General features: G+C 39.2%; 2 protein-coding genes and 3 long non-coding RNA genes across 10 annotated transcripts; 4 read left to right on the forward strand and 1 right to left on the reverse strand.

Moving 5' to 3' along the window:
- The first annotated feature begins 5986 nt into the window (after positions 1 to 5986).
- On the forward strand, positions 5987 to 15073 carry LOC136790392 (uncharacterized). Its single transcript, XR_010830267.1, has 3 exons — positions 5987 to 7625; positions 9763 to 9909; positions 10181 to 15073. It is a non-coding gene; the product is annotated as an uncharacterized lncRNA (long non-coding RNA).
- A 1613-nt stretch (positions 15074 to 16686) lies between these two features.
- On the forward strand, positions 16687 to 99543 carry LYST (lysosomal trafficking regulator). Of its 4 annotated transcripts, none has more exons than XM_066994025.1 (53): positions 16687 to 16710; positions 32510 to 32594; positions 33872 to 34070; positions 36796 to 36886; positions 39451 to 41533; positions 43125 to 44151; positions 45741 to 45902; positions 46559 to 46715; positions 47937 to 48163; positions 49509 to 49575; positions 50427 to 50536; positions 51544 to 51967; positions 53108 to 53252; positions 54006 to 54179; positions 54756 to 54916; positions 56325 to 56515; positions 57968 to 58213; positions 59804 to 59977; positions 60920 to 61069; positions 61705 to 61842; positions 62578 to 62776; positions 64363 to 64494; positions 66830 to 67454; positions 67927 to 68104; positions 68877 to 69046; positions 70100 to 70330; positions 71287 to 71453; positions 71940 to 72092; positions 73514 to 73705; positions 74292 to 74470; positions 75641 to 75847; positions 77156 to 77332; positions 77810 to 77886; positions 78770 to 78958; positions 79685 to 79830; positions 79906 to 80002; positions 80649 to 80710; positions 81108 to 81163; positions 82209 to 82361; positions 82695 to 82939; positions 83609 to 83675; positions 84929 to 85085; positions 85484 to 85624; positions 85985 to 86202; positions 87614 to 87844; positions 88955 to 89144; positions 90039 to 90175; positions 90977 to 91075; positions 93630 to 93769; positions 94046 to 94143; positions 95741 to 95897; positions 96109 to 96180; positions 97461 to 99543. In XM_066994025.1, the coding sequence occupies exons 3-53, from the start codon at positions 33879 to 33881 to the stop codon at positions 97597 to 97599; spliced, it is 11400 nt and encodes a 3799-aa protein (XP_066850126.1). In that variant the 5' UTR covers positions 16687 to 16710; positions 32510 to 32594; positions 33872 to 33878; the 3' UTR covers positions 97600 to 99543. The 4 variants fall into 4 exon arrangements, with proteins under 4 accessions (XP_066850126.1, XP_066850125.1, XP_047903864.2 ...); XM_066994024.1 differs by lacking the exon at positions 16687 to 16710 and adding an exon at positions 16754 to 16872; XM_048047907.2 differs by lacking the exon at positions 16687 to 16710 and adding an exon at positions 17127 to 17223.
- Positions 99544 to 101558: 2015 nt separating this feature from the next.
- Positions 101559 to 114695, forward strand: GNG4 (G protein subunit gamma 4). 3 transcript variants are annotated; one of them, XM_048047910.2, is made up of 4 exons: positions 101656 to 101781; positions 107493 to 107574; positions 107720 to 107825; positions 113938 to 114695. In XM_048047910.2, the coding sequence occupies exons 3-4, from the start codon at positions 107730 to 107732 to the stop codon at positions 114064 to 114066; spliced, it is 225 nt and encodes a 74-aa protein (XP_047903867.1). In that variant the 5' UTR covers positions 101656 to 101781; positions 107493 to 107574; positions 107720 to 107729; the 3' UTR covers positions 114067 to 114695. The 3 variants fall into 3 exon arrangements, with proteins under 3 accessions (XP_047903866.2, XP_047903867.1, XP_013056391.1); XM_048047909.2 differs by lacking the exon at positions 107493 to 107574 and having other exon boundaries at positions 101559 to 101781; XM_013200937.3 differs by lacking the exons at positions 101656 to 101781; positions 107493 to 107574 and adding an exon at positions 101913 to 102120.
- On the reverse strand, positions 108085 to 115594 carry LOC136790396 (uncharacterized). Its single transcript, XR_010830280.1, has 3 exons — positions 115386 to 115594; positions 111417 to 111577; positions 108085 to 108290 (listed from the first exon to the last, which is right to left on the reverse strand). It is a non-coding gene; the product is annotated as an uncharacterized lncRNA (long non-coding RNA).
- Positions 115595 to 117554: 1960 nt separating this feature from the next.
- LOC125180029 (uncharacterized) lies at positions 117555 to 119905 on the forward strand. Its single transcript, XR_007158242.2, has 2 exons — positions 117555 to 118478; positions 119565 to 119905. It is a non-coding gene; the product is annotated as an uncharacterized lncRNA (long non-coding RNA).
- The last annotated feature ends 4472 nt before the right edge of the window (positions 119906 to 124377 follow it).

Genomic DNA, 124377 nt, shown 5'->3' on the forward strand with positions numbered 1-124377 from the left:
ATTACCTGAAATGGAAAGTGCCAAATACTTTCCGAGAGTTACTTGACTCTCTGCAAGCTGAAGCTCTAACAGGTTGTCATTTATTTATCTTTCATTTGCATGCCAGCCACGCTGCTGAATGGAGCCTGGTGCTTCTTTATACTAAAGCCTCTCTGAACCACTTCAGCATTAAGATCTGGTGACGACACCTCAGTCTGAATGAGGATGTGCCTGTGCAGTGTCTGTGAAGCTCAAGTTATTCTGAATCCCTCTGGAAGGCTGGGGCCAAACCAGCTGTAGTGGGTTTACGTGGCCACCTCTATGGCCCCCTGCTACCACAACCTTGCCACGTAAACCCACTACACCAGCACATACTGCTCCTTTGCTGGGGGCTGTCAGGTAAAGGTACTGGCAGAAGTGACCAGCAAGAAGTTACAAATAAAATCTGCTAAAGGGAGGAAAGAGGCAAAGGGAGCAAGCAGACCTTATTACCTACAAACGGTAAATGGTCCCTGGCATTCTTCGGTTCCCTTTAGAACACTGAATCCTTCCACAAGAATGGATGTAAGGCTTATGATATCTGATACCACAAACTGGAAAGTTTGGAAACTGACTCTCAGGATCTGCGCTTACTGGAGCCTGGCTAATGCTTTGTGTCTTTGCTATGTTTACTTGATCTACAGTTCAAATTACAGCTCAGCAACTGACCACATAACATGATGAAAGAGAAGTTTGTCCCTACCTGACATGGCCTTTGTATCTGATGTGCCTCATATCTCTCCGGGTAAATTGGCTCAGCTTGACTTGAATGAAAACCAAAATAAATAATTTTCAAATCTTTTACCCATTCAAGATCTGTCTTCACTTACACTGGATCTACTTCCGTTTTCCTTTCATTTTCTATGAACATTTGCCAAAAGTGTTTCTTTTTACTCAAATTTCAGGGAGGTTTTTTTCATACAGAGTTTTAGATAAACTCACTAGCAGGCAAGTGCGTAGCACAAAAAACGCATATGATTTAACTGATGAGTCACATGCAACAAATAATGAATTATGGATGGCAGAACTCAAAAGAGAAGTCACAAGGCTTATGCAGCATTTAAATCCTGTTTACAACTCCAAATGAGGGCACTTTGATTCAGATCCTTATATATTTGCTTACAAGCCGGATTCCCAGGAGCCAGACAGGGATGTCACCAGTTTCCCTCTGGCAGTTCCTGCTCTCTGTAACTCACTCTCCAGCTTATAAAAAAAAAAAAAAAAAAAAAAAAAGGAAGACACAAGAGACACAGAATCAATAAATGTCCTTTAGCTGAAGTGTGAAGAGCTGCCACTGGCCATCCAACATGCTGCATGTCACCAGAGCTGCCAGGTTTTGCTGCAGCTGCTGAAAGACAGCGCAGAGAACAAGATGGGTGCTGGTGACGGGGGAACCGAGTGCCTCCCCCAGGCCCTGCCACCCGTGGGGCTGAATGAGGCACACTGGAGGCTCCACTTAACGCTGTGTGTGTCTTGTGGTTAAGCACGCAGCTTTACTTTCCAAAAGCTTCCGTTTGGTGTTTCTCATAATCATAACAAGTGTTAAAATCACACGTCTTAAATTTGTATGTGGGCACGAGCAGACGAAACACGCATCACACTTTGATTAGTTGCAGAAGGGTCAGGCCTGGAAAAAAATCATCGCAGAATGAGCCGTATCTCTGCGTTGTCAGCTGAGCTATCTCTTTATATGTATATAGCAATCTGTCAAAATATGTCATTGCTTGCACCTTCTGGCACAGTAATTTGTGTGATACTGATCTAATACAATCTTGCTTTTCAGGGTCATGCTGATCGACATATGCTCTGCACCTAGCAGGCTCTGTGTCTCTGGCACCCGCAGCAGAGCTGGCTGCTGCAGGGACTGCATTTAAGCTAGAGCAGCTGGGGAAAGCCAGCTGACGCGCTTGCACGGGACCTGTGTCCCTGGTCACCTCCTCTGCAGATCGACCAGCAAGACAAACTCTTTGCCATCCATTCAACCCTGTCCCTTCACTTCCAGCCACCTTCACTGCCTCTTCTTTCATTTGTTCTTCTCCTGTGGTTTGCCATCTTCAGCCTTTGTTTCCCACAGGCCTTCCTTTCCTGCCCCATGTAAAACTGTAGTGTTCTCTTGCCTCCTCTCTCCCCCTCCTTTTTACCAGTGAATCTATGTGCAGTGCAAGGCCCTTGGAGCAAAGGCTGTTAGGAGGTTCTGCACTGCCACCACACAAAGGTCCCTTTCCAATCCGAACCCTCTTTGTGTTGCTTAAACATCCCTGTATGTGGATGGCAGTGTCCTCCCTCCCATATGGAGGTAATAAATTTGTGATTTTGACTGTTGGAGACACTGTCTGAAGACCTAGCTGAAATCAGAGCTCACAGGTGTATATATGAGAGCTGTTGGGTTATGAGCACCTTCTTCAAACAGCAGCCACTTCTGTGACAACTCCACTGAGTCTTCGCCCCCCTCCTTTTCCCACACCGCAGCTCTCCTGCAGCTCCACGCTCCTCCACGCTCTGCCTTCCTAGTCAGTGGAGCAAGAATCTTGTTGATTACTTGCCCAAGATGGGTGATGGCCCCAGGCACGATCTCCTCATGCTCCTGGGTCTGGTGATGCAGCGCTGGCATGGGAGGAGCAGGGACGAGCCACCCTGTTTCTCGCCAGCGAGCAGAGCTGTCCCAGGCTGGTGGCCTCCTTCTGCTCGGGTTTATGAGGCTGTTGCCTCCCCTGCCCAGGGGCGAGGGAGCTGCCTGCCTCTTCCAGCAGCTCTGGCTGGCCCAGCCTGTTGGAGCACTGCTTTTGGGGCACCGTCTCCAGGCTTCTGGGGCAAGACTCAGGCTCAGGTGAGACTCCCCAGGCTTGCCTTGGGAGCCTGGTGTCAGCCAGTGCTGAAGCAATTTGGAGACTCTCCCAGGACTGAGCAGGTGCTGAGCAGCACAGTGAGGAGAAGAGAGGGGTCCTAATTTTCCTGATTATTATAGTCTTGCTAATGTGCTGGAGTTTGGGGGCCTTATGGCAAAGAATGTCTCCATGAGTGATTGTCCCAAAGGGCTAATGCTCATGTAGAAAAGGCAGAAGGACCCCTCCTTCCCTGAGACCATTCCCAGAGCATCCTCCAGTCCTTCTCAGGGGCAGCGCACAGGCTTGTTGTCTTTCCCCTGTAGGCAGCTGCCTGGCTGCCAGCCACTTCCCCTCCCTCCATGCCAGATCAGTTTTTTTGAGGGGCCACTGGAACCTCCGCTCCTGACCAGCCAGCAACTGGAGGCAGCAGTCTTTTCCCCTTGTTGCCGTGAGGGAAGCAGTGTGGGCCCTACGCCAGTCCTATACTTCTGCCATAGGGTTGATTTTTACGGTTCCCACCCTCCTGGGGCAGTGTCTCTTCCCTGAGCGGCCCATGCAGCCTGTGGCAGGCCCTGCCTCGGGTGGCAGGCCGGACGGCCATCGAAGTGTGCGCTGCCACAAACACCAGTGCAGAGTCAGGCCTGGCGCTGTTCAGAAAGGCAGGCGCTGCCATATGTGAGCCGTGCTTTACTCGTGGCACTTGCTTTTATTCGCTTCACTATGTCACTCAGCCTCTGGCCTTCTTGGGTAGTTTAGGGAAATGAATGCTTCTGGTCAGTACCAGCCAGCTGAGCCCTTCTTATTTGGAGACAAATGTCATGCTGGAAAATGCATGGGTAGTTAACTGACAGAAAGGAAACAAAGGCAAAGCATTTCTCTGTTACACAGGATGAGTTCTTGTTGTAAATGGTGCGATTATAATGAGCTTAAGCCCGATTCATTACCTCTGTTTAAAAAAAAAACACACCTTCAGAGATAATGATCTTTAAATTTTAATTCCATTTCTAAGTGACTTGGTTTGACCTGTTTTGCTAGAAATAGTAATCCTGCTCATGAATACCATCTGCCCATTCAAACCATTCATGTACCAAATAATATATTTGAGGCTGGAGCTTACAGCTTTAACTATCACATGATATACAGTCCCATGCCTCTTAATCAGAGCATCAAGTGATTTATTCAATGTGCTTTTTTATTTCCTGCCACAGCCTGCCTTCTCCGAAGTTTCCAACAGCTCGCAGCAGCCAGCACTCGCTCTCAGGGCTGGCTGCTTTCTGACGAACAGGGCTGTCACAGACTGAAGCCCTTTCTGCTTCAGCTTCCCGAGTTTGTTCCTGTAATATATTTGGGAACCATCTTTTTTGTATTTACATGACCATGACCTCAAAATGGCATCTCATAGGTGAGCCATGTGCCAATTGGTATGCCACTGGATGCTTATTCCAAGCAAGATAAGTTATTTACTTATATATATTATTTACTTGTATACATTATGTACTTATAACTAAGCGATATTTATTTTTATGTATAGAGTTCACTCATTTAGTCAAATTTTCTGCTGGAAATGTAACTAGACCTAGATACCCCAGATTTGATCCAACCATGAGGTTTTAAATCTGATATTTTTTATATCACAGATGCTTCTGAGCTTTTGCAGGTCTGTTGAAAGAACAATTCAAAGACCTAGTCAAGGAACAATTGGACCAACAATTGAGGAATATTACAGGAAGTGTGAAAAGAAAATAATATTGTAATTGAAATGTTTGTTTAGTATAGGAGAGTGTGCAGTGATCTATTCCCTATATTTCATATTGGTGGTAGTTAAGCCTTATTCACAAGATCTGCCTTTTACGTGCAACTGCTGCTTGATGACAGGAGGGAATCCTGCATGGTGATGTATGGTTCAATATAGGTCTGTGAGCCAAACCTTGGAGGGCAATGGCTCTCAGGAAAACTGCAGCAAGGGCATAAAGGAAAGTTAGATCACTAACCTATATTCAGCCTTCTTCTAGGCATGAAGGATGGATAACGTCTAGGGAAGAGGACACAGTGACACATTTCCATGGAGACATGTGTCCCCCTACACATGGGAGGTCTTGGTTTGACTGATCAGATTAACAACAGGCAATGATAATCTACTGCGTTGTCTCCAAAGGGCTTTCTGGATAGATCCTGTGTATAAACAACATTTTCCCAGCGTTGATCACAACCTGGGCTGTCTTCATCATCCCTGACACTGATTTCTGTGGTAGAAGTGCACAGATGGTTCCACAGACCTGGAACATCTGGTCCACAGTGAAAGAATTACAGGCTTGCCCTTTCCCTCCAATCACTAACATACACGTTTCTGCCTTTCATTTCTGCATTATAGGCCTTCCTTTTCAGACCAAAGTGGTTCGTTTGTGAAAACTTTGCTTGTAAAATCGAGGGCCTTGCCACATTAAAGATTTGTCTTTGTGGGCAGAGATCTTGAAAGCATTTTTTGCATCTTAAAAGTTCTTACAGTCCTGTAGGCTGAGGAAGAATGTCACCCTGTCTTTCCTAAGGTGAACAGAGACTAAAGCTACCAAGGAAAACTTCAAAAAACTGATCTCCTGACTTGTAGCCTGTGACAACAATCATGACCATCCTTCCTCCTATTTTAGTATTAAAAGTAGAAAAAAAAAAAAAAGGAAAAAAAAGGAAAGAAATGAAGCAAAAATGTACCTCTTTCACTGTAAATTGTTTAAGTATTAAGTTTAAAGATGCAGGTGGTTTCTTGTGTTTCTTGTAGATCAGGGTGAAGATAAGGAATGGAATTTTCTTAGCGTCTCCTTTCAGAGTGGGTCTCCCCCTGAAGGTGCACACTTTGATTCTGGCCATTTTATAGAAATGACAGCCTGCATCTGTGACTGAGTTACACTGTGTTTCTATTACAGTCCTACAAGCAGAACTAAGAGCTGTTAAAGTATAAACAGGGTCAGGGGAGACTGCTGTGAGAGCAGTGGAGCACGCAGCAGAGGATACCTGTCCCAGCCTTTGTTGACTCTTCAGAGATGTTCTGCATTTATGTGTTTTAGGCAGAGTATTGCATTGGCACTGAAGAAGCAGAGCCCTCCGGGATGAGTCATTTGTGTATCCTGTGATTGTGGTTTGTATATCAGCCTGCCAAGATAAAGATTAGCATTCTTGAAAGAAGGACCAAAAATTGTTGTATGTTGCAGCTGAATCAGCATCGGCTGTCTATGTTGGTATTATCTTCTATTTTTTGTAATCTTCCTCGTCCATATCTTGGAGATTTTGTCTTAACATGAACAGACATCTAGCTTTCTCAAAGGGCCTAGTATTGCTGTGACTGGCCAGGACAATATTGGTGGTACAGAGGTGGCACTTTTTGTGACATCTGAAGCATGTGTTCCTAAATGTGTTCAGCATGAGGATGTGTTAAAGCAGCTGGTATGCAAAGTGCATGCCACAGGAGAGAGCCTCTGGTGTCCAATGCTGCCCTGTGAAAATCTGTATTCAAGAACTCACCCGTCAGGTCAGCACTACTGGGAGCAAAACTGACCTCACTTGTGCACAGCAAGCACTCAGATGCAAGCATCCTTCTTCTGTGTCCACGGTGTTCATATCCGTTCTGTTTATAGCTGTGGTCACTTGGACACCAGCTGCAGCTACTTGAAGCAGTAGCCTCATGTTTTCAAACGGGAGCCATGTTGTACAGCATGAGGTGACGGAGTACTGTTATATCTGCTGGGCTACTCCACTCAGTCCCCCAGTGCCAGCAACAGTTTTAAGTCATTTTCTCCACTGAAGGATGAAGGTGAATGATCAGCTTTCCTTCTCTGCTGGTCATGGACAGTTAAGAGACAGCTGAGGTGATGAGGTGTCTGTGACACCCCAGAACCATGTAGGGAGAGCCAGAGACTTGAAGATGGCTCCCCAAATTCATGATGTTGTCAGATACCTTTGAATGGCAGTCTGGTGGGATGGATCCATGCTGTGCTTGAAGCGGGTCTTTGCAACCTCTTTTAGATTCAGACTCTGATTATAAACTGTCGTTCCCTAGTCCCAAAATGAAGAATAGCAACTGCAGAAGTTCTGGATGAGGAGATGAGTGTATCTGTGCCCCTGTGAGGAGCTTGGCACTGCCACACCACAGCTCCACCAGTTTGACAAGAAGCACAGGAGTGAGGCCACCCTGAGACGTGTGCCAGGCACTTCTGCGACGTGTTGACACAGAGGTGAATGGTATACCGGAGCAGATAGACGAGCTCTTCAAGAAACCTCAATAGGAGCTTGAACTATCAGCTTAATCCCCCCCAGCAAACCCTAGAGAACCGTAACTGACACTGACCCGTGGTGATGCAGACATTACAGGGCTGTTGTGGAAAAGGCTAGGACATGAATATCGCATGACCGGACAAATTACATACCATAATGGTCTGTGTACTCTCTTTTCACTGAACTACACTGGAGTTATTGTTACTGTCTTAGCTGAGAGTCTTCCTGAACTTATACAACAAAGTTTGAGAAGTACTTTTGACCACTTGTGTAATCATGCATAATTTTACTTGTGTTTTCAGTTAACTCTTACTTGGATGACTGTTTTTTGTGCTGAAGAAAATGGCCGAATTAATTTATATTTACTAATAATTGACATCTGATATCAAGTTTTCCTCAGAAGAGGAGCTGGAATGCATGAGCTAAGTAAAAGTTATTTAGAGCTATAATCTTAGTAGCACCAAAAGTACAATGCCACAGTCAAGAAATCACTACAGAGAGGATCCAGCAGCTTGCCAGGTAGTGGTGACTGTATAATGTGATATTTGCAATGACTGCATGTAAAGGCAAATATTAATGGACTCCTCTGATGAAAGATCAAGTTTATATTTCAGTCAAAGCATAGACTTAAAAGCAGTGTAAACCAAAATAATCTGTAAGTGTAATGAATATGCTTGTAGGAAACCCAAGCATTTTCAGTAATAAAGATAGCCAGTAAAATACCTAGTGCAATAACAACTGATGAGCTATGTGATGTTTTATACCTCCTTAACGTTTTGGAAGATAGTCATAGCTTCATTCAAAATTAGCAATATGCACTTCTTCCCTTTTTTTCCCCCCCATTTGTTGCCAGCATAAAATAGTTTAAAAGCAACTCCTAAATACCATGGGCTATGAGGTATGCACAACCCTAAGCTGAGATAACAAGAACATCCTGCAACTAAAAAAGGAAAGAACAATCTTCTGTGCATCAGGAATAACAAAAGGCGTGGGAGTCATGATCATTATATTCAGCCATGCAGCCACTCACTAAGTGCTAATCAATAGAGACAGATTTAGAAACCGATGTAAGTCATTTCCAGTAACAGAAGTAAGCAGAGGGCTCAGAAATGGCATAGCAACAGGACTGTTCTGCCTGAAGGAAGCCATTTCCATCAATCCGACTCCATCGCCGTCAGCTGTGACACACACAGGCCATGTACAGGGTGTCACTTCTGTGCTGAGTGTGTGCAGCATTTAGGCTTTTCTGTTCCCAAATTGCACGTACTTGCAATCTGGTCCAAGCAGAAGTGTCTTGTTTAAAATTGTGGTCATGTTAGGATTTATGTCTTATCTGGACGTGAGCCAGGAAGTGACAAACTGACTCTGTACAGAACGCAGGAAGACCTGAAAGCCTGGTGCTCTTGTACTCTGCCAGAAGAGCATTTCCAGACCTTACGGTACTGCGGACCGCTGAACCTTCACCAGGTGGCTGTGCCAGTCTCCCAGGCTGCTGGGCACACACAGAGTGAGCAGGATCTGAACACCACCCTGCCTTTGGCCTTCTGCACCCCTGCTCCTGTATCAGCCCCCTATGTGCATGACTTTCTCATGCCTTTTTATTGATTCTAAGCTTCCTCCTACTTAAACCTATCGAGGTCACTTTGCAGTTTTGGCCCTTAGGCTATAACAAAAGGGAAGGAGAGGTTTTTAAAGGGCTGGCTACTGCAACCGTAGGGACTCTGGTAGGGCACACAGCTTAGGGGTTACAAAAGCCAAAGAAAAGTGGCACATGTAAACACACATCAACTTTGTGTTAATCATAAAAATTGTTAAAATGCTCTACAAGACTATAGCCTGGAACCCATATGTCACACATTCCCTGTAACAGGGAGTGTTTGTGTGCACAGCTTGTACTGTGATGGAGCACTGTCTGCGGCTAGAGCCTCCAGATGTTTAAAGCAGTATAAGCAATTGTCACTCAGCTCGAGCATGCACAACTTCACAGCACTGTTGCAGTTCACCAGAAAAACAGGGAATCCTGAGGATGTTGTCATAGCATGGACTCTTTGCTGGTTATCACCAGACACTTTCTGAACATGCCTGCATGCTTTCAGGGCCTCTTTTGGGGAAGATGGAGGCATGTACTCAAGTAGCTGGTTTGTAGCGTAAGTTTGCCCACAACACATACACGTGTGTGGGTTCAAATTGAGCCTAGAAGAACCAAGGATGGGTTGCATCTAGCCTAACTTCAGTCACTTTAGGGCAGTTGCCTAGGCTCCTTCCATAGTTAGTGGAGAGAGAGGGAGAGGAGCGTTTTCAGGGGCCAGTTCATTCCATTAATGCTTCAAACCTCTTTTAGGACAGAATAATTTGTCTTTTGGTTCCTATCTGTCCCCACTGACCACATAGGAATGTTGCTTTAGATTGCGCATCTAATTTACAGGGGAACGAACTTAGATCAGAGAAATCTCATGCCTAGGGATTACTGCAGATGTCGAATTTCTAAGAAAAACTCTAAAGAGCCATCAATTTTTTCATAAATGCTCAGGCATTATGACAGATTTGTCAGTCATTTTATGACAGGAAGATGCCACAGCACTAATGAAGGGATTATTTTAGGTTTCTGTGTCAGACTCCGAATTCTGTTATAGTATTTCATTGCCTCCTGTGCCAGGTTTTGTCTCCCTGAAACTGAGAAGAAGCTTTCTGTTGGTATAAGAACAAGAAGTACATTTATGCCTGGAGACTTTCCAAGAACTTTCCAAAATTGAGAAGTCAAATTAAATAGTGATTACATGTTTCCAGCAACATTGCACTGACGGTGAGTTTTATCCTCTTCCTTTATACAAACTGCTACAGACACAGAGCATGCTTGAGTGCTTGAGTTCCCCCTCAGACAACCATATATTTGGAGTGACCCCTCTAAAACTAAGGTGATGTGGGCCTGCTGACTGTAGATGCAGAATCCAGCACCATACAACTGCACTTAGCCTGCACGGAGGTTATTCAGAGAATACTCGGTAAAGCTTGCTTTCATGGAGTGGCTTATGAGGCTGAAATCAAAAGGGATGGTGCTACCCTTTATCTTGCAGGTGTATGCCCCCCTCCTCCCTTGTGCTGGCACAATATTCGTGACTATGCCATCAAGCAAGTCAGCAAGCTGATCTGGTTGAAAACTTGCCCTAGAAAAGCAGCAGATTGTTTTTCAGCTGTGTCAGTGGGCTGATCCAGCCGGACGCAAGACCAGATGAGCACCAGCACTCCCTTCCCAGCACTCAGGCTCAGCACCCTGAGGTGTAGGTGTGACTGCGGGACGTAGAAAAATGAACTTACCCAGCAAATATTAGTGGCAAATCCCAAGACCATATTGCACTGATGGAAGAACTCATAAGAGGTAATTCAGTGTATTGAGACCAATGGGTAAATTAGCCTGGTAATATGTGGCAGAGGAGCTCCAGGAAGCAGTTTAAAAGGCTGACTTTGTGACTTTGTGAGACAAACAAGCATTGCATGGGCACCTCTCAGCTAAGCGCTTGGGAAGGCACACAATGAGCGAGGGATTGCTGCCCACCTCTGCGCTCCAGCGGCGCTTTTGGCACCTGGCAGCTGCCATCATGGTCACAGAGCAAGATCAGGGCAATGTCTGCAAGAGGTCATGGCTCTGGGTCTCTTCCTCTTTAGCTGAAAATAGCATGCCAGTGTTAGCCACAAAAGAGTTGGTTGGTGCCTATGCAACTGTATGCACTCACACATAGATCAAGTAAATCTGGTGTTTTAGAACAAACATAATTTCTTTATTACGACTAGCAGAAGGGGATCCTGGCCTTGCTGTCCTTACAGATGTTATGGAAATGGAAATTCAAAAAGAGACATCTAAAATTACAGGCTCAGAGTTGCAGCTGCAGATTTTGAGTTGCACGGTTTGATGACCCTTTTATTTTTTAATGCTGTAATTGGAGAAATAGCATCAAATTGGAAACCAGAAACTTTTATTTGAAAATCAGTTCAGATTTGCTCATTGAAAGCTTTTTGGCAAAACTAGACAGAGTTTTGAGTTCTTCAGACAGTCTTCTCAGTTCATGAATTTTGCCTTAAGGCTGAACTGTTCCCTTTTGTTATGCCTGTATGCAATACTCAAGCGAACACAATAGAATGGCATATTGGAAAGCTTTTGGCCTCTTGCACCACTTAGCACAATCTTTGTAGCTGTCTGCATTTTTTATTCATCCCCCCCATACCACTGATAGTAAAAGCCTGGATGTCTTTCTTTTCATCTTTCTTTGCTTTATTTTTTATTATTATTTTGACCCAAACAAAAGCAAAACAAAGCAATCTCCAAATTCCAAACGTCTGCAGAAAAGGCTGCTTATGTGAAGCTGAAATGGAGCCAGAGCATAGCAGCAAGGAAGCTGTGATTTCATCCCGCAGAAACTCCAAGGCTTCACTGCAGCAGCTTGTGCAGATGCAGCATCACTCCGACTGGGTCCGTATCCAGAGCTAGCACAGGAGTCCCCAGAAGGAGGATACCTGTGTAACTCTGTGCCACTGTCCCCTTGCTTTGTAGCTCCAGCTCTCTGAGGAAACCAGGTATGCCCTGCAGGTTTTATTCCCTGGAGTAATGCCTCATTTCCAAGGGAAGGGTGAATGCATAGAGATGGGGAAGATCGATGACAGGAAGATGACACCAAGGAGGGCCATTCCCTTGTGCCTCGTGCCAGGGTGTCCTGTGGGACGAGGTACAGGAAAACCAGCCTGAGGGGAGGTGGCTGGGGCGCTGCCATGGGTGTTTTCTGGAGAGGTTTGCAGCCTGGTGGTGGGGATCCTGAGAGGCTCCACATCTGGCATGAGGACCAAAGAGCCAGGAGTGAGTGAGTGGCAGCTGCTGCACGTATTGTGGTGCTTGTCAGGGACTGGTCAGAAGTGGGAGTGATGTCTGTGCCCGGGGGTTTGTGTGCCGGCTCGTGTGTCAGGTCAGCGCTGAGGGGAGTGCTGGTGGGGAAGGTCTGGGGAGGTGTGTGTGGGGTGGGGAAACACTGAAGATCGTAGCAAACCCTTTTACACCACAATGACTCCAGGGTGACTCTGCTGAAAGCAATAAACGCTGACAAAACTGCGAACAGGATTTGGCCTTATCATCAGAGAATGAGAAGATCTGGCAGAGGGCCTGGAGGGGTGCTGGGAGCTAGTCTCTGGTTCCAGAAATGCGTATGTTTCTAAAGAAGTCTGTGCCGGTTGCTGGATATGTGTCTGAAGCATTCCAATCGTGAATCACCTTTCATGTGGAAAAAAGAAACTGTTGCACTTCAGACAGCCACCCCGCTGAATTATTTAATGCAACTAAATACCTGCGGAGCTCCGCCGCGTTACAAAAACCTGCAAAACTGGCTCAATTCCTTGCCTCGAATCAATGTTATGTTCTCTTTCTGTAAGCTACTTCATGGCATCAAATGCGTGACTTGGAGCAATTCTGGAGACATTTGGAGAAAGAACAGAAAACACAGGCAAGTGTGGAGGGGAATGGGCACGTTCCTGTCAGGACAGCCCAGGCTGCTGCAGAGGCTGCTGCTGCCTGTGGGGAAGTGAGAGCATCTGAAATCTAGCTTTGTGGCCTACAGTGTCTCCAGGGCTAGCGTCTGTCCGAGAATGCTAATCTGGAGAAAGTGCCTCCTACAGAAAGGCAAAAAGGCACAAAGGCTGAGCGTTGTCCCAGGGGCTGCTTCAAGAGCCGTGTTTGTTCCAGGACAGACAAAGCGGGCCCTGTGTGCTGTTCACGCTGGCTCTAGTGCACCCCGTTGCTTTCCCTGCATCATCATTCTTCCTGCCAAATTCATCTCCTGTGCCAGAGCTGAAGGTGGTGTTAAGCACCAACAGAGAACCGTCTGTGTAAACAGTGAGCATCTACCTTTGCTGATTTTCCTCAGATTTCACCTCAGCTTTGCTGGCTCAGCTCAGGAGCTCATCCTTTGCCTGTTTATTTACTGTACAATGGGGACTGGGCTGTAGACGTTGTTACCGACACATGACAATGTGTAGCTGTATGAGGTGATGATCTGGTGTGGTTCATACATTTGGGAGCCAAGAGAAGGTGCATATTAAAGCTCAAAGTGCTGTATATATGCATTCATCCTATTATATTATTTGCATTTCTCATTTGGCTTCTCTCAGTCTTTGTAGTGTGAATTATTCTAGCTTTAATCATTCCTATAGAAATTGATTTCAATCAAATTTTCTTATATCATTCAAACTCACCACACTAAAGGCATTTTACTTCTAATTCAGCCTACAACGCGATAAGCAATTTACCTCAAGTGTTTTAAAGTAAACTTTAAACTGGAGAAATCCCTTCCAAGCGGCAAAGCCAAGGCTGGTCAAACTAGACTCGCTGATTCATAGAGCCTACACATAGGACAAATGTAGGGATCATGCAGTGTGCTACAGCCAGGCTCTCTGGCTACCTGCTCATCTCTTCTGCAAACTGCAACTAGAACCACCAGTAAAGACATCCTGATGTCAGCTTTGAGCTGGCCAGGAACTACTGCAGTGACGAGTCAGGCACCACTGGGAATCCAGCCCTGCTTGCAGCAGGCAAGCCTGAGCAACAAGAGAAGGCTTCCCAGAGCTTCTGTGCTTTCAGATCCTTTTGGAACCATTTAAGCTCATTTATTTTTGTCTTTGTGCTCTACCCATTAAATAATATTTTTGTTTTCTCCCATTTCTATACCACTACAGTCAGCTATTAAAAAATGAAGAACTCAGGCATGAAGCACAACCAGCCTGGCTTTGTGTTTCCTTGAATTTGCTCTACAGCTGCCTCCTCCAACATTCATCTGGAAGTGCATCAACTCACAGACTGCTTCTCACAATATACACACTTTACAATATCAACAGTTAAACTCACGTGTTATTTTAATGAATCTCTCAGACCATTCTTTGATTCCCCAAGTGCAAAACTACTTTACCATTTTTCTCACTCTTTCAGATTTTTTACAGTAGCATAGGAAAAAGTGGAGTATGGTGCTTCCTTGGGAAAACAGACCAATATTCATCCTCTGCAAATCTGAGCTAAGATGTCCTTTCCAAAAAACTCTCTGATTTAAGATGGTGGTTTCAAGCCATCTCACATATTGTATGTATCACTCCACAGTTTTTATTAGTGACTTTATTATACCATTAAAACACAGGTAAATTTTCCTAGACAGGTAAATAGGCATTAGAAAAGAAAGAGAGAGAGAATGTGACTGTGGAAATGGCCCACAAAATCTGGGCCTTACATTGCCTTTGTTTTCAGCTGAAACTTTGATGACGAGAGCAGACAGTGGCTTACAAAACATGTGGTGGGTACTTAGGATGTTCTGGAATAGGATAGTGGCCCATTGACCCCTAAAATTTTGGAACCACTGATTTAAATCCACTGCCTGTGAACATTAACACCGCATACTAAAGAATATGAGTACTGATGCTACCTGTGCGGGTATCAGTGGTGCGGGCTCATTCTGTTGTACAAGGGAACAAGAGGAAAATGCCATTCATCGTCTTGTATCTTCCTTGTTTTCCATGTTAGTACCACCTGCATGTTTGCAGAGGAGGGAGAATTATAGCAGAATACTACAATTTAGGAAGAATTCTGCTGAAAAACCTTACAGATTCAAGAGAGATTCAGATGATGCCTGTAAAATAAAGGGAGTCAGCAGTGAATTAATGTTGATACAAAGAACTAGACTTGATTTAAAGTTATTGAGGCATGAACTGGGGTCATGTTACTCACTTTAATGGAGCTGCTGCAAATTTATATTGACGTACATGAATTCAGAATCAATTCCCTCGTGCATAGTATTTTATGGTAAAACTCCCATTTCAAACTGAACAGCAGGCATGCTGCCATATCAGCAGGAGCTTTAATTATTGTAATTAAAGAAAATCCACATATCTGAAAGATAGGTCGCACTTTCAAGCATTCTAGAGAGAAGAACATTAATGTTCTGATAAAATCTTTAATTTCATTTACTTACCCTTCTCAATATATATTTTTTATTATTATTCCAAACAGTTTATAATCTTTTTATAGCATGTACATGAGAGCCGTTTCAGGGCATTTCAATATAGGCTATGACCATCTTCTCTTCCAAAGACTGCAATAGAAGCCTTGCAAAAATCACTCAAGTATTCACATGTGGAGGCCACTTCTCATCTGAAAACTCACAGTTTCAGTAAAAGTTATCAGTCCGAAATGCTTCTATTCTTGGAATACCAAAGTTGATATTCCAAGGGCGAGTTGATGTATTGTTGTACTTCTGATCTGGCCATCTTCCTTTCCATTGCTGCTGCTTAAATTCTGCCATACACCACCACAATGACAAGTACAGGCCACCTCGTTTCTCTGGTCTTGAGAAAACCAAAAACAACGTGCAACTCTGAGCATCCTGCTGGCTCTGTACTGCACCTCCTGCCGGGGGAAGCTGGCCAGCAGCAGGGGGACCAGTGATAAGCCTTGAAGTAGTTACTGGTGGGCACGAGTTTCACGGCACGGCAGGAACCTCTGCCAGAGGAGAAACCGGCTGCTGCCAGCATGGCGGAGGGACGCACAGGCATGGTCTTGCTTCAGCAGGATCTGAAAGACTGATAAAGCAGCGGTATCTCTGCTTTCTGGTAAACAGGAAGCTCTGGTTGAGAGGTAAAGAAGACTTCTCTTTCTCCTGGGCTGCAGGAAGCGCAGGGGCTTCATACAGACGTTCGGGAGTTTGCGCCCAGAGAAGGGCACCCTCCTCCTCGTGCCCTGCACCGCTGGTGCCCTTCCCTGGGCGCAGACTCCCGGATGTCTGTGTGAAGCTGTCGCCTCGCGTACTACACTGTGGCAGGTGGGCCATGGGGCCTGGTGTCCGAAGCTTTCCCTGTGCATTGGGTAACCCTTGTCAGCACCCTGACCTTAGCTTTACAAAACCAATTTGCTATTGTGGTAGCCAGCAGGCAACCAGAGAGCAAATGGAGCGCTAATATGAGTTGAAGCCGGGTAAAGTCCTCACCAGGAGCCGTGGCAGAGGTCTGGGAGCAGGGGGGCAATGCACCAGGGAGAGGCGCGAGGGGGGTGCGTTACAGTAAGGCCATCTGAGCACCCTGCGTGCCTTTGCCTGGTTTTGAGGCACAAGAAGGGCTTGTCAGACCTAGGCAGGCTGAGGGTAAGGGCACATATGCACGGACATGTCAATATATAGAGCGTGCGCCTGTTAACACGGCCTGTGACGGATTGCTGCCCCTTGCAGACAGCTAATAAGTGGCCCGGCCTTGCCAGTCGGCCTCCCGGGGAGGGTGCGCCCAGCGCCGCGGCTCCCTCGCTGCACGCGGGGTTCATCCGCACGGGGTCTGAAGGGGAACGGGGGGCGGGGGCCGGGCCGGGCCGACGCTGCCCCGCGGGGCCGTGGCTCCCGGGAAGGGGCGGGGCCTGCCGGGGAGCGGGCGTGGCCCCGACCGCACGCCCCGCCCCGACGGCTTCCCCCCCCCCCCCCTCCCCGCCGGTCACCCAGGCGGCGCCGCCGATTGGCTGCGGCGCGCGCGTGACACCGCCCCCCCCCCCTCCCCTTCCCTCTTCCGCGCGCCGGTGGCGGCGGAGCGGGAGCGGCGGCGTCAGGTGGGGCGGGGCGGGGCGGGGCGGGCGTTGCCATGGCGACGGGGGCGGGCGGCGCGGCGGGGCCGGGCCGGGCCCTCCCGCCACGGGCTGCCGGGAGGCCGGCGGCGGGATAAGAGCGGCGCGGGCGGCCGGGCGCGCCGGCTCTGCCGGAGCGAGGAGCGGGTAAGGGCGGCGGCGGGCGGCGGGGCAGCGCCGCCTCAGCGTGCGGAGGGCTCGGCGGGCCCAGGCCCCGGCGCTCGGGGCAGGCGGGTCCCTCCGGCGGCCGGTGCCTCGGTGCCGCTGGGCCCGGGCAGCGGGAGGCGGAAGAGGCGGCGGCGGCGGCGGCGCGAGCGGGGCCCTGCCCGCCGCGGGGCTCCCGGGAGGGGCCGCCCCGGGCCGGGCCGCGCGAGAGGGGCGGGGCCAGCCCCGGGGCCCGGCGGCGGCGGTGGCTCCGCCCTCCCGGTGGCTCGAGGGGCGGCCGTTTAACGGCCCCCGCGCGCGCTGGGTCTCCCCGGTCCTGCCCGGCGGGCCCCGGTAAGGGCAGCCGCGCCCCGCCGTGCCCCCCGCTCCCGCTCCCGGGCGCTGCGGTGTTGTTGCAGTGCCCGCTGTGGGCAGCGGCGGGGCTCCCGTGGTGCTCTGAGGTGGCGGGTGGCGTGCCGGGATGGGATGGGATGGGATGGGATGGGATGCCCCTCTGGGGGAAAATACCTCGGGATCGGGTAATGCCCGGTATCCCGGGGTGAACCGAGAGCTGCCTCTTATCTGTAGAGATAGCGGGGGCAGCAGGTGCTTCGCTGGAGCTGAGGGCAAAGCCTCTTGTGTAAGAGGAGGCAGAGCGGCTGAAGGAGCTCAGGAGGAGCATCGTGCGGTGAGCTAGGAGCCGGGAGAGCATCTAGCGCGGTTATAAATGGAAACTGGCTGGAGGAGAAAATCTGGACGGGAGGCGCTTTTTCTGGTTGTGGTGCCACGTGAATCAGGAAGGCTTCTATGAAAGCATCTGGAGAAAGTCGGAGTCAGTGACGCAGCCTTGTGTCACCAACAGGATCCTGCCGCTGCCTGCGGCGTGCTGGGGTAGCCTTTGGCATAAAAGCGGCGAGGAGGTCTGTTTTAGTCATGTGTATCGTGGTCTTTTGCTAGGCAGCAGGGGAGAGATGTCTGGAACGTTTAACCCTTTCTGGAGGAAATATTGATAGTAGAGGTATGTCTGTTGACATTCTGTTCTCCCTCCACCATCAGTGTTACTTTACTCGGAGACCCCTTTTATCTTTAAAATGTTGAATAATTGTTATAAGACTTTTCTGTTAGTTCAGCAACCATTTAATAAGGATTCTTAAATGCTTCCTTTTGCTTCTTTGTTTCTCTTAGTCCTGTGTAGGCTTTTCCCGTGCCCCTGTATCAGTTTGTAGTGCTGTTCTAGACAGTAAGAAGAGACTTTAAGCACCTTGAACAGTAGCAGTGTTGGAAAGTAAAACACTTGATACCTAAACATTAGGAAAGAGAAACTGTACATTCTTAACACTTAGGAAAAGTATGTTGCTGCTTTTATTTAGCTTTCTTTGGAGTTGAGCTCAAAGAGCATGAGCAAGCAGTATGAATATTAACAGATGCTTCAGGCAGTTACCAGTTCTGATTTTTTGTCAGTGATTTCTTTCATAGTCCATGGTGCATCCTTATTAATGTATAACTGTACACCTTTGTAGCTTGTGCGGAGACTTAGGACTCCTGTGTATTTGAAGAATTTTGCCATTGTCATAGCAGTCTTTTCAAATAGGTAATATTGCACAGAAGGAATTCTGAAGCAAAAAATGGTTCCTGTCTTCTGTGGGTAGAAGGAAGCCAAGGGAAAACAGGGTGAAAAGATTATGTTGTAAGAGGATTCTGTTGCACCAGGAAGCACTTGCTGCTGAAAATGCTCTCACTTGCCTTCTGCAGACAAATTAAGGTTCATTGGAGTAAACAGCTGTCATCAGCCCTCACCAAGGTCTGTTTTATCCTTCTCCGAGGAGGCATCAGGCTCCATGGGCTTCCTCAGTGGAGAACTGCACCAGCTGCTGCCTGGGATGCCACTACTGGATGTTGTTAATTTGGGTCATCTTCAGGGTGTTCCTTTTTAAAACAAAGCAAAAAAAGATTTTAGTGTTTTAAAAGGATTGTAATATGCAGGGAGGGAGGACTCTGTATATGCCTGTGGTTATGTTTTACCTCTTCCAGTTGGAGATGGTTGTGAGTGTCAGTCACTCTTGCACACTGTTATATGATGAAGATTAGATAGGATCAAGTAATTGAGTGGGTATCATCAGAGCTATCAGCTCCTGTGATGCCACTGTTCTGAAGGAGATATACCTGTTTTAAGTTGTGTCAAGCAGGGAGAAGGATCTGTGGGCACTTCTTTTTCTGTTGTTGTGGTTCTGGTTTGCCTGAGCTGATCAAGCAGCTTGTTGCTGCTGTGGGGGGATCTGCCTCCTGCCTTTTCCCCCTTTCTGCCAGCGGCTGACCTCTGCATGGCAATTTAACACAAAAATAAGCCAGCTGGAAAAAAAGTTTTCTGCAAACCTGCGGACATGGATTGCATCAAGAAACTGAGTGGGCCAGCAGTGCTGGTGGAAGAGGAAAGGAAGAATTGCTGGGAAGGAATAGCCATGCCTCGCTAGCAGGGAGCTGCAGATGGGCTGAGCCGCTCCCCAGGAGGTGGGGACTCCCCCTTAGGCAGAGCAGGATATCTGCTTGAGTTTCTGAGGTTACTTGGGAGGAACCAATAAAGCACTGTGGTGTTTAGTAGACTGAGACTTTTTTTTCCCTTCACTTCTCATTCAGATGCTGCATTTCAGCATGCCTTTCAGTGACATGTTGAAATTAGTTCATTAGTGATTGTCTTGCCTCCAGATAAAACAGTGTGCAGAAACAAGGCTGGATGTGTGAAGGGGAAGGGGAGAGAGAAAAGGATGTCATGTGTAGTCCTGGTGGAAGAGGTTTTTCTTGATATAAACTGTCAGCTGTAATGGCTTATGCTTACAGCCTGGGGTCTGATTAAAATCCCATTTTTCTGGGAAGCTAGGCTTTTGGCACTAACTATTAGGGTAGAGTCATGGGTCTCGCTAGTGTGACTTGTAGAGTACTGTGCTCTGCAGGTAGACAGCTTAAATCCAATGCTGAGGGTAAGTGCAAAGCAGAACAATTTAACACAATTAATCAGCTTATGTATGTTGAAGAAGGGGTAGGTATGTAATGCTGTAGTCCATGCAGTGGAGTCCGGGAACAGTACTATTTCTTGATACGTGCTGAAACAGCTATTACATTTTGGTTTCCTGCATATTGAAGTTACAGGAGGCCTTTTGAAGTCACCACTGCATATTTCATTTGTCATCTTCTGTGTCTGTGCTCTGCTTCTCAGACTTCTCAGCCCTCTACCTCCCCATACATAGCTCACTACTGCCTGCTGCTACTGCGGGTGTGATTTTGCACAGGCCATGTGGTACATAAGCACTGAAACCGTTGTCTTGTGCACTTCTGAACTTGTGTAGTTCTCTGCAGACTTCTGGGGCTTACCTCCTGCAGCTCTTGTTTGCACAGTGCTTTGAGCCACGTGGAGTGGAGGGACTCCACGAATCACTTCCTGGTGCCCTGTGAAAGAACCGGCCTGCGCTTTGATAGCCTGGAGCGTGGGGTAGTGGGGATGTGGGGGGCAAAAGCAGGGGGCAGTGCTGGAAGACTGTTGTCTGCAAGGCTGTGGCTGTGTCTGTGTCAGGCAGTTGCTCAACCATTCTAACAATCTCGGTTAATTCCCACGTTTATTTGTTCTTTTCCCTCTTTTCCTCCACCCCTAGGTAAGCTTCTTGACTGCAGTTACAAGCATCATTGTGCTGTGAGGGAAAGTATGCGTGCATGAAGCACCAAGAGTGGGTGGGCGCCTGGTTCTTTGGACTTCTCACCATAGAGAGAAGCCTGTCTGCTTTCCTAAGAGAAAACTGGGAAGTGGGGAGATAAAATGTAAAAGGGAATTGCCAGGTAGTGGTAGCATTAAAACTTTGAATTTTGTACAATTCTATTTCAGCAAATGACTTTATCCATTCCTCTCTAGTATTGAGGAGACATTTCCTGAAGGTTTATCTTCTTGAGCGGGATGAATGGCAAAAACATCTAACTTGATCTGTTAACCTTGGTAATCAACACTATGGTTAAACCTTACTCTACTAACCAGATTAGGAATGAATTATAGAAATGGCACTGTGAAGGGATGAATAGTTTGTGTCTTAATTCTGGCAAAGAGTGAATTAGCAAGAAAAATATAAAGATTTAAGGAAATATTTTTGAGCATTTGTAGTGTTTCAGGAATCGATAAAAGTACAACAAACTTATGCTATATTTCAGGAGGTTTTTTTGTAGATTTTTGTAGCTTTGAGTCAGTAATTGACACTAAAATAGACTTAGATAATTTATTAAAAAGTATCAACTTCCTGTTCCATTTCTAATAGAAGATGAAAGAGGCTAACAATCCTAATCTCAAATTAGGGGCAAACATTCTTATGGCTTCCTTTAGAGAAAATGAAACAAAATTGTCAGACTATAAAACCTAACGTGTAGCTACCTGGTGTACGTATGTGCCTTTGCATTAGCTGCATCTCTCAAATCTAAGGAAGAAGAGTGTAGTTTCACTCTTGATTTATAGTTCAAATAATGAAAAATCGAAGGAAAACTTTTATGTATCTGGGTATCTAGGTGAAATTCTACATGGGTATCTTTACTTCCAAAAGGTGGTCCTAAATTTATTAGAAACTATTTTAAAAGCTTAAGTTACTTTAGTTACAAAGGCACTTTCATTATTGGAGTCCTGTGAAATCCCTGGCATTTGCAGAAAAAAAAATTTGCATGTGACGTCTGGTTACCAGAAATACTACTACACTGTATATCTAGTCTTCATCTGGCACACTTCATTCACTTTCTAAACTGTCATTAACAGTTTCAAGTCTTGTTTGTGTGTACATGTGATGGGTTTCTGTAGTTTGGGGGACATCTTAAAGTTTGACTGCTTTTAGTATTTTGAATGGCTTTATGGTTTCCTAGAGTGTTTCAGAATTTTTTAAAATATTTGTCTATTTGCTAGTAGGTATATTGGGAAACTTCACACTTAGTCATTATTATATGAAGTAAAGTATAATCATTGATTATAGTTTCTGTGTTGCACTACTTGACTAATTTTTGAGTGCTTTGAAGTTTCTTTTTGAAGTTTAATGTCAAGAATAAAACAAAAATCCGATTTGTTCCCAACTTGCATTTCCACTGGAGAAAAGTTACCTGAAGTGAGATGTTGTGTGACTCCTTCTGGCTGTAGTTCTCTTGCTGGTTAGGCAAGGGTGTTCACAGGCCAGTTTGTTTCCCTTTGCTCTAAAGCCTGGGAGAGGTACAGGGTCAGGCCCCCAGAAGCAACTGATGCTGCTTGTGCTTTGCAAAGAAGCTGGCACACTGAGCTTAACTGGAACAGCAGCGTGAGAGTCTATTCTGGGAAATGCTATTTTCTCATATTAGCTTCAGATTGCTACTTGCTGTCTTGTCCCCATGTGATTACTACTAGAAGATACGGATTTCACGGACTGGTTTTAAAATCCCAGAAGCAGAGTGTCTTCTGCACGTTAATGACCTCTTTAACTCTGATCATTGACCATCTTCTCTTATTGAACTGCTCGTGGTGAGTACTTTAGACGCAATGGCCAAGTTTATCTTCAGCGCTTTGCTTTCTAGTTCTAATCCTCTAACTACCAAGCTTTCAGTTTCAGGAATAGCCTTTACTCGTTGCTTCAGCAAGAGTGCCTCAAGGTGCTGCTCAACTCTTTTTGCTTCTTCCGTCTGTGAGTATTTTGGTGCAATCAAAATGTATAATCTCACAGGTTACAGAGAAGCGCGCATGGTCTTCCACATCGCACTTCGATTTGTGTCAGGATGACATTTGTTGTTTAAAATCGTCTCCAGGTAGATGCCGTGTGTTCTGTGTACTTGCAGTGTGGTCACAACTGCAGCATTTTTCCCTGGTTGCACTGGAGACCACAGTATGTGCTGTACAGCCAAATAATGCAGGAGGATGTTCTCAAAGGCAGGTTAGCTTTGCAGGGGCTCATTGCTGTGGGCTTTCTGCTGGAGAGGTCCTGAACTTCCGGCTTGACCTCTGTAGTACTGTAGTAGACTGTTTCTTTCCTGTTGCTGTTTAGAGTGGAATGTAGTCTTCATCTTCAGAGTTAGTCACCACTGTGCAACCACGGCTGTCAAGACTTGCTCTCTTGTCTCTTGAGGGGTGTTTATCAAATACAAAGCTTGGAAGAACACATTTTAGAGTATTATTTGGTTATCTTTTAATTTGGTGAAGAACTTGTTAGTACTAAGTGTTCCAAACATGGGTTACTTGGTAGCCTCGCAACTTCAGCCTTTTCACTTATGAATGTTTCATGAAGTTCTTCATCCTCTGGTTTTCTGTTGAAATAACTTAGTGGTCTTTCATAGTTTATTTTTCTATGTAAGTTCTGTCTTGTGTTGGCATATGTATCAGTTCCTTTCTCTAGTACCATGTGTTCCTTACAGACATTGTCTTCTGGCACTTGAGATAACATCTTGAACAGGTTCTTGTCTTCTCTGACTGTGGTAGCCAAGCTTGTCTCAAGCGTTTTCATGGTATTGGTAACAGCATGGTGGTATTCTTCTCTGGAGCATTTTAGCCAGTCTCCGTGACAGCAAGCATACTTGTTTTTAACACAGTTCATATAGCAGTGATTATCTCTGAAAACCTACAGCGTTCACTGTGCCTACTCTAAGGAATGTTTGTCCTCCGTACCTGCATGTGCTGGTCTGAAATATGTACAATTAAATGAACTGGAATGCATATAACGTGGCTGACAATGTGGCTATAGTTACTGTTTTGAATAGTATAAAACCACAAGCTAAGCATAACTTACGCCTAGCATATACTATGTACAGTGTTAATGCGTGACTTGCGTGTAGGTGGTTGTTTGGGAGCCTGTCTTTTCATCAGTGCTGTACTTTTATCTTCTCGATGACTCATCTTCTCTAACCTGATTGCAGGCTTACCAAGATTGCGTGCCCAGGTGTTTCACATTGGTTGATGACTAAACAAAATTCCACGTTGAGTTGAGAAGCTGTCTCAAAGCACTTGTGATATGCAGATAAGCTGAGGGACTCCTTGCTGTTTACTGTATCAGTGCTATTTCATTCAGACTCAAAAGGGGGGAACAGTTGCTGATATTCTAACTTGTAAAAGGATACAGATCTTTGTAGCGCAAGGCAGAACCTGATCACAACCTGCTGAATTTCAGCAAGAAAAATTTTCCTTGCACTGATCACTTAATCTCTTGTGCCTTCTTTTTAGCACAGTTAGCATTGCACTGCTCCACTCCATTATGGCAGCTTGCATAGCTCCTCATTACAGGGGATGCTTTTTAAAATCCTACACTAAGGGTTCTTACTCGTATCTAGTACTTTTTCCAAGTAAGGGTCATATATGTCAGGTAGGTATTTATGTGTGGAAAACCTGTGACAAGACAAAACTGAAATACTAAAGCATTCTGCTTTTCTACTAACAGATTTTACCATCATGTAAGAAAGGGGAAGGGAAATATAATCGGTTTTGGATGTGTTCTACAAATGGAGAGTTGACACTTAATTCTAGTCTCCAAGATTATAGTACTTTCCAAAGAGTAAATATGAATTGTGAGTAGGATTTGCAGGTGCCATATGTCTTAAGTTTAACATTCACTTTTTAAGTATCTTGAAATTACAGCAACATAATAAACTCTACTTGTAAAAGTTCTGTCATGAGTTAAACAGGTAATGCATTTCTTTGGAAGTAGACTTGAACAACAAATCATGACATGAATGCTTCATGGTCAAGTTGGGTAAAATGCTGTAGCTTGAGTTAAATGTTGTTTAAAAGAGGTCTGTGTTTCACTGCTGTGAACACTTCAGTAGCCTGTGATGCATCAAAATTCACTGGATTAGCCTTAATGAGATGGTTTATAAAAATGACTCCCCTGACAAAGAACAATTAACTAAATGTACTATATGGAATTATGCAAGGAATTTCATGGAAGACATGGGAAGCTGTTTTCTGTGCTCCGGGAGGAGGTGTTAGCTTGCAGATGTGGTGGCAGAGAAGACAACTAACACACAGGAGGAACTAAGATGAGTGGGGTGTGTTAGCATGCTTTAGAAAACGTGAGGGCTGGGTTTGAATAACATGCTTGGCCTCTGCCGTACCCTTGTACAGGAGGCACTAGTAGACTAAGACAATTGCTGAAATCCTAAGTTTTCCCAGTAGTTTCATCATGGTGGATTTCAGAATCTTTAATTTAATGATTGTTTTTTAACCTTTGGAGTTAGTTTTATTTGTGTGATGTTTTAGAGGTCTGAGCATACAGTTTGTATATTTCTGGTGCATTGCTTGTATGCGGACAAGTCTGCATTTAGGTTGCATGTGAGCTGGTTTCCTTTCTGGGTACTCAGATCCCTTATCACCTGCTATTTTCTTGCCAAGTTCTCTTTTGGTTTTGGTTCTCCCTGGTTGTGCAACCTCCTTAGAGCAATTTATTATACCTCACTGTTGTTCTTGGCTTGATTTCCAGTCCCCTGTGTGCAGCTTGTAGTTACAATCCTTTTATAGTCACTGGCAGCTAATTAATTAGAAACTGGTTGTTTGGAGCTGATAGAACAAGCTGATGCATTTCATGGCCATTAGCAGGTTTTCTGCTCAGGGGACTGATACGTAACAAAATGTATGCAGCAGAAATGCTAAGGACGTAAATTGGAGTTTGTAGAATGGAAGTAGTGTCGTAAAGTTATACTTTGGAAATTCTTGAAGGAAATGTTTTTTATAGGTAAACAAGAACATTGTGTATGTATTAATCGGTTATACCATTTTGATTTGTGCTTCTATCATTCATTCAGAGGTGCTGTTAAAAATAATTGTGCTGGAGATTTTTGAGATTGTAGTAGTAGTCTTGTTGGGCAGAGTACAAGTCAGAATGTATCCCAGAAACTGGATTATACTTTACTTAGCCAGCATATTTTTTAGAAGTAACTTAAACTGCATCTGCTGGAGTTAAATCTGAAACAAATTCTGTGCCCAGTTACCTGTGAGTTTAATTTTTCCAACTGTTGAAACAACTCCCCCCCCCCCAAAAAAAAACCCAACCACGCCCACCACTAAACCACTGAGGCATGAAAATATATGGCAAATGATGATTTGGGAATAAGGAAAGGCTTTTTGTCTGTCTTTACTTCCTCACGTTCTGTGGCATTTCACAGATCTGTATCCCAATCAGAAGAATGACACTTCTGAAACTGCGAAGTCGACTTGCCTGGACATCTAATGTCATTTCATATATCTCTAGGTACCTGTAGCCTTAGGTATATTGCTGATTATAGGTTTTCTGACTTGTTTATACACATGTGGTAGGTATTTTGGAAAGTGCCTATTTCCTTAGTGTGGCTGAATTTAGCATAGCATTTGTCTGATCTTGATCGTCTTTTTCCTTGGTATATCTGTTCAACAACAGAAATGACTCATTTAGGAAGCACTGTGACATGGATTGCTGGCTGTACACCATATTAAAAGGAGCATTTTTATTTATGGACTGTCTTTTTCAGAAAGCACAGATATTTTAATTCCCTAGAATTCTGAGCTTTTTTCAGTATAAGATGAAGTGCTTTCACATCCACTTAGTAGTAGAAATCTAATTCCCAGATTCCAAGGTTGTATAAACATTGAGCTTCACTGCTTAAATTTGATTTTAATATCTACGCAGCAGAACATAAGTAGACTACGTTTATAGGAGGCTTAAGATGTGTGTAGAAGCAGGGCTTTGTCTTGTGGTGTTTCAAGGCGAGCGTCCCACGTAAGTGAGAAGGGAGCTGCATACACTTCTGACTTTACGTGAAAGCGGCAGTAGTAAGATTATACATGCACAAACACTTGTGTGTACAGCAGTGCTATTGCTCTGAAGATCTCAGCATACCTTACAGTGTTTATTGCAGTAATACCTGTTTATCATATAATGAACTTGATGTACTTTTCCCTGGTCAGTTAAGGAGACAGTGTGTATATTATTGTTCCAAATATGCTAAGCATTTTTTCACTTTATGTTGGGGAGAGAGTCTGAATAACGTCTTTGGCAATATTAGTGGTCTAGTGGATTTTGCAGAAGACTAAAAGCCAGTTTCTGAAGTCCTTAATGAAATAAAGGACTGCCAGGCATCAAACCATGCCAAGGAAATTGACATCCACCTGCAGTTGCCTTATGATAGCTTCTGTATATTACGAAGCTGCTTTTCATGTGCAGCTTAATGGCTGGAACAATGTTGCCTTAATGTATTTTCATAGTTTGTCTGCTTTTGTGACCCCCCCCCAGATAGCTAATAAGTGAGAGCAAAGGTTAGAGCAGGAAGTGGCTGGAAATAAGGAGTAAGCAGGAGGTCTTTTGCAGAGCTAGAGCCTTGTCTGGTATGTCTGTTTTGAGAATGAGCTGTACTTGAGCTGTCTTGTTTTCACTTGTTTGCTCCTGTTTTTGAATATCAGTGTTGTTGGATGGTTAGCAAATGTTCGCTGCCTGCTTTTAAGCTACACTTCTGGCTGATTGCCTTGCATTTGTAAAAAACAAGGCATGAGAATGAAAGCCTCTCAAGTTTTCTGTTGATGCTCTGCTTGAATTACAGGTGCTGTTTTCGTAAGGGACTGCATATGGCTCCTGTTTCATAGCCCATTTTGACAGTGCCAGTTGGGTATTCATTTCTAGCCTGTTTAAAGTTTGGAATAATATCAAAATAACAAAAGGAAGAATGCTAATTTCTGCAATACATTAGCTTCAAGCTTTACTTGCATTTCACCACCAAGGAGTCAATTTTGGTGTCTGCTGCTACCAAGATAAACAGTTTCTGTAATAAACCTGGCAATGTGTGTGTTACAATTGCGCAAGCCTGTTAGTGTCTCTGTCAGTGATGTGCTGGTGCTCTTCACCATACCTGTTGTCCTTTGCTAACAAAAAACAGAGCTTAAATTGAAAGTTTACCTTCAAAGTAAACCTGAAAATCATTGCTAATATAATCACATTAATGTTAAAATCACGGAAGAGGTCACAAGCATATTCGACGAAGTGAAAAGGTTAAGTACAGGCAAGAAGACCGGGACAAGTATTTATTGAATGGAATGAGTACAATGTAAACATAGCTTTTATTGGCCAGTAGTGACTCATTCCCATATGTTTTATTCCAGAGAATGAGTAAAACAGTTCCAATTTTAGAATTTGAGACCAGAAATAACTGTATTGTACAATGGCTTATATAAATAGCGTTTTTCCAAGTGTTAATTTTCATACCTACTGACAATGCAACTTCATTGTACTCCGTACTCAAAAGGACTCGCACCCATGCCTTTGCGTAAAGCTTAGTCAATGTTTCTCTCTTATCTGGAACAGAAAACTAGGGAAGGTAAACAAATTAACAGCTGCATGTGCCAAACATTCTACTCGTGTTTGAATAGCCCATAAGGTAACTTCTCATAAGTTGATTTTTTTCTTACAAACAAGGCTATTGCTCCTTTAGTGCAATGTATAACAGGGCTAAAAGCATATAACCCTGTATACAAGATTGGTTGCTTTTATTGAAGATAAGTGGGCTACAGGAAATGAAGGCTTACAGGTGGCTCATGTATGTCATGCACACCTCAGGTACGTGTAACTTTGCTTTACTCAGGCACTCTAGCTGGGCCATGCAGTTGTATGGATAGCACTCAGTAGCGTGGTCATTTTAGACTGGCAGTTACTAACAAGCAATTTGCAGAAGTTCTGATATCCACTTCATAAGAAACAGGAGACTGAAATAGTTTTCTGTTCTTGTTCTTTGCTAGTACTGTAAAATTAATATAAAAATTAAAAGGCCTGAGAGGAGGTGGGTTTTTCAGAGCAGTAATTTAGGCTCTTGTGTGAACTGGAGACCACCACCAAACTTTCCACCTTGTCTCTTACCCTTGCGGTAGCTGTTGGACAGCAGTTACAGAAAGTAATTGTGAATTAATGTTAGAGCATTTTGATTTCATTTGACTTACTATAGTATTTCATTGCAGTGTTGCTATAGTAATTTGCTAATTGGTACTTTTTATTGTGTTACTAGACTTTTCAGATATTTCTGGGCGATGTATTGCTGAAAGCACAGCCAACTCAAAGACAGAGTTCACTCTCATGCAGAATACTAGTCCTGGCCATGAGCTTCTTTGCATTTTCATCATTCCCTCACATTGTAGCGATGTTGGAGATAATACCTAATCATTAGCGCTGTATAAAGTTAGTATATTCATGATTTGGTATTCAACGCTGAACAACTGGTATTATTTTTAAGTTCCATTGTGGTTTAAATTATTTCAAGAAAGCTTTTGATATTTTCTTTTGAAGATACAAAGCCCACTGAAGTATAAGGCATTCCTATACTTTAAAATGCTCAACTGATGAGCAACTTCATAAAAATGAAGTAAAGTCCAGAGAAACTACAAGTTTCAATTGCAGGTAAAGTACAATACTATATTTATATGTATATTTATATCTATACCACAACAGTAAATAGAAAGTGCATCCCCTGAGAGCTGGCACAGGAAGGGGCTAAAGGGCAGAACTGATAGGAATTGAATTGAGGATGATATAAAGATGGATGTGAAGAGATTATATTTGCATATCAGGTCATTCACAGCTTAAATGATTTATTGTCTTTAATGCTTGAGGATTTTTTCCTTTCAGATGTGGTTACTATTCATAAAGAACACCTCAAATAAAATGAGATCATATTCTAGAGGGTGGTATGGAATTTAAGGATGTGCATTTTTTTCAGGGCTAGCAATGCGAAGCCCTGACACACTGTATATTCCGTAGCTGTCCCATTAGGATTGTATACAGCACTGGTGAACCAAGATTTTGGTAGTCTTCTTGCTGTTCTCTTATGGTCTTGTTCATCTGTGATTTTTATTTCACCTACACAATCTCTCTGAAATCCAAAGACAAGCTAAGACACTCTACCTTGCTACTGGTACTTGGTACAGTGTCTGCTTCCATACTGCCAGGCATCACAGCAATTAAAGATGTCATCTTAAAACAAAAATACTGCGGTAGAGTAGTTCCTCCTTAGAGCAAGTTAGTTGGCATACTTTCTCAGAGTAAGAGGAAATGCCATGCTGTGTGGGATGAAGTGTCAATATACCACTATCTGCAACAGAAAGAGAAAGTGATAAGCAGGCTGAAACGTTAGGATGTGGGTGGATTTGTTGTTTGTTTTTGGGGAAGGAAAAAAAACCCTCCGTGGAGCACTTGCTTTGTTACAACATCAGTGAGGCAAGTTGTTCAGTGAGTTTGTTTTAAAAGCGCTATGCTTTAAGGGCTTAGATGACTGGTCAGGAAACAACACAAAAGGAAAGAAGGCTTGCTCTGCGTATGCAACTTTTCTGGAAAGTTCTTAATTATTTCTTACTTGATTTTGCTTTATTCTTTGCCTTCCATACAGGCTGAATATTGAGGTGATCTGAAACGGCATTTCCATAGACGTGTGGTGTCAGTCTGTTTCAGGACTGAATTGCAGGGAAAGAAATGGGTATAAATAAGCAGCTAGCACTAGTTGAAATGATTCCTTCTAAACAGAACTGCTTTGTCCTGCATGATAGCCCAAATTTTTTTTGTGTGCTTTAGAATAACAGCATCTCACGTTCTTAGCAACTGTGTATGAAATTCTCCGTTAAGATGGCATGCTTCATGTCTTTTTGCATTAGTGTTAACAAAACAGTGTTTTATCTTACAAGTGATGTTGAAAATCTTTTGTTAGAGTATTGCAACTTAAATCCATGGAACGGTGCAAGCAATGCAGAAAACTTGGAGAGTAAAGCTTCTGAAAGAAGGACACTGAAATATGGAGAACAGTGTGTCTTTTACGTCTTCTAATAAAGTCTAGTGCACAAAAACCATGAGTTGCCTAGGCTATTATTGCTGTAGTTGCAATGAGTTATGAACACAGGCTGTATGGATAAGAAGGTTTTCTGTGAGGCTTGAGTTGAAATGTGCTGCTCCAAGCACTCAAAGGCGGGCCAATTACTACAAGCTTGCCTGGGGAGGCAGGAGGTGTGCTCAATGCACATACTCCATCACAATCGTAAAGATAAAGCTGAAGTTTTCATTTAATTTACACCTGATTACTACAGTCATAATCTTTCTCTTTTTTTTTTTTTGCTTTTCTATCCCTGAGTTAAGGGGAATGGCGGGGGGGGGGGGGGGGGGGGAGGGAGATATGGACTATAAGTGGTTTTGGAGCATTCACGTAGAGACCTTTATAGTTGAATGTTTTTTCAGTCTTTTCTTGGTGTTGAGCTTTCATGTCCCCGCTGATGGCAAATGCATTTCTGGCTCTTAATCACTTCTAGAGAATGAGGTTTTAATGTTTAGATTGGCTTTCAGCATTGGCACCCCAGTTTGTGGATGTTTCAGTAAATGTGTGATTGGACAGCTCATCCGTGTATGTCTGATGTGCTAATAGATGCAGCTTGTGAAAATGTCAAGACTGATAGAAATTGGGTTCAGTTTAAACATTAATTTGTGACCTGGACAAGTTGGATTGATGGGCAGAGGCCAATGGGATCAGATTCAACGAGGCCAAATGCCGGGTCCTGTACTTTGGCCACAACAACCCCATGCAATTCTACAGGTTTAAGGCAGAGTGGCTGGAAAGCTGTGCAGAGGAAGAGGATCTGGGGGTGTTGGCTGACACTCGCCTGAACATGAGCCAGCAGTGTGCCCAGGTGGCCAAGAAGGCCAAGGGCATCCTGGCTTGTATCAGGAATAGTGTAGCCAGCAGGGCCAGGGAGTTGATCATCCCCCTGTACTCAGCTCTGGTGAGGCCGCACCTCGAGTGCTGTGTTCAGCTGTGGGCCCCTCGCTACAAGAAGGACATGGAGGCCCTGGAGCGTGTCCAGAGAATGGCTACAGAGCTGGTGAAGGGCCTGGGACACAAGTCCTGTGAGGAGCGGCTGAGGGAACTGGGGGTGTTTGGTCTGGAGAAGAGGAGGCTCAGGGCAGACCTTATTGCTCTCTACAGCTACCTGAAAGGAAGGTGTGAGGAGCTGGGGGTCAGCCTCTTCTCACAGGTAACTAGTGACAGGACTAGAGGGAATGGCCTCAAGTTGTGCCGGGGGAGGTTCAGGGTGGAAATGAGGAGACAATTTCTTCTCACAGCAGTCAGGCATGGGGAGGGAGGATGGAACTCTTACATTACTTCAGTGGGTTCTACGAAGAGTAAAGCATATACAATACTGTTCTCTTCCAATTTTATTAACTACCTCTTTTCCAGTGATTAGGGTAATAATGATTTGGATATCTGTCAGGGCAAAAGAAAAGGACTGGTTTGAAGTGCAGTCAGGTGCCGATGTAAATGCATAATTCAGATTCTCCATCACTTGTATATAGAGCTGCAAGTGCTTAAAGTATTATCCATGTGGAGAGTCATCACTTAAAAAAAAAAAAAGATACTGCTTCTAGAGGAAGATGTTTAAACTTGAATACCTAGCACATTTTATATTTTCAAAACTAATGAACTTTATTATGTTAACTTACCCTGCGTGCACCAGTTTTTCTCTGTAACAGAGTTTTGGTTATACAGAGTCATAAGCTAAAAATAGAAATAAGAGCTTTAAAGCTCAAAACTCAAGGAATTTTTGTGAACTACAAATAGCTATCATAAAATGCATTTTAGAAACAAAGAAATTGCTTATTAAATATAATGCATTTTTTTGCTTTTCAAACAGGTGAACCAAGGGTGGCATTTCTGGAATATATCTACTTTTCCTTCCAAATAGATGATAAATGTGTTAAGCTAGTGAAGTAATTCTGGTAAGAATATTTTCTGTTACAGAGAATGTCATATGTATAAATATTCAGTCTTGCCACTGAAAGAAGCTTTTTGTTCTATTATTACTCACAAACTTGTTCTTTCCTACCTTATTTTTTACTTGTTTGTAAATGTTTCCTGATCGGGCAGTATTAATCTTTCTGCTACATTTCAATGATCTTAAGTCATTTGTCCCCCTTCATGGAAGTTCTGTGCTTGGATGTTATGAAAATATTTGAGTTTTGAAGATTTTACTTCAACTGTTTACATAAAAATAAAGAGTTAAATATGCTGTAGTATTCATTAAATGGGTTTTATATGGATTAAATATTATTGTTTCTGTAGTTGCTATCACAGATCTTTTTTGTCTTGCCTTCATCAATGATCTAATCAGTTTTCTATAGCTTACTTGCATTTCCTTTGGCTTTTGTTTGTTTTAAACTTCTCAGCATATACTAGTGCTGACCAACTGAAAAACTGTAGTGTAAGATAAAACTTAAATTATTTAATAAGAGTGGATATGCAAAGCATATGAGTGCCTTGTGTGCATTATGTAAAGTAAAATTAGTTTAGGAGTCAGTATCAATGCTTTTAGTATTTTCTCCTGAACATGCACAGCAGAATCAGTATCTTGAATTGTGTACATAATAGTAGTGATTGCCACCCACTCAGTTGATTTTGTTTGAGGGGAAACACTGTTGGGGGTAAGTCTAAAGCATTATATTTATAAGGTTCCCACATTTATCTTAATTCACTATTTTTTCCTTTTTTCCCTTGAAGCAAGGTGTATATTACTTGAATATATAACAGGGTAGAAGATAATGTCTCCTAATAAAATATTTAAGAATGGATTTCCTATAAATTCTGTTTAATAGCTACCTGTTGTCCCTGTATTTTTTAGTTTAAATGCATTTTAGAAGCAGATGAAGATTGAAGGTCACATCTAGCTTTTTTTTTTAAAAAGTGAAATTAAGTAATTAACTTTCATTTATGCAATGTGAAGGAATGCTGTGTATCATGGGCTTCACATGTTAGATTTATAAAAAGAGTGTTTGGAATAATCAGCTGTTAGCTAAAGTCTCACTGAAATAAATTCTCAATGCTTATCTTTCCTATTCGTTTCTACCTTATATTGGTATATTGATTCCTCAGTCCTTCAAATCTTTCATGTTTGGGAAATGGACAGATAGTGAAGAAATGCTCTTCTCTCCCCCCTCTATTTTCCATAAGGAATGCATTTTCTGTAGTATTTAATTTCTGTACTTCCCTCTAATTACAGCTCAGACATGAGCAGTGCCAGTAACTCACTGGCACGGGAATTTTTGACGGATGTCAACAGACTGTGCAATGCGGTGGTCCAGAGGGCAGAGGCCAAGGAAGATGAAGAGGAAGAAACTCATATGGCAGCGCTGGGACAATACTTAGTTCAAGGCCGTGGGTTTATTTTGCTAACCACACTGAACTCCAGTATTGATCAGGTAATAGTTTTTCTTACCTCATTATAAACCTTTTTGTGTTGTTTTGAAGGGGTTTGTCTGGCTTGTATTCGTGGTACTGGTTTTCTTGCCCTTCTTGTGTGTGTGCAAGTTAATTAGACTAGAAGTTTAGAAGGATAAGTTGCAACTACATTCTGTCCTTCACCAAGAACAAAAAATAGCTAATATAACTTCGCCAGATGACAGTGGTGGCTATTAAACTTTTGATTAGTTAAGCCATGTGTAAAACTTGAGTGCAGCAGCTGGGTGGAAAGAAGCAATAGGTTAGAATTTTTGAAAGGAATGAGTCTTTTTAGGGAATCTGCAGTTGACACGCAGTTGTTACTTTGAGAAGGTTCTTCTAGTTTAAAGCAGTAAAATAAGATTAAGTAACAAGCATCTTTCATTTTTGGGGGGCAATGGGGAGAGGAGTGTCATGCATCTTTCAACAAAAATTCTGAGGATAGTTTCTTGTTGACTGTCATGTGTATGGATGATTGATATTTGAGTTGTCCTATTTAGAGTCTATCCCAGAATCCCATATATGCCATAACTGTAGAGTTTTTTAAAAAAAAGTCAATCCTTCTTTCCTAACTGCCACCATCCTTCACTGATGGTGTAATTTCAAGAAAAGGCTCCAAAATCTTACTAAGCTTTGCCTATTCAGAAAACTTGATTGAAACGTATTTGCTTTGTTCTTCCCCATCTTATTTGTTGTACTGTTTAGTAGTTCTCTACTTTCCATCCAAGAATGAAAAGAGGTGGGGAACAAGAAAGCAAATACAAGTCACTTTGTAAAAGTGGATCTAATAAAATGGAACTTCAATTATCAATCTAGTTTGTAGTGGGGTTATGTTGTGGTTTAACCTGGCTGGCAGCTAAACACCACACAGCTGTTCGCTCACCCTCCCCCCTCCCTCTCTGGGATGAGGGAGAGAAACGGGAAAGTGAAGCCGGTGAGTTGAGATAAAGACAATTTATTAAGACAGGAATATAATAATAACAATAATAATAATAATAGTGATAATGATAATAGTATTAATAATAATAATATGTAAGAAACAAGTGATGCACAATGCAATTGCTCACCACCAGCTGACCGATGCCCAGCCTATCCCCGAGCAGCCGGCCCCCCACCCCGGCCAGCCACCCCTATATATTGTTTAGCATGACGCCAGATGGTATGGAATACCCCTTTGGCCAGTTTGGGTCAGCTGTCCTGGGTCTGTCCCCTCCCAGCTCCTGCTGCACCCCCAGCCTGCTCGCTGGCAGGACAGAGCGAGAAGCCGAAAAGTCCTTGGCCTGGTGTAAGCACTGCTCTGCAACAATTAAAACATCAGCATGTTATCAGTGCTCTTCTCATCCTAATCCAAAACCATAGCACCCTACCAGCTACTATGAGGAAAAATTAACTCTGTCCTAACTGGAACCAGGACAGGTTATTGATGGACATGTTTCTGATTCAGTCTTTGGAATGTTCAAGCTTGAACTATTTCAGTTGGTTTCATTCAAAGGAACGCTTTTTTTCTGTGAAATACCAGGTGATTTATCAGTGAGGTGTTTGTTGAACCAAACCAAGTGAATAAGCTAGCATGAAGAAATTTAGATATATGTATGCGGAAGTAGCTGATGCTGCTTTGCAAGCTGTAATTCATTTTACCTATTGACTTCAGTAGCTTAGCTGTGTAATTGCTTAAAACTTTAGCAAGAAGTACTCTGAATACTTATCTATTAAAATATTTAAGTAGATAGCATGTTAACAGGTTTTTTACTCTTGTCCTGTCTTCTAACGTTTGCAAATGTGTTTCTAAGGACTCTGAATCCAAAATCTGTGTAAATAAAGGTGTGTACGAACATTTCAAGTCACTCTTAAATTCTAGGCTTCAACTGAAAGCAGATTGGTAAGAAGTCACAACACTTTGTTAACAAGCTTACTCAAAGTTGTTTATCTTCACACATCTTAATTTCATTGCTACCTTGAACATTTGGGTAAAGATGTTCCTTTCACTGCATATCCCTGAATTGTGGTAACTACCAAAATGGTCAAGTCAGACTTTTTTGAAGAGGAAAAAGGTGGGATTTCTTGATCTTTAGGACTGAAACCACACTGGTAGTGATGCACAGCAATGAGGAAATTAATTGTTAGAGTTCTGTACCTTCTACTGTTTGTCTGCATTAAAATTCTTAGAGTTGAAGTCTTAAAATCCAAGTAGGATTTTGAGGTATTTTAGTAAGTAATCTGTTTTCTGAATTAAGAATCATCTATCTTCTTTCTTATATTTTTACCTTTTCATTGTGAGTCAAAAACATCACTTGATAAGTGTAAGTTTTTCATTGGTTTAAATGTGTTGGTCTGGATAAAGTAGAAAGCATCACATAAAGTTCTCTTAACTTATAGTTCTCTTAACTTGTATTTCTGTAACTACAGAAACTTCGAACTTTTCCCGAGCTTCATGTTGACTTTGACTAAATCAACTAGTTACTTGCTTTTGACTTTTCTTTCCTGGTTTTCCTGTTTGATTTTTTTTCAGAAGCATAATAAATATCTTAGATGCTTTCTTATTGGCTGCAGGTAATGATTGTAGCACTCTTGGTGGTTAGGTAATTTTTCCACTGCATAAAACAGAAGAAGGGCTTAGGGAACTGAACGTTTATAGCTTTTAAAAATAAACCTGAAGATTATTCAGGAAAAAAGTACAAAAGCTTATTTGTTTTGCTTCTAACATAGGAGCTGACATGTCGGGAAGAACTTCTGACTCTTCTTCTGTCACTTTTGCCGCTGGTGTGGAAAATCCCTGTCCAAGAAGAAAAAGCAATAGGTAAATTTTATGAGTTATGGTATTAAGGACCTAGAAAAAAGTGATGCATTGTATTTGTGTATTACTACAGAGGAAAGGAATTTGAAAGAGTATGATATTTTCATGGAGGTGGAAATGTTTCATGGTGAGGTAGGAGGAAAAACTGGTTCTTAAAGTGATACATGCTGGCACTGTAGAGTGATCAGAGGTAGGGTAAGAAAGACTTTACTGAAATTGAAAAAGAGAATAGGCTTAAAGACTAATTAATATCAGACAGAGTATAAGTGCGATGAAATGGTAAGGAGGTAGGCTCTGAAAATAGAAAAATACTATAATGATGAACAGACTCAGGTTGTGTTTCTTAGCTGGATGTTCTGTGTCAGAAAAACTGATGTGCTAACAGGAATTAAATCACGGGAGTTCAACTGCTGAAGAATCAGTTTAAAGCAAATTAAAGAACTAAAAGGTACGATAAAAAATAAAGAAGTTAAAGGGGTGATACAAGATAAGCCTTCACAAGAAGTGAACCAGGAAATGACTGTCAACTTCATTTTCTGGGGGGGCTTTTGCATTTGTTTGCTTTCTTAGAGGATAAAACAGATGATGAAACAAATGAAAAAATGGTTTGTTTGAAAGGATTCCTCAGGATTCCCACCTGAAGCTTTCCCAGTGCTCTCTGCAATTTGCAAGTCCTGTGAATCTAAAGCTTTGTTAATAAAGCTTTGTTAATGTTTGGAGACTTAAGGTATTTAAAATGCAAGCTTCATATTACTTTCATGTAATTAACTACCCTGCTTGCATCTTTCTTCCATGGTCCTGGAAGCATGATTGAATTAAAGAAACATCTTGGTCTCATGATAGCTTACTGACTCTTCCAGTTTAGTTTAAAATGCTGGTGTTTTAATAGGATAAGATGTATTGGTTTTGCACTTTGCATAATGCACGATTTTTCCTACTACAAGCTTCTGTCTTATATTACTGATGCAGTAAAGATGCTGTATTCAGTTGTACACCAAGAGCTGGGTTTCCTTGGTCTGAAATAAAATATATCTTGACCCATCTGTATTAGGTAACTTTTTTCTTTCTGTGAAAGAAAATACTCTTTATTTTGTAAAGTACTTTTAATTAACTTCCTGCCTCCAAAACAGATGATCCTTAAGGAACTATGACTGTGAAGCAGCAAGGAACAGTCATTCTTGCACATGGAAGCACTTTTCTTTCAGTTTAATGGTTGTATCTGTAGTGTGGGTTTTTGGGGCTTTGTTGTTTTTTTTTGGGGTGGTGAGGTGTTACTGTTAACTATCACATTTTTTTAAATACTGAACTTACTGGATGATGAATGTTTGCAGTTGTTTTATGCTAGGTATTCTATTGCCCAAGGCATCCAGATACCATTGTGACATTAATCAGAAATGATAATGGACTTTATCCAAGAGCACAACCAATCTTCTCCAACTGCTTTTTCAAATTATGGTCTGAATCTACCAGTACAAGAGAACTGGAAAAACTTGTATTTTATTCTTCAAAGTCATCTTGCCAATTGAATCAGACTTAAATTTTATATTTGCCATTTTATACTGAGTAGCTGAAAGGTGTTCAGTCTTGACTTGGCTTTTGTGGGAACATTCCACACCTTAATCAGTACTCCTTTCCGTCTTCTTGTCCTGATTATTGCAGTAAGTCTACAACTTTTGCCTGTTGCTTTTGTTTGGAACAATTAAAGCTGAAGTGATTGAGGCCTGTATACTTAAAGATATGCAATATTTCTAAGTAGGTATTTTTTCCCTATTACCACGAATACTCTCAGCTGTTTTTCATATGTTCTTATAAGAGGGCTATGAGTGAAGGCACTCAGCTCCTAAAGCAGCTGAGATGCATAAAGCAACAGTAAGTCATCAAATTGAAGACCTTTTTTCTCCCCTTTAGAGAAGCTTTTTTCATTGTTGTGGGATGGGGTTGTTTCAGAATGATTATTGTGAGACTTAGAACACATAAAATGGTATGCACACAGTAAATATTACTTGTGTTACTGCCTAAAACTGCTTCCACAGCTAAGCAATAAGAGATCTCAGAGTTGGTATCTTGCTGATTAATATTTTATTACTGCTGTATTAGTGTAAGTTAACTGAAGTTGAACTGAGTGTAACTAATGGATTATGGTTTTGTTTCTCTATATCTTATCTGTAACAGCCAAAAATTTTTTTTCAAACTACGTTTTCTTCCCCTTGCTCCTCAAACAGTCCTTTCATGTTCTTGATAAAACCTTATATTTTAAGGGAAAGGAATAGCAGTGCCTACAAATAAGTTCTGGGAAACTCTAGCACGTTTTTGTCTATCCCTAATTGAAAAATTAACTCTGCTGTCTAGGCTTTAAAAGTAAGCCAGTATTGTTCCTAAATGTCAGTTGTTTACTGACTTAGTACATGCCTGTAGATGTCAGACATAGGCAAAAAAAAATGGTCTATTAAAATACAAATTTCTTTCATATTTTTGAAGCAAAAGTATTGAAGTATCTCCTATTTTTGTTTTTAACATAATTTTCCTGAATGTTTCTTTAATGTTCCTTTGTTTTTCTGTTGCAATAGGTTTTAATATACCCTCTACAGTAGACATATGCCTGACCAAAGAGAACAATTCAAGTTCCGTGAAATCTACTCAGGAAAAACTAGGATTAGATGGAAGCACTCGTTCGTCTCTTCAGGCTTCTGTAAAACTAAATCCTCGATCTCGAAAAAGTGGACATGTGCGCAAAACCACCCATCGTTACTCTGTGCGAGATGCGAGAAGATCTCAGCTGTCCACTTCAGATTCAGAGGGCAATTCTGATGACAAGACTACTGTAATGATGAAACACAGACGCTCCCAGTTCCTGCAGCCTTTTTTAACGTATCCAGTTAGGGAAAGCTACCTTGTAGGTAGAAGTGACTACTTACCTGCTGAAACGGTACCAAATTCTAATCTCGATGCCCCTAATCTAGAAGACTCCAGCCAAATTACTCCAGCACATGAGCTCAACCCAGAGATTTTGAATGAGCCAGCTGCAGGAATTGTTGAGAGCAACACGGATAACTCTCCTTTTGACCTATGCCATGTATTATTGTCACTGTTGGAGAAGGTGTGCAAATTTGATATTAGTTTGAATCACAGTTCTGCTCTTTCAGCTAGTGTGGTGCCCACATTAACTGAATTCTTGTCAGGATTTGGAGACTGTTGCAATGTAAGTAACACAGAAAATGAAGTAGTTTCTGCAGGGTGGACAGAAGAACCTGTGGCTTTGATCCAAAGGATGCTCTTTCGAACTGTACTGCATCTTATGTCTTTAGATATTAGCAATACAGAAACAATGCCTGACAATTTACGAAGAAATTTAACAGACTTACTTAAAGCAGCATTAAAAATCAGAATTTGCTTAGAAAAGCAACCTGATCCTTTCGTTCCAGGGTACAAGAAAACACTACAGCAGCCGGTTCAGGATGACTTTGTATTTTCTAGATATCATCACAGAGCTTTGCTTCTACCTGAGGTTATAGAAGGAGTCTTGCAGATTTTGATCTGCTGCTTACAGAGTGCAGCCTCTAATCCATTCTACTTTAGCCAAGCTATAGATCTGGTTCATGAGTTCATACAGCATCAGGGATTTAAGCTGTTTGAAATAACAGTACTTCAAATGGAATGGCTGTGTATGAAGAATGAAGGAGTAACTGGGGAGGCCTCAGAGCATCTGAAAGCCCTTATCAACAGCATCTTGAAAATAATCAGCACTGTCAAAAAAGTGAAATCAGAGCAGCTCCATCAATCAATGTGTACAAGAAAGCGGCACAGACGATGTGAGTACTCTCACTTCATGCATCACCACAGGGATCTCTCCGGGCTTTCTGTGTCTGCTTTTAAAAACCAAGCTTCCAAAAATCCCTTCGAGGCAGCTGATGGAGAAGTTCATTATCCTGACAGATGCTGTTGCATTGCTGTTTGTGCACACCAGTGTTTGCACTTGTTGCAGCAAGTTTCTTTGAGCAGTACTTGTGTTCAAATTCTCTCGGGTGTACATAATGTAGGAATATGCTGTTGTATGGACCCAAAATCTGTGATTGTCCCATTGCTTCATGCTTCCAAGTTACCAATATTAAAAAACTTTCAACAGCACATACTGAACATCCTTAACAAGTTTATATTGGATCAGCTGGGTGGAGCAGAAGTTTCTCCAAAAATTTTACAGGCATCATGCAATATATGTACTGTTGATTGTGATCAGCTTTCTCAGTTGGAAGATGCCTTGCAAGGCAACTCTAATGATGCCGGTCTTGCATCTAGTTCCTCTTGCAGAGTTCAGGGAATTCTGCCTAGCAGTGGATCTGAAGATATGTTATTGAGATGGGCTGCATTAGAGGCTTATCGGGACGTTGTTTTTGAAGAAGACAAACTACGTGGCATGCAGATTGCAAGCCATATCTGCCACTTAATCCAAAAGGGAAATGCAGTGGTCCAATGGAAACTATATAACTCTATTTATAATCCAGTGCTTCAGAAAGGGGTTGAGCTAGCTTGCCATGCTCAACAAGTGGGAATAACTACAGCTGATAAACACACGTGCAGTTACCATAGCCAGTGCTTGCCTTATGAAGTACTCCAGATTTATTTGCAGACACTCCCTGCGTTGCTTAAATCCAGGTTGGTTGATTTTCTGCTTATTAGTGGGAAAACATGCTATTTATGTAGTACAAAGTTTTATATATTTGTCACCGAGTAGGACACAAACCTTTTTTGGACAGTAGTCTGCTTTGGATATTGGGGGGAGGTGGGACACAAGATCAAAACAAGATTTACTCCTATATTCATAAGCCATACCAAATGAGGGTTCTGCAGTGATGGGCCATGGCCTCTAACAAGTCAAAACAAAGCATGAAAACATGTAGAAACAGTCTTTGTGACATACTCTTTGCCTCTTAATTCCTCATGCTGAAGTGAGTCAGGAATGCTGAACATGTCACTTTTCTGTGTTAATTAAACCACTAAATTTTCTGATCTGTTTCCGTTTTTCTAATGTTTACAGAACACTAATCATTTAAAATGGTTTAAAAGGAGAATAACATTCTTCTAAGAAATGAAATAAATTCCCTATTTATTGTGGAGTCAATCAAGTAGCTGTTGAATAAATTTCCATTTATGTTTATTAATAGGAATGTGTCCTTTTTTCCATTAAAGTTTCTGATCATTTCTGTTGGAGTCTTGATAAACTGAAATGAATTTAATAGGGTTACCTGAGATGGTTATGAAGAATAGACTAGCATTCCAATGTTCATGAAGGCTTGCCTAATACATTTCTAATATTTATCCTTATCTAAACTGTCCAACTATCAATTTCTGAAGAAGCATGTAGTGAAAAGCCCTTTGTGGCAAAGAGATAAGAGAATTAGTTTAGATTTATAAAACAAACAAAAAACCTTTAAGGTATCTTATCTACCACTGGCCTAAAACTTGTATATATACAAGTCAGTACATGACTTACTTCATTCTAGAGTGCTTATCTCAGTTACAGTGAAAGCTGATGCTTCAGAAAGCCTCAGAAAGGAAGATGGAGAGTAGGGAAGGTGGATGTCTGCAAGCCAACATAGTACATTAAGAAACTTAGATCCTTACTTCAAACTGTTTGAATTCAATGTAATATGTGGAGAGTAGAAAGAATGGAAAAATATACTTGGAAATACCCCCCCAATTTTTTAATATTGAACTTTCTGGTACAACAGTCCTACAAAGCTGTGCTTCAAATGTATTTCAGATACAATTCAAGAGTGTTTTTACAACTGTTAACACATTTTACTAGCTATGTCTATTTAAGATCTCAAGTTTGAGAGATTCGCTACTTTCTAGTGAAGTCACAGACATGAAAGACATGGGGATATTGACTAGCTACAGTTGCGAATAAAAAGTTAGGTGGAAGTACCACCAAAATGCATGTTATAAAGTTAAACACCTTTTTTAATGCTTTGAATATCGTATATCTGTGGTCTGTGTTTTAGTGGTTAACCAATGTTGTTTCCTACATTGTATCTTACCAAAAAGAGATGGAATTTTCCCATCACATTCCTGAGATGGGATACTTACAGCAATTACTGTAAATGTCATCTGTCCTTGGTGTTACTTAGGTGTGGACCAGAGGATTATTTTTGGGTATCTCATCTTATGAATAGCTCATGAGGTCTTACAAGCTATGTGAATTTTTGTTCCTTTTATGAGGTAACTCTTATGCTTTCTCTTACAGGATAATTAGGAACTTGTTTCTGAGTTGTAATGGAGTGAATCAAATGACTGAGTTAAACTACTTAGATACTTTAAGAAGCCATTCTTTGAAAGTGTTAGAGACTTTGATACTCTGTCTTGGTGATCAGCAGAAAGAACAAGCAATGCCAGAACTAGAAGACCTCAACAGTGAACATCAGACGTCTATGCCTGACTTGCCTGCATCTCTTTGTAGCCAGCACATTGTTTCAGAAGTGCCCCAAAGCCTGAGCAAGTTTTATGCTGGCCTGAAAGAGGCTTACCCTAAAAAGAAAAAGTTTGAGAGTCAAGACATTCATGTTAACACAATAAACCTATTCCTCTGTGTTGCTTTTTTATGTGTAAGTAAAGAAGCAGATGGCGATCTGGATTCAGCTAATGACTCTGAAGATACATCAGGATATGATAGTACAGCCAGTGAGCCGTTGGGCCACAAATTACCGTTTCTGTCACTGGAAAGCCTTACTTTGCCCTCCCTGGAACACATTCACCGGGCTGCAGATATCTGGTCTGTGTGTCGTTGCATCTATTTCTATAGCTCAGTTTTCCAGAGACAGTTCCATAGACTTAGAGGCTTTGAAGCATGCCATAGACTACTCATCCTCATAATTCAGAAACTTGCAAAAAATGAGAAGGAACAAGACAAAAAGGAGAAAGTACTGAGTGAAAGCAAAAGTTCACATGGGAGTCCTTGTGCTGACCGTCTCAACAAGGATGACGCTGTTCAGTTCCCTAAGAGCAGGGAGATGACACAATCAGAGCTCAGTAGTGCTGACCATCTTGCTGGTGCAGAACAGCTGATGCCTGAGTGTGTCTCTTGTGACATCTCTGTGAGTAGGGAACATGCTTCAGTTACATCAGTTGCAAATCTTGAAGAGATTAAGACTTCTGTAAGAGAAGATACTGAATGGGCACTTCAGGGTATCAGACTTCTGGAAGCTCTGCTGACAATTTGTCTACACAGTGCAAGCACCATCCAGCAGAAGATGGAAGGGGAGGTTTTTCACCAGGTACTGTGTAACTTCCCTTAGTTTACCTTACTCATATTTGTTATGTATGGTATTACTTTAACAATAATTCAGTCAGAATTCTTCTTTTGGAGATTAAAGAAGGTTTGTTCTTACTCTGGTACCATAATATGTGTCATGCGTCAAGTGTACTGTTTAACTGTAGGCGTTGTAGTTGGTGGTAGTGGTCAGCAGGCGTGAAGGAGTGGGAGTAAGCAGACGGACAAACTGGCAGTTGCTGTTTCTGGGAAGGCATCTCCCCTTGTGTCAACTTGTTTCCCTTTTTCTGTACCCAGTAAAATACTGATTTGTACCCTGCATCTCTTTGTCCTCCAACATGATCTTTGTCTTCTGCTCTTTTGGGTTGGATCCGTGTTCGTGCCAGTTTCTGCTTTCTCAGAGGCTGAGGGAGAATGTTCTAGAATGGCAGAATAATCCAGCCTGGATATTTTTACCTTTCTGGCTTCTTGAATTGTATTTCCAGTTTTTTTCATTTGTCTATTACAGTTTGAGCCAACATGGTTAGTGTGGCTAAGGGCTGAACTGAACATCATATGCTCTGTTCTGGGTTAATGCATCTTGAGTCCGAGAGAAGACTGATCTTAGCAGATGAATTTTTTTTCTTCTGTAGCCTAAGATGGTCCTGACTAGAGGAAAGGGATGGTTTCCTTGGCCCATAAATGCAATAGTAGATGTTGACTACTGTAAATTGCTGGCAATTTTTTTTCTGGTTGGGTATGGCCTGCTCTTTCTACTTTTTTTTCTGTGTAGTTCTTTTGTCTAGTCCATGCTCTATGGCGGCTGTCTGAGCTGATGTGTGAGAATGGTGAGAGAGACTTCTTTTCTGAAAGGGTCTTCACTGGATAATGTGTGACAGAGGTGAGATTGAAGGATTGTTGCGTAGGGAAGACATGAATTGTATGCAGTACCTTGTGTGTAATGTTTTTGATGAAAATGCTGAGCAGAGCATGGTGCTTGAGGAAAGGACTATTAGAGGGCACAGATACTTAAGACACCCGAAGAAACAGTTATTTAAGCTTTAGAGGTGAATTAATTCAGCATACCACCAAAAGCTGTTGATTCATGGAAGACACCTTTGCTGTGCTTTATTTTAATGGTCATCTTGAATTGTACTTGGCAGTTCACTGTAAAAGCAGGAGGAAGTAGGTACAGGTGAGAACTAGAAATAGGTGTTTTTTCTGGGCCACTTGTTGTTTTCCTTAAGTTGGTCTTGTCACCCTTGATCTTGTTAACCTATCTAGTAATAGTAATGTGGTGTGGTCTATATGCACTCTGCACTTAAAACTGTTTTAGAGGCATTTATTTTTGAACCATAGTGCTTTCGCTTTTTTAGGAAACAGCAAGTTGCCTGGATTTTTCCATGTGCAGATTGCTTAAACTACTAAATCTTTGTCGTGGCAAACATGACAAGTCTTTGTTACCGCAGGAGACCTCAGTGAAGCCTGGTATTTCTAGCTGGGAAATCTAACCAGTGTAGGTGGAAGAAAGTTCTTAAATGGGAATAGTGGACTATTTTAGTTAGCTGAAACAGAATAACGTGAATCAAAATGTTTGTCTCTTCCAAACTGTAGAATGCTTCTGTGGATGATATCTTGCTCCAAATAAGAGAACAGCTTGCTCAGTCAAAAGTGCTAGAAACTGCCTTGGCAAAGCCTCTATTTGATTCACTGCTCCGTGTTGCATTAGGCTCTTTTTCTGCTGATCTGGATCATTCTGAAGAAAAAATAGAAAAGGTATGAAACACCGATTAAATACATAGTCTAATTCTAAATACTGCAAGGTTTGCCAGATCTTGTTTATGTTGTTTAGGTCTGTGTTTTTAAATGATAGAATGTTTAAGTGTTTGGTTGTTGTGGTTGTTGAAAATGAATTCTCTGATTCTAATGTGTTTAAGTTGGATGGTTATTCGTATGCTCCTTACATTAGCTGCTCTGAAATGAATCATGTCCCCCAAAAAGGAGCAAGCTATATTATACTTTATAGAAACACATGAAGTTCTCCTCACTCTTCCATTCTGTAGCAGGAAATGGAAAAACTCTCAGAGGAGAGCATCAGAAGGTGGATGTTCACTCACGTCAGGGGCTGCAGACATACCTTCACTGAGAGTGGATGTCAAAATCTTAACTTATGGTGATTTTTGCAGCAACATTTTTTCTTAATGCATTGACTGCCCATTTCTCAAAACTTTGGGTAGCTAGCAAGAAAAAATCATTTTTGCAGAATCCATTTTCTATGTAAGAATGAAGTATCCTTAGAAAGAATCTCAGGTTTCTTGAAAGTGTCATCTGTTTTTTTCTTTTCCCGATCGGCATGAAGAAAGGTTCTGGAAGGTTCTAAGCTACTTTCTTTTCTGAACTAAGACGGTAAATTTGTTTGGTGTGTTAAACAGACACATTACACTGAAAAGGAGCCTTTGTCACAACCTGGAGATATTTCTGAAGAAGCTGAAGAATCACAGTGCTGTAGCCTTAAACTTTTTGCTGAAGAGGAAGGGTATGAAGCAGATAGTGAAAGTAACCCTGATGACAGTGAAACCAAGGATGAAGGTAAATTTGAACTTTGTGAATATGCAAAGCAGTCTTTACAACATAGCCAGGCTTGCTAGTCTTTTTGAGATGTACAAAAATAGGGTGTGCATCGGAGGCCTTTTACAGATACAGATAGCTAAGGTGTTCTAGTTCTGGTAGGATCCAGTTACGTTTGGAGAGATATGTCTTTACACTGAGTGTTAAAACAACTGTTTCTGTCCTGGTCTATGTGTTTCTTGCTCTGAAGTCATGTTGGGTTGTCTTTGCTGAAGTGTATTTGTGATCTAGAAGCAGTTTTCTCCAGAGATGCTTATCAGGAGGCAGTTTATAAATCAAGGTTCAAAATTTTATGTAGTTTCATAGTTGCTAAAAAGTGCATAGTCTAGTCTTACCTGTTTTCATTCAACAATCGATATGCACGTTTTACTTTTTTGTGTAACTTTGAACACATTTTTTTGTGCTGAACACCTAGATACTTATATTTTGGTATGAGGTCAGCATGAACTGTAATGGCAGCTAATAGAACTGCATTTCACTATTACTGTTTACCTGTATGACTAGGCTTTATCAGTAGTGACCTAGAGAAGTGTATACAGCATTTTAGAAGCATTTCTAAATTAAAAATTCAAACTGAAATATTTCTGTGAAACACTTTGAGGTAGCATATGTCTGTACCAAATCATACCAGTTTTGTGACATGTTTTAAAGTCTCACCAAGTTGTAAGAGGGGGGCTTAAATGTTTGGTTCTTGATTGTTGTAGAGATATTCTGCCATGCATACTTCCTGAGTTACATCACTAAACAACTGTTTCCCCCAATCTTTTAACATAAAAAAGGATCATTTAAATTAATGTCCTTTCTTGGCAAGCTCATAGTTCTTTATAGAAGCTCAGGTTCTGATGTGCTGAGGTTCTTATGCACAGAGTTTTACTGTCATATTTTGAGGCGTATTTCATCATTGCTGTGTGCATGTGTAGTTCCCAGGAAATGAAGGCATGTAGTTCAAGAACATGTAATGGGAGAAACTGCATCTTTGCCTTATGTATTGGCAGGAAAATATGAAAATGTGAAGCAGAATAGAAGGCTCTACTAACTTCTGAAAAACTGCTGATATGCTAGTGACCAATTTTTGTTTTGTACCTTTGAGAAGATTAGAGAAAGTATGTCCTTAGATGTTCTACTTAAGTCTTGCAAACTGTATTTATCTGAGTAATTTTCAGTAAGACTGTCTTCTTTCAGGAGCAGATGTGAAGGCAGAACCAGGGTGTACTGATCCTTCAGGTTATTTTAATGACCTAACTGAACACATCAATCAAGGAGAATTAATATATCCTGAAATCTGCATGTTAGAATTAAACTTGCTCTCAGCTGGTAATGCAAGTTTAGATGTGCTTGCTCATGTATTCCAAAGCTGCCTGGAAATTGTCAGCCAGAAGGAGAGGAATGCCACTGTACTTATAGAACAGGTAAAAATGTTATTAAACAAATGCAACACTTCAGAAATGTAATATTTTCCTTTATTCAGTTCTATAGTAATGGTATAGCTAATAAGGTGAACTCAGAAATATTATTACATGTTGTTATGGCATTTGGTAAGACCTGAAACAATGTAAAGGACTGATATTGCCAATAAAGCTGCATTGCATTAAAAATTACGAGAAACTATACTTAACTAATGTATTGAAAGACAGCTGACCTACAGAGCTTTTGAGTTTCACAGTTGTTTTTCATCAAAACTGTTCAATAATGAAAGCTCTGCGTGTGGTTTTAGAAACCATCAAGCTACTGAATACAGAAAACAAAAAAAGCAAATAAAGTATATATGTATATACATGTTTGATACATGTATATTTTGTACTGTACTTTTAGAAACTTTCAATGCTATGCCTGAAAAATATTTCACTCTTGCTCCTTGTAAGTTTATATAAATCAGTTAAGCACATGTTGATGTCTTTGTGGTAATTTTGAATTTCTGAGGGCTAGCTTGTTGTTTTGCTTTTAAATAACTAAGCTTTAGTAAACTTATTTTGCATAAAAAATATACGTAATCTAAGCTTAGTGTTATATAATAATTTGATGAAGTGAAGTTAGTGCTTACAGGTTAATCTGAAAGCAGGAGAAGAGGCTAAAGTGGGAAGAAAATGTTCTATTTTGGTACTTCAAGTCATTGTGTGAATTACTAGCTTTAAATCACTAGTACATATTTCTCTGAACTTCAGCATGTGAAACAACTTAATACAGTAATATTTTTTACTTTCAGTGTGTTTTTAGAAAAGCAAGTATATATCTACTGAACTAACCAGTTTAGAAACTTTGAATATACTTAAGAGACTTTTGGGTAACATTATTTAAGATTGCATTTCTGAAGGATGTTGCTCTTAAGAAAATGACTGACTTTCTAATTACTCTTTAAAATAGCCTTGCACAAAAAGGTTGGGGAAAGGTTAAATTTGCTTTCAATATTGCATCTCTATATACCAACATGTTGTGTTTTGTCACAACCCGTCAAATTTTTTAATTCTGTTCTGGGTGAGAACACAAGGGAGTAGTTCTCAGTTGCTGAATGGATAGTGGTAAAGGATTCTTTCTCGAATCATCTGGATTTCAGTGTCTTTCTGATATGATGCAATTGAACTGTAATCATGAAAGCATGCTCATTAGCAAATAAAAAAACTATGTGAATCAACTAGAATTATTTTTTACTTAAATCAACAGTGCATAAGAACTGTTTGAAAAAAAAATACTTGTTACTACTTTGAGCTGGTGCGTATTCTTGAGATGTGACATTTTCCCCGGTATTTTTTTGAACAGGGTGCTGTTAAACACATCTTGGGAGGATTTATGAACATACTGACACAAACAGAATCTAGTTTTCATGGTGAGTACAGAGTCTAGGTTACTTGAACACTTTTTATAACTTAATGTAAATAGCTCCAATTTTTTAGCTGTCAACCGAGTTGCAAAACATTGTGAATTCACATTCAAAAAAAAACATTACAAAGTGAGTTCATTGGCACGTGTGAATGGATGCAGCTGTCTCTAACTTGTGACGGATATCTAATTTGTGTAAATACAGGGCTATTTCTGAGCTAGTAGAAACTGTTATTTATGCACGTTCTGCCAGATCTGAACAGAATAATTGAAACCACAAACCTAGGATGACAATGTTAACAAACACTACTTGGGAAAAATAGCACTTAGCTCACTGATTAAATCTGACTCCATCACAACATAAGCTTTTATTTCAAATTTCTTTATAACCCAACATTTAGTACTATCTTGATTGTGTTTATCTAGTCAGAAAATACTCTAGCTAATCCAAGAAAGTGGAAGCAAGGTAAAAGCTTGTCCTAAGGTAGCTCACTGAATGAGGTTGTTCCACAGCAGGAAATTCTGTAAACCATCCCAGGACTTAATCCCTGGCTCTGTGGGGAGAACCTTTGCAATCTAGACGATAGGTTTCCTAGATTTTCAGACTGTTTTGCAAACCTGGACGCCCAACTTGCCGTAGTGATCTAAATTTGTTCAATGGATCTTTAAATGCTAATAGTGTCAGGAAGTAGGTAGGTCACTGTAGAATTCATCTTGTAATCATTGCTGCTTCCTGAGTTCGAAATCTTTTCACAAAACAGTGAATTCCAAGTTAATTTTTTATCATAGTTGTATCAAATATAAATTTATAAAGTTTTTCAAAATTACTCTTCAAGAATATTTTCTCTTTATTTTTAGCATGTCAGGTGGTGCTGGTAGACCTGCTAGTTTCTTTGATGAGCTCACAAATAAGTTCAGAAGAGCTCACTCTTCTCCTAAGGATATTTTTGGAGAAGACGCCTTGTACGGTATGTATTCAGTAGCACATTACAAAATTGAGAAGGAAAAAAGGATCCTTTTGTGCCTAAGTATTTTGGGAAATAAGGACTTTTTAAGAGCGATGGTCGTTGTTGAAATAAGTTATTTTCAAAATATGATAGGGAAATTGGAGAGAAATGAGAGGATTTTGAAGCCTGTTGTTGAATATACTAGAAACTCCTTTCTTTAGCACAAGAAAACAGGACTTGTCTTAAGCAGATGGACATCATGGTTATGGATGACAGATTATTGTAATACTGCAAAATGTGAAGTCTTTCCCTTAGTTATAAAGCATTTCTATTTCAGGAATGGGTGCTGCTTTAACAGCAGGAATTACTTTCAATACTGACTTAAGTTGGTTTGTCTAACACTGGAATCTACTCCTTGTGTGGGCTAAAATAACTAACAGTTGGTTTGTGTGGGAATCTGTACAGAAAAACACATGGAAGGAAATTAAGCATTATTGTGGAACATAAAATATCACCAACCTGGGAAATAAGTCAATCTTTCAACGGTAGCTTGCAATAATTAGCTATGTACCTAGGGAAACATTGACCTAAGGGCTCAGGTAGTTTTGCTGCTTGATTATGCAATAACAAAGGGATGGCCTGTGTGTGCACTCACACTCCCTCAAACAGGGAGTAAAAGGTGTGGTCTTTTTTTGAGGTGTAAATTAATCTTCTATTCTAGCATGTCAGAAATGTGAGGTAGGACCGCACAATGGCCACCTACAGTGGTTCAGTTAATTCCTAGGCATTGTAACTTGAAGATTGATCTGCTGTAACTAAATCCCCACAACTGTTGGGCCACAGTCTGATCTAGCTACTTACTGTTGTAATTGTGTCTCAGTTTGGATATCTAAGTCCACCTATGTTGGGAAAACCATGAATCCAAATTTAAAGGAAGAGTGGGGTTCTGTGTAGTGAAGAGATGATGCTTGAGTACATGGTATTAAACAGTTTGATTCTTACTTACTTGTTTGGTTTATTTCTTCTAGGAGATACTGCTTAAGGGTGTATTGAAGATTATAGAAACTAATATTTATGTGAACCCGTTGCAATACCTTGCTTTCCCTTTACTGTATGGCACAAATTTGAGTAGCAGTTCTTCACAAAAATCTGCTGGCACTTTCAACAGCAAAACTGTTGGACTAGTAAAAAGAGCAAAATTTTCACAGAATAAGAAAGAGGCAGATGGTGAAAATTTGAGTCACCAGCTGCTTTCTTCTTGGCATGTAGCCCCAATTCACTTGCCTTTAGTTGGACAGAACTGTTGGCCACACATGTCTGAAGGCTTCAGTGTCTCATTGTGGTTTCATCTGGAGTGTGTTCATGAAACAGAAAATTCAACAGAAAAGGCGAAGAAAATCAAGAAAAGAAGCAGACTCTTCTCTGTAAGAGAGAACAGCTTTGATAGCACAGGTGAGGATATAGTACGTGTTTCTATGTAGGTAGCACCAAGGGATTCTGGTTTATTTTTTATTACTAATTGATGTCATATGCAAAGGGTTGCACTTTTTTCTTATGATGAATATTAAACAGAAGTGATAATAGCCTTTCTCATTGTTCTTTGTGTACTGCAAGATATACTTAAGAACTAAGCTAGAGATTTTTACTTAACTAAGCTAGAAGTGTTTTATCTTTGTTAGATTTATGTCTACTTCCTTCAAAATGTGGTGTTTTTATTGAACTTTTAAATTCAGTAAAATGTCTTTATTCTGCTTTGTGTTATGTTGAAGGAAATATTCAATGCTGCAGCTGAAAGGTCACGGGAGAAGACTGTCATATTTAATTGGTCTCATGTTGATGAAGCAAATGGCTTTTGTGTTGTGGCTTTTGTGTTCTTTCTCTTTAATAGAGAGCTACTAAATCTTTTTGATTTAGGATTTAAATACTGGAACTGTTACCTTAAAAGGTGTTTCAAATCCATCAAGAGCCTGAGGCTGACTCAGTGTAAATCCTCTAAATTTCCCTGTGTGCCATTATAAATACCACTAGCTGTAAAAACACTTCTCTATAATTTTTTTTTAAGACTTGCTAGCTCCCAAACTGTTTTGAGCTGGATCTCTTGGATTATAGTTTATAAGAGGAAAAATTCCTTGAGGTATTTAAAATGCTTCCCAGTCACAACACTTGGGATGCTGTCTACTGTGCTTTTATTCAATGCAGTTGAAAAAAACTGTTGGGGGGCTGAATCTTGGAACTTACTAGAACTGCTTTTGTTAAAAGGCCTCTACTTTGGCTTCATAAAGCCAAACAAAAATACCAGATGCAAAATCATGATTAAAGGGTAGTATGATTTGTAAAGAACCAAGTCTAAAGACTTGGTGCACTGAGACTGCTAGGTCAACACAGGAAATGGCATGTTAAAACTATTATTGAATTAGAATGTATACATGTTTAGTGGGTTTATCTGATTCCAAGCAAAAACATACCAAGTGCTTAATGTTAACCTCTGTTTCAATACACAAAAGACCTAAGTCTCTGAAGAAAAATGCACATTTTAGCTTGCTAAAAAATGAATTGTGTTGTAATTGTTTATAAACATGCTTATATTTCTAGAAGAAACCAAGTCTATAGGAATGGAATACCTAAGCATGGGAGACAAACTTGTTGAAGATGGCTGCATTCATATAATTTCATTGGGTTCCAAAGCATTGATGATACAAATCTGGGCAGACTTGAACACTGGAGCTTTCATATTTCGGTATGGTGTATTAGTCCAAAAGTCGCCTTGTAAACATGTTGTCCTATCTAACTTCTAGTAGCAGCTTGCAGAGAATGCTGCTGTAGAATAGAAAACTAATTTTTTACAGTAGAGCAGTAGATGCTGGAAACATCAAGTGAAGTATATTGTATACAAATCTACAGGACTATTACATCTCAGGTCTTGCATGTTTCATATAGATAGATACAGATACTTGCCCTAAGTTAGTTGCAAGATTAGCCATAAAGAGTGTAATGCAAGGTGACCAGGTATTAATAAAGTGACACAGTAAATGCATGAATATAGGCAAAAGCTTTTGTAGCTGTAGATTTTCATACCTCAGGTGTGAAAATTCTTAATAGCTATGATAATCCTCATCTTAATCTTCTGAACACATCTTAGCATTATTTCACTTCCTGGATCCTTAAAACATAACTAAAGCCTGAATTTTAGCGCACTTTATTTCATAGGGTTCAAAGAATTTGCATTTTTTAGCGGACTGAACTTCTTTGTAAAATACAGATATTATCCTAATCTAAAATGCAAGTAGATTCATGCAAGCAAGTTAAATAACTAAGGTGAAACAATATATTTGCATAGATTATGCTGAGCATTCTAAATAAATAATTCTGTGATCTAAAAAGTTATATGTGAAAGATGAGAAATGAAACCACAAAGTGACTGATAAAATGCATATTTGGGGCTGAAAATGCAAACTTGAAAACACTTGTTTTCCATTTTCTGTTCTCATAGTATGTGCATGGATCCAAATGATGAGATGAAAGCAGGTCTTCTGGCACAGGCTGAATCTCCAGAGAATGTTTTCCTTGTGGGCAGGTGGCAGCATTTGGCAATAACATATTTACAGCTGCCAGAAGGCAAGAAAAATATCCATGGAAAGCTGTTGTTGTGGGTTTCTGGTCAGAGGTAAAATGTACACTAGTTACATCTACATCTTTTTCTTAAAAACATATCAATTATTTGATAAGAAAGCATCTGTGCTACTTCAGTGCAGGCTGAAGTTATGGTTGAGAAGTAGTGGTTTTTTTTTTGTGTGTGGGGGAGGGGGAGAATGGGAGTGTAGGACAGGATTGTCTTTCACTTCCAGGAATTCACTATTCCAGGAATAGATTTTTAAAAAGCATTTTTTTTCTAGGAGTAGTAGAAATTCTTGAAAAACTGCTATTTTGAAAGTTGGCTATAACCGTTCAGGTGTGTGTGTATAGCTTGTGTACGGTTGCTTCTTCACTGAGGTCAGAGGGGAGGAGGAACTTTATGGCAAAACTAGCTGTTAACTCTATCTCTTTTCTTCTGTCCTGTGCAGTATTTGAATATATATGCCATTATATAACTGAGTTTCAAGGTGCCTAGAAGTTGAAGATGACTTCAGTAATTTAATGTCAATAACTACATGGCTTCTCATCTACTAAATATTAAAATTTATTTTAAGTCTAAGCTGACTACTTGAGGTAGCAATTTTGATCGCTTACACTTTATTTTTAGGAAATGTGAGATCAACTTAGATTATGCACTACCAAGGAAATCAAGCTTGTCATCCGACAGTAATAAAACATTTTGTATGATTGGCCACTGTACATCATCTCAGGAAGAATTGCTTCGATTGTCAGGCAGATGGGATCTTGGAAATCTGCTTCTCTTTAATGGTACTTTTGTATGCTTTGTTTTTTTTGCATAAGTCTTTATTTCCTCCTTCCTGATCAAAGACCTAACCTTGTTTCTTAACAATGCCACTTATTACAGTAAAAGCAACAATACATTATTTACAAGTGCAATGTATTAGGGAGGAAGTAAGCAAACATTTCAGTATTGAGTACTTCCTAATGTGTCCTTCTGCTTCTTCCACTATTGTCTGTCTGTCTTTTTTTGATCTGTAGCTGGCAATTCCAGTTACTTCAGTGATCTTAAAAATTTCTTTAAATAATACACTGGGGGGGGAGGCAGAGAGGGGGAAGAGATGGCAATATTTGCTCTGCTTTTTCTTAAAGCACTCAGTCTCTGCCAACTGGAAAACAGATTTCATATACCTGCTTCTAAATTACTAATTTCAAATTACTTGAAGCATATTTAAGAAAAATAAATCCAAACCACTAAATGCCTTATGTTAAACATGCTTATTTCTGAAACTGCTGAAGTTACTCTAGGGTTTTCTTGGAAATATAATTCTCTTCCCCTTCAGAAGGTTTTGTTCGGGACTTCTGTGTGTTTGGTTAGCCCCAAAGACTTGAATTCTGCTGATTATAATTCTGGCATTTCTTCATGTGTAGTGGTCTAGCGAGAACTACAGTACACTTGAAATCAGTCTGCTGGGGTGCGTGGTGTGTCTTATGTGCTGTCTGTGTAGAGACGGCATATTTGGGCAGGCAGTGAGATGCTTGTTCTAAATGTAAGCTCCACCTGGTGAATCTCTATGGTCTGAGTTGGCTACAGCCAGTATAATTGGCGTATCCAGAGAGCAATGGATATACAGCAATCCAGCTGTCATGTACCCAAACATCATAGACTTCAGTCCTTCTGCAGTCTTAAGCAACTGATAAGAGATGCTTCATTTGAAGATGCGTTCTCACAAACAGGTGACTTGAGGGATACCCTTCCTTCACTTTCTAGACAATGTCATTTGACCTTTTTATTTTCTATACTTTTTTCTACCTGTTGGTTGTAATGAACTATTATTATTGGATCCTTGAGTCACTCTAATCAACTCTCCATGGTGTTGTAGCATGTTCTTACTATCTGCAATCGTGCTATTCTTTGAGAACTGAGTAGGCTTGGATAGATGACTCTTCAGTTAAAAAAAAGCAGTGTAATTGATTAATTCAGTGCCAAAGGCAACTGAGAACAAATCAGGGAAACTGTCTGTATTAAATTAAGACAACAGAACTGAATAATTGATGTGGCAGAAGTCACTGGTTTACAGTAGTTAGTGCTGGACTTCACTGGTTGTTTCTGATCAGCAGGTCCTGCAAAGAGAGCCTTTCTTCTTAAGCCTACTAGTCAAGGTATAAACTTTGCTTTAATATATACTTAAAAGTTAATGTCCTTTTTGTGTTTTAGGTGCAAAGATTGGACCAGAGGAAGCATTTTACTTATACACGTGTGGACCAGACTTCACGTCTGTAATGCCTTGTAAATATGGCAAAACGTTGACTGAATGCTCTAAGTACATAAGTAAAGATATTCTACAATGTGAACAAATTAAGGAGCTCTTCATGGCAAAAAAGGAAGTGGATGTTGGACCTTTAATTGTAAGGTTCTACTTAAAAATGGTTCCTAATCTCCTAGAACTGATTAAAAACCTGGGAAACTTTCTGCTGCCTCCTAAAATGTTTTACTTCCTTAAAGCTGGCAGGAGCAGATTCAGTTCTCATTAACATTACTGCAGGGGTCTTCCCACTTATTTCAGTGGGAGTTGCACTGTATACCCTGTGTAGAGTTCATCTTGATATATATTTTGTTTGTCTGAGAAGCAGGCACCTCTAGAGGTGTTTTAAGTACCTGTCCTAGGATTAATGGGTAGCTGTTCACCTCATTAGCATAGAGGTAGCGAAGAACAGCTTAGCTTAACTTTTTAGCATTAAAACAGGGAAGATAGGATGTATGGCTTTAACAGGAAGCAAAAAACTTCATCCCAATCCTTCTGTGGTGTTGAGAGCTGAAAGCCTGACTGAATGGTCATCTTCCAGCTAGCAGATCTTAGTTTTTTTTGTCTTCCCTGATGCATGCGGTTGTAAATATTAGTTATGTTAGAAAAAAAAAATAAAAATTTTATTCATATTACATTTGGAGAATTCTATTACATTTGGAAAATTGTCTTCATGCAGGTAACTCCTGTTGTATGAATTGTTCCCACTAGAGGGAATTTTCTGATATAGTTCTACAGCAACTCTGTAGCTTTAGGCAAGGGATCTTTCTGGATGTAGTCCATGTAAACATAAGTACCAATTGGTAAACTAACTGGTACTACACTGAGTAACCAGAGTAAAGCTATATGTTCAAGTGAAAAATTCATCCCTGTACTTTTGCACAGAACAAATGCCTTAAATGTAATTACTCTATTTTAGCCTCTATTTGAAATAAATAGACACAGTCAATTTTCATTTTCTGTGAAAATGAGTTGGTTACTTCTGATAGGAGCTTTGATTTTTTTGGTCTAGTCTCTTCATCAGTAAAAACAACTTCTGTAGCCTTATGTATAAATTATGTATAAATCTTCTATTGACACCCTTTTACTAATGGTAAAACTGATTGAAGAACTGACTTAAAACTAAATGTTTTGGAGATATTTTGAAAAATAGCAGTTACTTTCTATTTTGGACTTGGTCATTCTTCCACTTTTAGGCAAATTTGTTTCCCTTTCTAATATTTTGGTATGTTTATTTCCATTCAAATTTGTCACATTTTTTGCAAAATAGTTGTGGTTGTTTTTCAGGTGATAACAGGAAGCTGATCCTTGGTGTATGTTTTTTAGTTACAGCCAAGGAAGTTAAGAAAACACTATCACAAAGATTTCCTAAAATTTAGGAGTTCTGTTGCATTTTAGTACATGAGTGTTTGTACAAAACTTAGTGCATACTAATGGTAAAGCAGAAATGAATTGCTTAAGTTGCTGCTACTTGCTGTTAGGTGTCTGTATGTTCTTTTAATTAAATCGGTTCAACTATCTTACATTTTTGGCTAATAAACCTCTATTATTTCAGGAAAGTCTTGCTGTTGTTTATACCACGTGCTGTCCTGGTCAGTATACCATATATGAACCTGTTATTAGACTGAAAGGTCAAGTGAAGACCGTTCCTTCTCAGAGACCCTTCAGTTTAAAAGAAGTTCAGAGCAATGTATTGGATTCTCATCACCTGAAAACACTTCAGCCTGTCGAATATAAAACTCTCCAGGGTATACTACATGAAATTGGAGGAACTGGTGCATTTGTTTTCCTCTTTGCTAGGGTAAGGGAGCTGGAGGAGGGGGAATGCATGCATATGTTTTCCTGTATAAAGTTTTCCTTTGATCTTGGGTAGCAAGTAACATATTTCAGCCACCTAATTCATGTTAATTACAAGTCTGCATGTGATAATTTTTTCGTTTTAAAGGAAATTTGTGGAAGGAATCTGTTCTAAGAGTGCATCATAAGGTTGTCTTAAACAGGAAGCTTAATTGAATTATATAATGCTTTTTATAAAACAGCTGGTATGTACAAGATGTGTTCTGATTTACAGATGGGGCTTCTAAATGTCAAAATAACTTACTTTTAGGAGTATTGTAGAGCTGGCCATATTTTTTTGGTTTCTAATTTTAAAGTCTGAGTATTGATTAATATTTTTAAAGGTCCTTAAATGTATTGCATCTCTAACACATGAAACACGGGATATTCATAATGCAAGTGTGAAGATGTGTATAACTACATAGTGTGCAGACCTTTTATCTAATAAGTTGAGAGCTTTTTTTGAAAGGAAGTATTTTAGCCGTTAGCCATGTTCACGGCTTAACCTGTCCAAGAAATCTTAATTTCCAAAATACTAAGGCTATGAAGCTTAACTTAATTACTGCTTTACTAGGGCCTGTATGTGGAAAGCCAAATATCCATGCTAGGAGTCTCTGAAGTGTTAGTTCCCTCAGGATACTAATGCAGACCTAAAATGTGTTTTGTATGCCTCTGTGGAAACAGTTTTCTCAAAAGTACATATGGAGATTAACCAGTGCATGTTAAACTAGAGACAGGTGTTGAGACTTCTAGTTATGGAGATACTGCCTGCTAAATTTTAACATAGATAGGGAAATCTGAGGAGAAAATCCTCAAATTTGTGGTACTATGTAATACATGTTTGTGCCAAGTACATGCTGCAGATCCTGCTATAGACCCTTATTTGCATTAGTAAAGCAAACAATAGATGGGAAATGCTATTTCCAATCTAGAAATGATTGGAAATGCTAGCATACATTTGTATAACTAAGTGCAGCAGCATGAACTGCTATGCAGCAAGAACACCTGTAGGAATTGAAATTATGTTCATGTGAGATTTCCTTCTACATTTTCAGTTTTTAAAAAAATTCTTCTTGGGCTGCAAGAATTCTTAGAGGTGAACAGTGGAGGATGGTCTGTCTTCATCTATCAAATTGTCTCTTTATGGACTAAATAAAACTTGTATCTAGACACTTCCAATCACATGCTGGAGTAGTCTATGCCACCAGGAACCTTAAATTAAAAGTTTAAGCAAATTGAAAAATAAAAGGCAGAACTATGAGAGCATCCAGAGGAGGGCTATGGTGATGGTGAAAGGTCTAGAGGGCAAGATTTATGAGGAGCAGCTGAGGTCCCTTGGTTTGTTCAGCCCAGAGCGGAGGCGGCTGAGGGGAGGCCTCATGGCAGGGCCTGCAGCTTCCTCACTGAATATGCATACATATTCAAAAATGGTTATGTGTGTCATCTGACAGTCTTTAATCCAGAAGTTATGGTTTAAGACTACCACAAATCATTTCTAAGGCTTTTTTTCTAAATGTTTCTCACATAAAGTGTTCTGTTAAACTTGCTTTTTCAGGTTGTAGAGATCAGCAGCTGTGAAGACACTCAAGCTTTAGCACTGCAACTTATACTGTCTTTAACAAAATACAATCAACAGAGAATACAGGAGATGAAAAATTGTAATGGTTATTCCATGATTCATCGAGTGTTGATCAAACCAAAATGCATTGTTGGATTTTGCATGCTGAAGGTAGAGCATTCTTTAAACCTGATGCTGTTAAAGCTAGCACAAATTTAAAACTTCTCCGTGACTTTAGTTATACATCAGAAGCTGTCTTTGCGAAAGTAGAACAGTGATTTGGAGCCAGTTCAGTCCAGGATTGTTTTGTCTTGAACTAGAAACTACTGGTGGGTGAGCAGAGAAAAAGGAAATGTTGAAAGATCCTGATTTCAAAGGGGATTGGAAAAATGCTCTGAGGGCAAAGACTTGCAAGTAAACTTTAACTCCTAAGCAATTAACAGCAAGTTGGATTCTATTTTTGTTTTTAGATATAGTTGCCAGGTAGAGAAACTTCTGTGCAGTGAATGAACCTTGTTCTATTTGTACCATCATGCTGTAAGATGGATAAGTGGCAAGAAGTGTGCTAGTGCATCTTTAAATAAATGAACTGCTGGTTATCTGAAGCATCTTGGCAATAACTCTTTGAGAAGTTTGCTTTTAATGAGAAATCTAGTTGTACAGTGATCATGAGAACACCTAGTAGAAGTATTTTGATGTATATATGGGGAGAAGAACAGTCAGTCTCGGACTGGTGTCTCTTGGAAGACAAAATTCTTTGAATAAAATACAGGCTGAGCTTACTGCAATTTAAGAGCTTAGGTGTGACTGTAATTTTCAAGTCATGAAGCTTCACTTGAAAAGTCCTGATCAAGGCGATCAAAAGTGTCTTTCAAAAATGTCTATTTTGTACTCAAAACACCTGACTTTTTTCAAAAATTGTGTACTAGTGTTATGACAATCTAAAACGCATCCAGTGAGGTTACTAAACTCAAATTATTTTGCAAGTTGGCCAGGTAGATTTGTGCCTTCCCTGCCACGAGGTTGATGTGTCTTTAAAGGTTTTTGATAAATCTGATAGGACAACTGTTCTGTTTTGTGGTTATTCTAAATTCCCTTCTCTGCTTCTTTAAGACTCTCCTTGAAGGATGCTGCAGTGGTGAGATTCTGTATATAAATGAGAATGGGCAATTCATGCTTGACACAGATTCTACAGCAGTTATCCAAGATGTTCAATTGTTAGAAAAGCTACTGCTTGACTGGAAGATATGGTCTAAAGCAAAGGTAACTACTTTCTTTTTGGAAAGATTGTCTGAAAGCCAAATTTAACAAGTGTTATGACCTCTGAAATGAATCTCTCCGGTTAGGAAACTTAAGTAGTTACTGACATCTAAAAATTAATGGTCCTTATTTTTCTTTAAATAGCTGGTAGTAGCTTCTAGCTCCCAGTATCAATGTTGCAGGCTGCCTTAGTGTATTAAAATCTACAGATGTAGTGTATGTAAATTACTTGTTAGTTGAATGGATTGTTTTTCATCCATTCCAACAAGTTTCCAAGAGAAACTTGGTATGACTGAGGAAAACCTTCTGCTTCTGCCTGGAATTAAAAAAACAAACGAACTTGAAAATAACCATCTGATGTTACCTAAAACACATTTTGTGTATCCTTTATTTTAAGATGTATCTTTTTTTGTAGCTTTAATCACTAGAATGTGATTAATTGCAAACTCTTAATTTGTAATGAGCATAACTTTTCTGATGGTTTCTGCTTCTGACCTGACTGTTTGCAATCATTTAATCTTTTTCACAGCTGCAAAACTAAGTTAATTTGACAATGTTCCTTATCTGTTAATTGTTTTTATTCTCAGGATAGATTCAGCAATAGATTTTAAGCTATGTTCCTGTTCTTTGTTTTTCAGCAAGGTGTTTGGGAAACTCTGTTAGCAGCTCTAGAAATCCTTATCAGAGCTAACCACCACCACCAGATGTTTAACATTAAACAGCTGTTGAAAGCTCAAGTGGTACATCACTTCCTGTTAACTTGCCAGGTTCTGCAGGTAATTCCAGTTTGAAATCCTATTTTGTGCTTGGCAAGTACTCAGTTTTACTTACTGAAAAAATATGGAACTGCATGCTATAGGAAAAAATTAACGCAGTAGACTGTCCTCTGTGCTTCCAGACCGCTTTCATCTTCTACAACAGGCACTGTTGCTGTAAACTGATACAGTTCCCTAATGAGAGCACAATGCTGTTTTTACTGATGGACAGAAGGAACAAGTGGTTTTAGCCATATGCTACTAGTTGAAAGCCTAGACACTAGCTTACTGGTAAAATCCATTCATGAGGAGGAGCTGAAACGAATTGTGAACCTTTTGTGCAGACCTAAGATGCATCTCACTAGTTTTATCATTATAATCAAGTCCTCATTACTGATAAATATATTTGGGTCATACGAGAACGTTACCACCTGCCTCTCTGTCCTTAGAAACTAGTACCATTATGCTTTAGCAATAACCTTCTTTGAAATCACACAAGTTAAACATGACACGAACTGTCTTAGTGTATTTTCAGAAGCATGTCCCTAATTAGTGATGACCAAAATCTTACTGAAATCTCTGCAGACTTTTTAATGAGTTAAGATTTTTTTCCTCAATCTGAAGGCAATTAGATCTGAAATGAAAAAGTGTTTCTCTAACTGCCTTCATACCTGTTTGTTCTCTTGGTATAGCATGATAGTTAAACTGTCAAATTAAAAATGCAAATAACTTAGTTGTACTGCTCTTTCTTTCTAGGAGCATAAAGAAGGGCACCTTGCATCCCTGCCTCGGGAGGTTTGTAGGTCATTTGTGAAAATAATTGAAGAAGTGCTTGGATCTCCCCCAGACCTGGAATTGCTGACACTGATCTTCAATTTCCTCTTAGCCGTTCACCCTCCCACTAATACATATGTTTGTCACAATCCTACCAACTTCTACTTTTCACTGCACATAGGTAGATATTGCGTTTAACTAGAAATGGAAATTAAGATAAAATTCTATTGAGGTGTGTGTGTATATAAATGTATGTATCACTGTTATAGACTACTGCTCTCTAAATATCTTTTTTTGGTTGCTATATCGTAACTTTATTTACAAAATTACTGACTTAAAGTATTTCACTGTATTGAAAGACATTCTAGTTAGACTGCTTGGTTTGCTAGGAGAGCTTTCTTCTGTCTAGAGCTACAGATAATGGCCCTGGTGTTTGTCTTAAATTTTCTTGAAAGTTTGATGCTGCTAGATGTAATACATAACAGTTGCCTGTAGAGACATGATACCTATGAATGCATGCAAATTTGATAAGTCCTAGATATATCTGCTTTTGCAGCATCAGAAGCTTGGGCTCAGAGGACTATAACACACCAATGATGCATTCATGTTGAGCATCTCTTTCCAAGAAACACAACATCATTATTTAGGTAATTGGGGTTCTAGTGAAAAAGTTTAGCTGGAGTGTTTCATAGTGTGTATTTGCTTTTATATCACAGATACCAAGTTAAGTAAAAGTAATTCTGCACTACAGGTTTAAAAAATGCTGAAGGTTGCCCAATTCCATTTATTAGTGTACCTCACAGGATTTCAATTATTGCTGCTGTATGCAAATGCTTAAAACTAGAACTCAGATGAAGCTGATCTGAAGCAGCTGTCAGTAGGCCTACAATGCAAATTTGTTATGAAAGGCTATCTCATTTAAAAAAAAAAAAAAAAAAAAAAACAACTGGTCATTTCTGAGAATCTATCAGGAATTCCAATGTAAATAAAACTTCTAACAGAAAGTTCACCTAGGGAGATGAACAGAACAGAGCATCATACCACAAGAGTCCTATAATGTTTGTAGAATTTTCCGTGTAAATTATAAACTTAAGTCAATGAAAACTGCAACCAAGCTGTTTCCAGATATAAATTACAATTAGGAAGCGTTTTCCTGCCATTTCTATGTAAACATTGCTGCTTGTTGAATGTTTTGGCATTTAGCAACATAATAACAAGATTAACATTAGCATTGTATGACTTCAGCTGTAAACTATGCAAAGATTGAAAATTTGACCAGTTAGAAATTTTTTCTTCTGATGCAGGTGCCTGTGTACATCCAGTTTTAGTAACTGGTGTCTGTCCAAAGACAGTATGGTTGTATTTCTTATCTATCCTGTAAAATAAATAGATGTAAAATTGAGTAAAAGTAGAACCCATTTTTTTAATACTTAGAGCTTTATTAGATGAACCTGAACAGTCATCTGTCTTGACATGGGAAAAAGTCCATGTTATTTATTACTAGCTGTATGCATGTAAGGACCATCTTTAAAGATAATTACTCTAGAACAGCTTAATATTTTCAGTGTTCCAAAGTAAAATTTGAAGGTACATTACTAAAATAAACAACAAAAGTTGTTCTCAAATTTTTTCCTCAGATGCTAGTGAGTCAAGCATTTCTCACTAGCCTGTAGTGATCAACTTAAATGTAACCTGAATATGAATTTTAGTATATCAAGAATGTGAATTTACTAAGCTTTTATGTAACTTCTCCCCTTTTCCTTCTAGATGGCAAAATTTTTCAGGAGAAAGTTGAATCCCTTATGTACCTGAGAAATTCCAGCAGTGGTGGGAAGTCAGTAGACAGTTCAGCGTTTGTGGTTACAACTCCAACTGGTTTTGCAGCTTTACCACTGGAAGGTAAATCAATGCTGGAATAACACATAAGGACATTGACAGTTCTTTGTAAAGTTCTTTAAAGTGTTACTTTCCCACGTTTTTCTTACTAAGACCCTACTGCCACCATCACCTCTCAGAGTTTGGTGTCTGAACAGCAGAGTAAGAATTGAATTGAATGCAACAGGCTGCCTCAACTGCTCTTTTTTCTAAGGTTGAGAAAAATTGCTATGCTGATAGCTCAGGCAGTGAAGTGGGACAGCTAATCAAATTCTTTTGTTATACAGGCTTGCTAGATAAATATGAGAATGCCTTAACTAGGCAATAGTTAAAATAGTAAGCTATAGGCATCTATCTTGACTGTGTGGAAGGTATTAAGCTGGTGCTTTAATTGTGCATAATTTTTAATCTCATCTAAATTTAGTATTAAAATATTGGCATTTATACGGCAGGTATATATACTGCCCCTACGTGAGAGAAGATGAGAACCAAGGTATAACTTGTTCTTTACATGCTTTATATAAATTAAGAGTGAATAGCTTTCTTGAAGCAGTCTCATTATATAGCATGCTAAGCCAGTCAAGGGCTGTGAAAATTGCTGCTTTAATCAGTTTTGAATTCCTCTACTACAGATGTTGAAGTAGCGGAAATCTACTGTAGAAAATCTACTATAGATATTGAAGTAGTGTAAATTTACTAGTTTACACTGGTAACTTGTCAGTTAGCTTGTTGTCCCAGTGTGGTATTTTCAGCCTTATTGGATAATTTCTTAATCACACTTCACACAGATTTGCATGTACAATTGACAAACCACCTGTGAAATGAAAGATAAAACATGTAATTTATGCTTAAGCCTTTAAACTCTTCAACAATGAGAAATATCTTCCAAATAAAAATGCATGGTCTAAGCAAGTTTGTCAGTATATACAAAACAGGAATGGAAGATGACTCTGATCTTGGATTTAACTGCAGTATATTTCAGATTGTGTAAGAGTTAGCTATACTCAGTATAAACCAACTTAATACTTGTACAATTGGTGTCTTGTTGGTGCTTTGCTTAGGAAATCAAATAGTTTTTGAACACTGAGTTGAAATACTTAGTTTAAATCTTTTACTGAATGCAGTGATATAAAGAGCAGACCACAGAGTTGTGTACAGAGTTGGTCATTCTCCCATATTTAGATGATATATGAAATCGTATTCTTCTAAACAGTACTTTTTCATATCAATAGTACTAAACTGTTGTACTTGAATGAAGACTATTCATGTGTGCCAGAGGAATGCTCATCATAAATTTTTGTGAAAGTAGGTGTTTGTTGTGATTATGAATTTAATTTTTTAAATTTAGATAAAATATTTCAAATGGCATTCTTGTTAGACAATTTTATACTTGTGGGTTTGCAGTTGTATACAGTATCTGCAAATGTGTGTAAGCTTGGCTATAAGACTGCAGCTATATGGATCCTTTCTATTATGTACAGGGCAGCTCAGTCTAGCTGAGTGTATTTGTGTATGCATATGTATATGTACTCATATGTTCTCTGTATGTTATATGTGATTCACAAAAATGTTCTGATGCATCGTCATTGCATCAGTACTAGTCAAAACTATTGCCCTAGTACTAACTAGTGGATAGTTTTCAAAATATTTCCAACTCAGTCTCCTATTCCTAAACTACCAGCAGGCATCCTCTACCAGGCTGGCATACTTACTGCTTTCCCTCTTGAAAATGTTATGGGTGACATCTGTAATGTGCTATGTAACTAGGACTGCTTCAGGCTAAAATGTGCCCTTAGAAGCAGACTACTATGCTAAATAAAACATTCAGTAATTCATTACAGATCTGAAGTACATGTAATGCCTTGGTGCAAAAAGGTTAAAACTAGTAGGTGAGCAGTTTGCTAGTATCCACTGAAACATGTTGGTAGATTGGGCCTCTTACAAAAGAGATAAGAGCAACCTATGCTTGGAATTTGCTTTGAACAGAAGAGGTTGGACTAGCAGTTTCCAGAGGTGCTTTCCACCCTCAGTGGTTCTGTGATTCCGAATAAATTCCTATTGAGGGTTGGTTGAGAGGATCAGAATGTAAATCTGGGGAACTTCCGCTTACATGCAAAAACTATTTTGCAGTTCATGCATCTTTCAGATTTATCCATGACTTGCCAAGCTTTTGGGTGCATAATAGCTTAGTATCTCTACTTGATCACTTGGCCAAATCTGAGCTATGCCAGTTTTTAAATCAATTTTGCTGCATAAGACTAGTTTGGACATTGCTGTATTTGCACATGGAATGTAACAGTGAGGGAAAAGCCCGTTTTGAGTGCAATAAACAAAGCTGAAGATACCCTTATTTCTCTAGGAAACATTTCCAAAGCTACTGTACAGCAGGAGATAAGCTATCAAGTACCTAAACGGCTATGCAAAAGCTTACCAGCATCTCCTACTTGGTCACCTCAAGTACATCAAAAAAGACTAATTGAAAGATTGGGAAGGAGCATTGATGACCTGCAGAATATTGGCAAGCATGACTACATTGATCTTCAGGGTAAAACTGGTTTTGTAAGACATTCTGAAAACATAAAAAGAGTACAAGAAGACTTCCTTAGCAGTTGTGAGTCTGCAAAAACAGTTTGTGACTCAGAGTTAACATCTGTTGAAACATTTGAAGACATTCCAAAAGAAGAGGAGTTATCTGAAAATGAGAGTAAAGAAGCAGATGTGGACCTGAAATGTAATGAAGGTGGTGCTGCAGCTGAGCCGTTGCTGCGTCGTCCAGACCATCTGAGAGGACTGACTTCACTTCAGAAGAGTCAGAGTAATTTTGCAGGGTTGGGCTTAGCATTTTCTGTTCATGGAGGATCATCAGCCATTGCTCGCTGGCCAAGCTTTGCTGACAAGAATGTACTTCCTGAAGAATGGGAGAGTCTTGCTTTTTCCTCATCTACTGAGAATACCCGAAAAACATATGAAAGCTCTGATGAAAGGTAAGAAGATAAAAATAAATCAACAGTAGCTCAGTATATCAGGGAAGTATTTAATTTCACAATGTTCTTGATTACTATCCTACATAAATAAGTCTGAAAAATTAAGGGTATGTTTTTAGTGGCTGTAATAAACCAATTCATTAAGCTCTTAGTAGTCTACAGAATTATACTGTTTCAAATTTGACATTTACATAGAAAACTCTTAACATTGGGGATTTTTATACTACCTACAGTAGAAGTGTGAACTCGTTATGGTAGCTCCCCAAAAACCTATGTAGTCATTCTGGTCACATTACACTCTTGTTATTTATTGTCAAAAGTAGATATTAGTAAAGAGTGGTAATAGAACTATTGGTTAAACATTTGCCAAATCCCCCCACTCTGTCCACCCGAATAGTAACCAACAGTTACGCATTTCTTAAGGTTTCCTGTTGTAGACAAACTGAGGTAAAATGCATTTCTTTGTGTTCAGATGTACAGAAGACTGCATTGTGCTTGTCTGTTGTGGATTATATGACCTCTTGCGTGGAGTTCTCCTAATATTACCAGATGTCATGCTGGAAGATGTGATGGACAAACTTATCCAACCTGATTATCTCGTAGTTCTTGTGAACCACCCATCTCCTCTCATACAGCAAGGAGTCATTAAAGTAGGCCAATATAAAATGTGTTCAACTAAAAAGTCAGCTAGTTGTTAGCTTATTTTGTCAGAAACACAAAAGCAAAATAAAAAATACTAACAATTTCTTCATTTTTGTGGACTTCTGAATTTTAAAATCTGTTTCCACCCCCATGGTTTAAAACAAAACACCACCAAGCCAAAAGAATCTTTCAACAGATAAATATAGTTTGTGATCTAAGCCAGAGAGCTTACGCACTAGGATGGAAGGCTTAATACACAAAGTTTGAATGTATCTGTAGATTTAGACTAGATATAGAGGAATAAATCTTTTTATGATAAGGGTGGTGAGAGACTAGAACAGGTAGCCCAGAGAAACTGTGGAAATGTTCAAAGTCAGGCTGGAAGAAGCTTTGAGCAACCTGGTCTAGCGGGAGGTGTCCCTGCATGTCCCTGCCTATGGTAGGGGGAGTGTGTGGGGGGCTTGAACTAGATGATCTTAAATGCTGCTTCAACCCAAACCATTCTGTGGTTCTGTACCTGTTATGTATGTGACTTCATCTCCCTTGAACTTGAATAGGAACCTAAAATAGTCTTTGGAGTTTAAAAAATAATTAAATTCAGCTGTGATGAGTGTAGCAAGGCAGTTTAGACCAGAGTTGCAATGTAAAAACAATTAGTTTTTAATCTGGAATTTTAAAAATAATTGATTTCAAACTGTTTAAATCGTAGGCAAGAACTAAACTTGTAGGCAGGTTGTTAAATATTTACATCTTATATTGTAATTATGTATTTATTTTTAGTTGTTGGATGCATATTTCAACAGAGCAAGGAGGGAGCAGAAGGAGAAATTCCTAAAGAATCGTGGCTTCTCCTTGCTTGCTAACCAGCTCTACCTTCACCAGGGGACTCAGGAAGTTGTAGAATGCTTTTTGGAAATGCTCTTTGGCCGCTCTGTTGGCTTGGATGAAGAGTAAGTAATGCTTTGTTTTTGTATCCTGTAACTTAACATTTGAACTAAAAGTAGTGCAGTTTCTTGCTGAAGGCAAAGATGTAATAGCTTCCTAAGTACTATTTTCTTCCTTCCATAAAGCAAAGTTCTTCAAATATTTTACATGTTTTGCTGCTGCTTTAACATTTTTCAAGTGCATTAAACCACTTAAAGCTATTGTATCGTCCTTAAGCTTTTGATAAACAACTTCATCTCATGGGTGCTGTCAGCTGGGATGTTTTAAACCTTCAGCACTTCAGAGGACCTCAAAGGCCTTTGCACTTTGAATTTACTGTTTACTGTAAACTGAATTTACTCAGTTTAACTCATCCTATTCTTCTCTGATCCTATGTGAAACTCTGATTTCTATCCTTGGGAATTTTGAACAGTGATCACTAGGTTGCTGCTACTGGACTTTAGTAAGTGATTAAGGAAAAAGCTTGATGCTAGTTGTTTCCTTGGATTGGTGCTGGTTGTAAATCCCTGTTTTTCTTTAGGGCTAACAAGACAGTAGTGCTATTTACTTGAACTGATGAGCTACCCCATATTGGCAGGAACAGATTACCTTCGAGCAGACTTTCTAAGCAGTTTATATATTTTAGAATTAGTTTGACTACTTAATGATTGTACAGGGAGGACACACATCCAAGTACAGTCAGCAAGTAGTGCATAAATCTTCAAAAAAGCTCCTTTCCAGTTGCCTTCTTTGCGGGATTTGTAACCAAATGGCTTCTGCCTGTTGGCATGGTCTTCACTCCAAAAATGTTCCTGTTAAATTTCATCATAAAAGACCATTTGTAGTAAGGTGAAGTACTACATATGCTTTTAGATACTTTGTTTCCTTACGAAGTGTTTTATTTTGCTCTTGTTTTCTGTGGTACTGCAATGAAATGTAAGAAATTGGTATCTACATCTTTGCCAAAGTGCTAGTGTAGACTGGTATTCCAGCATTAATAATATATTATTAATTATAATAGCTGCATATACTAGGTTGCTATGTAAAGACGTTAGACTGACTTGTATTTATTTCAATAGATTTGATCTGGAAGATGTCAAGAATGTTGGACTTTTTCAAAAATGGTGTGTCATTCCTGTCCTGGGTCTAATAGAGAACTCTTTGTACGATAATGTTCTGCTGCATAACTGCTTCTGTCTCCTGCTGCAAATTATAAATTCCTGCTCAAAAGTTGCAGACCTGCTGCTTGATAATGGTTTGCTGTATGTGTTGTGTAATACACTGGCTGCTCTTAATGGACTGGAAACAAAGTGAGTACTTTATCTGTTGCTATGAAATAACCCAGGCACAACCTTTAGAGCAGCAAAAACTGAAGTATATAGTATCCTTATTTAATTTTTTAAAATGTGTAGTGAACATGTACAAAATAAACTGCTTTTGAAGTCTTCAGCTTTTAACTATACCTCCAAATGAAAGTTAGTGCTTAGATACTTAGTTTAAACAATAGAATACACTGGTTGTGAAGTATCCTTTGATTACTGTAAATTTTCAGGTGAAAAGACATTTCAAAATGCAAGTTTGTCATACTGTGTGCACTTCAGATGTTTGTCCTAATACAACTCTCCCGAAAGTAAGATAAAGGCCCAGGAGATGGTAGCATTCTGCCGTATCTATTGACAACGTCAGAACCGCAGAAGCTTCCCTCCTGTGCTGCCTGTTTTTAATATTTGAGATTCTGAGTGGTTCAAATGATTTAATTAAAAATATTCTGTACTTACTGAAGAAACTTTATACAGTAAAGGAAGGAAAGGGGGGGGGGTTTGTGCCTTTATTTCATTAGTTCATATGCTAAAGAAGTAACCAGATTTCCTTTATCATCCAATAGTTTTAATTCAGCATGGTTACAGAAAGAGATTGAACTGAATTTCTTGAGACACCCTTTTGAGAAATTTAGGATTCAGACCTGTTCTTTAACTTATAAATCTCATTAAAAAAAAAAAATACTTTTCCAGTAAAACTTCTCTACAATCCTAATGTTACACTATCTCAAAGATTTTCCAGGCATTCAATTTGCAAAAGTTAAGGCTGAAAAAAGTCTTAGATTACAATTTTATGGCCTATAGCAGTAATACCTTCAGAAGTAATAATTTCATATGAAATACAATATAGTAGCTATGGCTGGCAGAAGTAGCAAGAGCAGTAGTAATGGGTCTTCTCACAGGTTATATCTACTAGAATTGTCATGTTTCTGATTACAACTTTGCAGCATTCCCCTGAATGACTACAAGTTGCTTGCATGCGACATACAACAGTTGCTGGTAGCAGTTGCAATTCATGCCTGCAGCTCCTCGGGTTCACAATATTTTCGTGTTATTGAAGACCTCATTGTGCTGCTGGGTCATCTTCAAAACAGCAAAAATGCACGAATGCAAAGTAAGTTATTTGCTTATTTTTGGGGGTCACAGGACTGGAGAAGTAAATCCATTCCCCACTGATCTTTGTTTACTATTCCAGTTGAGGGTGAAGGGACGTTTTTTGGTGATGAATCTTTCTTCTTTTAAGTGGTTCTCAAAGTACTACTCTTCCTTGGAAGCCTGCCTTGTGGTAAAGAATTGTGTACTGCTGATATGAATGAACAATGACCATAACAATTCAATTGGGATGTTTAAATAGAAACCTTCTGTAAAGTTTCATTGAGCTTATTTTTTAGTAATTAAATTTTATGGCTTCTCTGTGAGAACTCACTTTAGTACCATATGCATTTGTATAACGATAAGATGACTTTCAATGTGACTTGTTGGAATCAAGAATTTTACCTCTGACACTGTTTTCTTTTACTTCTAACAAACATCTGGAAAAAATTCTTGAAGACTTGTAAACAAATCATGTCATTTGGTCTTTATATGCCTCTTTCTGTAGATATGGCAGTTGCTTTGCAGTTAAGAGTTCTTCAAGCAGCTATTGAATTAATAAAAACTACAGCAAACCAAGATGCTCAGGAGCAGGCTGGATCAGTCCCATCCCTATCTGCACCACATCGTGCAATGTTTCAAAAGCGTAAAGGCATTGCTGGTGAGTAGCAAAAGTGTAATATACTTGTACTCTTATCTCTTTGTTACTAATGAAATATCTACTTTTGATCTCTAATTTTAGTGATACTACAAAAGAGACCTGTTGTTCTGCTTTTTCTATGAAAACACAAGTTCAAAATGGGTATAGATTACACTGCTCTAAAATACATAATGATTTATTGGCTTTATATATTAATACATTTTAGAACAGTGTAACATACCCATTTTAAACTTGGTTTTGTATTACAAGGGGAGAATGGGGGTATGAAATTGAAACTTCAGTTCACTTTCTCATTAGTCTCTAAAGGCAGGTACTGCCTTCTTTGGAAGAGAATATCAATTGAAAAGTTGCATAGTAAAAACATTTTAAAGGTAATTCATAGTACCTAACTTCACAGTAGTAATGAAATACCAAAAAAAAGTGCTTCTAACTTGAATGCAGCTACAATGTGGGGATTGCACTGTTGCACAGCTTTTAATTAGTGATTATCCGGAAGTAACATCTGGCACTGCAAATTCAGTTGGGAACGTGAGGGAGCTGGATTCTACCATGGAAATTTTCGTAAAACATTTGTACAGTTCTATGTTTAACAATAATACTATCTCTGTATTGGATGGTTTGTGAATCATTCTTTAAAGCTTTTGGAGTCTTCTGGCTGAAACTTTAATTTGTATGTTGCATTTAAATGAAGCTGCGTTTAAGACTTGTAGAAGATACAATTTAAAAACCTGATGTATTTCAGTTGTTTAAAAAAAAATCTTTTATTCCTTGTTTTCTATGGAAACCTTTTTCGTAATATGGTCAGCCTATGAGACTCCTCTCCATCAGTCCAGTAAATACAGTGAAAATACTTGTGAGTGAATCTAGTAAGGCACCAAGGGTATGTGTGTGGTTGTAGTTATTTAGAAAAGAATCAAGTACGGTCAATGCTCAGCAGTTCATTTCAAGAATTGTTTTTCCAAGTAGTATTCCGGTAAGATAGAAATAGTTCTCGTGTGGTACAAAATGCATTTGTTTATATGCTGTTAATATAGTGACTTCTCAGTTGTGTTGGTAGTTAGCTTCTGATATTAAAAGTGAGTAATACCATATTAAAAACTATTGCAACCCTTAATCATAATTTCACAGTGAAAATGGAATGAGTGACTTTTTATTTTGCACAATAATACATAAGTTGCACAATAAACCTGATCTTGAGACTAACTCATTTTATGGTGCCGTTTCTTCAGTTTTGTATGTTTTTAAATATAAAACGTCTTAAAAGCAAGTGGCAAACACTCAAATGACACTCTTTCCCTTTAATATTAGCATATTTCAAATGCTTGATTTTCTGAAATGATGCAAAAACTTTGGATAAAAGCAGTAATTGAATGATGAATTTGTGTTTCAGTAGGTTGCTATTAATGTTTCTCTGCTTCAAGGTTCCAGAAAATTTTCACTCGCTCAGTCTGATGCTCTGCTGATGAAAATGCGTTCAGTAGCAAGTGAGGAGTTCAACATGATGATGCAACGAAGAATGAGTCAAGAACATCCTATCCAAGCCACCGAGACTGAATTTGTACAAAGATTACAGAGGCTAACTGTCCTAGCTGTTAACAGACTCATTTATTTAGGTACGATTTTTTGTGCATTTCTGTTTTGCCAGTGCAGTGCCATATGAAAAATCAGAGTTTGTGTTAAAGAATGTAATGCTGTTGATATTGGCTTAATGGAATTAACTATAAAAACATGAAACTCTCAGTAATTTGTCTGTCCGTATTACATAACTGACAATCAAATCTGAGTATCTGAATGAACTGAACTAGCTATTGTAGTTCTACATCAGTTCATCTAAGCTGTCTGAATTATGACTTGAAGACCTAAGTCTGGCAAAGGGAGCTCTTGGTTTCTCTTTTAAAATTCATCAGTTTGCATGTTTCTGTGAAACGGCTAAATTTGTTAGCAAGACATGATGACTTTGAGGGTTAGTTAAAATTCCACAGAAGCAAGAGTTTAGCAAGTGGGACAAAGAATTGAACTGCTCCATGATTGACTGTAAATGCTGAATGAACTGGTACCTAAGGGAATTGAAATAAAGAGTACAGGCTGATACTTAAAACAATGGGGTAAAGATGATATTTGATTTAATGCCACTTGAAGGAACATGGGATTAGTTTGGTTGAGATGGTACTGACCTATTTGTGCCTTTTAAAATTTAAGCATCTACTGAAGAGTGTCTTGATGTACTGGGTATAACAGAAACCACAAGTCAAAGCAGACTTTCAGCATCCCAGCTGGAAGTTCCTGAGGAAGAAAACCAGCAAGAACTGCCTAACAGAACAAATCCTTTTCTGAAAGACATGTTCAAAATGTTGGTGGAAGGAATCAAACTATCCCTTGTAAGTTACTAATTAGATGTTTTCCCCATTAGAGCATATTTCATAAGGTTCATTTAGTAGGAACTTTTATGGACAGAAAGCTTTAGGCATAAAATGTTTTCCTTGCTGCCTCTCTCAGTTCAGCTGACGCATTGTTAAAAACTGTTCAGCTTCCCAGTTACCCGAAAGTTGTGAAATAATAAATGCATCTGTCCTGATTTAACCATAACACTTGGCAAAATTCTGATTCTTGAATGAGTATGCAAAGGTCGAATGTTGGCTGTGTAGCCAACAACTTTGTTTCTCCCCTTAAATCTTGAGGTATGTTTCTGGATGCTATAAAAGGAGGTCTGCTATGTATCCACAGATGATGCATAAAAAGGAGAATTTGAGTGATTTGTGTACAATATAAATGTAAACAATACTGGTGATGTAACTAGGGTGGCAAACCTTTTTAATTATTGACAAGGGTCAGAGTTTCTTTTCTATCATACAGTTGTTAGCCTGTCAGTGTTTCCAAGATGACTAGTTTTTACTTGAGTAATTTGAAATAATTATATTGGAAAAACTAACTTGTTGCTTCTTGCATCTTTATTTCTCTGAAGTCATCTTTATAAAAAGTAGCTCAAGCTAATTTTCTCCCTAATTCTGGAAAATCAAGTTTGTGGGGTCTTCCCATCATGTCTTACTTGTAGAGTTTTTCAAAGACTACTGATTCCTTTGAGCTCCAGCACCTCAATCAAATGCCCAGTTTCTAACCTTGTATAAAGTAATCCATTATTCTGAAACTAGTGATTAACATGAGAGCTATGTATTAAACAAAACCCCTTTGATTTTTAAACCTTCTGTTATGATGTTAATCTTCTAGATTGTTGTATAGTCTTTCTAACTGAGCATCCAGTTTAGCTAGGAGCTGCATTGCTGATATTGGCAGATCAAGGGAAAATAATTATCGTATTAGAAAAGGAAATCCTTTTATTTTTAGTAGAGTGCTTTCTAATAAATAAGAATTCAGTAAAATAAGTTTAAACACCGTTTTTGGTGGAGAAGTCATTTACTGCTTTTACATTGCTTTTACCAGTAAGTTTGTTTTGCAATGTAAAGAAATCTGGTAAAAGGAAGCCCTATCTCACTGAGAAGACTTAAAAAAAAAAAAAAAAAAAAAAAAAAAAATAATGTCCCTTCACTTAGGGTACCAGCAGAATGAATGCACCCAAGCAGCAGTGGAAGAGAATCCTCTTGTCATGTAAGGACACTTTCCGTACACAACTTGGGAGGCTTCTTGTGCACATCTTGTCTCCAGCAAGACCACTACAAGAAAGAAGGCAGGCTTTGGAGTTGCTCCATGAAGTGAACCATCAAGAGATTATGCGTGACTGTCTTAGCCCAACTTTGCAAGTAAGCCCAAGAGTGTTTGAGAAAAGCCTGTGGAACTTGGGTTTGCATTTCTGGTTTAAATTGTACAGTTATCTAGAACCGTGTGGCTGAAGTTGTTCACTGCTATTTTAGTGACACATGGCATAATGACAGTCACATCACATAAAATGCCTGCATGCATCTCTGCAATTACTATATTGTCCTGAAGGTAGATAGCTTCGTAAGAGGCAAAGGGTGATTATTGCTGATTATGGGATATGTTAACTGTGTAGTGCATCAAACATCACATCTCCTGTGCAATGCCGAAACAAAAGGTGATGCTAGTTTTAACATGAAGGATTTGACTGAAGATGCCTGAAGTTGATATGCCCTGAAAAAGTAGAATAATGAGGGATTATCCTTGCCTTGGAACTCTAACTGTAGACTTTCTGAAACTTGTAAGAACTGATTGCCACTATAGTTTAAGAGGACAGCAGTCATCAATCAAAGCGCTGCTGTTCTTTAAGCAAAGCACTATTTTTCTTTAGCCTTTACTCTTAAAGTGCAATTATGTACTCTGTGTTATTGTAACTCAAATAGCTGAACAGCTTGTCGCTGCATTTCTGGGTTTATCAGGAAAAAACATTTTTGATTATGCCCCATAACAGATTGTGTGTGTACTGCAAGTTTGAGAGAAAGCATTTTTTATGAGTTGTAATTGGACAGGAGCATTTCCGTTTGAGATCTTTAGGGAGCTGCAAGCATGAGATAAATGAAATAAGATGTGCCACAGTTTGAGTCTCTATATGATAAGGAGAGAAAGTACTTACTGAATGAACCTATGATACTTACTTATTATCATATGAACATTATTGAATTAAATCAACACTTTGACCAGTAGTAGTTCATATGCTAACAGTGGCTTCTGGTGTGTCCATGTGGAGTGTGTTTATTGCCTCTGTCTGCTTAACTTCATTATTTGTCTATTCAAATTTGGCTAATCAAACAAGGTAAAATTAGGAGCCACTGCCACCTATTTCCTGAAGCGTAGACGAGATTGCAAGAGTATTTGAAAAAGCAACTTATCTCTCATGTAAGCCATTTAAAAAGTCACAAGATGCTGGGGGGGAACTATAATGTGGAGGATTAAATTCAGCATGTTCTTTCCAGTTCTATAACAGTTTGTCTTTGGACATCAAAGCTTTAAATTACAAGAAAACGTAGAAGAAACCTGTCCAGGCTTACCAGAAAAGCGAATATAGTTGGAGGAAGAAAAAAGTTCAGTGTTGTATTTTACAATTAAGAATGACCATACCTCTGCTCTCGCCCTCCCTTCTTTTTGTCTTTTAGCATGGACCTAAATTAGTGCTATATTTATGTGAGTTAATGCACAATCACAATGATGAAATGACCAAAGAACAACAACTAGCAGCAGGAGACTTTGTGAATACTTTAAAATGTTGTGGCTATAAATGCATTCCTCTGAGCACACGACCCAAACCAGATCTAATAAAAGCTTTGAAAGAGGTTTGTGAATAAAAAACTTTACTTCAAAAACTAGTTATACTTAAGACAACTATCTATTTATTATACGGGGATGGAGTTTTAATGAAGACAGTGGTTTTGTTTGCTTTGAGCATGGCTTACGTTTGTTGACATTGTCTGAGTTATGAATATTTCTGTAACATGCTCACACTTCACAGCAAGCTCATTTTTTTGATACTTGGTTAAGCATATTACTTAAAGCAAAAGTGAGAGCTCACAATAAGTTACTAGTACTTCCTTGCCTGGAGAAAAATGATTTTCTGGTTTTCTGCAAAAAATAAATTTAGATGTAGTTTTATATTAAAATGACAGCTAAAGTGAAGACTTGGTTTTAAATGGTGGGAAGGTATCAGGACAATGATTTTTCTACCAGTCTTCCTTTTTTCAAATGGGCATATACTTTAGCATCTGCTTCCTTTTTTTCTGAGCTTGGAGAAATAACATAAAACTTCTGTTCAGGATCAGAAGAAGTATGAGATGGAAGAAGGTGTGAACAAAGCTGCCTGGGAGAAAACAATGGCTAATAATCGACAAAAGTAAGTGGTTTCTTGAAGGGGCTGCAAGAGCTTCCTTAGAATGCTGTCTGCTTGGCAACACCATTGCCGTTACCTCTGTGATTATTAAATGTGTGGGATTTTTGAAATTAACGTGGATAGGAGCTTTCAGCTATATTACTATTATATAAACAGCTTGATTGTGGGTATATTCATTTGGGTAGGTTGTATAATCTTAAGAGTATGTACTTTTTTGCATATTTGGAATTTCACCCCCAGTTTTACAGCCATTGTATGTGTCCAATCAGCTTGCCTCTTGCTGTGATCTTCTAAACATAACTTCCTTGCAACTAACCCTCATCTTCAGTGAATACAATATAATATTCAGCAAGTATCTGTGAATTATTTTTATGAGCTCTGCAGGCTGGTGCTTGATGTAACACAAATTGAAATAGCTTGTAGTAGACCAAGAGGTTCTTTCCAGGTACATTCCAGGCCATACCATAAAGTCAGCTGAGATGTACACACAGTGTGCTTTAATGAAGGCAACTGTAGCTGTCTGTAAAGGTCAACTTAGTCAAGTCTGTCCAGATAAGCAACAAGACTTCACGATGTTAAATAACTTAAGAAATATGAGCAGTAGTAAATTACTGTTCTAAAGGGTTTTATTGTAATGAAAGCACACAATATTAATGTGTATAAATTGATCTTCCAATTGTTTTTTCTTGTCTTTGGTTGCAATCATCTTCTTTTTGTTAAGGCTAAGAAGCAGCATGAATATAGGCCGTGTTGCTCTGTAGCTGCTGTAACAAGAACTACAGATATCCAGTGCCAAACAGATTGCATTTTATATGGATTTCTTGCTGTTTTGCCTTCCCTTCTCAGTGTGATTTGACATTTTAAAACATGATTCCTTTTCCCTCAGTCTCTTTCAACGTCTGGATACAAAATCTAAAGACATTTCCAAAATAGCTGGAGACATCACACAAGCTGTCTCTCTATCACAAGGAATGGAAAGGAAGAAAGTTATCCAGCACATCAGGGGGATGTATAAGGCAGAGCTCAGTGCCAGCAGACATTGGCAGGAACTTGTTCAGCAGCTTACACATGACCGGTAAGTTGTTCTCTCATCTGAGAGAGGGGGAGATGCTTACTGCCCGATGTGCACTTCATACTACTTAAAAGTGCTTGGTATGTAGACGACGTTAGCAAAAGTAAATCATTGTAATTTATTCATCTCGTTAAAGGTCTGTAAAATACTCTTGATTTTCCTTCATGTTTTTTTTAGGGTGGGTAGCCAAGCAGTATTTTTGTTACTGAGACGGTTTTGTTTTCTTGTCAGTCACATTTTTGCTGTGTTAAATAGAATGAAGAATATTATGAAGTTTTTAATATTTTACATTATACTGAGAAAGAAACAAAATATTTTTCATGTCATTCCCTCTAGTATCCAGCTACTGTGTTCTCTAATCTTCATAGAGCAAGATGTTAACTCTTGACAAGAAATTAAACAACGGTGCTGTTACCACTGCTGAACTGAATTTTCTAATAGCTGAGTTTTCAGAATAATACTGCATTGGACACATCATATTGCTATTTTCATCAGAATTAGTAACTCTAAGTGCAGTCTTACAGTAGTAGTTCATAATGAGCAAGTCAGTGTCATAGCCCATGAAAATAAATATTCCGTCTTAATTTTGTTGCAGAAAATCTATCCAGTGCTACTACCATGGAACTTCTGTCTCTGCCATTTAAACAAAAACGGAATGAATAACAATATATACTGCCTCTACTTCTAGGCTCTATATATATCTTGATTTTTCATATCTTGATTTTTCAGAGCACTCTGGTATGACCCAGTCTATTACCCAACTTCTTGGCAACTGGATCCAACAGAGGGCCCAAACAGAGAGAGGCGCCGCTTGCAGAGGTGCTACTTAACTATTCCAAATAAATACCTTCTTCCAGACAGACAGAAGCAGGAAGGTAATTATAACCTCTCATAAGAGTAGATCTGAATAATAATGAATACTAGTGTCTTATTAGTTGTTTTTTTAATAGGCATGATAAAACCTCCCTTATCTTACCTATTTGAAGACAAAACACATTCTTCTCATTCTTCAACTGTTAAGGACAAAGCTGCAAGTGAACATATAAGGTAATTTTTGATAAGACTTACCTCCCTTTTTCACTTTTTCCTACCCCAAATAAGTCCTCGCTTTGTCTCACCTTACTCAATTCTCTTAATGTTTGTTGAGAGACTATTGTCAAATTGAAGGTGTTTTCTTGCTACATGCACAAGGGATCAGAGCTACCAATATATAGGTTTTCTGACACTTAAAAGTCTCCATGATGTCAAAAATCACTAAAAGCATATAGTGTCTGGTGTAATAAAGGGATAAGGGTATTCTGTGGGACAGTCTGATGGGATTTCTTTACTTATTTGTTGCTTATATATTCAGGACAGGCAGTGCAACTAGATCTCAAAGTTCTTTCCATCAGTGTTCAAAAGCAAATCGTTCTTTCATCTTCCTTGCTTTTATGATTGTTATACAACTCTATAGTTGTGTTAATTTACTACCCATTGCAGGGTCTAATCCTACCTAAAATGACTGCGGAGAACATACAATGCAATAAATTAAATACAGATACAGTTGCGTGCAAGTCTAGAGTTGAGGTTCCGTTTTCTTTACCTCCTTGGGATTTGAACCTTTTGGGTCATAGTCCTTCAGTTGTAGCCTTTGAGGCTGTTAGTTTTAGGTACACGCCAAAAGTAAGCAATACTACTCTTGGAATTCTTTCAGAGTTAATCGAAGATGCATCAGTGTAGCACCTTCTAGAGAGACTGCTGGTGAACTGTTGCTAGGTAAGTAGAACTCCCGGTTCTCATAAATATCCATGTCTACGATTTCTGCTGTGTGTGTGTACTTGGCTGAATTTTTAAAGAACATTTTTGTTCTTGAATATGTTATGAGGAATGTTACTGCTAAGTAACCAAACTGTTGATTGACTTGTCATGTATAATATATTTTATAGATCAGTTTTGGCATTTGCATGAGTGGTGTTTGGATTGTAGTTAGTTTTAAAGTTGCATGGTACTTGCCAAAAGTTGTGGAATAAGCTCCATGTCAGCCAAGTACTGTCTTGTCCAGGTACTGTTCTTAGTTTTCTTAACACCTAGATGCTAAATGTTTGTATGAATTAAGGTGCGGTATACAAATGGTAATATCATGATACCTTTTTGCAACTATTTCTTCCTGCAGGGAAATGTGGCATGTATTTTGTTGAGGACAATGCTTCAGACACGATTGAACATACTGTAAGTATTAGAGCACGCTGTCCATACTTAACTTTTCCAAACTGTGACAGTGACTAGCTTTCGTCTACTGTCACTGAGATTGCTGAGTGCTAGAGTTATGTGTCTATGGACAAGACCAGTGAAACTGATTAGTTTGGGTTCAGTGTTCCTGTTGTGCCTGGCTGCGGTGTCAGTGATAGTAGCAGAAAACAGGGAAGAGGAAATCCAGCAACTTGGGGCTGGGGAGGAAATTGTGGATTGGGAGTCTTTTGCAACTTCTGTCCATTACGCTAAATGTACAGAACTTGCTCTAGCCTGCATCTGAAATAACTTAATGGAAGCTGGATCACTGTGATGTATAGAGACTACCAAATGTATGAATTGTGCTGTATTCTTACACCGTCTGTTACCTGAATACAGTATCTGTTACCTGAATTTTTCATTACATAGGATGTTCTAATCTTGATCCCCCTCCCCCTTATCCTATATAAGAAAAAAATGTTTTATGCAGGAAATAGAAGCTGACTTTATCTTTCTGATATACAAAGGCTCTGATGTATTACCTAATTCAACTTTGTATGTCCAACAGGCATTTAAGAAAATTATTGAGCTAGGGGTTATGCTACTGAAAGTCCTACAGTATTTTCAGGGAGCTCCTCCTTGCATTCACTAAACACAACTCCTGTGGTTTAAGATGCTACCAGCTGTTTTGCTGTTTTACTGCTTTGTTCTTTGTAGAACTGGCAGAACTGGGATTCATGGCAAAGCTTTGCTCACTCTGGCTGTCCAATATGTTAGTTTAGGTGCTAGTGAAAGTATATTTGGTCTGGAGTGCTGGATAGGGTACTGATGTGGCTGTGAGAAGTATACGTGATTGCCTTGAGGAGAGGGGAGGATGGGAAAAATCTATGAAAAAAGTCACAAGAATGTCTTAAAGCATCACAGCAAAATTTTCCAAGTTTGCTTTATGATATGCTCTATGGTTATAAACTGGTCTCACTGAAGAAAAGTTGCTTGTTTGGAAAACCTACTTTTTAGGTTAACTTTTCAATTGCATCTTCCTCAGAGTTTTCATGGAGAAACTGAACCAGCATCATTTTCTTGGACCTATGAGGAAATTAAGGAAGTTCATAAGCGCTGGTGGCAGCTAAGAGACAATGCTGTGGAAATATTTCTAACAAATGGCAGAACTTTACTCTTGGCTTTTGATAATACAAAGGTAACGTGGCACCAATGCATAATAATACATCAAAGAATTTTGCCGTGCCTTCATAACATGTTCATGTATTAGTTTTTAAGGAGATCTGTTGCATGAACTAATAATAAATTCTGCTTAATATCTTTGGAAAAAACTCTGCTTAGCTATGCTTCTAGACAGACAAAATCATGGTGTAAAACACATCTTTGTATTAAGATGTTAAAGAAATCTTAGTAATGCTAAACATTACTCTGTTATAATAGATCTCTGGGAATTTGTGAGAAACTTACTAAGCTTTGTTTTTTTTGAAGCTTTTAAAACTATATGATTAAATCTATGGTATTTTTCTTCTAGGTCCGTGATGATGTGTACCACAACATCTTAACTAACAATTTGCCTAATCTTTTGGAGTATGGAAACATTACTGCTTTGACCCACCTGTGGTGCACAGGACAGATTACTAACTTTGAGTACCTGACTCATTTAAACAAACATGCGGGACGTTCCTTCAATGATCTCATGCAATATCCAGTATTTCCCTTTATACTTTCTGACTACACCAATGAAACACTGGACCTAAATGATCCATCAGTATATAGGTAATATGAAATGTTTGGAACTGGTTATTTCCAAATACTCAAACTGACTATTCAGTGTAGCTATTTAACTTCATTGTATTAAGTCTTGCATATACATGAATGCAACTGTTCAAGGATATTTAAATAAAATACCTAGTGGTGTGAGTATATATTCACAGGATGTCATAGATTGGACTTACCTACTGTTGTAAAGTGATAATGATAGTTCATTGATTTTAAATAAAAGCCATATGTTTAAATTTATGACTAAAGACTACCAGGCCAAATAGCAAAAAATCAAACAGAAGAAAATAATACCATAAAAAATTGGCCAATTACAAAATAATATTGCCTTAACTGTAAATAGATCCATATGAATTGTCCCACCATAATAAATTCCTGTTAAGCTGCTTTTGACATTCATGCACAAAGTCTTTGCTTTTAAATGCTTCTGATTTGACAGAGGTACTTTGAGTGCACTTGCTAGCCTGTTAGTATGCTATGGGCAGCCTGTGAAGTTTGCCTTCATAGCACTAACTGGAAGTGTCCGTTTTATTTTCTGAACTCTTATAAAATGCTGTTTTGCTTGTCCTTTGTGTGATTTTTTCCATATTCGTAATGATGCATTAAATGGTGTGAATCAAAGATCATTTATAAAATGACAAGATATGGGTGCTACTTCTGTTACAGAAATCTGGTCAAACCAATAGCTGTGCAGTCCAAAGAAAAAGAGGATCGTTACGTAGATACTTACAAGGTAACTAAGATACCTGCTTTTTGTCTTTCCTATGTATAAATACGGAGGCTTTTAAAAATATGTAACGATAAGAGGACACACAGTATTTTGTTTATGGAATTGTCATCTCCAGTGTGTTATCTTTCCTCAGATTTTTTTTTTTGTTTGGAACCTGTGATTGTTCCTGTACCTGATGTCATAAATCAATTTATTCTTTCCATGTGGTACTGCTTAGGAGGTTAAATTAGTATGGTCTTACACCTGAACATACATATTTAAAGATCTCTAAAGATCAGGAAGATGTATTATTGCTTTTTCACTGACATGGTTTCAATTAAACTTGTGGCTAATGTTTTTGTTAGATAACTGAAAAACTATTTTCCCTCAAGTACTCCACTATTTTAACTTGGACTGTTAAGATTATTATGCTCTTTAGAGTTTTTTGTTTTTCTGCCTTTTTAAGGGTGTAGGAAATAAACTGCTGGGGCTGGAAAGCATTTGTATCTGAACCTTAAAACTTATGTCTTTTGAAATGGTCTATGATATTATTTACATGGGAAAAAAAAACAGTATTTGCAATATTGAAAAGACTGTACAATTTCTCTGTAGTGTTATAAAAGGGAAAAAAATGCAAAAGTAATAACAGACAGCAAGTCAGTTAAACTAACTCGAGACTTTGATCCCTAGCTGTATTGTAAAAGTGGTCACATGTCTCTGGACACAGTCTATTTGATTCTAAAGCACTTGTAAATGTATTGTTCCTCTAAAAGTTCGTGTTATTCCTAAACAAAGTAGGCAAGATTTTACTTTTGTTACTAGAATGCAGGGAATAGGATTGTCCCTTATTTTTCTAGTGTTAGCACAGCATTTTCATGGCTTCTGTAAAGTGCCAAACTGCCTGTCTTTTCTATAAGTTAAGAGTCCAGTTAAATACCTGCAAAATGGAGTTGAACTGCGAATAAAATTTACAAGGTTTTTCTTAGAAGACAGTGACTTACTTTGAATGGGCATTCAGAACAATTGCTGGAATACTATTTGAATGGTAGGTGGTAAAACTGAATGGTTACTTCAGAAAAGTTGTTTACTGTAGTAGGTGTTGATGGTGGAAGTCTTCTATAAAAAAGTGATGGTGTTGGGCATATCTCAGGTTTTTGAGGAGCTGAAGTGTTGAAATACTAAGTGATCTCAGCAATTAGACTTGATGATAAAAGCAAGCTGTCTGTGTTGAAGTTTAAGTAGGAGGTTTCTGATATTTTTCCCCACTACTTTTCTAGTACTTGGAAGAAGAGTACCGTAAAGGAGCACGGGAGGATGATCCAATGCCCCCTGTCCAACCATATCACTATGGATCTCATTATTCCAACAGTGGAACTGTGCTTCATTTCCTAGTGAGGCTGCCGCCTTTTACTAAGATGTTTTTAGCATATCAAGGTAAGATTACTTTTTGCTTTCACTTGTCTTTCGCATCTGAATCTTGTCTCAGCAACCCAGGAAATCTGTATGTAACTCTTGTTTAGCATAGTATCAATTCCAAATAGCTGAGATCACTAAAATTAAATCTGATGTGCTTACACAATAGACCTATTCTGAAATTATCAAGCTAGAGGATAGAGCTGTATATCATATTTATTTATACTTTAGCTCAGCTTTTTATTCTAAACATATACCATATTTGACTTCCAGTCCTTGTTTTACACTTAGTAATCAAGGTGGACAAATTCTAAATGTTCTCAGCTAATTCCAGAGCAGTAAACTTCTTGAAGTTGTGGATGTGCAGGTGTTTTTATGTCCATCGTTGATGTTAAAATTTGGTTTGGATTTCCTTACAGATCAAAGTTTTGACATCCCAGACAGAACTTTTCACTCTACCAATACAACGTGGCGCCTCTCTTCTTATGAATCGATGACTGATGTAAAGGAACTTATCCCAGAATTTTTCTACCTTCCAGACTTTCTAGTTAACAGAGAAGGTATACTATGAGGATACCAAAAATATATACCCGAAACAGCCAGAGGGTTGAGTCTGGGTTGAAACTGAGAACACTCATATCCCATGATTGAATATGCTAAGTAGTAGATATGTGGGAGAAATCTGGCATGAATTTATAGGTTATGCTACAAAAGCTGTTATGTAGGGAAATTTCTTAAACTCTTTCCAAGCTGCAAAGGAGTGTTTCCCATTTATCTGATTGAATGTGTGTGAGGGGATTGAGTAAGGGTGCTGCTTGGCTGATTAGCAATAACTGTGCTTAATAGTTAGCCTTCATAAAAACCCTCCTTTGAACTCACTATAAACTAAAATGTTGGAACATTTACTCCCATGCTTCTAGGTTTTGATTTTGGAGTACGTCAAAATGGTGACAGAGTTAACCATGTTAATCTTCCACCTTGGGCTCGTAATGACCCTCGTCTGTTCATCTTGATCCATCGTCAGGCTCTGGAGTCTGATCATGTTTCCCAGACAATCTGTCACTGGATTGACTTGGTGTTTGGTTATAAACAAAAAGGCAAAGCCTCTGTTCAGGCCATTAATGTCTTTCATCCTGCAGTAAGTATTTATTATCAAGCTGCATGTTTGTTCATTGTACTTAGTAACTTAATGGGGGAAAAGTTCAGTCTAACTTGCGTGGAGAACGTCCAGCATGGAGCAAGTTCACTTGCTTACAAAATGTTAAAGAATAAGAAAAGGCTTTAAGCAGAACTGAGAAGATCCCAGGAACTAGTGTGTGAATTTATCTTTCTTGCCTAGAGATGGGTATAAGGAATGATCAGGTACGGGGTTTACACCTTACACCTTCTCAAAAGTTAGTTGTTTGCCGTGGTATACAGGCTTGGTGTTTGTAGCTGTTTGTAGGGTCTAATTCCTTCTCATAGAAAAGAAGCCTTAAATTTAGGCAGACTCTGCTGCAGGTTCTGGTAAGATTAAAATAGTTCATTTTCTCTTGTGCTCAGTATTTGTATTCTTCCCTTTTATTTATATATATATATAAAAACAAGATTTATATATATATAATAGACTATATATATATAAAATCTTTTTTTTGCCTAATAAGCATTTCTCTTCCAGTAAGTTAAATTTCAGAAGAGTCAAATAAGTCTTCATTAACATGAAGTCTTCCAGAGTGTCATCACTGACTTACTATGACACTGACATCTCAGATTTAAATATATATATTTTTTAAGCTTCAGTCATTAGCTTCAATCATTACTATCACAAGGCTTGGTCAGCCCAGCAGTCCTGGTTTCAAGTGGATATGCGCTTTCTATGTGTTCCATAGTTGTTGGAGGAGCTAACAGCAGTCATGTTTGGTAGTGGTGGCTTTTACTTTCTAAGTACCCATCCAAATGCTTTGCTTCCCTTTCCTTTCTTGTGCTTAAGTACTGATTTAGTTATTTTCTGCAACTTAAAACATTAAACTTGTGTAAATGCATTCACTTTTTTCAAATGAGCAGTGAAGGCATTTGTCAGTGCAACTGATGAAAAGGATGTGGTACTCAATTAGAGACATGGTTAATTATGAAGAAAGAAAAGTAGAGAAGAATTCCCACTTCTCTGGAATATAGAGATTCTTCCTCCCTCCCATTTCAAACCAGAGCTTTAATAAATTAATTGTAAAGACGTACACAAAGCTTTTTTGTTTATCATCAGCAACTCTTCAGCTTTCACACAGATTAGTAAAGGTCTGCTAAGAAAACCTTTGACTGAAATTAATTGTGGAATACATGTAGGAAAAGCTCAGATGATAAGTCTCAAGGTGGTAGTTATCTGCAGTAAAGAAGAGCTGAAAAGGTTGCTGTTCTCGGGCTCCTTATTCAGGATAGCCATTATGGGATGGATTCCAGTCCAGCTGAAGAACTGATGGGTCCAACTCTTAAATTTGCATGTGTGTTTAGAAATCTTTCGCAAAGAAATATTGGACAAGCTCATTCTCACCCCTCCTTTCATTTCTCCTATCTAGACCTATTTTGGGATGGATGTTTCTGCTGTTGAGGATCCTGTTCAGAGAAGAGCTCTTGAAACGATGATAAAAACGTATGGGCAAACGCCTCGCCAGCTATTCCATACAGCACATGTTAGCAGACCTGGATCCAGGCTCATCATGGAAGGAGAGCTTCCTGCTGCCATGGGGTTACTCGTGCAGTTTGCTTTCAGAGAGACCAGAGAGCACACCAAAGAAATAATATATCCAGTATGTCATTTTGTTTGCAAAATGGTTCAGTTAACATTCATATACTGTAATTGTTGTACCCTTAATATTTAAAGTTGAGTAATGGAGAATAGATACTCTTTCACCTTCAGAATAATATTACTGGAATTGCATCCATTTAATTCTCCAGACCCTTCCCTCATCCCTTCCTACTACCACTGGCAAGGCTTGCGCTTCATAGAGGCACGACTCAGCATACAATTCATCCTCACCAGAGAGGGGCTAGACTGGCATATATGAGTTTTGTCCCTCCTTGTGTAGTATACCAAAATAAATGTGGTTCTTGCTTTCTTCCTTCTATACCTCCTTTATCCCAGCATCCAGTTATCTCACGTAATAACTCACTGCACACTTAAGTTCTTCTCTGGGAATTATGCAGGGTATATTACCACAGACAAGGCGTTCCAGAGGTACCTCTGCTTCTAACAACTGTCAACAGAATAATACTTTATCTGAAGTATCTATAATTTGCCTGGTCTAAGGTTTTACGAGGCCTTATTTTTTAACTTATCAGTGCTTTTTATCATATCCTCAATAACCTTTTTTGTCCTTCAGTTTCTATGATTTTTTTACATTTAATTTAGACTTGCATGTACATTTGCACTTAGATGTAGCAATCCTCTTGTTCTGTTGATCAAGATACCTGATGGCCTTTGGTACCAAAAAGATCAGGTGCCCACCAGATTGTTCTTATTACTAAACACTTCAGTGACTGTTCCTTAAACTGCAAGTTACTGCCCATGTTTGCATTGTAAAGATAATATAGAAAATGAATGAAATGATATTACGAATCCATGAAAATATTTTTCACTGTTTTATGTCATAAAGTAAGATAGACCTGAATTTAAGTTGGTTATAGAAAATGGGTATTAGTTTTATGCCTTCAACAAATTCTGGATTCTATATGCAAACCTAGAGTAGGTAAATGCTTACTGTGCTGCTTTGTCCTCTACTTTTTCACGTCGTGTAGGACAGGCGTGTGGTTGTTTATGGGAATGTGATATGAATGATTCTTCTCCCTTCCTAATGAAATATTTTTCTGAATAGTTTTTATGACATTTTTAATTTGAACCATATTTGTGCTTGTTTTAGAGTCCATTGCCATGGATAAAAGGCTTGAAGTGGGGAGAATATGTTGGTTCCCCAAGTGCTCCAGATCCTGTTGTCTGTTTTAGCCAGCCACATGGAGAAAGGTTTGGCTCTCTGCAAGCTTTACCAACTAAAGCTATATGTGGTCTGTCCCGCAAGTTTTGCCTTTTGATGATATATAGCAAGGAGCAAGGTATGGATTTGTGATTATTCTCTACATGCACAACACATGCAAAACAGAACCATAATATCTGTAAATCTAATGCTACTATCCCCCAGTAAATTTTCCACATTTAGTCTTTTGCTGAAGATTGATTTCAATTGATTTATTACATCCAAGAACAGCTTCCACATGTATATCTTTCCTGGCAGATGGATTTCCTTTGTAATTTTCAAAACTACCTATAGGCATCCAGTAATTAAGTTATTTTTCATTAAGGTGACTGAAGCATGAAGCTTTAACTTTAGAACTTACCAGCAGATTCAGTCCAAAATGAACTGAAAAACAGGAAAAGAATATGTGGCAATGGAAGGGATAATTAAAAACAAGTTTTAGAGGTAATGAATGAGGAAAGTTAGCAGTAAAAAGCAGAGGTGAAGGATCTGCTGCTCTCAGGTAAACTTCTTGAAGGGATTCTAATTGATAATGTGTAAACAGGTTCTCATGACTTTTTTCCTTTGTAATGTCCTAGTGAAAGATTTATAAATTCTGTTGAAGGCTTCAGGTGAAAAAAGTAATACTCTTCAAAGAAGTAATAAGTAGTAATTATTTCTCTGTCTGGGAAGTACTGTCAACATCCCTTTTTCTCCATTCCTACTAGATGCAATGCTGCTTCAAAAGCTTTGTTCAGCTTTCTAGCTGTTTTTGGAGAATGCTGAACGTTTACATAGTCTCTGAAAAAAACACTGTATTCATTTGTAGTCTGTCTTCATTTGTAATGTACTAGCAGAAAGCATCTTATTTTGAAATCACTTTCTATATTCTAGCTGGTAATAAAACACAGACCTTATTTTTTATTATTGACTAACAAAGTGATAAACCCTTTGGTTGCATATATGACACAGAATTCTATATGCCTTCCTTCAGGTGTGAGAAGTATGCATAGCACTGATATTCAGTGGTCAGCTATCCTGAGCTGGGGATATGCTGATAACATTTTACGACTGAAAAGCAAGCAGAGTGAACCTCCAGTAAATTTTATCCAGAGTTCACAGTTCCATCAGGTAAAAATCAGTCTCTCGGTCTTCAATTGAATATTACTAGTTTAACTATGCAGTGGCTTGATGTGGCAGTAATTACTCTTGCTTTCATTTTTTGCAAAGCCTATAGCAAGCAAGAATTCTTATTTTGGGGAGATAGCATCCAAGCACAACTTTATGCAGTTGTCCAATGTTTTCATTCTAGTCTGTTGGATTCTCTTTCATTGGCATGGGTCCCTCATTGCTCCAGTGGATATTGTTCCTGGATGTGTTCATGTATTAGGCAAAGATCCCTTCTGAATGCATTTGATTTTTGTAGCTTTTCTCTTCTGTGGATTATTGGTGTGAATTTATGAAAGCTAAATTCTGTACCAAGAACAATTGAAAACAAGGAAAAATTATAGATGCGCCTCACTGGAAGTAGAATTCCACTATAGTTTGATTCCTCTGGGGGAAAAAGAAAAAAAGATTGCCTAAAAGATTGTTGAAGAACTCTGTATAACTTCTGTTTCACTTCAATGTTGTTTGAGACTTTACTGAAAATACTCTGGTCGATGTGGTTGTAGATCTAGAAATCTGCAAAAATTCACTGTGCTCTTTGGCTGTGAACTCAGGGCAATGCAGCATTTTCCGCTTTGTTTCTGGAGTAATAGTAAATATGACGTAAAGCAGATATATCTTTAACTCCTGGATTTCTTCTTTAGCTTAAGTATTTACATGGCTTTTCTTAGGATAACCAATAGAAATCACTTGGACCAAGTGCTATGGCATAATGACAATAGCAGTTCCTGTTCTAATTTTTTTCTGGCTTTTTGTCTTTCCAAGGTAACCAGTTGTGCTTGGGTCCCAGACAGCTGTCAGCTTTTCACAGGTAGTAAGTCTGGTGTCATCACAGCATATATGAACAGATTCACGAGCAATACGGTAAGTTCTGTTGGGCAGAGCTGATATTTAGGGTTTAGCTATTAGCTCTTACAGCCTTTTTTAAACAGGGAAAGTGAGAGAAGGGGAATGTTATATTCAGGACTTTTACTAAAAAGATCAAGTGCTTGGTTAGTATTTATTTTTGAAGGCTCCTCTTTGACATAGTAAAATATTTTTTTCTTCATATTGTGTGGTTTATGTTCTTGTTTTCATGTGTTGCTAGCCTCTAGTTGGCCCTCACCATCTGGTTGTGTAACTGATTTACACAGAGCTTTCAGTTCAGGCTAGGGCTTGGAGTTGAAGCGTTCTGGCACATGGAAAGCTCTCTAAATTTGGGGGTATTTTTTCCTGTGAAAGAGTCAGCCTTTCAAAACCTTAAATGGAACTAGAATGTGCATTACCACAAAGTAAACAACATTTCAAATGCAGGAGGTGTTTACACCAGAGAGTCACCACAATGTATATATTAACTGCTAAGCCTCATCACTTTGTCATATTCCTGAGGGGAAAAGCGGTGTGGAGGGAAGTAATAAGTTACATTCCTCAACGTGCTAGTGGAAGGTGCTGAGATACTAGTAGAAATCTCCTAGATACTATGTGGTTATAAGCATGGTATGAAAATACAAACAGAACTTAAAATTCATCTTTTGATTCAGACTGAGTTTTGGAGCTTGTCTGATTTTCTCTAACAGTAATTTTTACTCGTTTTCATAGTTTTAACAAAGTTTGTAACATTCTTGACAGACATTTTCAGGCATGCCTGTGTGATTATCCATAGCAACAACCCAACTGATTTATCAAATTTAGCTTGATACAGGTATTGGCAAACACGTTTGTATTATTGTACTATAGATGCTCTTGAATTACTACATTAGGCTGGGCTAGGGGGAGGTTTGGTATGATCTGCTCTGCCTACCCAGTCTGCTGCCACTTGCAACAGTGGCAAACAGCAGATGCTTAGACTGGGAAGAACGTGAACATACTGCAATTGCTTCCTTGGCTTTCTTTCAATTTCTGGTGATCTGCAACTCAAGCTTCCTGAGCTCAGCGGCTTTGATTTTAAAAGTTTAAGTAGAACTTGAAGCCTACCAGCTTAAGTCAGTTGGATCTTAAGTCAAGCACCTTAACTGCTCACCACAATAGAAAGCTTGTAATAACTTATACTGGGACTTGTATTCCAGTTCTAAGGAAATTAAAAAAAAAAAAAGTACTAAAATAGAAATTCAGTCTGTTCGCCATCTGACATGCGGAAAAGAAACTCCAGTAGCAGGCTTATGATCAAGTTCTCTGCATTTCCTAGAAACAAGTGATTTTTTTTTGTTTAGCTGCGCAGATGTTGTTTGAGACTCTTTGCTGAATTCCTCAGCATTGTCAGTTTTACATGCCTCAGGCAGGTTGACCTTGATGCCAACTTTGTAGCTCCTGTTGTGGAGTCAGTTACCCAAGTCAGGGCTGCAGGGAATGCAAATGTGCTTCCTAGCATCTGTTCTGTATGCATTTTGTCAGCTGTTCAGTGATAAAGTGAACAGTCTGTTATAACACAGTGCTTGAAACATGACTATTTTGCCCTGATCCATGCATAGGCATAATGTGGGTATCATGTCATTGTCATTGCTGTTGTCAGCATAGGAATCTGAAGAGCCATGTTGTCAGAATCCAAAGCATAGCTCCATGTTGTCATATGCTTTTTTCTTAGTCTTTAAGGTGGTTTAAAAAAAAAAAAAGGAAATACTACTTTGAACGTTATAAAAATGTCTTAAACTGTAGTGACTCTTGCAGCATTACAGCTTAAATTGTCCCCTTTTAGCACAGAAAAACAAATAGTTAAGTGTATTTTTCTTCTGTCTATCGCTACTTTAAAGTTTTTTGTCTGTTTTTGTTTGAGGGTACAGGATAAGTATAGCAGGCCTACAATGTGCTCTGATGTGCAAGGAAACATAGCAGAGAAATGTTCATTTTTACAAAGATTAGAATAATCTCTGTACAGCGGGCTTTCTTACAGCATTAGTATTCTGATTAAGCAGCTCCTTCAGCTAACACCGTTTTCAAGACGTCTGAATTGTTTCATATTACATAATTTGAATAAGTTGTCTTATTTGGTGGTCAACTTGCTGCTTTTGTTTGTTGTTCAGTAGTATTAACTGCAGAGCTAGATTTTCTGTCTTTATTTCAAATTACTGCCTCAATACTGAAATACTGAGGTTGTCATTTCTCTACCATGGAAAAACAGCAGTCTTGCACAAAGCAGACCAGCTGATTTCAAGGTGTTTAGTTGACAGCAGAAGAGTTTCTCTTGAAGTTACTGACTTACGTCAAAATGTTTGCTTAGAGTAGAGCACTGGAAGAAAAAGTTGAATGTTATTGATGCATATGGCATATCATTGTAAAAACATTGGGGGTAATAAATCAATAACAATATTCTAAAGTGATCATGGTAAAAGGGAATCATCTTTGGAAACCCAAGAATTAAACTTGTCCCTAGGGTTTATCCTTTTCAGAAAATAGACATTAAAATCTTAGTTTGATGATTTTGTTTCATCTTGCTCTTTTTCAGCCTTCAGAAATAGAAATGGAGTCACAAGTCCATCTGTATGGTCACACAGCAGAGATAACAAGCTTGTTTGTGTGCAAACCGTACAGTATAATGATAAGCGTCAGCAAAGATGGAACCTGCATTATATGGGATTTGAACAGGTACGAGTATATATGTAACTGGCAACATTTTAAGTACTTGTTTTCCAACGTTTTGATATCTTTACACTTCAATGTTAACTGAGTTTATTTCATGCATATCTTTCATGTGAAGGCCAACTTACTGTTTTTTACATGAAATATGCAGGAATTCTAGAATGAAAATGAAAAATAACATTATGCAGAGTGTTTGTTGAAATGAATGTCTTAAATGTAGAAAAGGTTCTTCAAAAATGATTTAATCTGAACTTTAGGTTTTTTGCTCTCTATTTTTTTTAGGCTGTGCTACGTCCAGAGTCTGTCTGGACACAAGAGTCCTGTGACGGCAGTTTCAGCTAGTGAGACAACTGGTGATATTGCAACAGTTTGTGATTCAGGTATATCTGGCAGTCAAGGCTTCTAACTTGTAGACCAGATTAATCATGAGACTTGCTTTTATATTGGTTGAGTATGTATTAATCATCTGAGGATGCTTTTGGTCAAATAGGAGTGCTTTTCTGTTTTTTTTACATACTAGCATATGAATTTCTCCAGAAATTATTAGGCAGGTGTTAGAGTGAAATGGAGAGTTAGGGAAGCAAACAGCTTGGTCTCTTGATAAGGACTTGAAATTTGAACAGATTTCTGGGAGACCTAAGTTCTGTGAAGTTGCTTTTCATTTTTACAGGCATTTGTTGTTACAGGTACAGATCTTAAGGGGAGTACAGTGCATTGCTGAGTAACAGGATTTTTGTTCATCACTTAATTTAAATGTTTCCATATTGCTAGAAGCAACCAGATTGGCTTTGTTTTAAACGAGCGTATAACAAAGAGGAACAACAGCTATAATAAAGGTGGAGTAGGTATTTGTATTAGGGCTCCTACAGAAGAAAATAATTCTGCCCCTGCCTTACTGCCTAATCTTATTTTAGAGCAGGTTTTTTATATTGTATTTCCCATATAGTGCTGTTCCTGGACTAGGGCATTAAGATCTTTTTGAGTATAATTCAGGGTGCTCAGTGACTCAAAGACTGCCTGTGTGCTGCAACACAAGCAGGGCCAAGTCAGAGACCTCACACTATGTTGATGTCTATAAGAATACCTGTGTGTACTTTATCTGTTAACTTGACGTGGGGGTTGGGTAATAGGTTCCATCGAAATGCCAATTTTCTTCTGTTGATCCAAGAAGTACAGAATATGAAGGAAGAGAGCTTAACTTTGTTAATCCATATTGTTGGAAAATGGTCGTTGACTGAATTCTAATTTTGCTTGAGCCAGTTCCCTTTGTTATGCCTGGAGTAAGATAGGTCTTACATAATGACATATCTTTTAGCCAGCTTTCCTTACTGTAGGTCTCCATAGACTGAATTAAAACTAATGCCGTTCCAAATCTGAAGGGGGAAAAAAGGCAAGATAGCACAGTTTATAGTATTAAAAAATAAGGGGAAATTATTCTGGGGGTTTCAGAAACATTGTGTTTAGGTTTCAGACTGACATGGAGACTTACAACTCATCCATTTCTGTAGCTCTTAAGCCAACTTCTGCTGGAAAATATTGTATTCTTTAATTGGTAAAGGACATGTTTCAATCCCTTTCAAGACAAAGCAGTAGCTGGGTTATCATTACTTATATATATATATATATTATATATATATAACCTATATATATACACACTATATATATATACATACATGTATATCATGCCAGATAACCAGGTAAGCTACTTGCACTTAGTATTTCAAGTATTTTGCTTAAATGCAAGCCAGGGTATGAGAAAGCAGTTTAAAGAAGATAGTATGATTTCCTTTTTAATACATGAACATTGGTCATACAAAATACTACATGAATTCATTTTTAAAGTACAGCATTCCGTAGATACGATGTCTTCTGAATCGTTTTTGCAGTGGCTATAAATACGGCTAAATATTCTGTTGCGTAGACCTAACTCTGGTACAGATTTCTCTCTTAATACTGATGTGCTGTGTTCTCTTACAGTTGGAGGGGGTAGTGATTTGAGACTTTGGACAGTTAACGGTGATCTCGTGGGACACGTACACTGCAGGGAAAGTATTTGCTCTGTTGCTTTCTCTAACCAGCCTGAAGGAGTATCTGTCAATGTGATTGCAGGGGGGCTTGAAAACGGAGTTGTAAGGTAAGCATTTGAAACTTGTTTTAGTCAGTAAAATGCTTTATAACTTAAGTTCGTGGTTCGATAGCATGTAGCCAAACAATCAGTATGATATTTAAAGAAGGTGGACAAGCTGTTGTCCAGTTTATAATATTAGGTAGTTGCTAAACTCATTGTGTTTATCACTGAAATAATTACAGAGATAAATGTGAAGGAAAAATGATTTTTCTTTCAGACTGTGGAGTACATGGGACTTGAAGCCAGTACGGGAAATAACATTTTCCAAGTCAGCCAAACCTATTGTAAGGTAAACAGATTTTAAATATACAGTAAATGGATTTTTTTCTTGGAAAACAAAACCAAGAAAAATAGCCTGCAGTATTGAAAATGGATTTGACATGAAGACAAGAGGTGAACACCCATGTTTAAAAAGAGCCATGCAATCCTACTAATTATTCATGAAAGCAAAATGAGCACAAGTGTACTGTATTTGTAATGACAGTAATAACTAGGTTCTGCTGTTAGCAGATAGAAATTAGCAGGATTCCCTTGAGAGCTGAACAATACTACCCTTCTTATTAAGTTTAATATTTTTCCACAGAATCTGTTCAAAAATCAGGAGATAATATCTTAATGTCAGCAAACTCAAATAGAAGAGTATTTTCTTCCCTCAGAAATAAATGAAAGGACTGCATTTTCCCCTGACCATTTTCTGATACTGGAGGAAAACAGAGAAAGGAGTGAAGGAGACTCAGAAGCGTGGCAGCTGCCATTTTAGAGTGCTTATGTAATTTTGCCTACTAGAGTTCCCTGGAGGGTTTATATAAGCAGAATTATTCTCATGCCAACATGCTTTCAGAACACAGTCAAAGGATGGAATCTTTATCCCTAGAGGTACAGTACCCTGCACAGAGGTCTTGTAGGGTTCTGCCAAAACTTTATCGAGTTCATGTTAGTGTGGTACAAATCACTTTGAAGAATTTTTGTTGTGACCATTACTGAAACATTTAAAATCCAAACTACTAATCACTATTTTCTAGAAATGAAAACCATCTGATAAATAACAGCATGGCAATAACTGCTAAGAAGCATATTTCAGAAAGCTTGTTGGTAGTAAAATTTAAGAGCTATTAACTAACTTAGTTTTCTGCTTACATGTGACAGAAAATGAATGCTCACCCTCATACTCTCTAACATTACCAACGGCATGACTGAAGGGCGTCAGTACCATTATAGCTCAAGGAATGCCCAACTGAACCAAGTCCTGTGCTGTGATTTAATTTTTGCTTTTGTCAGCCAGTAAGTTCAGAGGGTATTGTTCTGTGCTGAAAAGCCTTTCTTTCAGAGATAGAAGGGGCAGCCTACTTCTTCTCATGCTGCAAATAAATGAGTACTAAATTATACGGCACGTTGAAGTGCTGGATGAAGCTGTGGTTCAGCCTGTTTCGTTACAAAGCTGAGCAGCCAGCTATGTGCAAACATTACTGTGTTAATGCATGCACTGGGTCTCTCGTAACTAATTTTTGTCTTCTAGCATTTTGAATAGCCAAATCTGATATAAAAATAGATTTTCCTCTTGTTTTCCAGCCTTACATTTTCCTGTGATGGACATCACTTGTTCACAGCTAACAGTGATGGAAACGTTATAGCTTGGTGTCGCAAGGACCAGCAGCGCCTGAAGTTACCCATGTTCTACTCATTCCTTAGCAGCTATGCAGCTGGGTGATGACTTCTTGCTGCTAACTCGTGTCTCTGATGCACTTTAAATCCAAAATAGATTACAGAATCTTATTTAACTGGATTTTGAAATAGTTTGAATGTCTCTAGAATGTCTCTAGATTTTAAAAAAGAACAGTCTGAGGCGGTTGTAAAATTCTGTGCATGCGCAAACTTGAAGCCTATCAAGGTCACCAGGAGGCTCTAGTTGTATACTCCAATACCAGCAGTGGTGTATAAATGCTCTAATCTACAAGTCAAAATGCTGCAATATAAAATGTAATATTTTTTTAAATCACTTCTTGGAAACAAGTATTTCAAAAATTGAATCAGTAATGTTTATTTCCCTCTGATGCTGTAAAATATCAGCAGTGTGAAGTTCTGTAAATATTTATTAAAATGTCAGCATATGTATATCTGATTAGTTAATGGCGGTGTAGTTAGCTCCGGGATAAGTGACCGAAAACTCAAAAATCCAAGATGATTCAAAATTGCTTTTTTGAGAAGCAAAGAACTTAGTAGGTGCTTTTAGCACCATCTTATGGTATTGTAATGTTGGAAATTTTTGATTTATCTTTCTTTGTAACTTTTGCTGTCTTTTCTGTTCAGATGGCATAAGTCTTTACAACAGACAAAATATTTGTCTTAATGATGGGCAGACACCTCATAGCATCATGAAGCAATAGTTACATTGTGTTTTGTTTTTTTTTTTTCCATGTGGGATTAACTCCCTAAATTTGTAGCACCAAGCTATGTGATTTTGTGGCAGACTGCATATACACTATACACACGCAGCTTATTTTCTGGAGCTCTAAAAAAGGCATTAGAGAAGGCACAGATGTGTTCCTATTCCCGGTGTCATTGAACTTCAATACACTGTGAAATGTATGAATCCAAATGTTTAAATCCATGTCCATGGGCATCAGGTAATTCAGAACAGTTTATACAGATATGCTCTGCAAATATGCTATTTATTCCTAGGTGCTATTTTTGAGAGGAAAACAGCCTCAATTGTTAAAGGCTTAACAAATTTGATTTCTTAGGCCAGATCAAAACCTAACGTTTCAGTTGATGTTTAGGACCTCTAAACCTGACTGACACCATGAATGATGCCTGCTAGTCATGTGAATGGGAAAACATGAGAATGCTACACAAATCTAATGTAGTTCCATTTTTCTTCTGAATAGCTTTGCTTTCTCATCGACATACTCCCCTATTGCCATACAAACTCCTGTCTTATGTTAAAGGTTCACCTGCCTTCCAAATGCTGTATATGAAATTGTCACACTATGGAAAGCATGCACACAAGAAATCTGTACACTTCTTTCTAAAATTCCAAATGGTCTATACAGAAATTCTTGCGACTTCCTGATTTGAACTTTTCAAACCAGAAAATCTTCAAGTCTTGTCGGTCCGTGACAACAAAGGCTGATGTGTAGTTCGATTAAGCAAGGGGCTGTATGAACTGAGTTTTAAACTGCATATATTGTTGTGGCATTGTATGGGATGGCTTTAGTCATGTTTTTTACTGTCTAAATGTTAATGTAAGGTCCAAATGCAGACTGAAAAGCTTCTTGGCTCATGTTGAAGTGATGTGCTTTATTTAAGAGACAAAATACAAATATCGTGGTTTGGGGGTGCTTTCGTGCTCCTTGATTTGGGGTGTTGCTCACAAAGGCTTATTTTTCTAAGGTAGAATTCCACTTGTTACAAATCAATATGCAAAATTGCTGGCCTTGTAAAGAGTGCAATATAATATATTTTTATGTAAAAATCAAAGATTTTTTGGAAGCAAGGAATATTTATTCAGCTTAACATTCTGGAACTATTAAAGTAACATTGCAATAGTATATGTGCATGATGTACTGAAACTTCTGTAAATGTCACATTCCACACTGTCTTTGTATACACTGTCACATTGTTGGGTAATAAACAGATCTTTGTATCAAACTGAGATGGGTAGAACCATGGTTTTGGCGTAGTTTCACCTCTTCTTTCAGGCATCTCTTGATTGCTTTGCTCCAATTTCATTTTTGCTGGTTCTCAGGTCTTTCATCTTTTAAAATACTCAAAGTGGGGAAGTTCTGTTTGTGTGGACTACATTATGTGGCTGCTAAACTAAAGGAGGGGGGCTATGAGAGTGGAAGTGGGAAACCTAAGGTATGTTACTCTGTACAGGTGTGCACGTGTCCCTCCCTCTCCGGGGATGTGAGGCTAAAATTTGATGTCCCTAAACAGACATTTTTTCCATCTTCCCAGCCATCCACTTCTTTTTGAAAACTTAGTTGAGCTGAGGAAAGGTGGAAAAGCAGCAACTCCTCTCTGGATTCATGGAGCAAAGAAAGATCACTACGGGGAGGAAGAGAGTGCTGGTGGAAAGTGAAGAGTGGGATCTCTGGTAGGGTTCTGGCAGAGGGTGCAAAGATACTGCTGTTGGAAGCCAAGGTCTGGGACAGATTCATGTGGCAAGGCCTATCTGAGAGCACACAGGATCTGATTTCTGTGGCGAATCTGGGGATCTCTCTGAAGATGTATAGTGAGAAAGAGAAGGCCAGGCAGTAGCCAGATGTTCACTTGTAGCGGGGAGAGGAGAGCAAGTCTCCAAACCACTACTGGGAAAGGGAACTTTGGGTTCAATCAATATCCAGTGTTTAGAACAAACCCATTACAAACCCATTATAATTAATAGAAGGAATGAAAGAATCAGTAGAAAACTAAGTGAATTGAAACTGAATCAAATGGGATAAAAATGTTTTGGCAAGGGTGTGGAATTCTGTGAGGAGATTAAAAAGTTTCAGTTTGGAGCCTGAAATATCTACTTTAAAGATCTTTGCATTTAAACCCTATCCTTGAAGACAGTTGATTTAAATAAATAAATCTGTTCTGCATACTGAGCAAGAGTCTTTCCTCTCAGGATTTCTTGAGTTACTATTTGATCTACTGTGCATTTTGTGGGAGGGGAAAAAAGCCTCTAGAGAGTGGGGAAGGGAGGGGGGAGGGGAGTGCCCCCTGGTTTTGTAACTAACAAGTTTTGCAAATTCAGTTTACCTTCAAATGAGGGTAGTCCACAACAGTATAGACAAAAGGGTGTAATTCCAGTGCCAAGAAATACCCAGATAAAGTAAGGTGAAACTCTGTAGAATGTAAAACTGGAAATGTTAGCCTTTTTTGTGTGTGTGGAATGAGTCCAAATAGGACTTTCTCCATGCTTTTTGCTTAAAGCTGTACTGGATTTTTTCTCACATATGGAAAAAAGTCACAAGACATATGCTGCTACTCTACAACGATAATGTAAGACAAATAATGTCTTAAAGCTGCTGTTTGCCTTAAGAGCATTACTCTGCATTAGTTGAGCTTGCAGAGGTACTGACAGCATTTTCTTTGACATGATATTCAGTTAAAACTGCTGACAAATGACCTCTGTGCTAGTAAGATGCAGAGTTACTTGCTGTTTGCTGCACTGGGTGAGGTCAGAAAGCCACTGGTTTTACATCTGGGTTTCCGTAATAGGCTGCGCTGGGTGTTTCACAATTCAGGTGGGTCGCTCTTGAAAGAGGATTAAGTATGTGACTGCTCTGATTACAATCTTCCACTTTGTTGGGCTACCTGGTAGAAAGTCAAACAAAAGCATGAGCTTGCTCCCTATTTCCAGCTTGCAAGCCACCTTTAAAGAAAAATTCAAAGATCTTAAGTCTCCAACACAATTGAATAATGTCTGCATTACCGTCATTAGAGGCTAGTTGCGTAGACTAGCAGGCACCAGGCACAAAAAATGTGCTTCAAGGCAACTGTTTTCCCCCTTAACTTTTAGATATGTTAGAATCTCCCAGTAAATACACCGTGCAGTATCTGTTCCTATACTATCATTATCTGAGCCACCCTAGCGCTGCCTCCCCCTCACCGCCGCCTTCCTGCCCGGCGCCGGGGCCGCGCTGCCGCCCCTCAGCGCCTCAGGGCGCCGCCCCGCCATGTGCCGCGGGGCGGGAGGAGCCTCGGCAGCCCCGGGAGCCTGGCATCGGGCGGGACCGAGCGGGATCGGGCGGGATCTAGCGGGATCGGGCCGAGCCTCCGCCGCCGGCCGCGCCTCCCCGCGGCATTGCCCGCCCGGCGGCCCGGGGCTTCGCCTGCCGGGACCCAGCTCCGCTCGTCGCCGCCGGGAGCAGCGCGGGGAGCGCCGGGCGGCACAAGCCAGGTTCTGCCGCTGGGGCCGGAGGGGCTTGGGGACGGGGCGGGTCGGAGGTGGCTCTGGGCACCGCTGCGGCGCCTCCTGGGGCTGCCCCGGGGCGCTGCAAGGCCGGGGCCCGAGGGTCGGGGGTCGGGGGTCGGGCCCGCATCGCCGCGCAACTTGGGAAGCGAGCGCTGCTGCTGGGGGGTGGCGCTTCTCCGAGCCGCTCCCCTGCTCTGCTCTGCTCCCCTACAGTCCGGGCCAGCACGTTTTAGACGGGGTTTAACTGCGATAGTCGACTTTCCTCATATATTTCTTTAAAAGTTCACAGCTATCTCAAACTTAGCCGAGGAAGCAAACCCGTAGGTAGGTCTCTCCCCTGTCCTCTGGCAATTTGCTCGGGGCTGGGTGTGCGCGGTGCCCAAGTGCCACTACCTGTGCAGGGGTCATACGCCCAGAAGCAAGGTGATGCTCGCTTATAAAACACGCGGGCACGGTGACAAGAATTTGTGGAGCTTGACGGTTGGATGGGGTTCAGCACTATGTTAGGTGTAAACCGAGCTGTTGAAGTTTGGCTGTTTTGCAGTTACGTGGTCAGCAGTTATCTGTGAAGTTGGTGTATGTATGGAATGACGAGTCTATCCGTGAAGAGCAGTCTTGCCGTTAGTCTCATGATTTCTGCTGACGCTGCTGAGCACCTTCGGAGTGGATGGAGCTACCCCTGAAATTCCTTCCTGTCAGTTTGGCATCAAACAGCCACAAGGCTGGAAACGGTGCTGTTTATATTCCTGGTGTGTTTGCAGGTGGATAAATTCGTACGGGGATCTTTCTGCAATTTAGAATTGGTTTCGCTATCCTGTTTGGTTCAGGGACTATTCCCTCAAATGTCATTGGGATTAACTGCGTGATTGGGTTAATGTTTCTGCTGTGCTGTGTGGTCTACAGAGCTCGTGTGGAAGGTGCTCTTCAGAGGGGTGAATCCCAGAAGCTGCAGACGGTACCAGAACAGTTAGCACTCTTTAGATTGTTGAAAGAAAAGAGAATGCAACAGTTGGGTGTGGGGCTTTTTAGATTAAGTTTACAGTGTACCCTTTTGGTATGGTGTTTTACGACTGTACTTGGAAGGGTAAGGGGGAAAATTTGGCCTGCAGCTTTTCATCCCATTCCTCACAGAAGTCTATACTGAAGAGCTTGAAACTACATTTTGCTTACATGTTACACAGTATTTCAGACTCTGTATTTTACTAATAAGTATTAGTAAAGTTTGGTAAATGTATGTTGCACCTCTTAGCTATGCAAGGTCAAATTGTTCCTGCAAATATGTAACTTCCTGGGTTATCAGGAGATAACTTGGCCTTTGAAGCGCTGTCGGGTACTGTCTGTTCTGAAAACAAAGAAAAGTTGCTCTTCACAAGCGTTTTTATGAGCCTCGGAGATTAAAATCTTTGGCACAAATCAGTTAACTGTACCCAGCAAAAAAATGACGGAGTTCATATCAGGTAAAAAGGTCAAGCAAACAGTCAAAGCCCCCTCAGCCGGATGGGACGGGGGGCTGTCACCACGCAGCTTTCAGGAGCGATGCATTTGGAAATGGCTGGCCAACACGGTGTGCCATCCTACAGAAACTGCTTGGCCAAAAAGGGCCGTGCAGCGGCTGTCGCTGTCGTTTGTTAATGCAATGAGCGCTCCCCGTAAAGAAAGGAGTCACTGAGACCAGACCGGTGAACTCGGTGCGCTGCATAAAAATATACTGCATAAATGAGCTCCTGTGTGATCTAGGACCGCTGGCATGCGCCGGTAACATGTAGACTGCGCATAGTCTGATCACAGCAGGGTTACTGTAACTAGGGTGATTATCAGAGCCCGTGTACCTATGTATCGATCTAACCTAATAGGGGGCTGCTGGAAAAACAAGCAGGAATGAACATCATGAACCCAGCTGAGTAATTTCTGGTTTGAGGCTTTGTAGGTAATTGAAACGATGGGGAGAAGTAGCCATGTAGGCTGCTGCCATGCAGGACACAAACCTTGCTGTGCTGTCCCTGAGAATACCTGAATGCTCGGAGCAGGGCTGGGGCTGTTCATCAGCTGCAGGCTCGGGGGAGCACCAGGACGGAGACCCCCACAGCACTGTGTCTGGCAAAGGGGGTTCCTCAGATTCCAGAGACTGAGCCTTCAGAGAAAGGGTATGCGATCAACTGTCTTGTTATTAAAATTTCTTTTCTCTCCAGAGCTTTATTTCTAAGTAACAGTGTTAGTTCATTAAAGAATATTGAGCGCATGGTTGTTAAAGAATATTGTAGGTCCTAAGGAGCACAGGAGCAGGTCTCAGCCAAAGCTTTATCCACTAAGACAGCCGAGCCGGCTCATCACTGTCAGGTTTGAGAGTTGGAACTATTCGGATTGTCAACACCACCTAATATCTGATAGGGTCATAATTGATATGCCAGTGCGTACTTTATTTGTGTATCATGAGGGAAGTCAGAGGTGTATTTAGCCAAGTAAGTGAAATGTGAAACAGGATAAATCTGCCCTATGAAGTTCTAGAACCAGAACTGACATATGAAAAAAAAAGAGATTGGATACTTAAATGGATGCTAAGCACTCCCAGAAATACAGTAGTTAAATATTGAGGTGTGTGTAAAGGTCAGGGTAGGAGCAGGCTTTGGAACAGAGCAAATGTTTGTGCCTTAGGGCATAAACAAACCTCTTACGATGGAAAAATGAAAATTTTCTCCAGTGGACGAAACACCTGTGGCCAGATTGTTTTCTTTTTTAAAAGTTTTTTTTTTTTTATAAAACCTCTTAATCTGATTATTTTCTGATACCATGAAATAATTTACCAAAGTAGCTACATATTTCGCCCCCCCGCTTTGTTGAATCGGAATATAGGTACGGATGTATTATGATGTTTGTGGCATTGTTTGCGAAAATAGGGTTTGGATTATTTTAAACATTTTTGTGCCTAATAGACTTTTCAGAATTCCATTATGGTCATCACTGAATCCCTTATTCAGTAGATGCTTAAAAACCACCTGGAATTACTAGAAACACTCAAATTTTCTGGTTCTAATGTGTATAACTTTTATGGTTTGAGTGAATTACCAGAAAAGCCGGGGAGATCTGGAATTCTCTAGATGGTTCATGGAGTTTCAGTTACTCAGTTCACTTTAATTGAACTGTATTATTCAAAATCAAATTTCTAATTTGCCTCTGGACTTTGCTGTGCACATGAAGACATGGCTCTGTACTTCACTTAGCTTTGATTTTTCATCTCTGTGGTCATTATTAGTCTAGCCATGGGGATGATAACAAAATTTAAATGATTTATACTTGGAGGGGGTATCATTTTGTAAACAAAGATGAATGTGTTTACTCTTGTCTTTATAGCTTAAAAGCTGGGGGGGTGGGTCAAAGAAAAATATGAGAGATGAGCTATAATTCAGTTCCTCCTGCTCTTGTGACTGCCTGGGAGCCTTCCTGCTTGTCCACTGCAAGGCAAAACACATCCGAAAATTGTTTGGAGGCTGGCTGGGTGGTTGTGGGTTTTGTACTGGGCATTTTATGCTAAGGCAGCTCCTCCATGTGTATTTAATCCTGTACCTCGTGAGGAATATGAGTTAGCAGATTGTAAACAAAGGCAAAGAGGGGGAAAAAAACCTCCTGCGGTCTAACACAATTTTAGCTAGAGTGCAGTTCAGGAAGAAATTTGAGGTCCATTGAAGAAACACACACGTACAGAAAACATGTTCTTTGTACTTGCGTATATTAAAGCTCCTGTTTTATTTTGGCACACAATATAATTTAAGGTAGCATTTCTACTACCTGAGCTCGTACAAGTACTAAAAAAGGTTGTCATATTCTTTCAAATTAGTGCTGAGCGTGGTGAGCCAGAGATGGCGAACCATCATATTTGTATTCTTCCATCCTATTTACAGCACAGACTAACAATTCCAGAAAGAAGTAACAGCTATCTTTGCCTTGTCGCTGAATGTGAGTGTTTTGTGAGATCCAATCAGTTGAGAAGTTCTTCCTCCAATCCTTATGTGCTCTGGATTGTGTTCTTCTATTGACGCAAAAACGCTGAAGACATCGTATATGTCATTTTTGTTTACAGGAGTATTTGCTGTGTCATACTTAATTTCTTGTTTATATCTCATCCCCTGGTTATTGGATTAGGTAAGCTATTGAGTTTCAGGAAGGGAAATTTGTGTAGTTATAGATGTTCACTGCTTGTCCAAAGAATAAGCGGGAAGCAGTCGTTTTGAGACTGGCTCCTTAGGGAGTATCAATGCAAGAAAACCACTGAAACACTGACGTACCGTAATTAGGTGTCCCTTCGACCAGCTCATGCCGTGATGTGTACATCAGGCAATAATTGTTTTCTTATGTCTCAGTATCTGTGGACAAAGGAGACTTCTCCTAAAACGCCGCTGCTCCAGGACACCTGAGGGCAGAGAAAACGGCTTAAACTGCTTAGCCATGAACTGCAGGGGCTTCAGCACAGAGACTCGTTCCTCTTCTGCTCCCTCTACGTCACCCGTTCCCTGATCACCGCCTCACTCTGCCCAAGGCTTTCTCAATAGGTCTTACCTCAGTGGTTCCCAAATCCTTTGGATTAAACCACTGCCAGACCTTAAAACTGGTGCATACGGCTATCACATCCTTAATTGCAATCCCAATGGATTTCAGGGCATGCTATGGCTCCTTGAACCAGGTGTGGGACATCTGCCTTGGCCTCACGGGCTGCAGCTACAGCCACACCCAGCAGCGCTTTCTTTAGTGCACTTCTGCACTTTGCACCCAGCAGTGCCTTCTGTGGTGCACTTTTTCTTTCCCTGACGGATAGGAAGAGGCACGGGTATGCTGGAAAAGCCTCGAGTAAGTGACAGCTCTGTGTGAAACAGCGAAGTGGGAGGTCGAGGATGAGCAGAGGTACAGGTCTGGAGTTCCTGTCAATTCGTCAAGGCAGATATCCATGCTTGCCCATGTCAGTCCCATATGAACCATGCTCATTTCAGTTTAGAAACATGGTAGTATTTTCTCAGATTTGTAAACTATCGGACTGACAATTACAAAAGCAATCCCTTTGCTTTTGTTTATTGTTTTTTTAACACTCAATAACCTTGATACCTAAGTATTCCTCAGTGAGTAACTCCAAACTATTAAATTCCCGTGCAAGCAGGACTTGGGATGTTGTCTCTGAATCTGCACGTTGCCAAAGGAAACACTAAAAAGCAAGGGCAAAAGTACCAAAGTCATTCTGCACAACTTCTTTGCTTAATCTGGAATCCAACAGGTTAGTTTCCCAAGAGCTGCAGATCTCTTTAAAAATAGTGCATTCAGTTTGGTGTAACATACCATACTGTACATGTTTTTAGTTGTCTTTTTACTTCATTGGAGACCTGCAAGAAAAATTTGGAAACCACGGCATCATTTCTTCTCAGTTTCTGCATTTCTAAACTACTTACCTTTATAGTCATAATATTGATTTTTTTTCCCACCTTAAATATCTCTGTTTCTGATGCCTGCTGAGATCAGTGTGGCATTCAGTCTCATCGTGCACATTTCTGGACTTGTTCTCATGTGACTGGGTATAATTGGGGTATGGAGCCAAACTGCATGATGACTGCGGGGTCTGTTTGGGAACAGTGTTCTGGCGTGGCGTTCTGAACCAGGGTGACAATTTCTGCACTGGAATACTGGCAGTGTAATCTACATTTATATGTTGTTTGCAGAATCCAGGATGAATGGTTGCAGTCAACGATGCAAATCTGTGATGCAATCAGGTGCTACTGAACAAGAGAACAGATAGAAATGGTATCTGATTTGTGGTTATAACCTACAGCCTGGCAGTGTCAATGTGGTGGTGTGGGGGCACTGGTTAATTTCAGTAACTGTCTTATCAGTAATTGGTGTATGTGCTAGCTGTACTTTTAAATTGTCTCAACTTTGCCTCTTCCAGGGAAAACAAAATGAAGGAATTAATGTCGAACAGTACAACCAGTATATCTCAAGCCAGGAAAGCCGTGGAGCAATTGAAAATGGAAGCATACATGGACAGAATGAAGGTAAACTTTGACTTTTTGTCGATATTTTGAATGCACTCACTGCTTTGTGGTACAGCCTACCTTTAATAATCCCAAAAGACTGGATCAGCTGAAATCAAAATTCTGTGTTGAGTTATAAGGCAGTATCAGCTCATAAACTCATTAATTAAAACAACTATTTATAACTCAGAAATATTAGTGCAATTGACATGAGTAGTCAGTCTTGCTTATATGAAAATGTAAATTTCAGTTGCTACATTTTGTTTCAGTTCTTAGCAGTGTTTTGCTAGACCATTGAATTTGCATAGCTATGGTTTCTGTCTTGTAGAGTATCCTGACAAGTTCGTTACATTATAGATGTATACTCACAAGGACAGGTATTTGTTTCCTTTCGTGTGGCTCTGCCTTTCCAGTGTAGCCCTCCGGGTTAGTTTTGAGTTGAGTTGGTCCCCTGATTTAGGCCACATCACAGCTGCGTGAACAGAACTGACAAGAAGGAAAGGGTGTGAATGAGTGGCAGAGGAAAGGGTTGGAAAAATGTGGGCCACTTTATTGTAATTTAAAATTGTTGATACTCAGTAGATCGTCTTAAACTTGCTTTTATATAATCAAATTATAACTTTCACATACCGAATCATTAGCTCGGTTCTGCAGATAGCTTCATTTGTTAGATGTATAATGATGTTCTTAAGTACATATGTAAGAAAGACACAGGATATTTTTGCAGTGAGTTTAATTAAAAAGAACACAGTTATTGGCATATGTAGTAGACCTAAAAACCAGATAACTTCAAAGTGGAATTGTTTTACATTTCAGTTTGGGACCACAAAAGGCACCAAAGAAAATCTAATGTGTTTCAGTATTCCAAAATATATTCTACAATAATGTATAACTAACATATAACTAATGTATATAGGACACTAACACAAACTAGATATGATTTGCAGATGTTTGGTCTTGATTTCTGGTATGTCTTTGAACAAGCGTATGAGGTATTGTGAAAAGAGCTTGGTTGGTTTCCTTATTTCCTCAAGATCTGCTTTGTCCTCTAATCTTTGAAATAGTCAAGTGTGTGCTTCAGTATAGGTGAATTTTGGCAAGAGACTTCAAATGGTTTCATCAGGAGATTTGAGTTCTCAGATCATAACTGTAAAGGTAGAGAAAGGAACCAATTTCCTTTTTTTTTTCCCTGCTGTTGCAACGTTGTTTTGCAACGGCTTAAACTAGTAGACATTTAACAAAAGATCAGTCGTTTCCAAATAACTTAATTAGACACTGTTTTGCAAGTTGCTGTAACCAAGTGGTTATTCCCCAAGTAGACAAGACCACGTTGTTAACATGAAAAAGGAAATTTTCCAGGTGCCTGCATTATTTACCAGGGAAATTAGAAGTTCCAGCTCATTTTTCTACTACAGAGGCACTTTGTAGTTTCTGTAACCAGCAACAGTTGGGTCTGCTCAATTAAAATTTTGTAGTTAGAAGTACATTTATAGTTGCCCATTCCCCGCTGTGTGCTCGATTTTTTCAACTGATTTAAAAATCCTGTAGCCACTCAGAGCAGCAAGCAATGCAATGTTTTGAGGTTCCACAAAGACAAGTCACTGCTGAGGTGTGAAAGAAACAGGAGAACTTATACGGGGAGGATGAAGTTATTGGTGTACAGTTTGGTGGCTGGAAGGAGTATTACCATGGTGGGTTTTTGTAGACCTTGAGAATGAGAATCCCCAAAGGATCGTAAATTGAAGCTGTCTTCCTTCCCTGCAGAAGGAATGGCTGGAATTATAATGAAGTAAGTAGAAGGCAGGAGGTGCGGATTCCAAGCTAGAAAACATGAAATGAAATCAGATGAAAAATGGCCTCATGACTGGTGGAATAATGCGTCTACCAAAGATACTAGCAGTGAAGTTGAGAAAGCAAAGATAATACTGGTGCTTTATCACAGTTGTCCCAAGAATAAAGCACTACTTAATCTTCCCTTCACAAGCAGAAAAGCGAGGAGGAGTGCTCTGACACTAAGCATCGTGGTGTATCAGCTATTATTCCATTTTCTTTTTTCTTTAAGAAGATAGAAAATATCCCCAACTGTTTCTGAATGGTGTTGGGAGATAAGTGGTGGGGTTGGCAATAAATGGGTGTGAATCTTTGTTTTAGATGTAAAGGATAAGCAGAGTGGGTGTCATAGCAAAGATGGTAATTAGTCACAATCTATGACAAGACAGACATAGTAATTGCAGCATTTTGCCCTGTCATTGAAGCTTGTAATTATTAGCGCAGCTAACGGGATTGTGTTCTAACTTTGGCTGTTTTTATCACCTCTGTTATTCTGAAATGTAATGGTAAAATTCCACTGTCCTCCTGAGACTAATTCTTCAAAGCATCAGGGTTGGGCATTTGTTGTTCTTTTATTTCTTCCTTTCAGTAGTTTGACAACCTGATGTATTTGTCATTGCAGAATAAAAATAATTGTATAAAATGTGAGATCAGTGTAATACAGGATACAGATATACTCTACCCCCTCTATCTATACATTTTAAAATATTTTTTAAAATGAAATGCTAACTTGCTGTTAGAACTCATCAATCAAACTGGAGTCTGATTTTTTTTAGCCACTTCTGCAGTATGTATAAATTGCTTTAAATCTGCAGACCAAGCTGTATTGCGTAGGTGAGCTGAAATGATAAATGTGTGTTAGTTTCCTTTGGATATTCAAATCAGATGCTTTTACTTTAAGTCTTGGCAAAAGCTGTTCTGGAACTGCCCAGCAACATTCGGCTCCAAGTAAGCCTAAAGGTGAATAGAAGCTGTGATGGACTGGCCTTCATTTAACTCCCTCCATGATAGAAATAGGGCAGGAAGCATATTATTTCCTATGGTAACAAACCACAGCATTGGCCATTAGGCAACCTGTGTGTGCTGACATATGCTAAAAAAGCTATCTGTCTCTGCTGCAGCTGTAATGCAATGCGTAATGCAGAGGTCTTCTGCCACTGTTGTTCTGAATAATAATACTGAGCAGGAAACACACTGGAGGCAACGTTATATTTGGCGTCTTTTTGGCCACGGTTCCAAATTTGATTCCTGTGGCTGGGAGCAACATTGGCAATGTTTTCGTTGCTGCTGCAGTGTGATCATCTAACTTAACTCTCCACAGTAAGTGGTCATTTTTTCCACTGCATGAGCATGAGCTATGCCAGTTTAAGTGAAGAAATGCCATAATTCAGTTTCACAATTGCTGGAATCCCAATGGGAGGATTTCTCCTCCCCAACCCTTTTTTTAAAGGATGAAAGTGCATGGCCTAGTACAGGCTGGGAGGTTTAGTTTGTGACAACGCGCTGAAATGTGATCATGTTCCTCAGTTTCTTGTTGCAGGTTTGCTTTCCACTAAATTGTAGTATGGCTTGTCTGAAAGCAAACTAATTTGTGAATTAAACACCCTGATGTTGAAGAAGGTGCTTGCTCTGCTTCATAATGTTTTGCATTCCTACCTGTTCAGTAGAGTATAAGTTAAATATAAAAAATGGTTGCATTTTTGCTTGTGAAAATCCCTTTCATTGCTGTGTGATGTCAAAGCACGGTGATATGTAGAGAAACAATGAAATTGCTGGACTTACCCCTTCTAGGATTGACAGTTGAAATTGTGCTTCTCTTTCACTGAACAAAAAGAATATTCCTGGGCTGACGCTGCATATCCATAGGTGAAACAAGCATGATAGTTATGGGAAGGTCACTCTGCTGAAGTCCAGCATTGGTTCTCTGCTCGTGTAGGATCAGCCTGTTTAGAATGATTGTTGGTTTCATGAATAAAATAAAATAACTTATTCAGTACCTTAATAATTGAAGATGAATGTGCTGAGCGTCTTTAATAAACCTATTCTCAGGGACCCAGAGAATTAGAGTAGGTCTCCATTAGATTTTGTGGCAGTAAAGTTTATGATGATGTAACACGGTAAATGTCATTGAGTTTTTTGTGGCTCTGAATTTAACTTGCTCTGTTTGAGTGAAAGAGAGTTCAGGACCAAAGAAGTCAATTAAAGCGTAGAACTACTTTAACTTGAGAGATGCAGCTGAGCTTGAAAGACAATAGAAAAGTGAAAATGCATATGTTAAATAATTATGAATATTCTGGTGAATGTCATTACCTGAAAGTACACATTCCTCCTGCAGTTACTGGAAACACGCTAACCTCTCCTTCAAGGGATGCATTCTATGCTAGGTTATGTTTTCCTGAGGCCAGCGTAGGCCATTAGCAAAGAAAAGCATCTTTGCTGTCTTCTGATCTTTTGGGGCTTGATACTAATTTCATAGTAAGTCACATTGTGCCTCTCTCTGGAGAATCTGCTTTTTAAGAATTCACAAGTAAATTTAAATGGAAATTGGGAATATGATAGCATGCCCAAGCTTTCAGTTTGGCCATTATAATTCTATCTCTGACTCTAGACATGCCCTTAATCTCAGTCCTTTGTCATTGCTTAGCAAATAGCTAATTGAAGAATGTCTGAAAATAATTAAAACTTTGTCATTGTATTTGAAGTCTGTCTCTACTGCTTTTGCTTGTCCCGCTTCTCTTTTCAGAAGCACTGGCCCTTCTGGATAACTTTGCCAGCTGATTTGCTCGGTTTTGTTCTCAGTCTTCAGCTTTGTATTGGCCCAGCGATCTATTGTTCATCGGTAGTGTTTCTGCCCACCCTTTTGTCTCACGAGCTAATTCAAGAGCCAACAAATTCTAAGTAACATAAACAGCCCTGCTTCCTCAGCTAGGAGATACTGGGATGCCAACCGTAAGAACTTACAGGGTTTAAGCATCCTACAAAGGCCTGTTTTAGTGGATTTTAAAGATAGAAAGTCACTTATTTCCTTTGGGAAGCTAATTTAAATTTGTGTGAATCGTGATCCAACACCCATTGACTTCATAGGTCTAATCTGAAGCCTACTATGGGCTGGACTTCTACCAAAGCAGGCAGGGTATGGGGAAGCTAAAGCTAACAGTGGTGACACACCTGTCAGAAGAATACCAGAAATCAGATTTATTTTTCCTTTTTACTGTAGTTGTGCAAACATGCTCACGTCAGTGTTTGACTGATGAGAATCTCTCCTGGTGCTCAGAGAAAAGACTTCTTTGTGAAGGCTATCTCCTTTTTTCAACTGTATTATAATATTGGAAACACAATAATTAAACAAAGCAAAGAGATACAGAGAGTTGTAAATATCTTGCTAACAAAACAGAAATGAACAAAAATAATTCATGTATATATCCTAAGTCCTTGAAAAAAAATCACAGTGGCCTAATATCACCAATATTCTTAAGGCACAAAGTTGCAAAGGTTTCAAGATTTCATCTAGAGCTGAAATATTTTCATTTTTCATTTCTTGCAAAATATCTTGAATGTCAACACACTGTTACATTTCTATAGGACTTTTCAGTAAGCATAAGCCAGAATTCAGAATTTGGAGACCTTAGAATTATTTATTTTAGAAGCCTGCAAGTATTAATGTAAAGAGCAAGTTTAATGTGATAACTAAAGCTCTACTTACAACAACTTACTAAAGAGAAGATATTTGACTTCACTGAAGAGGACAATTTTAGCTTAAATGGGAGCTATGAGAAATGATTACCACGTCTTGCTCCTGATTTATTTTTATTTTTTTTTAATTCCACGGTCATGTGCCTAAAGACCTTTTTTTTTCTCCACATCTAGAGGAGGAAAGGGTAGAAGGAGTCTGTGGGGAACCATCCAACTTTGCTGCTTTAATGCCTGGGAATAAGAGCTGAGGCAGAAGGCCTCTACAAAGACGTGCTTCAAGGAGAATTGATATTGCTTATGAACTATTAGTAGATAGATGTTTCACTGAGTATATGCTCCTGACCTTGCTTCTGATGGGAGGAACAGCAGAATATGAGTCATATAAATCAATACCATCCCTTGTCGCTATGTTAGGTAAAATGTGTATAAGGATTACAAGGCATACATCTTAGCAGCACAAATTCAGAGCTGTGGTTACTAGTAATGTAAAGAAGAATAAACTAGTTTGCTATTTTACGAGTTTCCAGTATTGTATGTTATATGAAGAATATTTATGCAATGCCACTTGGTTCAGATTTAAGTGTTATAATTGTTCTTTCTTCTCTACTAGGTATCCAAGGCTGCAGCAGATTTATTGGCATACTGTGATGCTCATATTGGAGAAGATCCCCTTATTATTCCAGTACCTGCATCTGAAAATCCCTTCAGGGAGAAGAAACTCTTTTGTACTATCCTTTGAGTCAGTTTCCAATTAAAAATATCTTATGTTAAAATTTGGTATCGGTGGTGCATGCTATTGGTTTTAGCATATTTTCCTCAGATATCAATACTTAGTGTAGAGTTACAATATTTTTAGAAGGTAGTGCATTTTCTGGTATAAATAAGTAAAAGAATCCTAAAAAAAAAATCAAGGTAATCCTTATCTTTCAGACCAATGCACAAGTTTAATTTCAGTTTTCATAAAGATTATTTGGGTCTTAATGAAAGTATTGAGTACAGTATCATATTGTAGATATCTTTGCCAGTCATAGATTTTTCTGAGACCTAAATGAGTCATACCGACTCTGAAGCTATTTTTAACATTCTTATTTTCTTTGGAAGGTGAATTAATTCATTTGCCTTTACAAATTTGTATCTAAAAAGAGTAGTGTGACCTTTCCGCAAGTAGCATTGTTTAGGAAGAAATGCTGGTGATTTACAATGTTTGGAATGATCAGTCTTATACAGTAAGTGATGTTTATAAATATGTTTCGTGAAGACTGTAATAAACTTGACTACAAAAACAACCTTAGCAGCACTGTCAGTACAAGCAAAGTGAAAATACACATTTACATACGAGTTCTCCATCAATAAAACTGGAAAAACGTGGCTGCTTGCATCTTATTTTGAATGATAGTGATTTCAATTATTTTAGAAAGGAAATGGAACCGTAATATATCAGCTGTTCCTGAGAGGCTTAGTGAAGGGTGTAAGTTCTGCCCTGATCAGTACAGGAAGGGGGGATTACAGTTCCTAAGCAGCACTCTACATGCCTTCACTCATGAGAGCAAGACTTTATGGGGATGGAGAGCAATGGTAAAAGAAGGTTGTTCTAGAATACGCATCAAGAACAGTGCTGTCAACAGCCACTGAGTTTGTTTGTTCTGCAGCCACAGACTTGTCATGAGAGAAGTTATCAGCAAGTAATTTGGAGGGTTTGGGGAGGTTTTTTCTTCCGGCTTTGTCTAAAGTGATGCATTGGGTTTACGTGGCAAGGTTTTGGTAGCAGGGGGCTGCAGGGGTGGCCTCTGTGAGCAGAGCCCAGCAGCTGCCCCATGTCAGATCAGAGCCAGCTCCAGCCAGCTCCAGAAGGGACCCACCGCTGGCCAGAGCCCAGCCATGAGCGATGCTGGGTGGGCCTCTGGGAGAGCAGGTTTAAGAAAGGGAAAAAACTGCTGTGCAACAGCAGCTGGGAGAGAGGAGTGAGAAACAGCTCTGCGGACACCAAGGTCAGTGAAGAAGGAAGGCAGGAGGAGCTCCAGGTGCTGGAGCAGAAGCGATAGGTAATAATCTCCCTACCTTGAGTCTGTTTTGCTCGTGATGATAATTGGTAAGTGATCTCCCTGTCATTATCTCAACTCTCGAGCCCTTTCCACTGTATTTTCTCCCTTTTCTTCTTTGAGGAGGGGGACGAAGAGAGTGGTTGTGGTGGAGTTCAGCTTCCCAGCAGGGTAAAACCACAAGTGTAGCTACAGGAAAAGAATGAGATACGGAGTATGAATGATCAGTATTTATTAAGTACAATTAATATCAATCAGGGCATCTGATGGAAACTACTGTTACATTATTTACTTCTTATTTATTTATTTAATTCTCTTCAAAAATGAATTGAAAGCTTCTCTCTGGTCTGATATATTTGGAGAGGTCCCTCAGTTCTCTACTTTATATGTATGGTATGTCAATACAATGGAAATTTCACTCTGTGAAAACACGTGTGTGAAGTCAGCCTCAAAAGTTAAGTGGGAGGAGAATTTTGTCAGAAATTTCCATTACTCTGAATGAACTGAGGCTCTGAACAGCCATCCGTAACGTAGCACACCTCGTGTGCAGAAACTTGGATGCCTTGAGTGCCTTAAGTACCTGCAAGGCAAAAACTAGCTGAGGAATTGAGGGTCTTGGGATACTTCAATGCCGAATTTAGATGCTAAAAATGGCAGTTTGTTAAATGAAGCTTTTTGTAATTAGCTCAAAGTGCATATTCTTACCCTTGAACGTGTTTTTAACAGTTTCGATCAGTGTTCATTTTGTACTGTTATGTGCAGCAGAAATACAAGATGGCTTCATTGGACACGTTTAGTTTTCTTTGCCAACCAACTCAGATAACATGACCTGGCCGCCTGCATCCAGCTACCCCTCTGGCCACGCAAGACAGATGGATTTGGACTGGGGCTCTGCTGCAGGCTAGCTCATTTACCAGCTCTGCTAACACAAAATCTGCATGTTAATTTATATAACGTAATATTATTGTAAAAAAACAACATTTTTATCACATTAGAGTAATATTGTGAAAGAATATATTCCTTGTAACTGAGTTTCATGATTCCTTTCATGTAAAGGTTTCTTTTTTAATTTGCCAACTGAAGATATCAGTAGTGTAATAGGCACAGAGATGCTTCAACGCATATTCTGAAAACAAACATTCAAATGTCATGACTAGGTCTTGTTTTATTTAGGTTGTATCCGGATTCCCATTTAAAACTTCTCAGTTTAAGATTCCTATTCCTAACTTGTAACAACAATATTTCCCGACACATGGCGTGCTTGGCTTTATCTTGGAGGGTAGAGAAATAGGCTTTAGCTGACGGAGTAGCTATTTCCTTGACAGTGAAATAAAAATGGCTTTCTGAAAACATTTGTTAAAATGGAGTAACAAAATGCTTAATAAGGTTCTTTAGGGAATCCTTCCTACACGGTAAATGATTTGGTAACTGCGCTGATCACCATGGCAACATTTTCATTTGTCCTTCCGCATGTATGGTTTTAACTGGAACAGCAAGGGAGGGGAATATAGGGCACGCAGCGTTATTCTCAGAGGCTTTGTAAGAACTTGCATTTGTGGCTCATCATTAACATTCCCATCGAAAATAATAAAATTGCCACAGCTTATTACAGTGCTGCAAATAGCGTGCTTTCTGTTTCCAATTAGCGTCTGAGGTCTTGAGATTGAAACATTTCACACTAGCTTTGAGCATCACTCATTTTAAGAGCTGTATTTGCAAAAATCCAGCGTTACTCAGACGAGGTGACTGTGATGGGTTTGGACTTCAGGCTTTTCGCCAAAACTTTTCTTGAAATAGTTGTGACCATATTGAACCTTTTATATTTTAAGAAGTTAAATTGTATAAGCATAACACTGTGTTGGAAAACAGGACAGCTTTCTCCAGTGGCATTGTGCCTTATTTACTAGTTCCTCGTATGAATATATTCTATTGGTAAATTGCTAATTTGAATGAAAAGAAAAAGAAAAAGAAGAGAAGAGAAGAGAAGAGAAGAGAAAAAAGAAAAAAAAAGAAAAGAAAGAAAAGAAAAGAGAAAAGAAAAAAAAGAAAAAAAAAGAAGAGAAGAGAAAGGAGAAAGGAAAGGAAAGGAAAGGAAAGGAAAGGAAAGGAAAGGAAAGGAAAGGAAAGGAAAGGAAAGGAAAGGAAAGGAAAGGAAAGGAAAGGAAAGGAAAAGGAAAGGAAAGGAAAGGAAAGGAAAGGAAAGGAAAGGAAAGGAAAGGAAAGGAAAGGAAAGGAAAGGAAAGGAAAGGAAAGGAAAGGAAAGGAAAGGAAAGGAAAGGAAAGGAAAGGAAAGGAAAGGAAAAGAGAAAAGAAAAAAAAAAGAAAAGGGACTTGGAAGATCAGCAGTTCAAAATAATGTTACCATCTTTGGATCACACAGGAATATACGTTTTTATTTTAGAACACCATCAAAATATTGACTCTCTAAAGAAAAGGGCATCATTTTTTTATGTCAACTTGATCCACAAATCAACGTTTTAAAGAATGTCTTTTCCTCTAACCCTTCCAAACCATAAAATATCTTTGTCATTATTATATTTTTGCTGCTTTGACATTTGAGATGGTTTACATAATCTGCTATTGATATTTGAGTTTCATGCTCAAAAATTTTACCTCAAACTCTACACAGAAATATCTAAAAGTTCTTGAACGTTTTTCTAAAAATAAATTCATATTATTTCATGAAGTACAACGTTTTTTCAAAAAAAGAAAAAAAAAGTCCACTAAAACATGGCTTTGTCCAACAGTAAGGTAGGAGGCAGAAGTAATATGGGCAGAAGTAATGAGTTTTTATTTTCATCAGACTCTCTGATTTGATTTCCAGCAACTTGAGTGAGAACAAGACCAGGCCTGTTACTCTCCTAGTTTTGTACTCATCTCTCTCTGAGTTTTATTTCATATGCCATTAGATTTGTCATTCTGTATTTCAGGCCCAGAAAACAATGCATGCTCGCTGTTAACGGTGAGAGTTGTTGCTGTCATCTCGTGGAATGAGAAACTTGGAACACAAGTCAGATTCAAGAACTTCTTGGCGTTTTGTTAGCAAGCCTTTCTTCATTTTATCTGCATGTTTGCGACTGATGAAATAGGACTTCACAAGGGAGGATTAATGGTAAATTATAATGTATCAATACCATCTGCAGGCTGGCTGTTTTGCATTCCTTAGATTAACCTTCTTGGTTTATACTGAATTTAAAATGTCATCTTTTCAATACTGAAATTATTTCCTTCTCTATTATATATCAAATTCCTCTTCTTTGCTCCCTATACCACGTACTAAATTAGTAGCAGGCTGCTTGGCTACTGCTAACAGGTAGGATTTCTGAGCTAGGCTCTACAAAAATACGAAGGAAGAAGAACAAATGAAGGTAAATTTAAATTAAGCTATTCTAGCTCACAATACAGATTAAAATAAATACAGACTTTGCTGTCACTGACACCAAGGTAAATGCAGGAGGTATTACCAACTGGTTAACTCATTCAGAGGGGCATCATAACAAAGAATGTGTCAGGGACTAATGGTACAATGGCATTTTGTTGCAGCAACTTACAATATGATTAACCCTAGCAGAAGGAAAGGACACTTTAGGAACAATGGTCTGTAAAGGTGCATATAAAAGTCTGGAACATTAATGCAGCAATTCTTTATCCAGTTGATTTTCTTGTGTCAAAGGAGTAAGAAAAGATGCACTTTGGGAGGACAACATATAATTTTTCCTATCTCTTTGTTGAATAGAGATAAAAATCTGTATACTTATTATCCTAGAAAATGCTGTGGTTATCTCTCACCTTTGGGGGTCGCGTCAGAATCTGGATATGCTTCTTCATGAAGACTAGAGAAAAGCTGGGTGAAGGGCTGGTTCCTAAGAAATGAAGGTTTCTTGTTTTGAAAAGTAATAATAATTAGTTTAAGTCATTACATTGAGTATATAAATGTATATAAATGTTATATGAAATGTTAAAGGCATCTGCATATTTAATCTTTAGAGAAAATTATATTTAAAATAAATATTGTGCATCTAATTTAATTCAACTTTATAGTATGATTATATTAAGCACATCCAAAAATACCAGAACTGGTATGGGAAGAAATTTTATGTCTGTTAGAGGAAGTTGTGTGTATGCGCTTGTCAAGTGCATTTTTACCATTCACATTTGTGAGCAGCTTTACCCTAAAATAGGCTGTTTTCTTTCCCAGACTCCTTTTATGAAGCAGAAATTGCACAGGATCGTCTATTACTGCCACCTACTGATAAAGTGATAAACAGTCGGCTGAAATGGAAACAAATACCAAGCCTCAGCTTGAATGACCTTAAAAGTGGATTTTAAATTAATACATGTACTGTCAGAAACAGAAAGCAGGCCCTTCAGTTTTCATGGTCTGCATTCAGTAAGGTATCACCTGTGCCCATATTACTTCTGAGATGTGGTTCAACCTCACAGTTCAGTTCCAGACTCCTCAGTTTAGGAAAAGATGGAAGTCATATAAACCATTTGGTTAAATAGGTCATAAAATAAACAATTAAAAACTTGTGGCAATCTTTGGGTGTACCAGTAGGAGTTGCTGTGTACTCCCTTCTTGTATTTATTTTTCCGATCTGAAATGTTACCCAGGTGTCTTTTCCTGAGTGTGGCCAGTTGTGCCACCACTTATATCTTTGTCACTTTTCTCCCTACATGACTGCAAACTGCAGTAAGTCCTGGCTCTAGGACTGAAGTGGAGCCCCAGTACTGTGAGCTACTAATAATCTATCCTGCTTTCCTTCTTCTTTGCAGAACTGTGACTGATTGCTCTATTATTCATTCATGTTTAATCTTTGCTCCTGAGTACTGCTTTTGTTGTTGTTGTTGGCTTGTTTTAATTTATTTATTCATTTAAGGGTGGGTTTTTTTTTTCCGAGTTATTGGAGTCTAGGCCAAATACTCTCTCATATGCCACAGAGTAAGTATACAGACAGGAGAGAACTTAGGCCACTGCTTACACTTAGAACAGCATTTCACTGAAAATGTACTAGGTATGGTGTAAAAATCTATTCATTACGTATCCTCTCGCTGTACCATACCCTGTTATGTCTTTGAACTTTAGGTTGTGTATGGCAGCCCATTATTCTTTGTACAGCATGCTTTAAAGAGATGCAGTATTGTTGTTTCTTTTTTTCAGTGAAAGAATGACCCAAACTTTTTGTTAAATTTATATTTATAGAAAAGAACCATTGTGACTTTTTAAAAACCTTTCAAATCGCATTGACTTTAATGATCTTTACAGCATAACAGCATCTCTCTGGCAAGTGTGGCTCACTTGACTTTTGGCTGTAAAATTGTTCTTAATATTCTTGTTGCACAGACTGCTCACTTCCATGGTTCTTGAACTGGTTCTTATCTGAGAGGTTTCCCTGGAGAGCACACCATAATCTTTTGTCATATTCATCAGAACACAACACACAGATTTCCAGTATATGTATCTGAAGTACTGATGTATGAATATGTTAGTCATATCCATAGAAGATCAAGAGAAAAAACTTCAGATGGTAAGATTCTTATGAAAAAAAAATCCTAAATGAAAATTCTGAGAATATAAGGATTGTCATAGATAATAGCCTCTTTGAGGCATTTTCTTTTTTGTCAGACTGTACATAGAATCATAGAATCATAGAATATCCCAAGTTGGAAGGGACCCATAAGGATCATCGAGTCCAACAAAACACGTATGTTTTGTTTTGGTATGTTTGCTTCAGGTTCTGGAAAATAGCGATAGAGATCAGCTGTGAAATATCTATTCAACAATAATCCAAAGGCTGTACAAATGATTATATTTCTTTACAGTTCTGCCCATACCAGCTAATAAAATACTTGCAACAAGATGTGAACACATTTATGGATATTTAAACAGATCTGAATAAACAGAAAAATACATTAAAAGATCATTAAAGTAGCTAAGTTATGCACTCATTTAAGAAATGTCAGTTAAATTTGCTTATGCATCTTCCATTTGCCTCTCTCATTTGTATGCACTACTATTACACATTTTCATTGCAGGAATTCCCACAAGGCACAGTATAGGCAATGCTCAGTTAATGAGCAGTTATTCAATGCTATTTTGGTGTCTTTATTCATTGTGTAGCCCCAGGCTTGATTTACTCACAAATTCTGCTTTCAGTGTAGAACTAGTCCTTGATGAGCTTCTCTGTGGTGCTCATGACTGATTGCTTCACAAAGCGTCTCCACAGTGTCCTGGAGGAATGAGAGGGTGGAACTATTCCTATCTTATAGTGGGAAGCTGAGGCAAGGGCCTCAACAGGAGGGGTGAAATTGTCAGTACCTGCCTCTTCAGAGTACTTAGCTCTTTCAGCATATAAAACATTGTTCCCATTTGTTCAGGCTTCAGCTTGAATCCTTGACTCTACAAACTGGAGTGACTTTTGCAAGCTGAGTGCCCAGAAATTGAGTGAATAAAGCAACGTTCAATGTTTAGTTTTGTGATTTTTATGCCATGACACAGAAGCAATGATGAATCTAATTCTCCTGAGAAGCAGTGAAGATACTTTAGCCTTGTAACACTGTTTCTTTCATGGTCCTACCTCATTTACCTCGCATCTTCTGCAACAAATGCCATCTTGTGCATTTTCCAGCAGAGTATATCTATTCTATAGCACTGTAAGAATCACAAGGTGAAAAGAGCACCCAATCATGTAATTTTTATTTTATTTTATTTTATTTTATTATTTTTATTTTATTTTCTTATTGAAAAATAGCCTGCATATTATCAGTCCAATGATAGATAATAAAATGACTAATAGCATGTGGCCTATCTGCCTTTTAATCCCCCAAACAGCTTACCTCTTTACCAGCCATGTGATTTAAAAGTGTATTTGCTGTCATAAGTTTCAGCAGGACTTCCTGAAACCTTACTCTCTTTTATATCCATATACTCAAGCCTTTGTACCACTTGTTAAAAATAGCTACTTGTTAGCTACACATGAAGTAACTGACCCCACCAGCTGGCTGTTGCCTGATTATTGGATATTTCAGGCTGTTCCAAATTTCTGCAAGACATTCCTGTTTGCTCCCTGAGATGTGCCTGTCAATATTTAACTGCTATCATATAGGCAGTTTTGAGTCCATTTCTATTTTTGATTGTCATGATCATGACAAGGAGTCAACTAAGAATGCGAAAATTATCATTGCTGTATTGATAAGTTTGGATAACTGTGATGTCCTGTGAGACAATTTTGTATGGTAGTTATGAATTCTTGTGCAGGTTAGGCTGGGCCCGATAAACAAAATCAAACTGACCAGCCTCTTCTTTTCAAAAGATGACAAGGATATTCTAATTTATCCCTCTCTATAATAACGCATGGTGACTTGGTCATCCACTAGGATGCTCATGAGACCACTTTGTGAGAGGAAATGAAATGTAAAGCTGCACCTTTCCATAAAGTGAAGTGAGATGAGGATAGCTGGAACGTCTTTGAATATAATGCGAGAGCTGTTTTGGTTGCCAGGTTCTTGCAATGCCAGTGAAAGGAAGACCCTACAGAATATTCTTGGACCTCAGAGAAGTCGGTCTAAACTGTGGCTCCTGCCACAAATCAGATCCATTTGCCAAAATGGTTAAAAGTTCTGCATAGAAAACATCAGGAAAGAAGAGCAAGTTACAACACTCTTCTGCTGACATAAATCAGCAAAGCTTAAAGGGACTGCTATAAATGGACACAAGGATGCTAACCACTAAAAAAGGGGGCACGCAAAATAATAGACAATTTCATAGGAAACGAGTACTTTTTTTTTTATTGATGTTCTTAGGTAACATCCTTAATTTTTTAGAAATTATTAAATTATTTTAGCTGAAACTTACCAAACACTTCCATGTGAAACAGGTCATTGTCACCACAACCTTCAACCCAAACAGCTACAGTGTGGAATAGCTTCAAGAAAGTTCATTCTTCAATTGGGAATCACTGGGCAGCCTTAAAAAAACAACAAAACAAAAACAGTGCAACTCATGACACTCCACACTGCTCTAGTTCTGGTGATTCTTACAGATCCTAACTACAGGCTATTATCAACCGGCATGAAGGGATTGCAAGATTTAGTTCTATTACAGCCAGGCCCTGAAGCATTTCGCCACCACTGTGGAAAGAGTCTGGTCAATATGGTTTCTGTAAAGGAAATCCTGACTTTTTTTTTACCTTTTTAGCTCTTTGAATCTCTTAATAAAGGAGCACAGAGTAGAATCAGTAGTCAGAAACATATCTGGATTTTTTTTGTAAGTGTCTAGTAAGTCTCCCTTAGGAGACTATTAAGGAAAATAGCCCTGGGCAAAACCCTGTTAGATTCTTGCTTCTATCCAGTGTACAAATAAGTACAGGCCTGATACCACATCAGTTGCACACTGTGTGCTGTCCAAAGCTTTCTAATCATGTCGCTTTTCATACCTGTCCATCATGGTACTTAGAGTTGCCTGGTCACATACTGTTGACTTTGCTTTGCTGCTGCTAATTATATGAGCTGGCAGGCCCTGCAGAAAGACAGCCTGCTTTCCAGAGCTCAGTTGTCACAGGAGTTCCTTTGTCTGTCCTCAGGAGACCCCAAAGATACTGACTGCATTAATAGCACAAGCTGAGGAGTCTAAGGACTTGCCTGTGTCTGTTCTTTATCCTGATCAGAAAGTGAAAGGGAAGGCAGGGAAACATCTCTTCCATCTGGGAAAATAAGCAAAATCTGTTTATTTTAGAGATCCTAAGGAAGGAAAGAAAAAGATTTATAATTCTTCAATACACATGGTGAATCTGCTTAGGTTATGAGAATTATTGCCTGCTCAGGGCAATAATTAGGACCACAATCATTAAAAAACTGAATGCTACAGACTGGCTAACTCTGCTACATAACTTTGGTTCCAGTATTCATGAAAGAAATTTCTGTCTCCACTCTCCAGCTCTTGCGCCCAACATGTCATGCCTTTGTGTGCCAGAGGGACAACCTGAGTCTGTAACATTAGAAGAGTAAGTCTG

This window comes from Anser cygnoides, chromosome 3 (assembly GCF_040182565.1).
Source record: "Anser cygnoides isolate HZ-2024a breed goose chromosome 3, Taihu_goose_T2T_genome, whole genome shotgun sequence".
Lineage (NCBI taxonomy): Eukaryota > Metazoa > Chordata > Aves > Anseriformes > Anatidae > Anser > Anser cygnoides.

Bases quoted from the DNA above. Each gene is read 5' to 3' on its own strand.
- LYST (XM_066994025.1), top strand. From the start codon at position 33,879: ATGAGCAGTGCCAGTAACTCACTGGCACGGGAATTTTTGACGGATGTC. The intron at 45,903-46,558 runs GTATGAAACACC...TGTGTTAAACAG, and splicing joins CTGAAGAAAAAATAGAAAAG to ACACATTACACTGAAAAGGA. The intron at 64,495-66,829 runs GTAAATCAATGC...TTATTTCTCTAG, and splicing joins TGCAGCTTTACCACTGGAAG to GAAACATTTCCAAAGCTACT.
- GNG4 (XM_048047909.2), top strand. From the start codon at position 107,730: ATGAAGGAATTAATGTCGAACAGTACAACCAGTATATCTCAAGCCAGG. The intron at 107,826-113,937 runs GTAAACTTTGAC...CTTCTCTACTAG, and splicing joins CATACATGGACAGAATGAAG to GTATCCAAGGCTGCAGCAGA.